General features: G+C 37.0%; 8 protein-coding genes, 1 non-coding gene and 2 pseudogenes across 10 annotated transcripts; 7 read left to right on the top strand and 4 right to left on the bottom strand.

The window, feature by feature from the left end:
- Positions 1-2,242: 2,242 nt before the first annotated feature.
- Positions 2,243-2,825, top strand: LOC121764287 (annotated as a pseudogene).
- A 4,840-nt stretch (positions 2,826-7,665) lies between these two features.
- LOC121764286 lies at positions 7,666-9,831 on the bottom strand. The gene has a single exon (XM_042160331.1). It carries the CDS (start codon positions 9,829-9,831, stop codon positions 7,666-7,668), a length of 2,166 nt encoding a protein of 721 aa, XP_042016265.1.
- A 5,644-nt stretch (positions 9,832-15,475) lies between these two features.
- LOC121764838 (mitochondrial inner membrane protease ATP23-like) lies at positions 15,476-19,194 on the top strand. Its single transcript, XM_042160867.1, has 5 exons — positions 15,476-15,724; positions 15,854-15,975; positions 16,210-16,347; positions 16,519-16,602; positions 18,787-19,194. Exons 1-5 carry the CDS (start codon positions 15,601-15,603, stop codon positions 18,919-18,921), a joined length of 603 nt encoding a protein of 200 aa, XP_042016801.1. The 5' UTR covers positions 15,476-15,600; the 3' UTR covers positions 18,922-19,194.
- An 18,846-nt stretch (positions 19,195-38,040) lies between these two features.
- LOC121764032 (cytochrome P450 84A1-like) lies at positions 38,041-42,954 on the top strand. The gene is made up of 2 exons (XM_042160126.1): positions 38,041-39,124; positions 42,159-42,954. Exons 1-2 carry the CDS (start codon positions 38,198-38,200, stop codon positions 42,777-42,779), a joined length of 1,548 nt encoding a protein of 515 aa, XP_042016060.1. The 5' UTR covers positions 38,041-38,197; the 3' UTR covers positions 42,780-42,954.
- An 11,411-nt stretch (positions 42,955-54,365) lies between these two features.
- On the bottom strand, positions 54,366-54,438 carry TRNAE-CUC. The gene has a single exon. It is a non-coding gene; the product is annotated as a tRNA-Glu (tRNA).
- A 70-nt stretch (positions 54,439-54,508) lies between these two features.
- Positions 54,509-57,163, top strand: LOC121765976 (protein CHAPERONE-LIKE PROTEIN OF POR1, chloroplastic-like). The gene is made up of 5 exons (XM_042162284.1): positions 54,509-54,583; positions 55,237-55,420; positions 55,500-55,600; positions 56,158-56,602; positions 56,727-57,163. The coding sequence occupies exons 2-5, from the start codon at positions 55,287-55,289 to the stop codon at positions 56,875-56,877; spliced, it is 831 nt and encodes a 276-aa protein (XP_042018218.1). The 5' UTR covers positions 54,509-54,583; positions 55,237-55,286; the 3' UTR covers positions 56,878-57,163.
- A 3,553-nt stretch (positions 57,164-60,716) lies between these two features.
- On the top strand, positions 60,717-63,278 carry LOC121765481 (probable mediator of RNA polymerase II transcription subunit 26c). Of its 2 annotated transcripts, none has more exons than XM_042161659.1 (9): positions 60,717-61,494; positions 61,582-61,650; positions 61,725-61,807; positions 61,912-61,979; positions 62,099-62,157; positions 62,288-62,321; positions 62,417-62,514; positions 62,785-62,872; positions 62,967-63,278. In XM_042161659.1, the coding sequence occupies exons 1-9, from the start codon at positions 61,015-61,017 to the stop codon at positions 63,074-63,076; spliced, it is 1,089 nt and encodes a 362-aa protein (XP_042017593.1). In that variant the 5' UTR covers positions 60,717-61,014; the 3' UTR covers positions 63,077-63,278. The 2 variants fall into 2 exon arrangements, with proteins under 2 accessions (XP_042017593.1, XP_042017592.1); XM_042161658.1 differs by having other exon boundaries at positions 62,279-62,321.
- A 10,810-nt stretch (positions 63,279-74,088) lies between these two features.
- LOC121763762 (probable mannitol dehydrogenase 1) lies at positions 74,089-76,739 on the top strand. The gene is made up of 5 exons (XM_042159841.1): positions 74,089-74,309; positions 75,247-75,360; positions 75,486-75,999; positions 76,135-76,288; positions 76,378-76,739. Exons 1-5 carry the CDS (start codon positions 74,227-74,229, stop codon positions 76,578-76,580), a joined length of 1,068 nt encoding a protein of 355 aa, XP_042015775.1. The 5' UTR covers positions 74,089-74,226; the 3' UTR covers positions 76,581-76,739.
- Positions 76,740-79,167: 2,428 nt separating this feature from the next.
- Positions 79,168-80,081, top strand: LOC121763763 (fasciclin-like arabinogalactan protein 19). Its single transcript, XM_042159842.1, has one exon. The coding sequence runs from the start codon at positions 79,203-79,205 to the stop codon at positions 79,962-79,964; it is 762 nt and encodes a 253-aa protein (XP_042015776.1). The 5' UTR covers positions 79,168-79,202; the 3' UTR covers positions 79,965-80,081.
- Positions 80,082-88,894: 8,813 nt separating this feature from the next.
- LOC121763656 lies at positions 88,895-92,227 on the bottom strand (annotated as a pseudogene).
- A 3,659-nt stretch (positions 92,228-95,886) lies between these two features.
- LOC121764285 lies at positions 95,887-97,655 on the bottom strand. Its single transcript, XM_042160330.1, has 2 exons — positions 97,373-97,655; positions 95,887-97,202 (listed from the first exon to the last, which is right to left on the bottom strand). The coding sequence occupies exon 2, from the start codon at positions 97,195-97,197 to the stop codon at positions 95,887-95,889; it is 1,311 nt and encodes a 436-aa protein (XP_042016264.1). The 5' UTR covers positions 97,198-97,202; positions 97,373-97,655.
- Between the last annotated feature and the right edge of the window lie 5,438 nt (positions 97,656-103,093).

The raw sequence follows: 103,093 nt of genomic DNA, 5'->3' as shown, positions 1-103,093 counted from the left end.
ATGCACAGAGCAGACTCAACTTCATCTTCGTCATCATCATCTTTAGGCCTTTTAGCAAACTCTGTCAAGTTAAGGCTGTGGGAGGCGCTCAGGCAGCGGTTGTTGGTGGAAGGACCATCGTAGGTTTTGCACTTCCCTACGATATGCTCAATTTTGTTTGCATCATCTTCCGGCCATGTAGCAGGCTCTGTCAATGGACATTGGTTGCTCGAAGAGGCCTTCCACGGAAGCAGAAATTGGACATCTCCGTCGAGTTGAGATGACTTGACATTGCTCTCAGAAGAGAGATCAGCAATCTCTTCCTTCACATCATCTGCATTGTCTTCTTGGCCTACAGAAAACTCTGTGGAGTTGAAGCACGAATTGCTCGAGGGGCCATCGTGCGTTTTGCTCTTCTGGAGGACTGCTAGCACATCCGGTAGAGGCTGAAAATGGGCATCATCGCTTCAAGAGGTGAAGTGTTTGTGGCGCAGAGGCCATCCGAGTGCTGAATGAGAGGATCAGGGGAGACCGGTGACCTGAGGAGTCGTAACGCTGGTCTCAAGACGAGGCTTGGGGTGAAGCTTTGCGGAGATATAGGGAAAAAGATTGGAGCGGGCGACGACAGTCTCATTGGGCACCTAGAACGCAAAGGAATGTCCTACACAGATAGAGACATGAACATAATAAAGGTATTTCAATTTTCAAGTAGCAAAATTATGCAGAATATCAACCATTATTTCACTTTTCTCTTGAATATTTTATGTGAAAAAGACCTTGTTATTTTTCTCAAATAACATGGATCCAGGAAAGAAAAAGAACTAGTACCAATTATTTCTTCACATTTATGGTTCTTATCTCAAACTCACAACTAAAAACAACCTAGATCAAAGCAAAAGGAACTTATTTACACATTAGTTGAACAAATTTTTTTTTTTTACATTTTTCAATTATGACAAGTTTTAACCACTGAAAATGGTAGAAAAGGGCAAATGTTTCCTCATACATTTCTCACTGAAAATAAAATAAATTAAAAAAAAAGGAGTGTAGCTTTTTTCGAACCTGAGTAGGGTTGATTTCTTGGGCTGGTGCTTTTCTCTTTCTTCCTGGTCTTGCTCCTTTCATCTTATTTTCTGGTTCAGTAAAATGGAGGTAAGATTGAGAGTGAAAGGGGGGTCTGGGTCTGGGTCTGGGTCTGGGTCTGGGTTTGGGATTATGAAATGAAATGGAAAGGCATCCAACAACAACGGATCATTTTACTCCTATTTTTGGCAATGCTCGTTTCATAGGTAAACCGGGTGTCGTCTTATTATTGCATGCAAAAGGTGTGTAATTTCTCTGATTTTGATTCGTAGAAACTCTCTTGTCCTTTATCAGCATCCCATTTTTGAATTTCATATTGTGATTAAATATTGTACAGTCTAATTCAATTTTTTACCATCAACTTAAAAAGCAGTGATGAATACTCCCTCCGTCCCACATAATTTGAGACACTTTGACCGGGTACGGGTTTTAAGAAATATAATGAAAAGTGAGTTGAAAAAGTTAGTGGAATGTGGGTCCTACTTTTATATATTAGTTTTATAATTAAATGTGAGTAGGAATGAGTTAGTGGAATGTGAGGTCCACTACCAAAAATAGTAAAAGTGAAATGGGTCAAATTATGTGGGACGGCCCAAAATGGAAAACTGAGTCAAATTATGTGGGACGGAGGGAGTATCAACTTTGAAGATATGATCGATGGGGTGTGTTAGGGTCATTGGCGGACCTATGTGGGCCATTTCAGTTTTGTGTATATATTATATAGACTAAAGTCTCATTTTAGTCCTTAACATATTGCGATTTTTTGATTTTGGTCCAAAACATTATCTTTTGAATTATTCGGTCCCTCACATTTGAAATCGGATCACATTTAGTCCGGAATGGACGGAACAGTTAAAATGTAACGGTCAACGAATTTTAAATTGATTTTGACCAGATTAAGAGTTATAATTATGTTTTATTAATGTCTAATATCTAATTAACCTAAAATTAAAAAATTTAAAATATAAAATAATTTAACAAAAATCAAAATTAAAACATGAAATTAAAATATAAAATCAAAATAAAACATCATTCCAATAAAAAATAAAACATAAAATCAAAATAAAAAAAATCCAAACTATAATTACTACATCCTTGAATTCCAATCGTCCATAACACTTCAAACCTCTTTCTTCACAAAATTCCAATCGATTAGGGTTTTTTCTTCACTTAAATTCCAATCGACGCCTCTTTCTTCACAAAATTAAAACAAATCGGCTTCTTTCTTCAATCACGTCCATCTCCCCAATCTCTCACTTCGAACGCTTGGAACCCTAGATTTCGCCGGCGATTCAACCCAGGTTCTCACCGGCGATTCCAACGTAGTTCGAGCCCTTACGCGATTGCGAAGTACATGGAGGACACGCACAAATCTGTTCTGCCGGCCAATTTCAGGAAGATTCTAGGGCTCCAACTCAAAAAATCTGCTGCGAAGGGAAATTAAACAAAATCAAGGCCTCGTACAAGTTATCCGATGCCGGAAAGAAGGCGGCGGCGACGAAGCCTGCTGCGAAGAAAGCTGCTGCACCTGCCACTAAAAAATTGAAGGCGGCTGCTGCTGTGGGAACTAAGAGGAAGGCGGAGGTGGTGAAGAAGGTGGCGGCGAAGAAGCCTGTGAAGAAGGCGGCGAGTCCGATGAAGGCGAAGCAGCCTAAGAGCATAAAATCCCCTGCTGCTAAGAGGGCGAGGAGGATTGTTGTTGTATGAAGGGATTAGGGGTAGTTTGTGAATTATGTTTTGTAGATATTTGTTGGGAATCAAAGATATGGATGGTGTTTGGCCGTTTTTGGTTTGTGGTTTGTATATTTTTGTTTTGAATGAATGTTTCTTTTATCTTCATGGAGTAACCTCTTTTTTTTCCTTCTTTTTGAGCATCTTCATCTGTTTATATAGTTGTTTCTTGCTCTGTTTAATTTGCGTGTAAGTTTTAATAAAAAAATCCCCACCAACCAGTGGAAAATCCCTTGTTAAATTATTTTATATTTTAAATTTTTAGTTTTAGGTTAATTAGATATTAGACATTAATAAAACATAATTATAACTCTTAATCCAGTCAAAATCGATTTAAAATTTGTTGACCGTTACATTTTAACTGTTCCGTCCATTTCGGACTAAATATGATCCGATTTCAAATGTGAGGGACCGAATAGTTCAAAAGATAATATTTTAGACCAAAATCAAAAAATCGCAATATGTTAAGGATCAAAATTGGACTTTAGTCTATTATATATGTAATCGTTGAATTGTAAGTTCATGCTCAGCTCATTTGGCTAGAGAGGCGCCTCTCAACTCCTAAACCTGGGATTGAAACCCTTTGTGGCGCAATTGACTGGATTTTTTCGATTTTTTTAATAAGTGTTTGACTATTAATAAATTCATTTAACTATTTTATTCTATTGTTTTTATTTGGAATTTCTCACAGCTAATGTATTTGACTATTAATTAATTATTTATTAACGTAATCCAGACTATTAATTAATTTATTTATTAATGTATCCAGAATTAATAAAATATGTGACAGATATACAAAGCGGGTAAAACAGGAGAGTGAAAGGAAAAATGTATGTATAGTAGTTGAGAAAAAAAGAAAAAATAATAATAAAATTGGGAGTGAGTTTACATTTCTAGTATAGAATCATAGTAGACGGATAAAAATGGAAAGATGAGACTATTTTTTAATTGATAGAGCAACAATATTTTGGACCACAACATAAAAGTTTTGCGTCCGCCACTGGTTAGAGTGACACCACTCTTAAAGTGACAACGTGATAACAAGTAACTTGCAATCTGCAATACATATGCAATCAATATGTGATACATAGGTAAGCAATTCGCCATATGGTTCCAAGCAATATGAGATACGAAATCAAACCACTATGGTGACACCATAGTTAAAATGACAATCTAGACAAGCAATTGCGATAAATAGGCAAGCATTCTGCGATACATAGGCAAGCAACTCGCATATGGTTCCAAATATGAGATACGAAATCAAAGCACTATGGTGATACTATAGTTAAAATGACAATATAGACAAGCAATCTACGATACATATGCAACAACTCGGCATATGGTTTCAAGCAATCTGTGATTCGAAATCAAAGATAATCAAGCAATCTACGATACATAGACAAGCAAGTCTGCCACATGGCAGGCTAAGGTTCAATCTGCTCCTAAATATAACGGTTGTCCTTGGTGGTACATTGTCATCTTAGGTGTTGTTACTTTAACACGTGTTGTTACTTTAACACAAATCTATGATAAATTTCCTAAATTTTACCTAAACTGAATCTTATGTGGCAGAGTGAAATGCCTAGATAGCCTAAGGCCACCCGCAACGCGTCACACGGATGGCCCGTGTTCCGTCACGCTGGGACGAGACGGCGGAGTGACGAGTTGCGGCACCCCGTCTCGTCCCCAGCCCATCCCCAGCTCGTCACACGTCCCGTTCCGCTGCGACGGAACGCGAGACGGCTCGCCACGCGCCGAGGCAACACCCACTCGTCGTTCCGCGAGTGGGCGCCGTCACGCTGACGCAATAATTCTAGGCCGGCATCCGTACGGCCCTAAAGAAACGCTGGCGGTGTACTACGATCCCATCGTTGGGAATGAACAACCCCGGAAGTGTTTCTGGGAAAAGGTCACCGAGGCCTGACTCGAATTATTTTAACACAAGAAATTCCCGCAAGTGTACGGGGCTAGTGTAGCACAAAGCAAGCAAGAGTATCGTATCCCACAGAGACAAAATGTATAAACTCAAGTACCACGGACCGATGTTAACTACTATCTAGACAAATCAAAGGTTTGGTTTGATTCTTGGAAAAACAATTAAACATAAACAAGTTAAAAGCACGCAACAAAGGATAGGTTACAAATAAGAGAAGGAGGTAGAGCTTTGGATCCAACTACAACGAACACAATGTGAACAATTCAACAACTTTGATTACCCAATTGAAGTCTCTAGGATTACTAGGAAAGCCGCTAGTCTAGGCTAAGCCCTCTCTCGAGTGCACTCAACCCGTTGATTAACCATTAATATTGAAGTCTCCTTCTAATACTTCACAATTAACTCCTTAAAACAAAAGGCTCAAGCCCTCACTCTAGAATTCCTTCTCTCGAATGTAAATTATCTAGGTGTTGTTCATTCTTTTATCAATCCTAATTAAGTATCTCTCGATTACTCAAAACTAGGTCAACAAACCCAATTGGTAGCTAAGCAATTGAATTGAAAAAGCTCAAGAATGAAACAAAGAAATCACAAGAGCATAGGTAATCAAAAGTCCTTGAATTAATCAAAAGCGTTCATTGTAGTCTTCACCAAAACTCTACAAGAGATTTAGCTACTCATATTCAACACAAATGCACAAGATAAATCCATGGAAAGTGAACTGAACATAGGAAAACTAATAAAGATACTCCTAAAGGTGGATTGAGTGGGAAAATCGTCTTCGTCTTCAACCTTGTTGATGAATCGGACTCCTTGTCGCTTCAACCTGCTCTCAAAATATAGAAACTGCTCCTAGAGCATGTGTAATGTGTCTGGAGTCGCAACCCTAGGTCCCTTTTATACCCGGGGTGGAAATAATAGCACTTAAACCTTCGTCGCACGCATCGCCCGGCCGGGCGATTTTAAGTCGCCGAAACGCCCAGTCGGGCGATCTCTCGATGGCCTCATTCCTTCACATCGCCCGGTCGGGCGATTCTTCCGAGGGATAGTGCCCGGTCGGGCGAATTCTCTGGACTGGTCCCTTCTTTGCACGAACGCCCGGTCGGGCGTTTCTCTTAAGCACGATCGCTCGGTCGGGTGATATTTCTGTAATCCAGATTCAAGCTCATTTTCAAGTCATTTTCACCTGTTTTAGCTCCAAACACTCGACAAACTCATCAAAACACTTAAGTAGTGGATAATGGATGCAAACTCAAGTAATATGCTACAAAACACTGAAATATTCACGTTAAACATCCAAAATACTTGCTAAACCACGAGTTTATCAACTCCTCCAAACTTAAACACTTGTTTGTCCTCAAATAAGAAGTAGAAAACAGAGAATGTGAACTCGTGTAAGTATGTTGGATTGTCATCACTGCCTCAGTAAAAGAAAACAGAATCATCATATATCAATAACTTCGCATCTAGTACACCAAAATGAACATTGTTTCAAGCTACTAGCATGTATTCCACTTTGTCAATTTGCCCTCACAAGAAGTATATAGTGTGATATTTATTTTTCTTTCTCCCACTCTCAAAATGTATATGTATAGAATGGACCTCTCAAATCAATCAAAAATGTATAGCTTACCATAAGCTTGCTCGAAGTCTAGACTCTCCTCTACTGTGTTGTGACTACAGATTTAAGATCCGAAAGGTCTTTTCTAAAGGTTGTAATGTAAGGCTCTTTGGTTAGGTGAGGAAAATTTGGCCAAAGTGACTATAATCCCAAAACGAAACTACGATTACTCTACCCTTGCGCACTGCAATTCTTAGCTAGTCCTAGGCTTTGCCTAGACTCTTCTCAACTCCCAATTCTCCAAATTTTTGTCATAAAAACTCTTATTCATTTAAAAAACGGACACATTTCTTTTTTTTCTCTTTTTTGAAACATGCTTTGCATGTTATTCTCTCATTTATTTTTGCTACAAAATTCTCCTTTTTCCCTCTTTCACGTGACAAAAGGGAACCCAACCCATATTATTAGCTACGAAAGAAAAAGGCTTTTAGGATCAAAGTTGGCTAACAAAATATTATAATGTGCAATTAGGATTAAGATTAAGATAAGGATAGAAGGGATGGCCTAACGTCCTCTCCTATTTCTATAATCACTATGCAGACTCAAGGAGACCGCGAGCAAGTTCTAGAAACATATATCATAGTTGATGAAAAATCACACATTTTTGGAAAAAAATATGGGCTCAATCCTCACATGGTATTTTTCGGCAAAAGACAAAGCAACGAGCAATTCACTCTAGCCAAATCACAAAGAGGAAATACAAGTTACTTAGCTAAATCAACAAGTTTTCACAAACATTTTAAACCAAATCTCATCATAGGCAACTCATCCAACAAACCTACTCAATTCATCCCCAAATGTCTCCAACTCCCGATTCAATTCCACCCAAGGGAGCATACAAAAAGAAAACAAGATAAAAAGAAAAACGCATACCAACAAAACACACACTAGGAATGCTTCACAAATCATCAAAACAAATAAGGTACATGTCGGGGTCACTCAAATCAAGCACTAAATGCATAAACCAAGTGCTAGAGAGAGAGAGGTAAGAGGGGATCCACTAGACACCCCCCAAACTTATTCCAAGCAAAACAAGGATAAGTTTGAAAGAGAGTGGATCTCCCGTGGACCTTCAATGCAGTGGAGGGGGCTAGAGTTTCATCTTCAAATAGCGCGTCCGCCAAATCACCCGGTTGGGTGAACTTTCTGTACTCTGACCGCTTTTTCGTTTCCTCCGCTTTTCACCCAACCGAACCTATTTTCCTGTTCCAACAACTATAAAACAAAACATACCCAGCTCAAAAGTAATCGGGTGCATCAACCGAACATAAAACGACAAACCAAAATTAAACACTAAGAAATCAAAATTAACCTACTAGGGGTTGCCTCCCTCATAGCGCAATTGTTTAACATCGTTTGCCCGACGGTCTTCAAGCTTAACTCTATGGTCCAACCTCACTCGGATAATGTCATCGGGGCCCGTCTTTGCTTTAGCGGCCAAATAGAGCTTGTAAAGCCGCTTCTTCCACCAAGTGGCCTTCACATCTTCCCCAACAACACCTCCGTTAGATCTTCCACTTTCCAATTTGGCCACCTTCTTCTTTTTACCCCCCAATCTATGTTCGTCTTCAAACAGCCATTCGGGCATAAATATCTCCTCCAAAGGTTTCTCAACCCCATCATCCTTAGCCTTCACATGTGCCACTTGTATCATCTTACAATCTTCAACTTTCAAGGGCACCTCTTCCACTCTCTTGGACGATTCTACTTCATGGCGCTTCATCTTGTCCAACAAAGAGAGAATGGCCGTCTTGTTTCCATGCCTAAGGGTGAGTTCTCCCTTAGTGACGTCAATTAGAGCTTTCCCGGTTGCTAGGAATGGTCTTCCAAGGATGAGAGGGACATTTGGATCCTCCTTCATGTCCAAAACAACAAAGTCCACGGGGAAGATAAAATCAATCACCCTTACCAATACATTCTCAAGGAGTCCATTCGGGAATTTGACGGATTTATCCGCCATTTGGAGGGTAAAGGTAGTTAGCTTCAAGACACCAAACTTCAACTTCCGGAAGAAGCTTAAAGGCATGAGATTTATACTTGCCCCTAAGTCACACAAGGCCTTAGTTTGCCTATCATTCCCGATCACACAAGAAATGTTGAAGCTCCCCGGATCTTTCATCTTTGCCGGCATCTTTTGTTGGATGATTGCACTACAATTCTCGGTCAAATTCACGGTTTCATAATCAACCATCCTCTTCTTCTTGGATATAATCTCTTTCAAAAACTTGAGGTAGCCGGGCATTTGTTGAAGAGCCTCAATAAGAGGAATATTGAGGTGCACTCTCTTGAAGATCTCAAGGAACTTAACAAGCTTCTCGTCCAACTTCTTCTTTTGCACCACTTGAGGAAAATGAATTTTAACCTCTTTTGGCGTGGGAGTAGCAATTGCCTCGGGTTGAACCTCAGATTGTATAAGAGGTGATTCCACCTCAATCTCCTCTTCTTTTTTCTCTTCGGGTACTTCCTTAGCTTCCACTTCGGGCATAGGAGGACTCTCATAGCTTGTCCCACTCCTTAAGTAGATTGCCTTGCAATCCTTGGGGTTCACATTTGGCTGTCCTGGGAACTGCCCTGGCTTATGCTGACTGCTCACAGCTTGAGCAATCTGACTCATCTGCGTCTCTATGCCCTTCATATGTACTGTCATGCCGTGGACATCATTCTCAACCTTCTCTAGCCTTTGATTGGTATGCTCCATGTTCTTGTGTGACTGTATCATGAATGCATTCAGTATGTCCTTTGAACTTTTCTTTTGCGGCTCAGTGATCATCCCTTGAGAAACTGTGAACCCCGGTGGTGGCTGCAGGGAATTGTTGGGCTTCCCATACGATAGATTAGGATGCGCCTTGTTCCCAAATTGGTTGTAACCTCCACCCCCTTGATTGGGGCGGGAGTTGTTATAGTAGCTATTGCCCCCTTGGTGTATATAGTTAACATCCTCTACACCCTCTTGTCGCTCCTGCACAGCCGGTCCCATCCCCATGAGATCTAACTTCTTGTGGATGAGCTCAATTTGTTTATACATACTGTCCATATGGCTGCTCTCTGCGGCAAATGCTACCCTGTGTACTCTGCTCCTCTCGTTGTTCCAGCCTTCATCATTAGAGGTCACTCTCTCAATCACCTCTATGGCCTCTGCTTCTCCCTTCTTTAGCAATGACCCCCCTGCGCTCAAATTCAGTTCGCGCTTTGCTTCAGGCAGACACCCCCTATAGAATATTAGGACTTGATGCGTCGGATTCAGCCCATGGTGGGGACACCTCTTCATCAGTCCCTTGAATCTTTCCCACGCTCCTCGGATACTCTCTTGGGGAACCATCTCAAACGAAATGATTTCTAACTGTCTCTTCAAAGCCTCACTCGGTGGATAGTATTTTTCTAAACATTTTTCCACCATGGCCTCCCACGTGCGAATGGAGTTGGGCTCCATACTGTCCAACCAATCCTTGGCATCATCCTCCAGAGAGAAAGGGAACACCATTAATCTGATCTGTTCATCGGTGACTCCATTTATCTAGGCCGGCATCCGTACGGCCCCAAAGAAACGCTGGCGGTGTACTACGATCCCATCGTCGGGAATGAACAACCCCATAAGTGTTTCTGGGAAACGGTCACCGAGGCCTGACTCGAATTATTTTAACACAAGAAATTCCCGCAAGTGTACGGGGCTAGTGTAGCACAAAGCAAGCAAGAGTATCGTATCCCACAGAGACAAAATGTATAAACTCAAGTACCATGGACCGATGTTAACTACTATCTAGACAAATCAAAGGTTTGGTTTGATTCTTGGAAAAACAATTAAACATAAACAAGTTAAAAGCACGCAACAAAGGATAGGTTACAAATAAGAGAAGGAGGTAGAGCTTTGGATCCAACTACAACGAACACAATGTGAACAATTCAACAACTTTGATTACCCAATTGAAGTCTCTAGGATTACTAGGAAAGCCGCTAGTCTAGGCTAAGCCCTCTCTCGAGTGCACTCAACCCGTTGATTAACCATTAATATTGAAGTCTCCTTCTAATACTTCACAATTAACTCCTTAAAACAAAAGGCTCAAGCCCTCACTCTAGAATTCCTTCTCTCGAATGTAAATTATCTAGGTGTTGTTCATTCTTTTATCAATCCTAATTAAGTATCTCTCGATTACTCAAAACTAGGTCAACAAACCCAATTGGTAGCTAAGCAATTGAATTGAAAAAGCTCAAGAATGAAACAAAGAAATCACAAGAGCATAGGTAATCAAAAGTCCATGAATTAATCAAAAGCGTTCATTGTAGTCTTCACCAAAACTCTACAAGAGATTTAGCTACTCATATTCAACACAAATGCACAAGATAAATCCTTGGAAAGTGAACTGAACATAGGAAAACTAATAAAGATACTCCTAAAGGTGGATTGAGTGGGCAAATCGTCTTCGTCTTCTACCTTGTTGATGAATCGGACTCCTTGTCGCTTCAACCTGCTCTCAAAATATAGAAACTGCTCCTAGGGCATGTGTAATGTGTCTGGAGTCGCAACCCTAGGTCCCTTTTATACCAGGGGAGGAAATAATAGCACTTAAACGTTCGTCGCACGCATCGCCCGGCCGGGTGATTTTAAGTCGCCGAAACGCCCGGTCGGGCGATCTCTCGATGGCCTCATTCCTTCACATCACCCGGTCGGGCGAATTCTCTGGACTGGTCCCTTCTTTGCACGAACGCCCGGTCGGGCGTTTCTCTTAAGCACGATCACTCTGTCGGGCGATATTTCTGTAATCCAGCTTCAAGCTGATTTTCAAGTCATTTTCACCTGTTTTAGCTCCAAACACTCGACAAACTCATCAAAACACTTAAGTAGTGGATAATGGATGCAAACTCAAGTAATATGTTACAAAACACTGAAATATTCACGTTAAACATCCAAAATACTTGCTAAACCACGAGTTTATCAAGGCCTACCAAGAGATTAAGCCAAAAAAGACCCGCCACCGCACATATAAGATGCTACGCGCTCACTTTGACCGAGTCGACAGAGAGGTCAAACGATTCTGCGCCATCTACAAGCATGAAGCAGCTCAGTACCAAAGCGGAGCCACGGGAGCCGACATTCTGAGGTCGGCTTTGCGGGTCTACTACGAAGACACTGGCAAACAATTCAAATATGCCGATGTTTGGGAGGTCGTCAGGGACGAGGAAAGGTGGGCCGGCGGTGTGCGGTCCAGCTCTGGCTCGACCTCGAAGCGCACGAAGCACACGGCGAGTGGCCAATACTCGTCTGGTGAGGGCGGTTCGGGCAGCGGGCCACAAGAGTTTGCCTCACAGGAGGAGACCCCGACAGACGATGCCGGGGTGTCCTCCCGTGGGCGCCGTCGGCCGCAAGGGAGAAATGCGGCGAAGGCGGCTAGAGGGAGGAGGGGCCGAGCCGAATCAAGCCAGGCGGGCTCGGGCTCAGGCTTGGGGGGACCCTCGAACTCCCTTATGTCCATGTACATGACCGCCACAATGGCGGACACTTCCCGCTTTACGCCCACCCAATACCAAGCCTGGTTTAACGGAGTTACGTTTATGGCGGCACAACTTGGCATTCCGCCTCCTCAAGGCTTCGGTGCACCTCAACCGCCTCCTCCGGGGGATGATTCGCCGGCAGACTAGTTTTTTCTATTTTCTATAAAATTGTATTTTAAATTATGTCATTTTTATTTTTTTAGGATTTTAATTATGTCTTTTTTATTTTTTTGAATTTTAAGTTGTATTTTTTTATGTTGTAATTTTATTTTATTTTTAATGAAGTGTGTTTTTTTAATTGAATTTGGTTGGAAATAAAAATAAAATGAAATTGAATGAATAGTAATTTAAGGGACGGTTAAGGGACGGGTGGTTGCAGGTTCCATCTCTTAGTTAAGGGATGGAGTAAAAAAGTATAGTGGGGTCGCGAATAGTAATTTAAGGGACAGTTAAAGGACGGTATAGTGACAGCGTTGTGGATGACCTAAAACGACACTATTTTGATAAGTCGGATTGTCTGTTTAACAAAATAACAACGTTTATGTCACAAAATGAATTGAAATGGAAAAAATGAATTGAAAATCGAAAGACGAAAGAAAATCGTGAAATATCAATTTTTAAAGTTGTTTTATATTCACTTCGTTCCACAAAAATAGAAACATTTTTATTTTGGAATGTCACATAAAAAATACTCCATCTTCTTCTATTTTGATAATTTTTCTCTCTATAATAAGGTAGACTCTATCCTCCACTAATAATACTATAATTATTTTTTCTTTCTATCTCTTAATTACTTTACCGATTATACATTAATTCTCGTATCATACCAAACATTCATATTTTGTGGCCCCTCATATTTTTCTATACAGATGTATATTATCTAATATAAATTTTGTTTCTTGCAATCTCTCACTAAATGCGCTTATTCAAATTCTTAAAATTTCTTCAGATGTAAATTTGCCTCCCTACAAATTCCTGGCTCTACTCCTAGTAAGTAGTACTTCCTCCGTCCTAACTAAGTTGAGACGTATTCCATTTTGGGATGTCACAACTAAGTTGAGTCATTTCCTTTCTTGACAAAAAAAAAACAAAACCTTCAATTACTCTTACTTTATTTCATCACTTACTTTATTCTCTCTTTATTTTTTCTACTTTATTCTTCTCTCTTGCTCCCCCTCCATTCCAGAACAGTAGAGTACTATAGTTATTTCATTTTCTACACTCATTTTTAAAAAATGATAAGAAATAGTTAAAATTGATAAAAAATAAAGTAAGAGAGAGAATAATATAGAGAAACTCTTATCTACATTGTTTTTTTGTTCTTTACATTTTTTTCTCCAATTTAACTATTTTTTCCAAAATAGGTGTAGAAAATGAAATGACTCTACTATTTGTGAAACAGAAGGAGTACTTTTCAATAAAAAATTTTAATCTTCGTATCTAAAAGTTTTGATGCAACTTAATTGGGATGGAGAGAATAATAAGAACTAATAAATTAATTGTTGATGAATGATTTGATTACGAGAGCATCCCCATCCATGCTCTTGCCAAAGAGCATGGATGTGGGCCCAGACCCACATTTATTATTTTTTTACTCTATGCTCTTCCCCAAGAGCACAACACCACATTCATGCTCTTCCGCAAGGACATGCTCAAGGGTCCCACCATTCTATTATTTAATTTAAATAAAAACATTTCCATAATATTAAAATGCATTAAAAATATCCAAAATACTATTACTAATTACTAAAAATTTAAAAATTACATAATTAAAAGCTTAAAAATTAAAAATTTCATAATTAAAGTCTAAAAAATAAAAATTACATAATTTAAATCTAAAAAATTAAAACTACATAATTAAATTCATAAAATTAAAAAACCCACTACTCGTTGCCGAATTTCGGCCAAATGTGTTTGATTAGGTCTTCTTGTAGCTTAGTGTGGGTTTTGGTATCGCGTATTGTGTGTCTTGTTTGGATCCTCTCGCGCATCGTCGTATGCACACTTAGGCGTGGGGGAGACTTTGCGGTTGAGCTTCCGGCTTCATCCTCGTCGTAAAAGTTAGCCGACATCGTTCATTCGTCAGCTATAATCATGTTATGCAAGATAATACACGTGTACATGATGTCGGCAATATTCTTAACGTACCACAGCCGAGACGGGGCCCTCACAATGTTGAATTGGCCTTGAAGGACTCCAAAAGCTCTTTCGACGTCTTTCCAAGCAGCCTCTTGACGCTGCGCATAAAGAACCCTTCTCGGGTCTTACGGATTGTTGAGCGTCTTCACGAAAGTCGACTACCTTGGGTAGATACTATCGGCGAGATAGTAACTCATGTGGTATGGATTTCCGTTGACGGTGAAGTCGATCACCGGTGCTACACCATTCAAAACATCATTGAAGAGTGGTGAAGAATAGAGCACGTTCAAGTCGTTATTGGATCCGGCAACACCGAAATATGCATGCCAAATCCATAGGCGGTAGTCGGCGACCGCTTCAAGGATAAGCATTGGGCTGCCGCCTTTGTGGCCACTTAAGTGTCGCCCCCTCCAAGTATTCAGGCAATTCTTCCACTTCCAATGCATGCAGTCAATGCTGCCAAGCATACCGGGAAAACCGTGGACTCTTTCGTGAAGATGAAGCAACCGTTGACAATCTTCGGTGGTGGGTGCTCGAAGGAATTCCTCACTGAAAGTAGATCGAACGCCGTCGCAAAATTTTTTGAGGCATTCGATTCCAGTTGACTCACCCACATGCAAATACTCATCGAAGAGGTCAGCCGTTTGCCCAGTAGCAAGTTGTCTGAGGGCACAAGTACACTTCTGCAACGCCGAGAGACTTTGCCGACCGGTTGCGTCTCTACGTGATTGAAAGTATTCAACACGGGAGGACAATGTGTTGACAATACGCATAAACAACCGTTTGACATGTGAAAACGGCGCCGGAAGTAATATTCCGGAAATTGCGGCGAGTCGGAAAAATAGTCGGCAACGAGCCTTTCATGGGCTCCCTCCCAGTCACAAGGGATGTAGCGGCGATTTGATCTAGTTGGTCGAGGAGGAGGGGCGGAGGTAGCGGCGGCAACATAGGCTTCATATGCGACACGATATTGTTCATAGTATTCTTGTTCTTCGCGCTCCGCTTCCGCAATGATATCGTTCATATCCATTTTTAAATTTAGAGAGTGTTTGAGTGAAAGAGGAAGATGTAGGTGAGTTGTATGAAAAAATATGAATGAGAGATAATTTGATGTGAAAAATGGATGATGAATGTGTATTTATAGATAATTTTGAAATTAAATTTTTTTTAAAAAAATCAAAAAAATTAAAAAAACGGTAATAAAATGGTTATATTTTTTGGAATCAGAAAATATATTTTTTTATTTTTTAATATTATTTTCGATTTAAAGAAAAATAGAAATTGACTCGTCACGTGGCCCTGCTCAGCAGTACGGACGTGCTTGATACATCGAATAGCGGCGTGCCGTCAGCAAGAGCACAACGGCGGACAGCAGAGTGCCACGCCGTCGGCACAGACGGCGTCCATCCCCAGGAGCATCGTCGTTGGGGATGCTCTGAAAGCTATGTATTTTATCCCGGTAATTAAATGGAGTAATAAACCTTGTTCGCAATTTCCTTAATTTATTTCACAGCGTAAAATCACTGAGAGAGAAAAAAATCTAATACATCTTGAAAAAATCAATTTCATCCCTTGTGAATCAATTGAAAAGAAAATACTGAGCTTCAATCTAATTAAAGATTTAATGGCGCGTGCTACTAGGAATAATTCTCAGCCTACTTCAGGCGGTGGTTCCGTCCCTTCCGCCGCTCCCGGCGGCGGCTTGCCGATGACCGAATGCGAGAAGATGATCCGACGAAGTCTCAGAGGTATAATTCCTTTCAATTTAACGTTTCTTCTTTTCAAAGATGAAACCTTTTTAACTCACATTTCCAATTTAGGGGTTTAGGGTTTAAGGCTCTAGAGCCACACTTATCGCCGTTGCTGTATATTTTTAGATCCCAAGGTGAAATTTCTCAGGGAGAAGCTGGAGAAATCGGGGTGTGGTATTGGAAGCAATTTCATTAAGGGATACAACTGTGAAGAAGCCATAGCCGGTGGATACAATAGGGCTGAAGGGGTAATTCAGCGATTGTCTGTTGCTTTTTGCTTAATTCAAGACCACAAGTTCGAATTTTGGAACCCTGAATCACCAATGTAAATATGTTACTGCATCATTTTTTTGATGTTTACTTACTGTATCAACTCTTATTGAAAGAAAAATTTAATTAAAAAAGAATTTGGTTTGAATTGATGATGTTGCCAGCAGTAAATGATAATTATTTGAGTTATTCGTTTTGTGCGATTGAACTAGGTAGTGGTGTGTTGTAATCATTTGCAAATACAAGATCAAGTTACCCAAGTGGTGATTCATGAGCTGATTCATGCATATGACGATTGTCGAGCTGCAAACTTGGACTGGGCAAACTGCGCTCATCATGCCTGCGCCGAGGTTAGGCTCTGCGAGATATTGCCTGTTTTTTATTTTAACTTTTATTTTTCTTTGTAATTATTGATACAATCTTCTGAAAGTGAAGAGGTATTATTTGATCTATAAGGGTCTGGTCATTGTGGGTTTTTTTTCCATGATCATATATGGTTGTTGTACTTTTTATTGGAGCAGATTCGAGCTGCTCATCTCAGTGGTGATTGCCATTACAAAAGAGAGCTAGTTCGTGGTTTTCTAAAGCTAAGAGGTCATGAGCAAGTGAGTTTTGACTTGCACTAAGTCCTGCATTTTATTTTCTGTTACATTTTTCTTTAAGAAAAAGTGCTCTGGATTCTTTAATTTGACAGGATAGTTGAAATGAACCAGAAATTAACAAGGAGCGAAATAGCGTCACTGTAATTATGTGTTGTCAGGTTATTTAACAATGAGTTATGTCCTCAGCGAATTAAACAGCCCTTAGTTCCTCAATTCCTTGATGTTACATTTGGCTTTTGAACTTTAACTTTCATCAGTTTGATGTAGGATATGATTTGCAGCGCTAATTTTGGTCCTTATTTATTACTTAGGTGATACATTGACTAATTATTGGTTTAAGGGGCCTTAGTAATGGTCATTACTCATTAGCCAAAGTCTCTAACTTGAGACTGGCTCTCTATACCAATCAGGTAAGTCAACCCACGGAGTTTAATGTAACCTGCCAAGTTATACGGAATATTGAATCGTGAGAGGAGTGGACCAAGTTCATGTCTTTCTCCATACTTTCTTGCATCTTTGTCTGTGTGCTTTATGTTTGCCATTTTTGTCTTAACATGTGCTGAATTAATATATGAAAGTATCTTGGTAAGTATTAAGTAACATGCACTAGTGCTTCAGTAAGTTTTGTCATTATTGTTATAGCTTTTGACACAAAATTAACACGGATGCACATCTTCTTTTAATGTTGACAAGGAGATTAAGATCGATCTGCATTTAGTTTATTAATTGTTATTTAATGTTTATAAATAGAGCTTTGTTCCCTACCCTAGAAATGTACAAAAAATTAAGTCTTTAGTAGGGAACTACCAGTTATTGCCGTGTGTGGCCCTCTTTTGACATGAGTATCGTTTGCTATTTATTTCCTAGTTCAGTTTTATTATGGTAGTTCGATTTGTTCCTGTTCCTTGTGTTTTTTCCTGCTTTCTCCCATTTAACATGCTGGTTGTGGCCGTTGTGCTATATGCTTTTTATGCCGAATATCTTGTCAAATGCATTTGTTGTTTAACGGATCGAAGACATCGGTTGAGATCCGTACGTAGACACGTGGGCAGCCCACCCACTGTCTGTGAGCTCATGCTGCGGCACCTTGACGCATATTCCAACCATCTGCCCCCACCACTGTTTGTGTCAGTAGCACCGTCCATGCCCTTACCTGTATCGATTTCAATGAATAGAGCATCAAGTGCACTGCCATCATCACCAATTGTACTTGAGAAAGCACCACTTCATCATTCACATCCTGATGATCCGTCTACCTTGCTTGGGCCATCAGCTCAACCTGCTGTTGCGACGTCCACAACCGTTGCGCCAGCTCACATGCTTCGAGTTGTAGTCAGCCCTGAATATCTGCCACCACAGACCCTGCTCCCCCCCCTTGCCACATCAGCAGCCTCTACAGCCAATGACACTCGTTCCACAGTCCAAGCCATATTGTTTCTGTTCGTTTCCAGTAACCATTGTAATGCCAAGGTTGTTCGCCAACGCTGCTTGTTGTTGTGGCTAGTCACCACCATCACAGCCCCTGCCATTACCCCTTCTGCCACCTCCATCAATTGGGTCTCTTCCGCTGCAACATTCTTCTCCATTGATCTCCTTACAATAGCCTGCCGCCGCTGCCTTTTGGTTCCTAGTGCAGTCTCGCTACTCTAGGGTACTGACCCGTGTAGCCTGACCGACTTTTCTGTGTTTCCACGCATTGACTCATGTCTTTAAGCATGAATATAACCCGCCTTGGTCGGTTTCAACTCCAACTTTGTGGGGCAAGGCTGTTTCGACAACGGAAGTATTAATATCTATATGCATTTAGTTTATCACTAATTGTTATTTAATTGTTTATTGTTAGCAAGAGTCTTGTTTGAGGTCGAGTAATTGAGATATAGTGGTCTTATGAATAGGGCTTTGTTCCCTAATGTTGATGTGTCGTTTGTTTTTTTTTCTTACTTCAGTTTTATCGATGTACTTTGATTTGTTCTCTGTTCCTTGTACTTTTTCCCGCGTTCTCCTATTTATCATCCCAATTGTGCGATAAGCTTCTTATGCTGATATCTAGCAGTAGAAGGAGAGACCCACGGCAGAATCGATATGGATTGCTATGATTATGATATACTACTGCTTAGCTTCGTATTATTAACCTCTTCTTTTTTTAACGTGATTTCTAATGGTATGTGTGTCTGATGCTGATGCTAGGAATGTGTTCGGCGAAGAGTAATGCAATCCCTCGCTTCAAACCCGAACTGCTCAGAAACAGCAGCAAAGGATGCGACGGAAGGTGTTTGGAATATTTGCTATAATGATACAGAGCCCTTTGATACAGTTCCTTGAAAATGCAGGTGGAGCTCTCTCTTTATCAAATAATAATTACTTACATTCTTGCATAGCTTTTCGATTTAAGCTAGAAGGAGAAGGAGAAGGTCTCCTCTACTATCCACATAATTTTACTTGTAGAATTATTAGTTTTGGTTTTCCCTTGAAAAATTGTATGATTAAGAATATTGGAATTTTGAAATTATTCAGGTGTATGATTAAGACTTGCAGAATCTTGGAAATTTTGAAATAAACAAACTGACTGATATTGAATTGCAGTCATTGAATAAATGAGTTCTTGAATGTAGAGTGCCATTTTATCATCCAGTTTGGGCTTATATATAGTGTTGTCTAAAATGATCTCTTAGTATCACAGGTTAATATACTGTATTATTTGATCTATGTATTGGCTGAGAAGTGAAGGATTAGGTCGATGCTGTCAGAATTTGCTAAAGTGCAGCCTTGCTCTAAATTGAACAACCTTTAAAAACAATGGAAAATCAAATCAACAAATTCAAAAACTGTAACAAATAATTAATCGAGTTTGAGAAATGTAAAGGAATGCGAGTTGGAAAAGTTAGTGGAACGTGAGGCCTATTTTTATACAAGTAGTGTTGTAATAAAATGTGAGTAGATTGAGTTAGTGGAATGTGGAATATACCCCCAAAATTAGTAAAATTGAAGTGAGACAATTAATTAAAGACGGACTAAAATGGAAAACTAGGATATATAATGAGGGACGAAGGGAGTATGATTGAATTTCTTTTCAAATTCAGTGATACAAGATATTACGATTTTATTAAGCTTCTAAAATGCTAAAGCGTGCAAATGTGTTGTGGCAACACCGCTCTTATAGTCTTTGAGACATTTTTGTTCATAGAATTTTATCCATAGATGAGTTATCTATCCTATTAAACATGCACTTATGAGACATGTTATATCGAATGATATCCTGCAACCACAAAGATAGCAATATTATTAAATAGGTAATGATATCCTGCGACCACAAAGATGGCAATATTATTAAATAGGTTGGAGATAGTATTACAGTAGATTAATAAGCAGATTGTATAAAAGTATATGCCTGAAAAAGGAATGCATCGATTTGAATAGAAAAGAGAGACAATTATGATATTTAGAGTGATATCGAGTGGGTTTTGAAAACGAGTGGAGTTCAGTGAGTAACTTTTAATAATTCTTTCCTCACCTCAACTTTATTTTTCATGCCTACCAATAATTATCATTTATGTGTATGTAAAATCCACACTCATATTGCAATCATGCACTACTTTTTTAATAAAATGGTCGTGATGAGGTCATGATGACTTCGAATTGAAGTAAGAAAGCAATTCCATTACTTCTCTTACCTTCTTATTTTATTACTTCAACAAATATTTGTCTTCTCGCATATACATCTCATTCACTAATCACTAATTAGCTGCGACAAGTCACATTCTTCTTTTTATTGTAGGTCACTATGTTTTGTTCATGTTTCCTCGTATTGTATTATACAACTATTAAATTAGATTATTGGTATTGCTAGCTATTGCCTGGTGATTGAAATGCAACATATGTTATTACTTGTTGGTGATGCTGTGAGCAAGTCTGAAAATTAACTTGAGGGTACACACAATTAGATTTACAGAAAATATAAATACTCTTTCTATCTTGCCTCATTCAAAGGGATACATTCATATTTTTCGGGATGTCCCTCTCTAATTGACATACTTCTTTAAACACAAAAATTAACTTCTCTACTTTACTATTTTTATACTTTATTCTCCAACCACTTAACTTATAAAATAAACAGATAGTATTAACTATGGTCCAAGTGTGTATAAATTATTTTTTAGAAAGTAGAGTTGGCATTCTAAACCCCGACTTTAAAAGACAATGTAAAATATCAATTTTTGCTTGGATAGGGCAATGAAAATAAATTGAAACTGTATGATTTAATATTTCAATTTTAAAATCTATAGAATTTTGGTATAATCAAACTTTGTGATCGACTAATGGTACACAAATTAAATAAACATGTTTAGTTTAACCTGCTATATAAATAACATGCTTGTGCAAGATGTTATTGTTACGGCGGAAGGAATGTAGAATTGGAAGGACTTGAATCATTGTTTAATTATTATTCTATATCTCTAACTAATATTTGTAAAGTAATCCCACGTCTGATTTAAACCTAATTATGCCGCCTAGGAAATAGTGACGTGGTGATGATATATACCGCCTCATTTTAGTTTTATTTGTCAATTATGAATATGAGTACAACATTTAATTAATATCTCCTGTCGCACTTTATTTTTTTTAATTCATGTTGTAGTCATAAAAATGTATGCCCTAGCTATTTATTGTATGAGTGTAATTTCTATGCTAGTTATAGTTTATATTATTGTTTGTGTTAGTAAGTTTACATTCAATGTTTAATTATACATTAGTACTATTAAAAGGAATGAATAAATAGTTTGATCTTTGACAATTTGTTTATTGAGAAATGTTTTTATAAGTTTCGAATGACAATGTAGTCACCCGCTTTGAAGAAACGAGGATTCGTCGAATAATAAATAATTATGTGATTTTCTTTTTATTAATTTATTACTTCAAAGCTAAACAAGGTTTCAATGTATAATACTTTTAGCAATAATTTTTTTTACTTTATTAGTACAATTATCTACTTTATATTTGCACCATCAATGTGATTTTCTTTTTATTAATTTATTACTTCAAAGCTAAACAAGGTTTCAATGTATAATACTTTTAGCAATAATTTTTTTTACTTTATTAGTACAATTATCTACTTTATATTTGCACCATCAAATTAAAAATTTTGAATCCATCACTAATTGTTACTATCGGATTACTAAAAGCATATTTAGTAAAAAAGATAATTCATCTATATTTGAAATTCTATGACTACTATATACATTTTTAGTCATAGAATTCCAAATATAGATGAGGGCCGCTCGTGTCAAAGAGTTGTAAATACCCATAAATTTGAAATGGACTTATATCTGAATGGTTACGGTGTCTAAACCAAGACACAGAAAAATAGAGCTGAGGTATCAAAATCCGTCATTTTTTATAAACCACCAACATTTATGATAAAGCCAAACACTCTACACAAATATTCCACATGCCATAACATAAAACCAATAGATTTGTTTTATGTTCGCCTGCTTTCGTTCCAAGTGATTATTCACCACTTCTTGGTGTCAAATATGCATTAAATTAGATATTTAATTACTCCCTCTGTCACATCTCAAGTGATTGACTGCTTTTCGGCATGTGTTTGAGGAAAATGATACTAATAAATAGTTAAAGTGGAGAGAAAGTAAAGTAAGAGAATGATATAGATACGACTGTCTTCTATTATTATTCTCTCTCTTACTATATTTTCTCTGCACTTTAACTATTTATTAGTATCATTTTCGCAAAACAATGGTAAAAAAACTCAATCACTTTAGATAGGACGGAGGGAGTATAAAAAAAGGTTTTATGGTCTTCTGTGTATATCTCTCTGGAAAGAGAAATTATGGAGTTATATGTCCATTCAATTATTTTTATTCGTCTTCATATGATGGCCCATCCGACCAAACTAGGCTTTATTCCTCAAATAATTGATAAACCCCCAATTTTCATTATAGAATTCATCAAGAAGGAATAACACTAAAAAAATTGATATGCATCAAGATACTATTTAACCATTTTCCATGTGTAATCATCAAAAAGTAAGATTATAGAATGTTAATTATTAGAGGCTTTAATTTTCTTAGCAACAAGATATTTATACAATTAAACATAGATGGAAACGAGTCATCTTATGCCACAATTAATTCAAATGATCATTTTATTGGTTGTTCTTAATTTGACAAAATACCTTTAACTATTCAGCATAACAACGTTCTATCATTTTGGAATTTCGGGGTTGAGCAAAAAAGAAAGGCTATTTTCTGTCACGAGAGCTTATTATTCTAGCGATCGATGTGGCTCATCCGCTCTTGACCTACCACCTTCTCCTCGAGTTATGCCCTTTCCATGCCAGTGGGTTAGGCCCTCCCCTTAACAGGTCACTGTGTACCCTGATTTAACACCCCTCATAATACTATCGAATCGATACGTGGGGAGCCCTTAGGGTTAGGGTTTCAACCTTTTTTTATGAATGATTTGAAAGAAAGAGAAGTGATGAGAAGTGATCTCTCAGTATTTATTACTACTGTAATTGAGGTGACGCTTCTATTCCTTATCCATCCACCAGGGAAAATTTATAGCGTTATTGCTAAAGAATAATTGAACTTTTGATGTCACTACAATTTATAACCTAAATTTATTACGATTATAGTAACTATATTATGTAATTCCATTATTCAAATTTGAGTTAACAAACTATACAGTACGGAGTATTATATATTTGAGTTAAAATTTTGGCCAACTAATGCAAATAAAACCTCTTTATTTTGTCGTTTCTAATTCTAAAATTACATATGTCAAATTCAACTAGTCAAATTTTTAACTTGGCACTATGAAATGAATAATGGAAATAAGTACTTTCTCATCTACCAAGAGTATATATACCCCATATAACCAGCACACATTTTAAGAGTATAATTGGTACATATTGGTGGTTCTATTTTTATTGGGATTCTACTTCAAACAACAGATAAAAGTCGAGCGTAATACAACCCAAAGAAGGAATACAAAAGAACGAACTTAACCGAAATTACAATTGAAAAATCGAAACAGTAAGACCGTAAAAGTGTTTAGCCGAATCGAGGAGGCCTCTTTCCGCAAGACGAGATACGTCCCGGTAGTGCTCTCGGTTTTGCATGTCGTCCCCAAAGATAAAACGGCTACGTCTCTGGTGAAGCAGCACTGCAATCAACAGAGCTCCGGCGAACTGGATGGAGGAGAGGGGCAGAGCTTTCGACAGAAAAAAAATGCAGGAGAGGGAGAGAGCTTATGATGCTATATGCTTTGTGAATGTTGTGTTTTGATGCATCGAATGGCTAGCCTATTTATAGGCCTAGTCCACTGCAGGGGTCAATTCAGCCTTGATGGCTATCATCATGGCTCATTATGGCGGGGCAGTAACCGCCGGCTGTTACGAGTTTGAAAGCTGGAGTGGTCGACGTTGAATCAAGACGATGTACACGCCTTAGTTCAACCGTCACATGTGTACTTCGTGAAGCGACTTGATAAAGACACTGATCAAGCCATCGCTCAAGGCGCAGTAGACCGAGTTGATCAGGCTACTGATCAAGGCGCAACATGTCAAGTTGATCAGGCTGCTGCCCAAAACTGGGGTGGTCCAAACATTAAGTCTGGATTCAGGGACAAGCCCAAGAACCAAGCCCAAAGACCACCCAAAGACCAATTGCCAAGATCCAAGATCCAAGGGCACGAGCGCGGGCGCGGCTCGGCTCGGCGCGCGTGTGGGCTCTTTCACCCATCTTAATCCATGATAATTACTAAGTGTAATAAGTCAATTAATAAATACACATTTAAAGATGTGTCTCATCTCCTATGTGGGATAATTAACACTAGTTAATTACTCCCTGCAATTTCAACTTATAGCTTTATCAAAAGCTACAATGTGATCAACTTTAATCCACCATTTCTCACTCACCGGGAATCGGATTTGAGAAAGTGAATATACTACGGTCATCTACGCGGAACGTAGATCGACGCTATATTATTTAGTTTTCCAAAATTAAATGTCTCGTCACATTTATTATTGGTCAAACTTCATTGACAGGACATCTTAAAATCAAGATTCCAACAATCCCCCACATGAGTGGAAATAGCCAAATGTATATGCATGCAGACACAAGCTCAACCCTCGAGAGTTATATAAGCACAAAGATAGGTAGTTGTTGGCTTTGAACCCTCCATAGTCGACACTATCGGATACACATGCGGCTTAGTAGCGCGATGCTTTGAACTAATCCCCCACGGCGTGCACCGAGAAAATGGTGTTAACGCTTAAACACTTCAACCTCATCCGTTCTCACGTTTTGTGTCCTTTGCGGCCTTGGACACCACTTTGGATTCATAAGTGTGTTATTTGAAGCGGCCTCACTTCACACTTATATAGGTGATTCCTAATCGAGTATCTTGTCCTACTCGGTCTCCTTGAGAACTCAATCTCCTCGAGATCCTTAGGAGTCATTAAAAAGTCATAGAATTAGCCTCACCACTAGGCAAGTTTTCCAACACTCTATTGTTCTCTAGGGAATAGATATAGTTGAGTGTTTCTCATGAACTCTCATAGCTTAGTTGTCCCTTTGAACCAAGTTCTTGGAATCTCCAATCATCATGGTTGGGTTACCACTATGACAATTCTTTAGTTTGTGGATTTCAAACCCATTCCCTCTAGCAACTTATTCATTTGATCCCGGTTTAACCCTTTGGTTAGCGGATCCGCTAGATTATCTATTGACTTCACATAGTCAATTGTAATCACCCATGTTATGATCAAATGTCTCACGGTGTTATGTCGTCGACGTATATGTCGAGACTTACCGTTATAGAAGCCATTGTTTGCCCTTCCAATAGCCGCTTGGCTATCGCAGTGGATCAGCACTGGTGGCACTGGCTTAGACCAACATGGAATATCTTCAAGGAAGTTCTTAAGCCACTCAGCTTCCTCACCAACCTTATCTAAGGCAATGAACTCCGATTTCATTGTTGATCGGGCTATACATGTTTGTTTTGTGGATTTCCACGATACAACACCACCCCATTTAGTAAAGACGTATCCACTTGTTGAAAGTGAGTCTCTATTGTCGGATATCCAATTTGCATCACAGTACCCTTCAAGTACTGGGGGTATCTCGAGAAGTGTAGCCCACGATTTTGAGTATGTTTTAAATATCTCAAAACCCTCACAAGAGCTCTCCAATGCTCATTGCTTGGATTGCTCGTGTAACGACTCAACTTGTTCACGGCACAAGTAATGTCAGGTCGAGTGCAATTAGTCAAGTACATAATGCATCCGATGACCCGTGCATACTCTTCTTGTGCAACGGGTTCGCCTTTGTTCTTGCTCAAGTGAACGTGGAGTTCAATTGGAGTCTTAACCGGCGCGCCATCATAGGCTCTGAATTTATTCAATATCTTCTCAACATAATGTGATTGTGTTAAGATGATTCCATCAGACGTTCTTAGAATCTTCATTCCAAGAATTACATCGGCTAGACCCATGTCTTTCATGTCAAAGTTTCTCTTTAACATGGTCTTTGTATCGTTAATTACTTGAGTGTTGCTACTCAAGATTAGCATATCATCAACGTATAGATATACTATAACATGGCCGTTATTAGTGCTCTTGATGTAGACACATTTGTCGCTCTCGTTGATTTTAAACCCATTTGATAACATCACATTATCAAACTTCAAGTGTCATTGCAATGGCGCTTGTTTCAATCCATATAGAGACTTTACGAGCTTGCATACCTTTTTCTCTTGTCCAGGTACTACAAATCATTCGGGTTGTTCCATATAAATTTCATCTTCTAATTCACCATTTAGAAACGCGGTCTTTACATCCATTTGATGATTCTCAAGATTGTGCAATGCAGCAATAGCGAGAAGCACTCGGATAGATGTAATCCTTGTTACAGGTGAATAGGTATCGAAGAAGTCATGTCCTTCTTTTTGTTTAAAACCCTTTACTACTAGTCGGGCTTTATACTTATCCACTGTTCCATCGACCTTAAATTTCCTTTTAAGTACCCATTTGCAACCTAGAGGTTTCGCACCTTCAGGTAGATCTACCAACACCCAAGTGTGGTTTAGCAAAATTGAATCAATTTCGCTTTGAACAGCTTCTCTCCAATGTAGCCCGTCTAGGCTATCGAAGGCTACATTTATAGATGTCGGTTCTTCATCTAACATAAAAGGAATATAGTCAGGACCAAATGTTTTTGGTTTTCTGACCCTACTACCACGTCTTAGTGTTGTATTCTTTGGATCGGGCCTTGCACGCTTGCGCGATTCAGGTTCCTCATCCGCTGATTTAGAACTAGTGGCTTCTTCTTCCACTGGTTCAGAACTAGTGGCTTCTTCTTCAATTCTTGTCTCAGAATTGGTTGAGACTTTTTCCTTGTCTTTGCAAGGAAATGTATTTTCGATAAATACAACATTCCTTGACTCAATTGTTGTTCCTACTGTAATAGTCGATATTTCAGACTTGTGAACAACAAATCGAGATGCACTACTGTTAAGTGCATATCCAATGAAGATACAATCAACTGTTTTAGGTCCAATTGTAACTTCTTTGGGCGGGGGAACCATTACTTTTGCCAAACACCCCCACACTTTGAGGTATTTGTAAGATGGTTTCCTTCATTTCCACGACTCATAAGGAGTGACGTCTTTTCTTTTGCGTGGGATTTTGTTTAGGATAGAGTTGGCTGTCAAGATAGCCTCCCCCCACATGTTCTGGGGCAATCCAGAACTAAGTAGCAGTGCATTCATCATTTCCTTTAGAGTTTGATTTTTGTGTTCTGCAACACCATTAGATTGTGGTGAATATGGAGCAGTTGTTTGATGAATTATACCACTTGCATTGCATAACTCCTCAAACGGGGCTACATATTCCCCTCCTCTATCGCTTAGAATCGTTTTGATTTCACAACCAAGTTGATTCTCAACTTCGTTCTTATAATTTTTGAACGCTTCTATTGCTTCATCTTTACTTTTTAAAAGATAAATGTAGCAATACCTTGTGCAATCATCTATGAAAGTGATAAAGTACTTTTTACCACCTCTAGTTTGCACCATCTTTAAATCACATACGTTCGTGTGAATTAATTTAAGGGGTTTTGTGCTTCGTTCAACCGAGTGAAACGACAACTTAGTCATTTTTGCTTCAAGACAAATCTCACATTTATCTTTACTAAAAACTTCATTTGCCTTTAGTAAATCAAGATTTACTAATCTTTTAATGACGTTTATATTTACATGTCCCAATCTACAATGCCATAAGTTTGAATACTCAATCAAGTAAGAGGAAGTAGACGCATTGTTATTGATAGCCAAAGGCTTGGGTCCATGGCGCGTAGCCACACTAAGCTTGAAAAGCTCATCGGTTACATAACTTTTTCCGAGGGATTTTCTAAACTTATACAATATGAACCTATCGGATTCAAATACAAGTTTAAAACCCTTATTAACTAGTATAGATCCAGAGACTGGGTTCTTTCGGATGTCGGGCACATGCAACACATCCTTCAAGGTGATCAAGACACCAGACGTCATCTTGAGGATCACTGTTAAGTCGTATTCTAGGCCTTGGTTACTGGTCAGTATAACGTGCATAATTGGAATATATCTGCAAAACAGTTGCTAATGTGTGCAGGGAAAATGTTCTAGTCAGTATGGGAAGGACTCAGACTACTCATGTGAAAGGGGCATCAGAGTGTTGCTATACTGACCTGTATGCATGCCAAAAAGGCTCGAGATGGAGAAGAAGCATTGCTGGGAAGATCAGCCACAAGTAAGGGCAAAAGGGTCATTTCGCGAAGAGAGTCTACCCTAAAAATCAAGGGCATGCCTCCCTATAAAAGAAAGCCACTTGGAGAGAGGAAAATGAGGTAGTTAGAATTCTCTCTCGGTAGATCAGTTCCTACAGCCTCGTCCTTCATTTTCTCGTTCCTCGCCACAGCCATGGTCACCTGAGTTCCATCAGTCTGCCGGAGATCCACCGTCCTTCGTTCTAGCCAGTTTGTTGCGTAGTGATAGCAGTTCCATCGCCCGGAGTGGCAAAACAATCTTTATTTACTTTCTTAGTTAATCGCACTTTGTTTTCTTACGTTGGATCGGTTACATTTTCGATATTTGCTTACTTTGAAGTCTTAGTTGTGATCCAAACGTTTTTATGATATGAAGTCGTTTTTGTGCATCGGTTCCTGCTTGATTCTGTTTCTTTCTGCCTAGATAGCTTAGATCTAGTTGTTACGGTAATTTTCAAGTGTTGCGAGCATGTTTTCATTTCCGAATTGATAGATCTGAGTTCATGAGTTTAGATAGCTGTTAGATTTTAGGTCTGAAATGGTTAAGTGTGAAAGCCTAGTTTACGTGATTTCAGCCACCTTGCATGTTACCCAGTAAGCGTAATCTCAGTTTCGTTAGTTTAATCTTTTGATTTGGAGTTTAGATTGTAGATATGTTCTTGTGGAGTTTGTTAACCTGAAATTCTCGTTCATGGAATCTGAGTTGTTTTATTTATGTTCGTACTTGTTGGAGAAGACAATGTCCACATCCAAATTTGGGACCACTTTTACTTTTTAGTTACTTTTTGCTTTTGTCCTTTACTTTTCTCTACTTTTCTGCTGGTACCCTACAGATCTGTCAGCCTAGTCACCTAACTACCACTTATTATCTGATATGCCGTTTCACCTTTTATAGTAACCCCGCACCTCCCACATAATTTCTGAAACATAATGTTCTCTACTCTCACGTACACAGCTGCTTATCAATCATCTCTCACACCTCCTAGTCAGTAGAGTACCACATTAATTTCCAGTCTAGTTAGAATCTCAACCCAGAGCGTGGTAGCTAACCAACCCTTCCAGAATATCACCACAATTACCAAAACGCATCATCTCTATGGGATTCGACCCTTACCTCCACTATACTAATCAGTAGAAGTGAGTTGAGGAATTTCTTTGATAGCCAGGTTCAGGCTTAGCTGGGGTTTCCATCCTAATCAGTAGGATACATCCTTGCTTTAACGACACCTGACGAAAACTTGTTCTATCAATCACATCTCCAGTTCCTTTCACTTCGGATGATGCTTGATTCCTCATGTTGATCTTCCTCCCATCAACAGGATTGTAAGTTGAAAACTTACTCCTATCGGCACAAACATGAGCAGTTTCTCCAGTGTCGATGTACCAGCCACCCTTGTTTTCAACAAGGTTAACTTCTTCAGTGACCACAACAATGAGGTCGTTTACATACCAGTCTTTGAACTCCTTCTCAACGACGTGGGTTGCCGGCTTCTTCTTCTTACTGCGGCAGTCCTTGGCAAAGTGGCCAGTTTTGCCACACTTGAAGCATTCGCCTTCACATTTTTTTGCAGGCTGCTTTCCTTTCCCTATATCCTTTTGACCTGGGCGAGGGCGTTTGTTGGAGGGACCGCCCCGCTCCAACAGATTGGCTTTGGCTTCAAGTGGGCTAAAGCCCTTAGCCTTTTGGTCGCTTTTGCGCACATTAGCCTCAATGCGCAGTTTCACGATCAAGTCTTCAAGGGTGTCACACCTCAACCCCTCTGACGTATGCACTTACTATAAATAAATCCGTTATTATAAAAACAATCAATACGCGTGTCTAATTCATGGAACACCCATATTATATAAGTTCAAACCAACACTTATCCGATACATATTTCAAAATATCCTGTAAATGTGAAACCCTCTCACCTATATACTATACATTTATGTACATGCAAAATGATGAGGAAGAGAAGGTTGCCAATATGCGTCAGCCGCCGAACCTGATAACACGTGGAGTTCCTATGACCCATGTCAGTCAAAACTTTACTGTTATCTTATTCCTGAAAAAGTTTAGTGGTTTATATGAGCCACAACTCAGTATATATAAATTTCCACCTTTAATCTCACATGATACAAAAACATCAAGCATATTCTTTCATCAATACATATAATCAGAAACAATATATAACATAATTTAAAAACAAACCATTTCATATTCATATGCATATGCCACTCTATTCATTTTATTATTCTGTAACAGTCAAGCCTGGTATCTGCCCGGGATTCCTCTATGATTGACCCGTAGGTCCCATTATGATTTGGACTCATAGGTCCCTCTGTATTTGGACTCATAGGTCCCTCTATATTTGGACACATAGGTCCCTCTGTATTTGGACTCAAAGGTCCCTCTGTAATTTCAGATCAAGTACAAGGCCGTCACAGATCCTCTTTAATCACATGATTAATGTACTTTCAATACCATATGTAAAACATCAATTACATATTTCTATCATATAATTCATTTACAACATCATATTCATTGCACCAATCACATATTCATATCATATTCCACCATCTATATCAAATAACACATAATCATATTGGATCACATCATATAATCAAATCATTCATTTTATTTAATACCTAGCAAGGAAGCAAATAAAACATGTAGAATTAAAAGTGTGATTTATACATACCTTAATTTAACTAAAATCCCAATTCTGCTTTGCGATCTACGACTCTTATTTCTTCTTCTAATTTTCGCTCTCATCTCCAACAACTATTCTATTTTTCTTTCTTTTATTTCATTTTTCCTTTTCTCCCTTTTTTTTTCTTCCTCCCCATTGATAAAATGAACTTCCTATTTATATTTAGCTTTACCTATATTTTTGCACAAAAGTTGTTTTATTACCACATATAAGTCATCACATCAAAACTTATCAAAACTATTTACTTTAATATTATAAAGTACATGACTCATATTTATGTTGTGCATGTAATTCTACACTTGCCATGTATCATATTACCTAACACCTCTATTTACACAACCTTATCCTTCCTCTTTTATTTTTCTATAGTAATAAGCTACAAATATGTATATTAGTGTGTGTATATATCTCATGCATAATTATAAACAAATTGTCATGCATACACAACATTAGGCACACTTTAGTAAATTAGTTAATCTACTAACTGACGCATACATTTTACATATAATAATTAAGCTATTTTAATTAACGAACTAATTATATATTTATGTTTCCTTTTTTTTCTCTTTTTTTATATTTGGGTTGGGGATGTCACAAAGGGTCATCTGCTTTCGCTTGTGTTTGAGATAACTCTTGAAGTCCTTCCAACTGGGAGGAAGCTTGTCAATGATCGTGCACCTTAAGAATTTATCGGGCAAGGTCATCCCTTCAGCCACTAGTGCGTGGATGATCATTTGGAGCTCTTGAACTTGCTCCATGATAGGTCGAGAGTCGACCATCTTGTAGTCCATAAATTTGGATGTTACAACTTGTTCAGTACCTGCAGCATTATCTATGCTATACTTCCTTTCTAGGCTTTCCCACATCTCTTTTGATGTGGTTACAACGGAGTATACATTGTACAAACTATCATCTAAAGCACTTAGAATGAAATTTTTACAAAGATAATCTCCTTTTCTCCAAGCTTCATAGTCCGCCATGACTTCGAGCCTAGTCTCTTGATCGCTTGGCGCGGGCGGCTCGTTTTCAGTGAGGAAGTTGGCGACTCCCAATATTGTCAAGTAGAACAACATCTTTTGGTACCACCTTTTGAAGTCAGATCCTCCAAACTTTGGTGGCTTCTCGGCAGGTGGCATCATTCTTGGTGCCAAAGGTGTCGTACTTGGTTCATGGAAGGAACCAATTTCTTTGCCACCGAAGGAGCCAACAACGTGGTTGGGCATAGAGCCCCCACCATTCATGTTGGGCATGGAGCCCACCATGGTCGTACCAGCCCCGAAGGAACTAGCACTCGCGTGAGACCCGAAGACCCCAGCATTCATGTGAGACCCGAAGGCCCCAACACTCGATCCATTAAAGGACCCGAAGGAACCATTAAAAGTAGAACCAACCGATCCACTCGAGGTGGATCCACCAGTGGGCCCAGGGGGTTAACAAACTCCCAAGGCGTTGTTGATGAAGATGGATAGCGCCAGGGAGTAGGGCTGGCAATTTTTGACACGACACGATAACACGACACGAAATTAATGGGTTTGGGTCAGAGCTTATTGGGTTCGTTTCCTTATCGGGTCGACCCATTAAGGACACGAAAATTTCGTATCGGGTTCGTGTTATCCGTTAACAATACGTGTTCGTGTCGGGTTCGTGTTATCCGTTAACAAATAATATTTTAATATTATTAATTCTTATTATTTTCATTTTTCAATATTTATTAAATTGACTCTCATAGTCTCATATGGTCATATCTCATTTAAATCATTTAAATATTTAATCACTTTCCAATACGTGTTGTTATCGTGTCGTGTTAACTCGAAGTGGTTCGTGTCGTTAATGGGTTCGTGTCGTGTTCGGGTCTGAGGGTAGCGGGTCGTGTTCGTGTTCGTGTTTGGGGTTTTCTTAACAGGCCGTGTTCGTGTTTGTTGTTATCGTGTTCGTGTCGTTATCGTATCGACACGATAACGACCCGACACGCATGATTTGCCACCCCTACCTAGGAGTGGGCATCATCGTCGGAATCGACGATGTGTTGACCGGTGCAGTGGTTGACAAGGTGGATGGAGATGCGGCGGCGGTGGTGGCAGTGACGGTGTTGGATTCAGTCGACATCTCCAGCAAAGGTATTAAGTTTCGGAAGTGATTAAGTTCAGTTTAGAGATCCAAATTCCTTCAAAAGCAAGTCTTATCTCGTCTTGCGATTGTTGGGATTCCACTTCAAACAAGAGATAAAAGCCGGGCGTAATGCAACCCAAATAAAGAATACAAAAGAACGAACTTAACCGAAATTACAATTGAAAAAATTGAAATAGTAAAACCGTAAAAGTGTTTAGCCGAGTCGAGGAGGCCTCTTTCTGCAAGACGAGATACGCCCCGGTAGTGCTCTCGGTGAAGCAGCACAACAATCAACAGAGCTCTGGCGAACTGGATGGAGGAGAGGGGCAGAGCTTTCGATAGAAAAACAATGCAGGAGAGGGAGAGAGCTTATGATGCTATATGCTTTGTGAATGTTGTGTTTTGATGCATGGAATGACTAGCCTATTTATAGGCCTAGTCCACTGCAGGGGTCAACTCAACCTTGATGGCTGTCATCATGGCTCATTATGACGGGGCAGTAACTGTCGGCTGTTACGAGTTTGAAAGCTGGAGTTGATCAGGCTGCTGATCAAGGCGCAACATGTCAAGTTGATCAGGCTGCTGCCCAAAACTGAGGTGGTCCGAAACATTAAGTCTGGATCCAGGGACAAGCCCAAGAACCAAGCTCAAAGACCACCCAAAGACCAATTGCCAAGGGCAAGGGCACGAGCGCGGGCGCGGCTCGGCTCGGCGCGCGTGTGGACTCTTTCACCCATCTTAGTCCACGATAATTACTAAGTGTAATAAGTCACTTAATAAATACATATTTAAAGATGTGTCTCATCTCTTATGTGGGATAATTAACACTAGTTAATTACTCCCTGCAATTTGAACTCATAGTTTTATCAAAAACTACAATGTGATTAACTTTAATCCACTATTTCTCACTCACCGGGAATCGGATTTGAGAAAGTGAATATACTACGGTCATCTACGCGGAACGTAGACCGACGCTATATCATTTAATTTTCTAAAATTAAATGTCTCGTCACATTTATTATTGGTCAAATTTCGTTGACCGGACATCTTAAAATTAAGATTCCAACAATTTTTAGTTGAGAAATGGTACTTAATGGCTTTCACTATAGAAAAACGTGGAGATTTTTACAAATAAAAGGTCTTTGTAATGTTAGGAAAAAAATAAAGGTTAGTAGTATAAAATAAAGTGTGGGGTCATATGTAAAATGAAATATCATAATCCCAATTTCCCAAGATAAGTTAGTCATATTTCTTTTTAGGATGCCCTACTATAAGTGAACTATTTTCATTTTTAGCAAAAAAATCATCTTTCTTATTTTATTTTCCACCCACTTTATTCTTTCTTTACTTCTCTACTTTTCTTTCTCTCGTATTTTACTCTCTCTACTTTAACTCTTTAAATATCAACTTCTTAAATCACGTGCCCAAAACAAATGGTTCGTTTATCTCGGAATGGAGGGAGTGTATACTATATGCTACGTGGACACGAAATAATGCAATTTTTTGTAGCCGAAAGAAATGCATGCTATTTTATAATTATTGTAAATTTAGATGAAAAAGTAAAGATCAAAACTGCTGCTACTTTTTAATAACTTTACATAATTACATCATTTACTAATTTAGCACGCGCATTTTATTTAAACAAAAATGTAATGGATTTAATCTAATCTCTACTTATGACTAATAGAGTCCACAAAAATGATTGGACAATATAGAGCTTACGACTAATTAATTAAGACCATAAAATAATGTCGATAAGCGTAGGTCATATTATATTAGATTTGTCTCACCGAGACAATTGGTCAAAATAAATAATTCACATTAGTACGTTATTAATTTTAGAAAACACGTTTTGCACAAAATTTACGAAAAATAAATGCTTTGATGTGTTTGGTAATATTTCGTATTCATTTTACCCACGCGTTTATGCCTTTATGGCGACGGTGTCCCACATCACTTAATACCTACCGACCAACTCCGTTAAAGACTTACTAAAATATCCAACTTGAACCAACGGGACGCAGCGCAGTTGGCAGCACGGAGTTATGGTGACCTAGAGGTCAAGCGTTCAAACCCCGCCACCTGTGGTTTAAACCCCGGTCGAGCAGAATTAGTCGAATTCCGCCGAAGGCTGATTCGTTACACCCGTGGTTAAACCAAAAAAAAATATTGAACTTCGAAAATATAAAGGAAATGTGTATTTTTGAAAAAATATGTTACTGGGGTGAATTGTAGTGTATAAAACTTACTGATGTATATATATAAACTAATAAAACAAACAAAAGTTGTGTCATGCTCTTAGACTATATAATTTTTTTTAATATCTCATTTATAAAGTCTTTAAATTTATCTACTTTTTATACTCCTGATTATTATTCAAAAGTCTTTATTAATGATCCTGATTCTTAAAAAATAAATTATCCAATAAACATTAATAAATAGTATGGCATATGCCAACTTTTTTTACATTATATATGGCCCATTTACGAATGTATATTAGTACTATGACTTTTCTATATATCTTAGGTCCCACGTAATTTTCTTAGATTGGAGTAGGGAATCTACCGACACCTTATTCATCACGGCATATGAATCATGCTATTTAGCTGGCTCGATATTTATTTTCTCTAAATTTTTCGATCCTTTATATTGCGGATGGTTACATTGAAAACCTTTATAAAATGAGAATTTTGAAAACTAAAAGTCATACTATTAGATATTTATAATATTAATTGATATCACAAAATATATTAGTTTTTTATATTAAGTCAAGAACTAAGATGAGTCAGAAACTACTTCTTTCATCCGTGAAATGTTGTTCACTTTTGTCATTTCGGTCCATCCACGAAATGTTGTCCACTTTTGCTCTTTTTTTCATTTTTGGTAAATGGAGCTCACTTTCCACTAATTAATTATACTCACATTCTATTATAAAACTAATTTATAAATGTGGAACTCACGTTATATTAACTCTTTCCATCACTTTTCTTCGCATTTCTTAAAACTCGCGCCGAATCAATGTGAACAATATTTGGCGGACGAAGGGAGTAATATTCATAAATCAAAATCTGATATGTTTTGTGATATCAATTGATATTAATATATCTTTAAATGAGTATAGTTTTATATTTTGATTATAAAAAAAGTTTTTAAAATGATTCATCTCATATCATATTAAATCAGGGCGGTCTATATTTGTTAATAATGTAAAACAAAAATTGAGAACGTGCTACATATATAAAGTCAAGTCCCTATATATTTCTAACAATAAAATTAATATTTAAACATTAAAGTGATGCTTTGTATTGAAGATTAATCTAAATAGATAAAGATGGTATAGATTGATTACTTTTTTACTAAAATGGATTAGAAAATATTCTAAAAAATATACTCCATATCGAAATAAGTTGTTTGATTCACGTCATCTTATTGAAATTACATACTAGTAAATTCTTGTGATTATAATTGGGTAAACAGAAAATATTAAAAGTCACGAGGGACTCGAGCCAAATATCTTTATTTGGCTTGATGCATTTATCAATGTATCGGTAATTAGGACACACACATACTTCCAATGATAATAAAAATTAGTTAATCATATTGTTAATCCTTAGTTGCTATGAGTTATCATGATTACTTATAATTAAGGAGAATGTATGTTTGCTTATCTCCATAATGCTAAGCTTGTTTATAGTACTATCCTTATGACTAATTTAATTATCATCTCTACTATCCTTATGACTAATTTAATTCTAATTAAAGCTTATTACTCTCTCTGTTCCTTATTATGTGTCCTAGTTTTCTTATTTGGACTGTTTATTAGTTGTCACAATTCATTTTTACCACTTTTAATAATGGACACTACATACTACTAGGGTTAGAACGGTACGGTATACCGCGACGAAATGGCCATACCGCATACCGTATCGTACCGTGCGGTATGACAAAAAACCATACCTTTACCGTACCGCTTTTGTCGGTATACCGCAATTGCAGTATACCGAAAAGTCGGTATACCAAAATTTAGACATCGTTACTGTAGCGCTTTTGTCGGTATACCGTACCGTGATTTCGGTATACCGCAATATGCGGTATACCGCGGTATACCGTAATTTCTGGTATATACCGCAATTGCGCTATATACCGTATTTGCGGTATAACGCGGTATACCACGGTATATACAAAATGCATACCTTTACCGTACCTAAAACTGTCGGTACGGTATGATACCGTACCGAAAAGTACGATATACCGAAAATTCGGTATTTTCGGTATTTTTTCGGTACGGTAAGTGCGGTATTTTTTCCCAGCCCTACATACTACTAACTCATTTTCACTACATTTTATTATATAAAACTAATACTCCATTCGCTTCACTTTAGCAGTCCAACTTTTCCATTTTAGTTCATCACACATTAGGAGTCTCAGTTAGAATCTTCCATAAATAGTAATAGACTCCACATTCCACTAACTTCATTTCGCTCACATTTTATTATAAGACTAATATATAAAAATGAGACTCGCATACCACAATCATCTTACACCAACTTTCCTTTTTATTTCTTAGAGCTCACTCCCAACTCAATTGAGACTGTTAAAGTGGAACGAAGGGAGTATATAAAAGTAGGATTTCCATTTCATTAATTTTTTCAATTCATAATTAGGAGTGTTTCTTAAAATCCATATCAGATCACATGGGACATATATTGAGAAAGTATAACTTATTGCCAATATTGTAATTAAGTATCTCAGTATCATTTAATTTAATGAACCAAAGACTAGTGGCTCATGTGTGGATTTGCCTGGATAATGATCTGATGTGCGTGAAAAATGTTGTGGCTCACCAAAAATCTTTTATATATTAGCCTTCGTGCCATCTCCGAATTAAAGCTACGATACAACTCACTTCCAATTCCCACCTTTTTATTCTTTCAAACTTTGTAAATATTTCGTTCTTTGTTATGCAAAATCATGATGGAAAACAAGGTGCTCTCCCTCCTCCAACCTCTAGAAGCTAAACCCCTCTCAATCCTATGCATAATCCCTCTACTATTCCTCTTCATTTTATCAAGATTACTGCGAAAACGGTATCCACCCGGGCCGAAGGGATGGCCCGTGATAGGCAACATGGGCATGATGGGCCAACTGACTCACCGCGGCCTGGCCGAGCTGGCCAAGCAATACGGCGGCATCGTCCACCTCCGAATGGGCTTCCTCCACATGTTCGCCATCTCCGGCCCGGGCCCGGCCCGAGAGGTGCTCCAGCTCCACGACAACATCTTCTCCGACCGGCCCGCGAACCACGCCATCACTTACCTCACCTACGACCGGGCTGACATGGCCTTCGCCAATTACGGGCCCTTCTGGCGCCAGATGCGCAAGCTCTGCGTCGTGAAGCTCTTCAGCCGCAAACGGGCCGAGTCATGGGACTCGGCCCGGGACGAGGTCGACCACATGGTACGGGCCCTCGGGCTTAGTGCGGGGGAGCCCGTTAACGTCGGCGAGCTCGTGTTCGGGCTCACAAGGAACATCATATACCGGGCCGCCTTCGGGTCGAGCTCGCACGAGGGGCAGGATGAGTTCATATCCATTTTGCAGGAGTTCTCGAAGTTGTTTGGGGCTTTCAATATTGCTGATTTTGTGCCTTGGTTGAATTTCATGGATATTCAGGGCCTTAATGCTAGGCTTGCTAAGGCCCGGGATTCGCTTGATGGATTCATTGATAATATAATTGATGAACATATACAAAATAAGAAGAAATTGAATGATGAATCTGGGGATACGGATATGGTGGATGAATTGCTGGCTTTTTATAGTGAAGAAGACAAGATTTCTGAGCCTGAGGAATTGCAGAGCTCCATCAAACTCACCAGGAATAATATCAAAGCTATAATCATGGTAACCATTACTCCTCTTTAGCTCATTTTTTGATCAATTTTCTTATTACATTCTTATGGATTATTGAAGATTTACAAATTTGTAGCCTAGGTTTTGAATAATCATCCAAATAAGTGAATAATGAATGGATTCACAAATACACTGACGTTCAAAAAAAGAATATAAAATATAAATAGTAAATAAAATATTAAAATTGAAATCAAGGATATGAAGTCAAAAAAACAAAAAACAAATTGTTTTAAAGCATTAAAGCTATCAAAATCATATAGGAAGCTGTTGAGAACATGAAGGTGGTGTAATTAAAAATTACAATAAATGCGTATATAAGTGTTGAAAAGATTGTAAACTTTTTTACAGTTTGTCTCCTTTACAATGTCTATATTTGGAAATAAATCATTTCTCTTCTCTACTCAATAAAATATTAACTATATTTTTTTTCTCTACTTATTACACTTAATAGGCACATTTAAAATCTCGTGCCATTAAAAATTATGATGATCGTCTTGAATGAGACGAAGGGAGTATGTATTAAATAAATATGTTTGGTATACATGTTATATAATGCTTTTACCGTATATATGTTGATTTGGTTACATATTAAAATTTTGGTATGTACTAAGATTTTAGTATGTCGAGGAATGCCGTAATATATGAAAATTCATATCATTGACGTACTAAATTTTTTTGATAAGGTATAAAACCTTACCTATAATCAAGGTATACTAAAATTGAGTGTTTTCGATATTTTTCACACCTCCTAAATACAAATTTTAATTTTAATTTAGTAAAGTAGGAGTATCATAGAAATTTAAAAACAAAGTAAAGGTGGTTAAAATATTTTTAATAGATAAGAATACTACTTTATGGGCAATAAGGTGCAATTATCTTCATCTTTGAGATATCCAAATATAACATGAGATTAGTTTCGTACTAATTTTATTTTATCAATCAAAATAAAATGTTCAAAAATAATGATACATGTAGACAGTAGACCAACTTAATAGACCCCAGAAAGGCTAAACCACCGTAGTGTCACGTGTCTAATCTGAAATGTTGGTTGAATTAGACTGCAGTTCTAACTCTGGCGTAGTAAGAATATCCGTGAACTAACCTTATTTATTTATTTATTTATGACTAAAGTCTCAAAATGGTCTTTAACATATTGCGATTTTTTATTTTGTTTCAAAACATTATCTTTTGAATTATTCGGTCCCTCACATTTGAAAACGGGTCACATTTGGTCCTTTTTGGACGGTTCCGTCAAATTGTTGACGGTTTTAATTACCGGGTCACAAATCCGTCACTAACGCCGCCCTCAACACCTCCTCCACCGGCCGCATGTCCGCCGACGAGCTGAACACCGTCGCCACCAAATCAACGACGAGCTGAACATCGTCGCAACATGCCCGCCGACGAGCTGAACACCGTTCGGATCAGGCTCGGGCTGGGCCAAATCAATCGCCTTCACCGGCGGAAAAATCTTCACCGCGCACCAGGATTGCAAAATTAGGGTTTGGACAGCTCCAATTTCCCCCAAATTGAAAAATCACCAATTGATTTCAACTGCCTATCCGCCAAAAACTACGTCAAAATCTGCTGCCACAAGCATAATTTATGGATCCAGCACGCCGACGCCGTCTCCGGACTAGCCGTCAACGGCGATCGCGGCGAGCTCTACTCAATGTCATGGGATAAGAGCTGCAAAACGTGGAAAACATCTTCCGATATGGCTTGCATCGACTACGTCGGTTCAGCGCATTCCGACGCTGTGAACGCCGTCGCCTCCTCCGGCGGAACCGTCTACACCGGCTCCGCCGCCGGGAAGATCAAGGTGTGGAGAGCCTCCGCCTCCGGCGATAGGAGAAAACAGAGCTTGAAGACGACGCTATCGAAGCACGATTCGAGCGTGAATGCTCTCGCACTGACGCCGGATGGGGCAGGGCTGGCCTCCAGCGGCGGAGTGACTCTGGTTTGGGAGAGGAGAGACGACGACGGCGACGATGAAGAGATGGATTTCTACGTTGCTTGCTGCTTGAAAGGGCATAAAGGGGCGGTGTTGAGCTTGGTTTGTGTTAGTGACGGATTTGTGACCCGGTAATTAAAACCGTCAAAATTTTGACGGAACCGTCCAAAATGGACCAAATGTGACTCGTTTTCAAATGTGAGGGACCAAATAATTCAAAAAATAATATTTTGGACCAAAATAAAAAAATCGCAATATGTTAAGGACCAAGGACTTTAGTCTTTATTTATTTACATATTTCTACTGTGTGCAATTGATTCGATATTACAATTGCTGCACACAGAAAATACAACATACACATCCCATTTTCCTTTACTCATGTCATCATGCAGCATGTTGTGCACAATAAGAAATCATTAATGATAAAGCGTGCCATAATATTAGTCTCTCCCTTCTTAAAATTTTAAACTGTTTTCTTTTTGGTCCGTCCATGTAAAACATAAACTTTTTAATTTTAGAAACTTTTTCCTCTCTAATAAGATGAGACTCATTCTCTAATAACAATACTTTAATTTCCTTTTTTTCTATCTTTCTTACTTTACCAATTGTGCATTAAAACTCATGCCGAACCAAATGTTTATATTTTTCAGAGACAGAGGAAGTATTAATTATCGTGTAAACGAATCAATAATATACTACTACCCCTGTCCCACAATAGTAGTCACATTTAGTGTCAACGCGAGTTTTTATAAAATGAGGTGAATAAGTTAGTGGATTATGAATCCCACTTATATATATAAGTTTTATAATAAAATGTGAGTGAAATAAGTTGGTGAAAAATGGGGCTTATTTACCTCTCTCTTATGTTATTCTCTCTTCATCTCTCACTTAACTTACTATTTTTAATTTCTGTGCTGAAAAAAAGCACCTCTATTAACAAGGAATAGAGAAGTACATTTTTAGATATTAAAAACCCCATTTATTGATATGGTATAATGAGGCTTTTTAAGGAATGAATGACACATTTTTATATATGATATGTAATATTGTTTGAATTATTAATATTATTAGGACGTAATGTTTGGTGGCACCGAAACCGTGGCATCCGCCATAGAATGGGCCATGGCAGAGCTAATTAAAAGCCCAGAAGATCTCCAAAAGGTCCAAGAAGAGCTCAAAAACACAGTGGGCCTGGGCCGAAAAGTCGAAGAGCCCGACTTCGAAAAGCTAACGTACCTCCGCTGCTGCCTGAAGGAGGTCCTCCGCCTCCACCCGCCGATCCCGCTCCTCCTCCACGAGACATCCGAAGACGCCACCGTCTCCGGCTACCACGTCCCGGCCCGATCACGCGTCATGATCAATGCGTGGGCCATCGGGCGCAACCCGGCCGCGTGGGACCGCGCGGACGAGTTCGTCCCGTCACGGTTCCTCAAGGCCGGGGCGCCCGATTTCAGAGGGAGCAACTTCGAGTTCATCCCGTTCGGGTCGGGCCGGAGGTCTTGCCCCGGGATGCAGCTCGGGCTCTACGCGCTCGAGATGGCGGTGGCGCACCTGCTGCATTGCTACACGTGGCAGCTGCCGGATGGCATGAAGCCGTCCGACTTGGATATGAGCGACGTGTTCGGGCTGACCGCACCGCGGGCGACCCGGCTGGTCGCGGTCCCGACCCTGCGCTTGCTCTGCCCGCTCTGAGCCTTTTTGTTATATGTGTTTGTTGTATATTGTTTCTTTTTTGCATGTGTCATTTGAGTTTATGTGTGTGTATATGAATTGCAAATTTTTTTCTTATTGTGATTTTAGATGATAACAAGCAATAGTTTATGTGGAAATGAAATGGATATAGAAATCGATTTACGATTTGTGTTGAGATTTCTTCTTTATCCTTCCTTGGCTTTGAGTTTTGTGTCATTTGCTATTGATCATAAATAAAATTTACATCGACCAAATCAAAACTAATCTATATTTTGTACTCCCTTCACCCCACCATAAGTTTATTTTCTGGAATTAATAAAAAGAAATTATTCTCATCACATTATATATTTTTGTCACATTGTATTTTGTAGGGTTCATCGCGTCAACACTAACGGATCTCTTACCTGGTTCCTTGCAAAGGAGACTAGAGAGAGACAAAAGAAAATTGTTACAAAATTGGAAATATGGAAAAAGTAGTTTATTTTATCATATATATTTGTAAAAATTTAAATTTTTATAAGGCACAACAAATATGCAAATGACATTTATGGAGGCAAAAGTGGAAATATTTTATGGTTGTAATAAGCAAACAACTAAAACTGAATTAAGAGCCTTGTGCTCTACCAACTGAGCTAGACAGGCTTTATGAACAAGTACAGAATTTTGTTAATCACACTTGATTTTCTGTTTTGGTCATATCATATCCGGACCGGATGTCGAAATTGGTATCCAAGTAAATAAAAGTTATTGCGAGGGCTAAAGATAAAATCAGGTTCAACATCCAAAATTTGAGCTTTATTTTAGCTAATAAACTCTAGTAAACAAAGCTCAAGGGTGACGTTTCAATAGCCCACTAGTAGTTATGACTAACTAGTATTAACATCTGTGCTACTCACGAAACATAAAAGTTTCAAATAATGAATATAAATATAATAAAAATATAGAAAAGAAGAACTCAAAGCAATGTGAAGATATAAAAAAAATGTACTACTCCTTAATGAATGTATTATTTATATACAATTTTAATTTATGATCCAAGTGGAGTAAAAACAATAAAATTAATTACAAAAAGAATATGTGTAACTAAGGATCAAAGAATATAAGTTAATTAGAATAAATATACAAATAAAGAAAATATGTGTGAGTAAAGATGAAAGAGTAGAAATTGGAATAAGAAACGTACAATAACAGTATACTCATATTAGATAATTCAAAAAATATTTTAATTAATTAACTATAAATTTAAAATTAAATATTAACTAAAACACTTTAAAATATATAATACATATAGAGCAATCACACTTCAATGACATACTGCAACTTCATATAAAAATAGTAGTATTATTTTAATATTTAGTTAAACTCAAGAATAATTAAAACTTTCGGTCATTCAATTGAATCGAATATAAAAAATGTCTTTATTTTTATGAGGATGAAATATTAAATATTTTAATTAAATAAATATAGCATGAAAATTAAATTATATATTTGTGTTGCCATTTAGTTTATAGATTAATTCAGAGAAGAAATTATTACAATTGTTTTGTCTAATTCTGGGGATCCTCTTAGAACAATTGTTTCAACGATATATCCATCCTATATGAATCATGAAGAGTTGAATAATTGTTTGCATGATCGTGCCATACTTGCTCATACTTTAGAGGTTGTTGATGAATAAAATTTTAATTTTAACCCAAATAGAAGGCAAATTAAACTCTTGAGCACAATTCCAATTTTAAACTCTTTAGCACAATTCCAATTTTAACTCAAATAGAAGGCAAAATAACAATACATAAACTTAATTACAAAGATGAATTTAAATTAAAAAGTATTTATACAAATTCCAATAAATTAATAGTTCAAAATTAAACCCTAATTTTTAAAACATAAATATAATGATATATACGTAACACCCAATTTAAAACTATATTTTTATAAATTTTTTCAAAATCATAAAATCCAATACAAATAAAGCCCAAATAATACATTCCTTAGACTAAAATTTCAACCCAAATAAACCTAAATAACAGTATACTCCATAAATTAATATTTCCTACAACCCCTACAGAAAAATGCGGCGCCTCCCTCCCTTTCTCTTTCTCTCAGCGCCGATTGCACTCTCCCTTCCCATCTCCTCTTTCTCTCTCAGTCGGCATCGCCGCTGCAACCCTTCTCCTTCCTCTGTCACGCCTCCCTTCCTGACGGCGCTGCTATGCTCTGCTTCCTCCCTCCGTCACGCCGTCCACCCGGCTTCCCTGCCGCTTGTTTCACGCCTCCGCTGCCTTGCTGCCGCCGTTGCCGGTAAAGATCGGATCTTCGAAGTGGCAGCTCACTTTCTCGTAGCCAGTCGCCGCCTTGCCGCCACTGCCCCGCCTCCATCAGCCTTGCCGCCTTCGTCACCCATCGTCGGAGCTGTCGCCAACTTCCAAGATTCATGCTACGCTGCAATCAAAAATAAAATTTTCAGTAAATCAATCAATAATAATGTAGATTCAATTAAAGGTGTCTTTATGTATAGGTGTTTTATCTTGTTTGAGAATCTAGTGTTTCATTAGACCAATTTTTTGTCCAATAATATTTGCTTCTTTTCTGACCAATGTTGCCATTTTTTAAATGAGCAAAAGGGTAAATCAAATAGCTTTGAATTTTCTCGCCAAAAAGGCAAATAAGTCTTTTAATTAAACTGACACTTTAGATTATGATAGATTTACAACCCAAATACTCCATTCGTCCACCATTTAAAGAACTCTTTTGTCATTTTGGTTTGTCCACGATTTATAAAACTATTTACTTTATTCCACTTTTAGTATATGGATCTCACATCTCACCAACTTTTTACACTCACAATCTAATATAAAACTAACTTTAAATGGGTCACACATTTCACTCACTTTCTCCATTTACTTTTCTTCATAAAGTCAAACAATTTCTTAAAATCTGTGCCGGGTCAAAATGGCTCTTTAAATGGTGGACGGGGGGAGTATTTAAATAATTTTTCATATGTTAAATATAATTCAAATTTTCGTTTTTATATTATTAATGCGTACAGAATTGAAGATTTGAACTGGAAGAAAAGAAATCAGATCCAATCAGACATTCAGAAAAATCCAAACTAAATAAACATCTTTTTAAATTGCACACACATCCCACTTGTACATGTTTAAACGTAAAGATAAAACTTTCGAATTGAAAACATTTAAACGAACCACAAATTTCGATTACATATAGCCAAAGTGTTTGTTGAAATTTGTTAAGGAGGATCCATGAAATATTGTCCAAATTTGACTCGGCACGAGTTTTAAGAAATGTGAAGAAAATTAAATTGAAAAGTTAGTGGAATGAGAATGTCACATTTATATATTAGTTTTATAATAGAATATGAGTGTAAAGAGTTAGTGGAAACTGAAATGGCAAAACTGAACAATATTTCACGAAGGGAAGGAGTATTTTCTTGTCCAATATCTTGCCTTAATGTTCCCATCAAAATACTTCTTCCGTTCCCAATTAATTGACACCATTTGACTTGGTACGAATTTTATGAAATATAGTGGAAAGTGGGTTGAGTAGAATGTGAGACCTACTTTTATATATTTATTTCATAATAAAATGAGTGAAATGTGTAGTCTATTATCAAAAGTAGTAAAAAGGTAAGAAGGCCAATTAATAGGAAATAGACGGAAAAAGAAAATTGATGCCAATTAATAAGAGACGGAGAAAATAGTAGTTAATTATTTATTAGTCGTAAAACCCAAATTTATATAAAATCATTTTAACATATAAACTGATCGTAATTCATAAACGGCTATAGTGGCAGCTCGATGGCTACTCATTATCCTTCAAGTTGCAATTTAAATATATGTGTTTTTATCAAAATCCTGCAACAGTGATGATCTTAGCTCATTTATATAAGTATGGATAACTCCCCCTCTTATAAGGCTTTTTAAAGAGTGAATGGCCAATTTCTAATATGTATTAGAACAGGCTCAAGTCGATGATGGATTTTATCTCTTTATCTCTTCTCTTACCTACTCATATGATGGAAGTCCGACATGTCATTCCAGCCCACACTTAAGGGGACGCATTAAAATTCTTAAATCTTGTCCGATGATCATAGCTCATCTATATAAGTATGGATAACCCTCTCCTTTATAAGGTGTTTTAAGGGGTGAGTGACCAATTTCTAATAGAAATCTAAATTAAAATTTATATAAATGTAGAAATTAATTCTTTTAGTTTTGTAGTGCAAATATGTAGATTTTTTTAAATCTGTGTAGGAATCATTATTGCAAAGTTTGATAAGTTTAAACTACAACTGCACAAGCAATAATATGAATTCTAACACCACAAAAATTTGAAAGTTTAAACCAACATCCAAATACACATTTAAAAATAAAAACTTTCAAAACTTACTATTCCCGATTGTTAAGTTCTATTGAACCTCAGCTCACTATAGCATGTTGCTTTTATAAAAAAACAAAACTAATCTCAATTTCTTAAGTAAGACTTTCAAACCAACCATCATAAATAACTTTTCATATTTCCTCTGTCCCATTACATGTGACACATTTTTTTAACCTGGTTTTTTAGATATTTTTATTTAATGGTTAAATAAAGAGATAATAAAGTAAGAATAAGAAAAAATCGAGAGAAAAAGTTGAAGAGTGGATAAATAGTAAAAACCTAAAACTTTTGCATCATCTAGAGCATCCACAATAGCATGGACATCCCAACGGACTAGCACTAGGACATCCCAAAAACACCTCCTGCCACGTCACTAGGACTTCCCACGGCACTGTCACATCACTAGGACATCCCACTGCGCAATAGTGGACAAGCACTAGGACTAGCCGACGCTCTAACCAATAAAATAAATTGAAAAATATGATTAATTCATTTTAATTGTTGGTGTTTATCAAATATACAAAAAGTGAATTGCAATGAGTTGTGAATATTGAGTATAAATTAAAAAAAGTAAAAAAAAATTAAAAATAAAAAATGGGACTTCCTACCTCTTATCCGCGCAATAGCGGACAAGAGGCAGGACGTCCGGTTTTGGTGACGGACAAGAGCTCGTCTGTGTTCGGGACGTCCTACCTGACGTCCTACATCTTGTCCACTATTGTGGCGAACACCCCCACGGACATCCCTGACGTCCTACCTCTTGTTCGCGCTGATATCTGCTTTGCGGATGCTCTAAAGGCACATTTTCTATATAAAGTATACTCCCTTCCTCGACCTCCAATTACTGTTAATGTATTTCCTTTGGCTACAAAGATTAAGAAATATATATTTAGCCAGTTAAATGGAGTGGTAATAAAGTACTCCCTCGGTCTATGAAATGTTGTCCACTTTTGTCATTTCGGTTTATCTGCGAAATGTTGTCGACTTTGTTTTCTCCTATTTTTTTTCAATGAACTCACTTTCCACTAACTAATTACCCTCACATTATATTAGAAAACTAATATATAAATGTGGAACTCACATTCCACTAACTTTTTCCATTCACTTTTCTTTACATTTCGTAAAACCCGTGTCAAGTCAAACGTGAACAACATTTCGCGGACGGAGGGAGTATTACACAAAATAAAATGGATAAATAGTGAGAGAATAGAATTAAAAGATGAAATAACGTAACAGATAAATTAAGTATGTTGGATTTTTCAAAAAAGTGACTTGAAATTCGCACGATGACTTGACAACGTTTTTGTGTTATGCTACCTTTTGTTGAAGTTTTAGCAGTGTGTCTAATCTTGATGTTCTCATTGATCAATAGTTAATTTTTGTTGTATATGTCTTTCTAAAGAAGAGACGATTCTTGTTGGTTATATCGATCCAAAACTTGAGATCAAATTGATGAGTATACTAGAGAAAATCTACCAACATACTACTTTTTGCAAACTCCATGCTAGTTACTAGGGAAACCGGATAGCATCCCCCTCTACAGACTCTCTGCAAGTCTAACTAATATTATGTATTCGGGATCCGACCTACAATTGGAACCGCTGGAATTTCTGGGCCGACTTCCAAAACTCACGATTCTCCGACTCTTACGCCAGTTTGTGGAGTTGAGTGAGATGCATTGCTCCAAAAGAGATTTCTCACAACTTAAATTTCTTTGGAGTTGGAAGGTAGAGAAACTCGAGGTATTCAAAGTTGAGCAAGGATCATTGTTTTATTTGGAAGAGCTGGGGGTAAGAAATTGTCATAAATTGGAATATTAAAAAGGTTCAAGTTACCATGCGAATTTTAAGTCATTTTCGACACATAATACATTTTCAGCGTGTTTTTCAAAATGACTTGAAATTCATACGGTTACTTAGATAAGTGTTCACAACACCAGTTAAACACAAAAAATAGTAAATTAGGCATACATCTAAAAAGCCATCTACCATCAATTATCTTGTATTTGTAGAAGGCACAATCTCCTCACTCTAAATGACCTGTCAATCTTAAGGGGGTGTTTGGTGAGTGGTTAGGATAAGGCACTGATAAGTGAGCATCAAGATAAAAATTACTATTTCATCATGTGTTGGAAATTTGGTGTGGGTGAGTCCAACCACTCCTTTAACTTGGAAAAAAGTATAATACAAATGGACCCATTTGCTCCTAGCAACCTAGTAAAAGTCATCGTGTATTCTAAATTAGGGTTTCTTAACTGCGTGCAGATTCCAAAGCATATAAGTTATTTTAAAAAAATTTAAAGATACAAAACAGTGCAATTTCTACGAAATGAGGCCTTTTTTTATGAAGGAGGATCGACGGTGGTTCCCCACCTACCCCCCGAAGTGACTCGGACCCCGGCCTAACGGTCAGAGGTGAAGCGTCTTACCAAGCTGCGCTTCGTTGTCAAGGTGGGACCCAATGGGACCAGCCCCGCAGGAACGGGTCCAGGATTTTTCACCTCCCCCAGCTCCTGGGTCCAGGCACGGGTACATGCTTAATCACCTCCCGAAGCTCTGGAGTCAGGCCAGTGAATCCACTAGGCCCCAGGGAAATTAATTCCCAAGATGCGCCTCCCAGGGATCGAACACGCGACCTCTAGGATGACGCGGTATCCTTGCCTCCCTTCTCAACCAGTTGAGCTAGGAGGCTTGGATGAGGCCTTACGAAATGATGCCTTAACTAGGTACATTTTAAATATTTCAATTTACTACAAAACAATTGGAAAAATCTAGATAAAATGACATTTCTGTGTATTTGGAGGCCACCAAACACCCCCTAAATATCATAAAAAAGAAGTTAGTAGCCTTATATATAGACCACAATTATTGCTAGTTTCCGATTGACACAAAAATTATATACTAAGATAAAAAAAAATTGAATAAAACAACATTATGTAAAACTAAGCATGGACAGACCTACATATATAGTATAAAAAATTAAGGGAGATGTGGTTTTAGAATAATGAGAATTAATGCATACTTGAGAAAGAAACTCCATTCAAAGATGTGTCGTTTTTTCTATTTTCTTCCTTTGTAGTAGTATTTCTTAGTATGGATTGACGTACATCTTGGTCTACACAAGCGCCCCATAGTGTTTGAAATGTGCCCAATGTGGTGACCTTTGATGACGGGTCGAGAAACCTTGTGCAGTAAGTCTCGCTCAAGTATAGATGCCAACGATACTCCATTCTCCATATCGACCTAGGAAGAACAATGAGGTACATATGCTTCACGTCAAGCAGTTATTGGTTGAGTAATTTGCCAACCGCATTTGGTAGTTGTTGGGAGAATGTCCATAGCAATTCCGAGATACATTGATGCGGTAAGCTTTTGAAATGTGCCAGGCAGTTTTGGCCAAAACTGTCATCCTTCAAAATCCAACAAATTAAGCCAGATGACGTAGCCTACTGAGATGCAACGACATAGGAAATTGCTTACATCCTCACTAGTTTCCTTTCTTATTGAGTATTGAACGACATGAAGGAGATCACATTTCATAGTGGACGGGTAAGAAAAAGTTCCCCACTAATTTGAATGAACCAGTCATTATGATCAACCAGTCATCTTATCACGCCACAGTCGTCTTGGAACAAATTGGCTTTGGTAGCAGTTGCAAATTCCTTATCTTCTGCTAACATTATGCTTCAACTAGCGATGTTCATCCAGTATGCCTTCACATTCCCATTGCGATTTCGACATATTCCAACAAAGTTTAGATCTATCAGTTAATTTATATGACATTTAGAAATTTTTCCACTGATTAAGTCTTCTTTCCCATGTGAATGAACTACGCGATCCAGAAGGCTGTCAATCACCTGGCCAGTACTTGGGCGTTGGGAGGAAAGAGAATGAAGTACTATATGCAACGTCTCAATATTTCCCAACCTGCCGTCTAAGGTCACCCTTGGCAGACTTCAAACACTATGGGCGCTTGTATACGCGAAGATAGACATGACATGCAAGGTTTAGATGAATCCATCAGCATTCAAAAGCTAGGATTATCGTGCATGCCAAAGAGATCTACCGGTGTGCAAATGGTTAGCTAGTTGCACGTGATCAATACATGGATCTCTAATTGATAAATCTTGAGTGTTGTTTAAGGATCAAATCACGGGATGAGAACAGCGAAGCTGTCAGTCTACATTTGACTTCACTGTTGGGGAACCAAAAACTCTTATTTGTCGATTTGGCTTGAAAATTGGATAATTCAATCCTCGGCCAACTGCTGGTTAGTCTCACGGATGTTACCTTATTAGGGTAAATGCTAAACATGGACATGATGGTAGTTCTCACAAGGCTTCCAAACTTTATGATTCTTCGACTGTTAGGATAATCCATGAGGAAGATCGATAGGATGACTGTATACATTAAAAATTCTATAAATTTAGAACATGGAAAGCCTCACGAGTTTCGAAGCAGAGGAAGAGTCACTACTTTGTATGGAAGAACTGGAGATAAGATCGTGCAAGAAGTTGGAAAAGCTTCCAGTTCGGTAGTGGAAACTTGGCAACCTAAAGATCAAATTGACTAATATGCCACAATAATTCGTGGACAGAGAGCAGTTCAACTATGCTTCATGCATCACTTTTAAAGATGATGGGTTTTTTTTCACTTTTATGCATTTGTTATTGTGTCATAATTCTCATTATTTTCAAACTATATTACAAAGAGGCCATCCTCCGAAAGGCCATAACTAAGTAGTTGAACTAAACTTTTTCGGCGTGTTCTCTAGGATGACATGAAATTTGCACGGTGATTGAGATTTTTTGTTTAGTGTTATGTTACTTTATGAAATTTGCACGGTCATTTTAGATGACTTTTCTGAACAAAATCCTAGTAAACAAGCATATATAGTATTTTTGGAATGATTAAAGCCTTCACAATTAGACTTGACAAGTGGATCAGGATGACCGACCACAAGTCTGGTTGGCTGCAACTATATTTGTCAAGTGGGTCGTGGATTGGATTAGTCCGGCCACAAAACTGATTTGACCTGGGCCATCAGAGAAAGTTAACTGGTTTAGGATGTTCCACGGATCTGTTGTCGTGTTTCTTGGAATGAAACAAGTCATCTACAACTAAATTTGTTAAATGGTAGGAATGGCCTGACTCAGTCCCTCCTTGTCTAGGAGAAATCTATAAATTTGAGTATTTTTTACATGTAAATTATTTTTTTTGGAGTAGACTACTTATTATTTATAATGAGACAATTTAAAGTGATACATAAAGTTTAATGAGATATAAATTATAGAAAATTTTAGTTAATTTTTCTAAAGTGAATTGATATAATTTGTTACATTGCAATATGGATCTTCCTATGATAAAAAAAATTGACTTTTACTTAATTTAAATGATTATTTTGTTGTTGCCTATATTATATCATTTCATCATCCCAAAGTGAGAAAATCCACATTCTAGTTAAACAAAGTTCCCCCACGTCACTTCTAATAAATAATTGTAGTCCATGTAGGCTTGAGACATTTAATGATAGTATTAAATAGTTATGAAATAATACTCCATCTATTCTAGTTAAAATGCCTTTTTTCGCATTTGTTTGTAAGAAATAATAATAAATAGTTAAAGTGGTGATAAATTAAAATAAGAGAGAATAATGTAGAAGAGACTCTTCTCTATATTTTCTTATTTTACTTTCTCTTCACTTTAACTATTTAAATAATTTTTTTCCAAAATGTGCGAGGAAAAAAAAAGGCATCTTAACTAGGACAAAGAGAGTATTGTTTACTCCCTCCATTCCATAGTACTCCCTCCGTTCGCCATTAGGAGTCTCAATTCTTAACGGCACGAGTTTTAAGAATTGTTAAGAAAAGTGAGTAGAAAATAGTTAGTGGAATAGAGGTCCCACTTATATATATTAGTTTAAAATGAAATATGAGTGGAATTAGTTAGTAGAATGAGATACTCTATTTCCATTTATGGTAAAAGTGAATCGGGAACCCTATTCGCGGACGAACTAAAATGGAAAAACGAGACTCCTATTTGCGGACGGAGGGAGTAGTGGAGACATTTTTTTCCGGCACGGAGATTGGGAAAAATTATGGTAAGTGAGTTAAGTAAAAGAAGAATAAAGTAGGAAATGAAAATGGTACATAGATGAAGAGAGAATAAAGTAAGTGAGAAGAAATTTGTTGAAGAGAAATGACTTTACTATTATGGAATGTACTAAAATGACAAAATGACTCAATTACTATGGAACGGATGAAATATTATTTTTTTCATAAGACGTATCTAGAGATGCTGGAATTGTTATTGCATTAAATCATGTTCTAATTGTGATCAAGTTGATAGTACCACTTTAAGGTGTTTAAAACTAAATATTTATTGGATGTAAAAAATGGTTAATTCGAATTTAATTTCAATACAATACGAAAATATCTTGAACTAGACAAAATTTGGTAAATAAGTTAATTAAAGTAAACCCACAATACGTTTAATTAATAAATAAATATTGAATATATTAAACACGAACAAATAATTGATCAAATGGTATCCTGATTATTAGTAATTTTGAAAGTGATATCGTTAATATTAAGTTGAACTACAATTAAATTGTGCCTCAATATAATTTATTGTTAGCTGAACAGGTAAATCCGAGCTGAAGCCCCTTTATTCACTAAACTTAATCCGATAATTATTAGCTAAAGGAAAAGATAAATTATTTTATTCGAAAATACGAAGTTTGAATTATAAAGAAAAAATAAAATTGCTTCAAAAAAGCTAGAGGAAAAGTGATGGTTTTCACACCGCTTTATCTCATTTAATTGTAATGTTTGAAACCTTTTTTTTCCATAATTCGGTTAAATTTCTGCTTGATCTATGATCCTGATTCCTTTCCTATATTTCTTGTCATCTATTCATGAATTCTAGCAAGTAGGATTTAAATCGAAATTGCATATGTTCGAAAATTTTCTACAACACCTTAAATGAATTCTTAGTATTCGGAATTTTGTTGGATGAATTTCTCTTCAAAACTTACATATAATGTTGAGTTGGTTAGCGAAGAAAAAAGGTGAAATATAGGTTAGTAAAATGTATGGAATATTCCAACTGAGATATCCAAAAATGGTAAATCGGGACGGAGCCATTTTGCCAAAAATAAAGTAGCAAATATCTTCAATAAAAGTATTTCCGTTGCCGGGACTTGAACCCGGGTCTCTCAGGTGAGAGCCGAGTATCCTAACCAACTAGACTACAACGGATTTCCGGTATGTTTGTACTTTGATTTATAATAAGACTTAAAACACCAACCAAAAACCCTTCTCAGTTTCATTTTCACTCTTTATGTTTCTTCCTCTCTCTTCTTTTCCCAACTCTTCTATCCACAGCGGCCTGTTGTTCTTCCAGGTACTTCTCTGTTTTGTTCGTTAATATGTTATGTTTTTCCCTTCAATAGTTCTTTGTTTGACTGTATGTGGTTGCATTTCCAGTTTGACTGCTCATTTTATTTGGCTGAAGTTAAGGTAGCTCACAGTTCGATTACCAACTCTGTTTAAGTAATCGTAAAATTGAATGAATTGATAATTAAACATAACAAATTGAGCACTGGTTGTGAAAAAGTTTGGGGAGAATCAATGTATTAGAGAGTGCAAGCTACGGTTTCACGAACAATCGGTTTTTAATTGTAGAGTTTCGGAAGAAACAATATATTTGATAGTGCGGGGGAAAAGTTGCGATCGCTGTGGATTCGAAGGCGATTACTGCCTTTTTTGTGAAACAAATAGGATAACTGATGAATTTTCTATTTGAATTGTGGTTGAAGGAGTTGGGATGCAGTGGTTTGCATTTTTTGTATTGGGGTTGTGTTTGATGTCTAAAAGGGGTTACATGTTATTCAGGCACATTGCTTTGCTGATCGACGGGACTTGTTTTAATTTCCTTTTTTCAAAGTATTGGTTGTATGTTGTTATGTGTGAATCAGTATAAGGCATGGCGGCCTGCCCTCGTCACCTGAGGCTCTTTAACCAATCATTTACTTTGTTACTGGGTGCGCTGTGCAGCTTCTCATTTCCCGCATAAATTTGCAACAGCTTACACTTGCCCAGGAGCGATGTCGTCCGGGTTAACTTGTGGTCCCTTGAAATATAGCATGGACTTACCAGCAAGGGGGCTAGGATCACATAAGAAGCAGTTCTCTGTTGTGCCGAGTTTTGGGTTATCTACAAAATTTCTTTTGTGGGAAAGGTTAAATTGCCTCAGTTCACTTATAGATTTCGTATCCATAACTTGTTGTCGCTGATACCTTGTATTTACAATCATGTAGAAATGGTTTAGCTGCATCGACTTGTAGATATAAACAGAGAGTGCCTTCTGTAAAGTGTGCAATGGATGCTACCTTTGGAGATTCTAGCAATGACTCAACTGGTAAAATTCGTGATTTTTTCTTGGCTCGTCATTCAAATAGCTTTTTTGATAACCTTCGTGATCCTGTCATCCTTGAAAGAGGTTTGTTTTATGACAATTGCACTAATGTATTTGAGCCTCTCATTGAGTCAAACATAGGAAACCCTTACTATGAGTTTAACCTTTAAGGTCTATGGTACATTTGGACTCATGTCTTTTTTGCTAGCCCCATTTGATATTCTCTGTATGTCGAAACATCCTAAAAATTTTCTTAATTATTGAATAGAAATGATCGCCTGTACAAGATTCTTCTAAGGCTTCTTGCTTGGTTCATATAAAAATTTGTAAATATTGGATGTGTAGGTCCAGATTTAATATTTGGCATGCTCTTCAAATTCATGGCTTCATGAGATAGCTTCTTATCACATGTTACTTATTCATCACTACTTGTTTAACTTGCTATATAGTCACGTTAGCATTATTGCATCACCAATACCCCTCAGTCTCCTGCAGTATCAATTTCGGATGTGAAGTTCTGTCTTTCTGATCTTCATCCTGTATTTTCCCTCTTGGTGCAGTGATATTTCCGAGAATTAATGTCAAGGATCCTTACAAGCGACTAGGAATCAGCAAGGAAGCTTCAGAAGAAGAAATTCTAGCTGCTCGGAACTTCTTAATACAAACATACGGAGGACACAAGCCCAGTGTGGATGCAATTGAAGCAGCACATGATAAAATCATCATGCAAAAATTTTACGAAAGGAAGAACCCTAAGATCAACGTCAAGAAAAAGGTCAGGGAAGTAACCCAGCATAAATATGTCCAGGCTGTCACAAGCAGGTTTAGAACCCCATCCACAAGGGTCATTGTAAAAACTTCTGTAGCTTTCTTGATACTCGGAGTGCTAACTGTACTCTTTCCAACGGAAGAAGGCCCAACACTTCAAGTTGCTATCTCTCTGATACTCACAATGTACTTTATTCATGATCGCCTCAAGGCCAAATTGCGTGCTTTTCTCTATGGGTAAGTCCTCAACTTTTTCAAATTGAAAGAACGATAGCCTGTGACATTAATTACACAGTAGAAGAAAAAGTTTCAAATCCATATATTTGGTCTCATGGTGACAATTGCTGCTATATTTGTTCAGAGCTGGGAGTTTTGCTTTTTCGTGGCTTCTAGGAACGTTCTTGATGGTTTCTGTGATGCCACCTATACTCAAAGGGCCAAGGAGCTTAGAAGTGACAACGTCGTTGATAAGCTACATTATCCTTTGGGTTTCATCTACTTATCTTCGATAGTCGTTTCTCTTATGCATAACCAAAGTTTTTGGTAGCTTCTTGTCGCAGTTGCTATCCTTGCGGTTGCAAAATGTGGGTACAAACTGATCGATATGTAGCGGGGAGAGGTTTCCATAGATGAGGCTAGAAAGTTAAGTGGAGATGGCTTTGAATGAAACATTTTGAGAGTAGTGTTATGAGTTGCAAGATATACCAAAGGGCTGATTCACTGTTTTGTCTGCGGTTCTCTTTTTTGTAGTTGCATTGGTTTTAACAAAGTACATGTCTCTTTGTGCAGGATTGTTAATTTGAGCATCTTTTGCTTTAAGAATATAGGGTTAGTGCCCAAAGAGGCAAGATATGTTTGAAAATTGTCCCAACTTTATGAGTATGTATTTCTAATTAAAAAATAGACAATGGAATGAAGAAAAATAATATCAATAAACAATCAAAATGCAAATTTACGCACATCAGAACTTGGAGTCCCAAACCATGATTTACCTAATTCAAAAGCCTTTGCTCTCAAGAAATCAAAACCACAATCTACATAGTTGAATTGGAGAGAGATCAAATACACTTGTGAAATTTGACAAGATTGTGCCCATGCTTCATTCACTCTATTCTATTTTCAAATTCACTTGTTCGTTGCATACGAATTTGTTGCAATAAATCATCTCCAAAACAAGCAATAATATTAATCGACTTGTTTCAGTTGTGTAAAGGCAAAACAACGAAGTCGATCAAGTGTGAAAAATTGCAGATAAAACTCCACTGCCACTGGCATTCTATTCAACCAAAAAAAGAATGCCATATCGCATAATAAAGCAATACCGAAAGTTGAAAAGCCGCATAAAATCACTTTTGAGTCGGATTGGATTTATGGACTAACATATTAGCTACAGTTTACACGAATATTAGGAAATATATTTGCTTATCTCGGATTCTCGTATTAATTGGACATGCTAATATGGAATTATTTATTTAGGATCGATATGTAGTAGTACAATTATTAAATGATTGTTAAAACTCTTTTCTTAGTACTATAAAATACTCTAGTAATCTTACTAGGATTTAGATACTAGTACTACTAACAAATTTCGTTAGATATCTTGATTTAATAACTTTATAATAATATCATGACAATCCGACATGATCATATACCGAATTAATGAGTTTGAGTCAAGTCTTATAGAGTTTAGGTCATTATTTAAATTTAAATCATTATAAAATTTTAATCATTTTATAACAAGTTTTTACTGTGTGATATCATATTGTATCATGTAATGTCAAATTTTGATTGTGTAATATCATGTATGAGTCGTTATCTTGTTGTATCAAGCTAAATTATATAGTACTACTAAAGTTATTAACATTAACGGTTTGCATGACATGATAACCCCGCATGAACACACACGAAGTTATTGGGTTGAGGCCCAATAAGAATCTGATAATTTCTGGTTTGTTTGGGTTTGACTTAATTGGGTCGAGTCGATATCGGATTGACCCAATAACTATCCAATATGCACAATTTGTCAGCCCTAATAAATTTACATTACCTCTTTTTCAATGATATAATATTATAACTAATTTATCTTTATTATATACTTCATCCGTCCCCAAAGAATATGCACTTTGAGTTCGACACGAGTTTTAATGCAAAATTGGAAAAGTAAGAGATGTTGAAAGAAAAAGTAATTAAAGTATTGTTAGTGGAGAATGAGTCCCACCTCATTAGAGTGAAATTCCAAAATTAGAAAATGTATATTCTTGTGGGACGGACTAAAAAGGATAGAGTGCGTATTCTTGTGGGACGGAGGGAGTACTTAGTAATTCTTAATAACTTTTAATATTACTATTTTAGAAAAAAAATTACTGATTTAGATTATGATTTAATTGTAGTAATATTAATTAATATACTACATAATTAAACTATTGTATTAATTGGCTAATAAATTACAGTACTCTATGTTTTTTCTAATAAATTTTTACAGAATTATTTTAGAGTTTAATTTCTTGTTTTCCCTTTATTTTTAGTGTTTTTTATTAAAATTTCCTGAAATAATTTATCATGAGGTACTATAAGTTATTAGTTCGATAACAATAGAATTTTTGTATTACGTTATTCATTGACGGGGTCCAACAATGAAGAAAGTCAGCTAGTTGATGGAATCGATGATGGAGGATACGCCGTCGGTATTGGAGATGCAACAACGCATCTTTACACTAGCTTAGGCCATCTGCATCGCTGTCTCTTATCCGTCTCATCTATTCACTATTCATGAGCCTCACTGCATCGCTGTCTCTTATCCGTCTCTTAACCGTATCATCTCTTCACTATTCATGAGTCCCACTGTACTTTTCACCCATCTCTTAGCTAAGAGACAACACCTACATCCCTTCATCTCTTAACCATCTCTTAACCATCTCATCCCTTAACTATTCATTCAATTTCATTTTTTATTTTTATTTCCAACAAATTCAATTAATAAAAACACACTTCATTAAATAAAATAAAATTACAACTTAAAATTCTAAAAAAATAAAAAACCACATTAATAAAATCCTAAAAAAATTAAAAAATACATAATTTAAAATCTTTTGCCCACTCTCTCTAAATTCAAAATCTCAAAACTCAAAAAAAGCAGAAGAAGATATCATCAGTTGCGACGTCTTATTCCATGGGATCAAAGCTCGAGGCAACAAAAATTCGCAGCAATAGACTTGGGGAGGTGAAGGATTTTATTTCGAATTTGGGAGAGAGCTCCGACGAACTTTTAGTATGTGGATTCCAACGATACTTGAAAATTCAGGGTATTTGATTTTTTTATTCGACGCATTTGCTCAAATGGATCCATGAATTGATTAAATTTGGGAGAAGAATAATGTTTTGAGATGAAGAATGTAGAGTGTTTGATTGAGAATATAGAATTTTTTTATGGTGGATTAATTTGTGGGAATGATTTAATATTTATAAAAGTGATTGGGGGCTTAAAACGGCTAGTATATTTTTTGAGATTTTTTTTATTTTCAAATTTTTCCTGAATTTAAAAAAAAACAAAAAAAAACATTTTTTCAGATAAAAACGACGCCCACTCGCGGGCCGGCGAGTGGGCGTCACGGATGAACCGACGCTCGCCACGTGGCGCTGGCGCGTGGCGAGCTGTCTCACCAACTCTCCCTCCGGGACGAGACGTCCGATGAGACCAGACCGAGACGGAGGGTTGCATCGCCGTCTCTTATCCGTCTCATCTCTCCGAGACGAGACCGAGACGGATAAGAGACGTGTTGCGGATGCTCTTAAGGTTGAATAACTACTTTTCTATTTATAGATTTTATAACAATTTTAGATAAAGTAATTTTAAATATTTTTTAACAAATAATTTTGCTATATATTACTCCCTTCGTCCCACAATAGAAGTCACTCTTGTTGTGGGCACGAGTTTTAAGAAAAAGTAAAGAATATTAGGTTGGAAAAGTTAGTAAAATATGATGCCACTTTTTTGTATTAGTTTTATAATAAAATGCAAATGCGAGTGAAATGTGAGACCTATTTACTATTCATGGTAAAAATGAAATGTGATTCTTATTGTGGCATGATTCAAAATGACAAAATATAATTCTTACTATGGGACAGAGGGAGAATTTTTTTTTATTTCAATTTTAGTATGATTTGAATTTGAGGTTAAAATAATAAACCATGTAAATTAATTAAAAAATGTATAATTAGATACATGCAGCATAAATAGGTAGTATGATACTGTAGAAGAGAGCCTACGGTAAGAAATAGTGGAGCCACAAATTAGTTGCATCACAGCTCAGCTACACACATTTCCCAGTTATAAATATTCGCTCCAAATTTAAACGGGAAAATGAAAAGCACGAGATCATGATTTTCACAGTTATTAAAAACAATTAATCCAGAAAAAGAAAAAACAAAATAATAAAATCATAATTTTGTTACCTTCCTGGATTCGGAATTCATCTCATCGCATTCACAGAATCCACTTACCGAAATCCGATACTGCGTTGTTTGAACGCACAATAGAAATAGATCTGCTGATGTGATTAACCTCTCGCTGTCTCCAATTCGTCGCTCATATTCCCAATTCCTTTTCCACCTTTTTCGATTACTTTTTCCCCCAAACGGAATCACACGGCATGAATCCGGAGGAATTTCGGGCGATTTTGTCGAGATCGGGGACCGAAATCTGGGCGTTGATTAAGGCGGCGATTTGCGTTGCTGGCTCGGATTACGGCGATGAGTTGCGCCGCCGCCGCGATGAACTCGTTGAGTTGCTTTACGCGCCGGAGGCGCAGATATGCCGGAACTGCAGCGGCGATATCCGCCGCCGTGTAGTTGATCACGAGCCCTATTTTCCGGAGAATATTTGTGTTAATAATTTTAATAGTAGTGATAACGTAGATAATAGTAGTATTAAGTTCGATGTAGATGATGAAAATAAGAAATTCAGCGAAAACGTCAGGGAATCCAATGATGATTTTGCTAAGAGTCCATTGACTCCGGAGTCGAATCTTAGCGGCGGAGAAGAGGAGGATGGGGATGCGTACGGTGGCTTGTTTGATGACGAACAGACCAAAATCTTCAGTATTAAAGAGCAGCTTGAAGATCTAAACCAGGTTTTTGATTTGTTTCGATTACGATGCTTGTGCTAGTTTAGTAATTTGCTTAATTGTTTTTGCATAATTTGATTTTTTTTTGTTCAGAGTGAAGATGCTGTGGTGGATTTGCTGCAAAGCCTAGCAGATATGGATATCACATTTCACGCTCTCAAGGTAAAACTTATATTAATGGAAAAAAACACTTATTTATTTTAATTTTTTCTGAAATTGAGGAGGTTATTGTGTAGGATACTGATATAGGAAGGCATGTGAATCGATTGAGGAAGCATTCATCAAATGAAGTGCGCAGATTGGTGAAGCAGCTTGTCAGGTTTCCAGATTCTTCTCTTTGCTATGTGGATTTACTATTCTCCTCTTGATTTGTATGATTGAGTTGTTAGTAATTGGTTTCTGTTAATGTTTTTTGGTATGTAGAAAATGGAAGGAAACTGTTGATGAATGGGTAAGGGTGAACCAACCACAAGCAACTTCAAACCTTATAGGTAGTAAGTTGTTTCGGAATTAAAAAACTGCTGTTTTTTGCAATAGCTTGATAGACGTGATAAGAGTAGTTTCTGTGAAAAATGAATGTGTTAATACTGGGTGGTGATGGTGGTGGCAGCTGATGGGGATTCACCTCAGCAGAGCATACCCAGAAATCAACAAAATGGCCATCACCAGGTGATTCGAATGTTGTTTTAGTCAGCTATGTTTATGTGAAAAGATGAAAGGACCGAGGAAGAAAGCTTAATGAATACTCGCTTTTCATTTAAGAAGTATTGATGCAAATCTGAAGTTTCAGTTTCCACAGGTTCCAGATTTTGGGTACTCCCCGAATCCACGAAGTGAGCTTTAAATTATATCCTATATTTTCAGTTGGATTTCTTGATTTAGTTCTTTTCATTAGTAGATTGACATTGGATTTCTTCTTCCTGTTTAGATGAACCAAAGCCTAAACCACCACAGTCCGGAGCTCGAAGAGAAGCTCCATTAAGGCCACCTCAATCAGTTCCTAAGTCTACTTCAGCTCCTCCTAATGTACTTGACTGCTCTGCTAAAAGTTTTTAACATTCATACATGTCTTGCTCTATCTACTTGAATGAGTTTGATGCGGGCGTTCCAAAGTTGGTTATGTTTCTTAATAGGAAATTATGCCTTCATTGATAAATTATCCTATTTTACTTACCCATAATGTATATATGATTGATGAGTATTGTCAAACCTTCTGAAGTGTACCACATTGTTACCTCCGATTTTGTTGTAATGTCAAGTAATATAATGACATTTCTGTGTAACATGATCTTGTAGAGAGCACAAAGGGAACCAGTCATGGATGACGAGAAGCTAAACTCAGCAAGAAAGCGTCTTCAGGAGAACTACCAAGAAGCTAAGAATGGTCCGCTTTCAATCTTTGGGATATGTTTCTATAAACTTTTTCTTGTCTGAAAACTGATTAATCATACGTGTTGGTGTATTTTTCGTCTATGAAGCCAAAAAGCAGAGAACGATTCAAGTGATGGACATTCATGATATTCCTAAACCAAAGAATGGCTTCATTGCCAAGAACAAAGGCAGCTTTGCGGGGAGGCATAACCGGTGATTCTGCCTAAATTAATATTTCATTGGTTTCATTGCACAACTTTGTTTCTGTATAAAGAAAGAAGTTGATGTGACATCCTTATTCACATTTTGAGTTGCAGCACAAATTGAAGTACTAGTATACAACTTTTGTGGATCTGTGCTTTAAAATTTTGTACTACCAACGATGCCTTTAACTTGATTGTTTGCTTTGGAGGTGATTATTCTTGCTGCATATGGTATAAATTTTAATTCAAAGTTTTAAAAAAACCTGTGAACGATCAAGATCTAGTTGTGTATCATTCCAGTAGGTTTATGTGTGTGTAGTGTAGATGATGCATAAATTTTAATTTGGTGTAACATATCTGTTTTAATATGGAGTTATGATGAATGGAGATGGCTTATGTTTGTCTGTTAATACTCCCACATTTAATATCTGGAGTAATATTTATAAGTTATAAGCCAGCATTTAAAACCTTCAAATTCGAGCGTTACAAATTTTCATCATACTCAAGTAATGTTTTCTGAAAACATCGTTTTAATTGACAAAATAAACTCAAAGTGAAATTAAGTCAATTCCACCGTAATGTGTCATGTTTCAAATCACAACATGCACCACATGAGGCGAAGGATACAGCCCATCCAGGAGGTCATGAGTTCGAGTCTTGGATGGCGCAACTTGGGATTAATTTTCCCTGTGGGCCTTTGGGCTTGGCAAGCTTGCAGACCCCGACCCGCTTGATGGCGAGAATTTACGGTCCCGACCTCGGCTGCCTCGGACCCGTCAAACGGGGGCTAGAGAACGAGCTCGGCTGGTGCGCGGCTGCGTGTGTCAGGGCTAGTCTTCGAGCCATTAGGGGCTGTGTGTCAGGGTTAACTCGCTTGCCGAATGTATCACGAACTCCGATGTGTGTGTGTGGGTGTGTGTCTGTGTGTAAAAAAAAAATCATGCACAACATTTCATCCATGCCCCCTAGCTCAAGTGGTTGAGGAGGGAGGCAAGGATACCGCGCCATCCTAGAGGTCACGAGTTCGACCCCTGAGAGGCCCAACTTGGGGATTAATTTCCCCTGGGGAGTTCTTGAGTCCTGGCATGGACCCAGGCGCTGGGGGAAATAGGTTGGCTTGGTACCCTTGATTGGGTTGATATAGTAACTTGGGGATTAATTTCCCCTGGGGAGTTCTTGAGTCATTGGCTGACTCGTTCCTTCCCATCCCGACAACGAAGCGCGTCTTGACAACGAAGCGCATCTCGGTGGTAAGACGCTTCACCTCCGACCGTTAGGCCGGGAGGGGTCCGAGTCACTTCGGGGGTAGATGGGGAACCATCGTCGATCCTCCTTAAAAAAAAAACATGCACAACATTTCCCATTTTCATGTTTTATTGAAAATATAAAATCAAAAAACAAATTTTCCTCCCTTCTAAAGAAAATGTACTCATCTCATTTGTAGTAGTTTGGACAAAATAGTGGACATGACACTTGACATATCTATGTCACTACATAAGTAGTGGTGAATTGGAATTTTGATTTCAAGTGTGCGACAAACAATTATAGCGAATTAGAGTGGGCTACATAAGAACAAAGAGATACAACTGATCCAAAACCGTATATTTTAGCATTCAGTTAGTAAATAATCAATTAATTTGGGTTCGGTTAGCGGTGTTAATCAAATAATAATCTTGCTATGTCCAACCCATGAAATCAAACGAACGATGGTTTAGTAAGTACGTAAATCTAATTTAACTGAGTAATTTAAACATAGTGATCTTTATTTTATACAAGTAATCTCAATTATTAAATTTGTACGATATATATAGATGATCTAATATAGACTAACATAATTTTCCTCTCCCAACCCTGATTTGTTTCTATAAGAGCATAAATAACCCCATCCTCATTTCCGGCCCCAAGTCCCCTCCACGTCATCATTCCTCTACAGTTGCGGCCCATGCCCCAACTGCTCTAACCCTACAGGCGGCAACCCGGGTCGCAACTAATAATTGACACTATTCACAACTTCAACCTATTTGAGTCGTAAATGCAATACGTTGAACAATTGAAACCGGGAAAATAAATTGTTCATTCGAAAAAAGAAATTACAAGTTCTAGAAAAAAAATACAAATGCAAAAAAAACAAAAATTATAGCATAAAAAATGCAAAAAAAACAAAATTATAACAAAAAAAATGCAAAAAAAACTAAAAATTATAACATAAAAAAATGCAAAAAAATGAAAAATTAGAGAATTGGATCTACTCCCCTCTTCTTCCTCTTCCTCCCTCTTCTTCCTCTCCCTCTCCCTCTCCCCCTCTCTCTTCTTCCTCGTCGAATTACACCAGAAATCAGAAAATTGGGCTCCATCACCCATCTCCCTCTCCCTCTTCTTCCTCTCCTCCCTCTTCCTCCCTCTTCTACCTCTTCCAACTTTTGGCAAAAATTGCTTCCTCCGTCACGTCCCGTACCAGCTAACGCGGGGGCCGGACCGGACCCCGTGACCGTCATCAGGCCGCAAACGCGGCCCCGGGACCGGCCCAGGTCGCAAGTCGCCCCCCTCTTACGCGCAGGACGGGCCGGGACTCGCGATTTACTGCCCGGCCCTCCGCGTTATTCATGCCCTAAATGTTATATATATTCCGTCTGAGGTTATGATCTAAATATGTACAGATTTTACTGCAAAATCAAAGTCAAATTTGGACCACAAGATCATACAATTTAATATTCAATAAATTACTATGTATTGACTGCAGAATTATTATTGTTAGTAACACAAATGTCATTGTTAGTAGGTATTTGGTATTTTAGAAAGATGGCCTACAATACAATGATCTAAAATAACAATTGTATTTTTCAAATCCAGATATTATTTCTACAATGATAGTAATAAATTATGAGGATTATGATCAAAATATGTATAGATTTTACTGCAAAATCAAAGCCAAATTTTGACCACAAGATCATAATATTTAATACTATTCAATTATGTATTGACTGCAGAAATATTATTGTTAGTAACACAAATGTCATTGTAAGTTAGGTACTTGGTCTTTTAGAAAGATGGCCTATAATACAATGATCTAAAATAACATTTGTATTTTTCAAATCTTGATATTATTTCTACAATGATAGTAATAATCATAATCATAATTATACTCTTTATCTCCCTCATAAAGTTTTTTTTTACAATCAAATGAATACTATCTCCACCCCAAAAAAATTTATACAGGCGAATGGTACGGGAATTAATGCACAAATTATAATTTGTAAAGTAAGAGAGGTAAATAGAAAGATAGTTAAAGTAGTAGTGAAATCCACATTATTATTAGTGTTTGATGAGTTGTAATGATGGACCATAATGGTATAAGAGTATATCTAACCATTTACACTAAACTAAAACATAATTTAATGCAAATGTCACATCAAATATGATTTTACTCTATCTATTTACACTAAACTTAAACTTAAAAAAATATTCCCTACATTATGCATTTTTAACTCACAAAATTTGAAAAAGTTTTGGTTTAGTGTAAACCTAAAAATATGTACTCCCTCCGTCCACGAAAAATATAACACATTGTGAATGACACGGATTTTAATGTGGAATTGGTAAAGTAAATAAGGAAGTAAGAGAGAAGTAGTGTTAGTGGAATGTGAGGTTCATATTATTAGTATTGTGTAATTGTGTTAGGTAGCAAATGTGGGGTACTTTTTTCAAACTTAGTCTATTTTTAGTGGATAACCAAAAATGACAAATGTGGTCTATTTTCCGTGGACGGAGGGAGTATTTTTTATTCAAAAATCAAAAGTAAGATTGATTTTGGAGTACCATTGGAGCCAGTTCTCTATCCCATTTCATTTTTATTTTTAGCAAAAAAAAATACTATTCCTCCATTCCGCAAGTGTATGCACTTTTGGTTGGATACGAGTTCTAATACACAATTGGTAAAGCAATAGAAAAATAAAAAAATAATTAAAATATATTCCCTCCGTTCCATAGTAGTGGAGACATTTCTTTTCTGCACGGAGATTAAGAAAAAAATGTGTACTGTATTAGATAAAAAGATAATAAAGTATGAGAGATGAAAAAGTAGAGAGAAGAAAATAAGAGAGAGGGAAAAGTAAGTGAGAAGAAATGTATTGACTTTTACTATAAAAAAAAAAAATGACTCTACTATTATGGAACACTAGTTTTACCTCCCGTGCTATGCACGGGCCATAAGAATTTCAAATAAAGCATTATGGAAAGAGATTATAAACATTTTTATTTTGTGAGTTGAGTGGAGAAAGAATAAAGATGAAACATTTTGTATGAATTGTGAATTTACCTCCCACAAACATTTAAAAAATTACATTATACAAAAAAATAAAACAAATCAAAGATGAAAACCCTAAAACATAATCACTGCATCTATCAAGCACATACCAATTGATAATTCGAAGAAAACTTTTTTTAATCCACGAAATACATCAAAAAACATTGACACCACCAACACTATCAAGTTCAATCTAGCTATTTACTGTCGAAAATCGCCAGAATCGATTATCTTCGAGGATATGCAAACCAGACAATTCTGTAAGTTTCTAAATAAAGTACATCATCCACAAACGGCACCACCGACACCACTCAAGCTCTATTCATGCACTCACAAGATCTATTCAACAGTGAACCATAAGAAAATAGAAAGGCTCTCAAAAACACATATTCTTCTTCGAGAATGTAAAAAAATTCTCTATACAACTAGATTTCAATTACTCAGTCTTTGTGTCATGCTTAATTGAACTTAAAATCAGAATAGAGAATGGTATACAATACTTTGATAACAAATGTTATTTGCTTTGATAACTCAACCAAAAATTGTTCAGCTTCGCAAAGGAAAGTGACAAATAAACCCATTGATATAACATTTTTTTATAGATTCAATCTATTAAACTATTTTAAAAAATAATACTATCAATTTATTACTCCCTCCGTCCCACATTACTTGAGACGTTTCTTTACGGCACTGGATTTAAGAAAGTTGTGTTTAATAAGTTAAATAAAATAGATGAGCCCATAAAGTAAGAGAAATAAGACATAATAATGTAAAAGAAAGAATAAAGTATTTATACTTTTAGGCAAATTATTAAAATAGTTATAATAATACTCATATTTAATGAAGATATATTTACAGTTTAATAAATTAAAATAATGAATGTAGAGAAAATAATATAAAAATATTCTTTTAAGAATATGAATTAATTAAAAATAGTATTACTAAGATTGTAAACAATTAAAACCATTATAATCAACGACAAATAGACATTTGTAGTTCTCTCAACAACACATTGTAATAAAACATTTCATACTTAGCATACTATTGGATTATAGTACAATTTTAATACTATCAATTATAGGTGTAGTAACATAAAATAAAAATAATAACAAAAAAGGACATGCGTAAATTAAATAGAATAAGATATACAAATAAAGGAAAATGTATTCCTAAATACAAAAAAAATATTATTTGAACGAATAAATTCACTTCCTTCAAAATTAAATTCAATACATGATAATATTCATAAACATGATATTTTGAAAAGCATAAAAAAGAAATATAACTTAAAGTCATAAAAAACATTATCTTATTTAATATAAATAAATCAAAATCAACTCAATTATAACTGATGAATACAAATTGTAAACAATTTAAAACGTATCATTATATATACTTTATAAAAAAATTGATCCCTAGTACTATTAATTTTGATACCTAAATTTGGTTAGTAGTATCATATTTAATACAAACACTTTAGTTACATAATTTTTTTAAGAAACTAACATATAAAAGAGGGATATAGTTCACAATATTTATTGTAAAATTCACATAATCACAATTAGCATATAATTATGAATCCCTGTAAAAAGTCTTATTTGATATTGTTCTCAAATAACTTAACAAAGAGAATGTGCCAAACGTTATGTACACAATTACACTCTTAAATAGTTTAATACAATAAATTTATTATTATATTTTTAATGTTAAATTAGTAAGTCAACATTCTCAATTTATCAACAAAAATGAGAAATGTATAAATATTATAAATTTGTAACGGTTATACTACTAATTACTCACTACGTTCATGAAAAGTATGAACTATTTTATTTTTAGTCCGTCCCTGAAAAGTATGATCTTTCTAATTTTGGAAACTCCTTTCTCTCTAATAGTGGAACCCATCCTCCATTAACAATACTTTTAAAAAAAATTTATCTCTCTCTTACTTTTCTAGGTATGCATTAAAACCTGTGACAAACCAAATGTTTATACTCTTTAGTGACAGAGGACAATAAGAATACAATAATGTACTATATGGTTAAGAATATGTGTTAATCACAATAATATTGACAATATTATAAACACATAACTCACTGTAAATGAAATATTTTACATTCGACAAACGATTTTATATAACTTTAATTTATAATATGAGTGAAGTAAAATAAAATAAAACAAACGACAAAGGGAAAATGTGTAAATAAGGATGAAAGAGTATGAGTTTTCGACGAATGGAAATTAATGTTATTCACAATACATGAATTACGTTGATCAATTAGTCGGATTGAAGAAAAGATATATTAATAATTTGTAATTCAAAGAAGAAATATTAAAGATAATTTATTTAATAACAAATAGCAAAATTATTAACTTAAAACAATATTAGAATATATAAATAGATCAAATAAAAACATGTTCATTGCATTATTAATTTATGGTCGGTTAAAAATGTCATAAAGTGACAACCAAAATAATTCATTACTAAACATAGTACACATTTACTTCTATTTTATTTCACTAATGAACACACAAAATAACATTACATAAAATTTTGTTCTATCAACATAAAAGTTTATCTTCCTTTTAAAAGAATATAATTTAAATAGTTTGAATGAAAACAAAAATAAATACTAATGTTATTAGTATGGTTGAAATACTCCAACTCCCATTGTTCCAAATAAAAGTCACATTTTGCTATTTTAATTTGTCCATAAATAAGAGATAGTAATTATAGATGTTATATATTAGGTAAATCTGAGCTTCATCAGTAATAAATCTGAGAAATTCTGCAAAATCATTCCCACAATATCAACTCCCATTAATATTAAAGTTTACTCTCATATTTTGTAGAGGAAAAGAATGGGGTTTTAAGAGTATAAAACGACTAAAATTGGTGCTGTGCATTAAAGGTAATTTTGTAATTACTTACCCTTAGAATAGTAACTTAATATGTATGCCAAACTTTGCTAATATCTGTGATAATGTGATTTGGTGTCAATATGGGTGTATCTGTTTTTTAAGCATGCATCAAATTCTGAAAAATAAGAATTAAATTTGCACGAATCATGTGCTTTTAAATGCATTCATGCAAGCTTGCAATATATATGACCATGCTTGGCTGATCTTTAGAAGTTTGTGGTTTGGTCCCAAAATAGATAATATTCTTAACTATTGATTAAAATAATAAACTGCAATTGATATTTTAAAAGAAAATATACTATAATCTGAATTTTATCAACACCGTAATTTGTATGTTCAAATATTTTTTTAATACTATTTATAGTGCTCACCTCTTCAACATGCTTGTTGGAAAATTATGCATGTTCCCAAAAAAACATAATCATGAGAGACCTTCCACATAACAACTATTTTCTATTTATAAAAAATATCTGATAATAATATTCAGACTTAAAATACTTTAACAACTTGCATGCCAAGTATTAATACAAAGTCTTTTACACTTGTATTCATAGTATTATTATTATTAATTAATATTAATACGAATATAAATTTAATATTAATACGAATATAAGTTAAATATTACAGATTCATGTCTCATACATTAATATTAATATTAATATTGATATGAATATAAGTGAAATATTACAGATTCATGTCTCATAAATTCGGCCTATTTAATTTCATATGTTTGCAACCATATAAGGTCATTTAAGGCCCAATTCATTTAAGCAATTATTAACTTCACTTGCACTATTATATATAGGTGACTTATTGAGTTAAAAAAAACACCTAACCCTAAAAATATAATAGCCGCCTCTCACTCTCAACTCTTCAGTAAAAGGTAAGAGAAGGAAAAGAAAACCGGCCTCTCTCTCTACAATCATTATAGAGAGAAGATAACATTGCAAGCATGGGCGGCTACAATACATACTCCTACTCTACTGAATCAAGACATCACCATATTAAAAAAAAGGTATGTAATTCTTTCTTTTCGAGCTATGTCCTGTATCTATATTTGACAACATAGTCATATCTAACTTACATGAGCATAATGTTGATGAGGTATTACAGATTATTAGAGTCAGATTTCAAATACAATTACTACTCTTTGCAAATATTAATTTTAGAATGCTTTGCAAATCCTATCATCTATTTATTTAATAGGATGTATTATGTCTCCAATTTTCTTTACACAAACGAATTCAATGCTTAGTTTTTAAAATATATATACTACTTGATAGGTTTTTCATTTAATATGGTATCTGTTCATTTACAACAGATTTATAAATTTATATTCTGTCCCACTCTCTCTGTCTCTTTCTCTCTCTCTCTCTTATTTTTCATGTTCTAAATTTTAATTTCATTCTCTCTTTCTTTTTCTTTTTTTTTGCATGTTCTAAAATTGTGACTATATTCTCTCACTCTGGATTTCTCTGATGCTGCTTCATTGATAATTCTAAATATAGGTTTTAAATATGAATACTAACATATTATTTAACTTTGTTCAAGGATAAATTGAATTGAAATAGATAATTGCTATTGCCTTGAAGGAAAGATTTTTGTACATTTAATAGTTTGTCACCCTCCGTCTTTGTGCGTCTCTCGGTCTCTCTATCTGTGTATGTCTCATGTTTCATGATCTAAAATTATGATTTTATTCTCATTTTTCATTTTCTAAAATTGTGATTTTATTCCCTGCCTCTCTGATATCATGGTCACAATTTCATTCATAATTTCAAACCTATACATTATAGGTTTTAAGTATGAGTACTAACATATTATTAATACTTTTTCAGGGATCGAGAAGATATTCTAGAATAATATATATATATATATATATATATATATATATATATATATATTGTGTAATATAATAGTATTTTCTTACAAAAGCCTATGCAATAAAACACATAGGCTGCACCCTACCCCCACACAATTCTCGATACATACAAAGAAAACTGATACTCTCTCCGTCCCCCACTACTCGCACATTTCCTTTTGGGCACGGAGATTAAGGAATGAGTGATAGACAAAGTCAACAATTACGGCTGTAGGTATAAATTGTTACTAAAAATGGAAAGAGTGCAAATAACTTGGGACGCCCAGAAAGGAAATAAGTGCAAGTAGTCCGGGACGGAGGGAGTATAAGATTTTAATCAACAGGATTTATGACATTAACACAAAATTGATACAAAAAAATATAAAAATACAGTTGTTATAATGCCCAGTTTTCCGCCAAAAAGGGCTAAACTGGCATTTATAAAAAGTTTCCAAAAAACTCTCACTTTAGATATTGATAGATACCAAAATGACAAAATGACTTTAATAATATGGAACGGAGGAAGTAGTTAGTAGAGAATGAATCTCTATTTCAATAGAGTTTCCAAAATTAGAATTTATGGGCTACAAAATTAGAATGAGTCCCATAGTCCCACCTCTCTTGAAAAAAAAAATTTCACATGTTTTTTTTATTTTATCCCTGCACTTGATTTCTTTTCTATTCTACTCTCCGTCTCACAAGAATATGCATTATTTCTGTAGAGATCAGATCACCCAGGTTCACTAATTACCGGGACCTCTTTTTGTTATTGGATCAACACCGAGATGACTAATCTCAGTAAAGAACAAGTCAATTACAAGATATTTGTTACAACTAGAATCGTATGCTACGAGTACAAGATTACAGTAAACCCTAGCCTATATAGGATCTGGAACCGATCGAATATCTCGAGCTATACGCTGTGAATCTCCTGCACACTGAATACACAAGTTAGTAACACAATATCCAAGATCCTTACGGATCTGAACCGCAAATGAAAGACAAGAACAAAATAGGACAAAAGATTTAGGATATGGCTCAGGTCGCACACAAGACTGCACAGGGCCAAGGACCTCCTCAATCTTCTCCAACAAATCACAAGGGAGCACAGTGAAACAATCGAACCCCAAAACCTAGGGTTTCTGATTACTACAATACAGTAGCCACCTCACACGTCAAATGACTCACACCACAGCCACAAGGCTTCAAGAACACACAAATCCCACAGATCTAAGAAATCAACCGAAGATCTTCCACCAAGCAGCCAGAATCGAACTCAACCGTTCGAAACCAAAGAGATCTCCTAATCAACAAGGAGTTGAGAGATGCACACTCGATTCTCACTAAAACAGAGAAGGAGTCACCGGAGAAGAAAGATCGGAAGCCATTCCAGAGAGAGAGAGAAAGTTCTAGAGAGAAGCTGAAGAGAAAGCATGTAGAGAGAGAGGCAAGTGAACAGACTGAAGAGTCAAGGAGGCGCATGGAGTGTATAACTCAGCAAACAAACACACCTTAGATCCAACGGCTCATCGTCATGATCCGCGTGAGGTGGCATACGTGGCAGCCATCGGAGCGTCCATTTAAGTATTGGGCCAAATCCGGATTGGGTCACCTAAACAGACCATCAATTAAAACCAGCCCAGCTAATTTAATTAGCAAACCCAAATTGAAGTCCACAATTATTTCACAATTTCCTTTTTAGTTTGTCCCACAAGAATATGTGAGATCCATTCTCCATTAACAATACTTTAAATACTTTTTCTCTCAACCTCTTTTACTTTATCAATTTTATATTAAAACATGTGCTGAACCCAAAGTGCATATTCTTTGAGCACGAAGGCGTATTTTATTCTGTTTCGATGGTACAGCTCATACAAGAGATATATTAATTGGTCGTAGTACTGGTATTATTTAATTAATATTATTATTATGAAAAATAGAGTTGTTCAGTTGTCTTTCTCGGCAAGCGGCAACCCTCCTTGTCTGCACTATAAAGACTGATGCCATAGAAAAGATTCTGAGCACAGCTTACTAAAAGACGGAGATATATATATATAGAGAGAGAGCAGAGAAGGAGACCAATGGCAGAATTCCAACACAAAGCTTTCGGTTTGGCCGCGACCGATAGCTCCGGCGTCCTCTCACCCTTCCATTTCTCTCGCAGGTACGCACAATTTTGTATGCTTCTGTGTGTTTGTATTCACATTTGCAAACCAATCGCCGCTGCTGTTGCTTGACTCTACAGATTCAGATACACCATTTTTATCCAGCCACTTTTTGCATGATCTCTTCAATTTTGCTTTAGTTTTGTTTTCCGCTCTCGATTGGTGGTGTTTTTTTGTCGAGGTTTTTTTATATAATTTATTGATTCGAAATTTGGACTGAGTATGGGTTCATTTCATCAACTCCTTGATTTTCCCGTGGCCTTACAAATTTGGTGTGTATTGGAGTATTTGACAATTTAGGTGGTGTTCGGTTTCCTAAATAAAATAGTACCAAGATATAATTTAGGATAGAGTTGTGAAATTATTTTAGTCATAGGGTGTTAGATATGACTAATTATCCCCTGATTATCCATTTAGGATTGAATCTCATAACCAAACATATTACATATTTAATCCCGAGATACAATCTTGTAAACCGAACACCTTAGTGGAAATTGGAGATAATAGACACAACAACCGCCTTATCCGCTGTCCTTGAACACACTATCAAGTACTTCGGCACGAAGTTTAAGAAAAAAATGTGTAATGTATTAAATAAAAAAATAATAAAGTATGAGAAAGGGAAAGGTAAGTGAGAAGGAAAGTGTTGACTTTTACTAATAAGGGAAATTACTCCACTGCTATGGAACAGAGGGAGTACTATACAATTCCATATATTTATTTAAATCTTTTGTAAGTTGGACATATAATCATCTAGATAGATCATCAATCGCTTATTGAACAATCTACAGTACTTAGTAACCTAACTTGTGGACAATTGTTGGTGTTCATGTGTTATTTGTTAATGGAAGGCTCACTTGTTGATATACTCCACTCATGATCTTTCAAACCACTATGTGAATGTGAAGTGAGATATTTTCATGTTATGGTTGACAGGGACAATGGAGATGACGATGTAACAATCAAAATACTCTACTGTGGTGTTTGCCATTCTGATTTGCACACTGTCAAGAATGAATGGGGATTCACTCAGTATCCTGTTGTGCCCGGGTATTCTTATATTTTCCGAACTCTTTGTCAATACAATATTTTGGGGAAACCTTATGAAGTTAATCTGTTCAAAAACTAGTATTTCATGATGAGCTCTAGATTGAATGGTGAAAATTGTTCTGCAGGCATGAAATTGCGGGTGTCGTGACCAAAATTGGGAACAATGTCGAGAAATTCAAGGTTGGAGACAGAGTCGGGGTTGGGGTGATAGTAAACTCATGTAGGACGTGTGATGTCTGCCAGCAAGATCTAGAGAGCTACTGTGCCAAAATGATATTCACCTACAATTCCACCGACAGAGATGGCACGAGGACGTATGGCGGTTATTCAGACATGGTTGTTGTCGACCAGCATTTTGTGCTTCATTTCCCTGAGAACGTGCCATCTGATGCCGGTGCTCCGCTGCTGTGTGCTGGAATCACTGTCTACAGCCCAATGAAATACTACGGAATGACTGAGGCTGGAAAGCATTTGGGCGTTGCCGGTCTTGGAGGGCTTGGCCATGTTGCAGTCAAGTTCGGGAAGGCTTTTGGGCTGAAAGTCACGGTTATCAGTTCCTCCCCGAAAAAGAAAGCTGAAGCCTTAAACAAGCTCGGCGCTGATGCTTTCGTTGTTAGTACTGATGCTGCTGAGTTGGAGGTAAATAGCAGCAGTATTAAATTCATTGAAATTGGTATTGTACAATTCTCTCATAATCTCGAGTAATGGTTTATTAGTAAATGAGGTCCATATTGGTATTGAAGTATTTTGTGACAAGGAGCTCTGTTGTTGCAGGCTGCATCGGGCACGATGGATTTCATCATTGACACCATCGCGGCAGTGCATCAGTTGGCTCCATTGCTAAGCCTGTTGAAGATGAACGGGAAGCTTGTAACAGTGGGATTGCCGGAGAAACCCCTTGACCTTCCTATTTTCCCTCTAGTAGCCGGTAACATTTGACGTTGTAGTCTTTTCTTGTTCTCGGGTTGCAGGCTACATCACATTAATATGATTGGCGAGCTTTCAACTTATTTTCAGGTCGAAAGATGATTGGTGGAAGTGATTTCGGGGGAATAAAAGAGACGCAGGAAATGCTGGACTTCTGTGGAAAGCATGGCATAGCAGCGGACATTGAGCTGATTCGCGCGGACGAAATAAACGCTGCTATGGAACGACTTGCCAAATCCGACGTTAGGTACCGTTTTGTGATTGACGTTGGGAACTCCCTCGCCAAACTATGAGCGCTGCTGTGCGTCGACTCAAAACAGTTGTACCCTTTCTATCTCTATCTGAACTATCAAAACAGTTTCGACAATAATCGTGTTGGTGAACTCAAACAATGCTTTGAGTCTGAGATTTGTTCCTGTACCAATGCTATGAAATCCGTCATATTTCGTTTCTATGTTGCGTTATTGTGTTGTGTGATATTTTGCAGTAGTGAAGCTCAACATAAATTGGTGTGTTGATGAAAAGCAGAGTAATCAATTTATGCTTATCATTTGTAAGAATAAACATGTAATGTACCCCCTCCGTCATAAAAATTGGTGTTGATGAAAAGCAGAGTAATAAACATGATTGGATTGAGAGTTTCCTTAACGGGTCAGGGGTTGAGATTTGCCCAATAGTGTCGGCGAGAGTTTCTGTTACGTGTGTTGGCTTAGTGGTAAAGTGGTTAATGTCTGAGCCCAATAGTGTCGATTCGAATCCAACACAACTTTTAAATTTATCTCCATTTACTAACTAAAAAAAACTCATTTTGAGTACATAGCCATAAAATGATATTTTAATAAATAGGAATGTGATCAAATGCAAACTTTAAATATTGTACAAACTCTAAACTATGATCTGAACTGAGGAAATGTCAACAGATGATAAAATAGTAGCTACAGAAATGTCAACACAGTGTCAACGGCTGATGCTGTGTTGATATTGTGCTGACATTGTGTTGACATTTTCTGTTGCTACTATTTTGTCATCTGTTGATATTTTTTAACAGCACAGATTATAGTTTAGAGTTGTACAATATATGAGTTTGCATTTTATCACTACTCTTAATAATATAGATGGTTTAGATATTAACAATTTTATGATCTCATTTGATGCTCAAATACATAATTACCCCTTTTACTTAATTCTAAATACTTTTTCAATTCTTTATTCCATTTTTATGCTTTTTGTTTTAAAATACGCTCTCCATCCACGATTAATTGATATTTAATACTTTTGGTAATGGACATCACATTCCACTAACTTATTACACTCACATTTTATTACAAACTAATAAAATAAGTACTATATAAAAGTGAACTCATATTCCACTAACTTTTTCAACCCATTTTCACTTTATCTTAAAATCCAAGCCGAATCAAACGGACTCAATTAATCGTGGACGGAGGGAGTAATTCATTATTCAGTTTTATATTTTAATAATTTATTTATATTTATATTGTATTACCTACATCCCATAAAAATAAACATTCTTTTGATTTTGTTCCATCCCATAAAAATAATCCATTTATATTTTTAGTAATTTCTTTTTATCATTTTTTCTTTCTATCTCCTCGTATTAAACCAATTATACACTACAATATGTTCAACTAAAAAATAGTGTATCTATTTTTATGGAGACGTAGGGAGTATTGTATGATTTTAATAATGATTTGTAGGATTAAGCTAATACAGTATACTATAGAGGTGTAATCAATTGCTAACATAATATGTTAGCAATTTAACATATTATGTTAGCAATTGAAGATCTAATGTCTATTATTTAGTTGTAATTAACAATTTAAGGGTGAGTTAACAATATAATCCATCTCGTATACTATATAGTCACTAAAATACTAATAATTAAAATGTTACACCATACCCCCTCCGTCCACGATAATTTTGTTATTTCACTTCGTCCCACAATAAAAGTCGTATTTCACTTTTATCGTAAATGGTTAGCAGGTCCCACATTCCACTAATTCATTTCACTCGCATTTTATTATAAAACCAATATAAAAAGTGAGTCCTATATTCCACTAATTTTTCTAATTCATTATTTTTTACATTTCATAAAATTCATGCTCACACCAAATGTAACTCTTGTTATGGGACGGAGGGAGCATTTAATAATGTAATAATTAAGCAACCAAAGCCGATAACGGCTAAAGAAAAACTAAAATTGAATCTATTCCATAAAATAAACTATTAATATCAATAAGTATATACTATTTGAAATCAATTAATTTGTTGCTAGCGTATTAATTTTGTTTATAAGAGTAAGTTTTTATCCAAATGTTTTTTTTCTCTAATTATTGTTTATACATGATATAGTGATGTATGTAGTGGAGTAATATATACTCCCTTCGTCCCCATTATGTTCCCATTTTTTTGGTTTTTTTGGTATATTCTTTATCAATTATTTTATTTTTTTTACTATTTTTAATAGTAGATGTCCTATTTCATTAATTCATTTTAACATTTGATTAGCATTTTTAATCCTCTTTTATACACTGTCATGTGGTAGTCACAGTATTACTCAATCAGACCCCATATAATTGAATAGCGTTTTCCAACGTACTTATAATTTGATTAATTAAATTAAGTATTATCACTTAATGAAAAATTAATTAGACCAGTAAAATTTGACCTAATTAAATTTTTCTAAAAAGTAGAAAATTTATTAAAATCAAAATATTATACAAAGAATTAATGCTCAAAGCACAGAAAAAGTGAAAAACGAAAAACAAAAATTGTTTTAGTCATAGCTAAATTTCTCACTGAAAAATCAATTACTCGTAAATCAAAATATATAAATGCACAGAGGCGCCAATTTGCAACCCAAAACTGAATCTTAACCGCTTCTCTCAACTCCCATGGCCCCACCACCGCGCTACTCCTCCGCCATCATCTTTCTCCTCCTCCTCCTCCTCCTCGCCGCCTCCGCCGCCGATCCTCCCACCCAATCCCAAGAATTCGACGACATGCTGCAGTCTCTCCGCAACTACGGCTACTCTCTCTTCACCAACGCCATCGCCACATCCGATCTGAATTACGAGCTCCTCGCCGCCCCCAATTTCACTCTCTTCGCCCCGAGAGACGAGCTCCTCTACGCCCTCGACATGGCCACCTCCGCCGCCGCCTACGTCAGCACCCTCCGCTACCACATCGTCCCCACGCGCCACACCTTCGCCGACCTCAAAAACCTCTCCGCCCCCTTCCTCGACACCCTCCTCTTCGACTACTCAATCTTAATCGGAAAATTCCGCGACGTCCACGTCTCCACCGATCGGGCCTCCATCGGCCTCATCGTCGACGGCGTCCGCGTCGCCTACCCCGACCTCTTCCTCGGATCTAGAATGGCGGTTCACGGAATCGACGGAATTCTGCTCACCGGCCTCAATCTCAGCCGCGATCTCGGCGCGGATTACATTCCGCCTCCGCCCACTCCCGGAGCTCCGGCGGATGATTTGGATCGGAATATTCCGGCGCCGGCGTATCCTTTCGTTGGGAGGAATGATGCTCCTGGTGCTACGGTGGAGTCTTATTTTGATTGGGATGCGACTCCGCCTCCGGAAAGAGGTCTGAGGAAGGGGCGGCGCCGCTACCGGAGGCGTATGGCGCTCGGCCGTCTCTAAACTGCGTTTGGGTCTGTATTGGAATATTCCAGATTGTTTGGGGTAAATGTGTCATTTCAACTCTACATGGAATATATGAGAATTTAGAATTTGAGAATATTGATTTAGCAAGTTGAGTTTGATCACTCCATTAATCTAAAATGTTCCTAATTTTTTACCCTTTTTCCGTCGAAAAATAGAGTTTGTATACAACTTTATTTGTCATATTATACGCGGATATTAAAATAGGTACGGTACTTAACGACAATTAAAATGTATGGATTGAGTTTTGATAATTTGACATATATATAATGTGCACCGAGTACTGAAATGATGAGAAACTAGAATAGCACCAATAATTTCAAGTATGTCAAAGAAAAACATGTAATATTTGTGGAGAACATGAAGACGAATTATGAAAGAAATTAAGCTGTGAATAGGGAGTGAGGGAATAATGAGATATATTCCCAAGAACTTAATCCTTAATAACTTTCCATTCAGAGAGCCATTCAGGTGTGTGAATATAGTAGAGTTGTTGTTGTTAGAGTGGGTAGTACAAGTGAAGATAGATTAATTTTATGAGATTGAATAATATTGAATCAATCTACTTGAATTCAAGTAGAGGAACTACCGATTTCCAATGAGGGAAAATAATGGACTATATTGAATTTTGCAATGTATCACAACTTTATATTCCTCATTTGATCGCTCAATGAGGAATGATACACCTTGAATAATAAGTTGATCACATTGTCTAGGCTCTACCTATTAACAAATAACCCGTACAAGATAAATGGTAGGTTGTGGATTAATTTCTACTCTCTCCGCCCCACTCTAAGTGATACAATTTTCTTTTTGGGATGTCTCACTCTAATTGACACATTTTCTAAAATGGAAACCTAACTCTCTTTACTTTTTCCATCTCTCTTACTTTATTCTGTCTACTTAACTAAAAAAATTAACATTACATAAAATTTGTGCCGAATAGAAAGTGGGACGAAGGGAGTATTACATGTCAACACAAAGATCCACCCTGAACTATTCTCTAATCAGCTTTAAACCTAGAATTTCTGATTTATGTTTGCTTTTATTTGAAGTTAAAAGAGACATCAGAGATAAGGAAAACACTATTTTGTAAAGTTTCATTCAATATATCACATAAAAACAAGCACCACAAATAATAATTCAACTTCCAGAAATTGAAAATCCGTTATCCGAGAAAATAAAGTTCAAAACAATTATATCATCACTGTGTACCGATGTGCTCTTGCTGACGGCACGGTCGTGCTCGATAGCAAGAGCACTGCCGTGTCGAAAAGCACGCTACGTGGCTCATCCTGATTGGGCTCGTTTTTATTCCATTATTTTTTTTTAAATTCATAAAAAATCAAAAATAATTTGGATAAAAGAAAAAAATTTATTTTCGGATTCCAAAAAATATAGCCGTTTTTTTACCCTTTTTTCAATTTTTTTTTATTTTATAAGAAAATAATTTTATCCCAGAATCATCTATAAATACCCACATTCATCCTCCATTCTTTACATCAAATTATCTCTCATTCATACATCAAATTTTTAATTATGAATTTAATTATGTAATTTTTAATTTTTAAGATTTTAATTAGGTAATTTTTAATTTTTAGTAATTTGTAATAATATTTAAGGTATTTTTAATGCATTTTAATATTGTGGAAATGTTTTTAGTAATTTAAGTATTTAAATTGAATAATAGAATGGTGAGACCCTTGAGCATGCTCTTGCGAAAGAGCATGGATGTGAGTGTTGTTGGTTTCTGGGATTACAAGAGATAAAAGCCGAGCGTAATACAAATCCAAAGAAGGAATACAAAAGGAGAAACTGAACTAAAAATTACAACTGAAATTGAAACAGTAACCGTGAATAAGTTTAGCCGAGTCGAGGAGGCCTCTTCCCGCAAGACGAGATACGCCCCGGTAGTGCTCTCGGTTTGGCGTGTCGTCCCCAAAGGTAAAACGGCTACGTCTCTGGTGATGCAGCACCGCAATCAACAGAGCTCCGGCGAACTGGATGGAGGAGAGGGCAGAGCTTCGACAGAAAGACAATGCAGAGAGGGAGAGAGCTTATGCTTGTGTAATGTGTGTCTAATACAGTGGAATGGCTAGCCTATTTAAAGGTCAAGCCACCATGCAGGGTCAACCAAGCCATGAAGGCTCATCATGGCAGATTCGTAACCGCCGACGGTTACGAGCGTGTGGCAGGAGTGTGCCTTTCGCGAGCGGAGCGTGTGCTTTTCTCACGTGGCAGCTCTGACTGTGCCACACTTGACGACGTGTCAAGCCACTTGGATTGCTGACTCTGCGGTGGTATAAAAAGATTAAGTTTGGGCTAGGGACAAGCCCAAGCACCAAGCCCAAAGACCACCCAAAGACCAATTGCCAAGATCCAAGATCCAAGATCCAAGTCCAAGTCCAAGATCGAGATTGGGATTGGGATCGGGATCGGGATCGGGACCGGGCCCGAGGCCCGCGGCCCGCGCCCGCGACCACGACCACGTGCACGTGCACGGGCACGGGCACGGGCACGGGCGGGCGGGCGGGCGGCGGCGGCGGCGGCGCGCGCGTGTGCGCGCGTGTGGGCTCTTTCACCCATCTTGGTCTACTATAATTATTAAGTAACATAAAGTCACTTAATTTAAACACATTAAAATATGTGTTACTTCTCCTATGTGGGGTAATTAACACTAGTTAATTATTCCCTAAGCTCCAACTCCAAGCTTTAATTAGAAGCTAATTATGCCCAACTTTAATCCACCATTTCTCACTCACCGGAAATCGGATTTGAGAATGTGAATATACTACATTTATCTACGTAAAATGTAGTTCGACGCTATATCATTTAATTTCACTAAATTGAATGTCTCGTCACTTTTATTATTTGGTCAAAATCCATTGACCGGACATATTTAATCCATAGTTTTTACAATCTCCCACATGAGTGTTAATAGCCGAATGCATATGCATGCAGACACAAGCTCAACCCTCGAGAGGTATATAAGCATAAGGATAGGTAGTTGTTGGCTTTGAACCCTCCATAGTCGACACCATCGGATACACAGGCGGCTTAGTAGCGCGATGCTTTGAACTAATCCTCCACAACGTGCACCGAGACAATGGTGTTAACGCTTAAACACCTCAACCTCATCCGTTCCCACGTTTTGTGTCCATTGCGGTCTTGGACATCACTTTGGATTCATAAATGCGTTTTATGAAGCGACCACACTTCACACTCACGTAGGTGATTCTTAGTCTAGTACCTTGCCATACTTGGTCTCTTTGAGAACTCCATCTCTTTGAGATCCTTAAGAACTATTAAAAGTCATAGACTTAGCCTTTACCACTAGGCAAGTTCTCCAACACTCTATTGCTCTCTAGGGAATAAATATAGTTGAGTGTTTCTCATGAACTCTCATAGCTTAGTTGTCCCTTTGAACCAAGTTCTTGGGATCTCCAGTCATCATGGTTGGGTTACCACTATGATAATTCTTTAGTTTGTGGATTTCAAACACATTCCCTCTAGCAACTAATTCATTTGATCACGGTTTAACCCTTTGGTTAGCGGATCCGCTAGATTATCTATTGACTTCACATAGTCAATTGTAATCACCCCTGTTGTGATCAAATGTCTCACGGTGTTATGTCGTCGACGTATATGTCGAGACTTACCGTTATAGAAACCATTTTTTGCCCTTCCAATAGCCGCTTGGCTATCGCAGTGGATCAGCACTGGTGGCACTGGCTTAGACCAACATGGAATATCTTCAAGGAAGTTCTTAAGCCACTCGGCTTCCTCACCAGCCTTATCTAAGGCAATGAACTCCGATTCCATTGTTGATCGGGCTATACATGTTTGTTTTGTGGATTTCCACGATACAGCACCTCCCCCAATAGTAAAGACGTATCCACTTGTTGAAAGTGAGTCTCTATTATCGGATATCCAGTTCGCATCACAGTACCCTTCAAGTACTGGGGGTATCTCGAGAAGTGTAGCCCATGATTTTGAGTATGTTTTAAATATCTCAAAACCCTCACAAGAGCTCTCCAATGCTCTTTGCTTGGATTGCTCGTGTAACGACTCAACTTGTTCAAGGCACAAGCAATGTCAGGTCGAGTGCAATTAGTCAAGTACATAATGCACCCGATGACCCGTGCATACTCTTCTTGTGCAACGGGCTCGCCTTTGTTTTTGCTCAAGTGAACGTCGAGTTCAATTGGAGTCTTAACCGGCGCGCCATCATAGGCTTTGAATTTATTCAATATCTTCTCAACATAATGTGATTGTGTTAAGATGATTCCATAAGACGTTCTTAGAATCTTCATTCCAGGAATTACATCGGCTAGACCCATGTCTTTCATGTCAAAGTTTCTCTTTAACATGGCCTTTGTATCGTTAATTACTTGAGTGTTGCTCCCCAAGATTAACATATCGTCAACGTATAGACACACTATAACATGGCCGTTATTAGTGCTCTTGATGTAGACACATTTGTCGCACTCTTTGATTTTAAACCCATTTGATAACATCACATTATCAAACTTCAAGTGCCATTGCAATGGCACTTGTTTTAATTCATATAAGGACTTTACAAGCTTGCATACCTTTTTATCTTATCCAGGTACTACAAACCCTTCGGGTTGTTCCATATATATTTCATCTTCTAGTTCACCATTTAGAAACGCGGTCTTTACATCCATTTGATGAATCTCAAGATTGTGCAATGCAGCAATAGCGAGAAGCACTCGGATAGATGTAATCCTTGTTACAGGTGAATAGGTATCGAAGAAGTCATGTCCTTCCTTTTGTTTAAAACCCTTTACTACTAATCGGGCTTTATACTTATCCACTATTCCATCAGCCTTAAATTTCCTTTTAAGCACCCATTTGCAACCTAGAGGTTTCGCACCTTCAGGTAGATCTACCAACACCCAAGTGTGGTTTAGCAAAATTGAATCTATTTCGCTTTGAACAGCTTCTTTCCAATGCAACCCGTCTGGGCCATCGAAGGCTACTTTTATAGATGTTGGTTCTTCATCTAACATAAAAGCAATGTAGTCAGGACCAAATGTTTTTGGTGTTCTAACTCTATTACCACGTCTTAGTACTGTATCCTTTGGATCGGGTCTTGCACGCTTGCGCGATTCAGGTTCCTCATCCGCTGATTTAGAACTAGTGGCTTCTTCTTCCACTGGTTTAGAACTAGTGGCTTCTTCAATTCTTGTCTCAGAATTGGTTGAGACTTTTTCCTTGTCTTTGCAAGGAAATGTATTTTCGAGAAATACAACATTCCTCGACTCAATTGTTGTTCCTACTGTGATAGTCGATATTTCAGACTTGTGAACAACAAATCGATATGCACTACTGTTAAGTGCATATCCAATGAAGATGCAATCAACCGTTTTAGGTCCGATTGTAACTTCTTTGGGCGGAGGAACCATCACCTTTGCTAAACACCCTCACACTTTGAGGTATTTGTAGGATGACTTCCTTCCCTTCCACAACTCATAAGGAGTAACATCTTTTCCTTTGAGAGGGATTTTATTCAAGATATAGTTGGCTGTCAAAACAGCTTCCCCCCACATGTTATGTGGTAATCCTAAAGTCAGAAGCAGTGCATTCATCATCTCTTTTAGAGTTCGATTTTTGCGTTCTGCAACACCGTTAGATTGTGGTGAATATGGAGCAGTTGTTTGATGAATAATACCACTTGCGTTGCATAACTCCTCAAATGGGGCTACATATTCGCCTCCTCTATCTCTTCGAATCGTTTTGATTTTACAACCAAGTTGATTCTCAACTTCGTTCTTATAATTTTTGAACGCTTCTATTGCTTCATCTTTACTTCTTAAAAGATAAATGTAGCAATACCTTGTGCAATCATCTATGAAAGTGATAAAGTACTTTTTACCACCTCTAGTTTGCACCATCTTTAAATCACATACATCCGTGTGAATTAATTCAAGGGGTTTTGTGCTTCGTTCAACTGAGTGAAACGGCAACTTAGTCATTTTTGCTTCAAGACAAATTTCACATTTACCTTGGGTATCCACTTCATTAGCCTTTAGTAAATCTAAATTCACTAATCTTTTAATGGCTTTTGAATTTACATGTCCCAATCTACAATGCCATAAATTTGAAGACTCGGTCAAATAAGAGGAAGTAGATGCTTTATTATTATTAGCCAATGGCTTTGCAACACTGCGAGTTGCCACACTAAGCTTGAAAAGCCCATCGGTTACATAACCTTTTCCGAGGGATTTTCCAAACTTATACAAAGCAAACCTATCAGACTCAAATACAAGTTTAAACCCCTTATTAATTAGTATTGATCCTGACACTAGGTTCTTGCGGATGTCCGGGACATGCAGCACATCCTTCAACGTTATTGTGATGCCAGACGTCATCATGAGGATCACATTTCCGATGCCGAGGACTTCGGAGGATGCTTGATTCCCCATGTTGATCTTCCTTCCTTCAACCGCGGTGTAGGAGGCAAACTTGCTCCTATTTGAGCAGACATGAGCAGTAGCGCCGGTGTCGATGTACCAGCCACCTTTGTTATCAACAAGGTTAACCTCTTCAGTGATCACAACAATGAGGTCGTTCTCGTCCCAGTCCTTGAACTCCTTCTCAACGACGTGGGCAGCCGGCTTCTTTTTCTTGCTGCGGCAGTCCTTTGCAAAGTGGTCTGGTTTGCCACATTTGTAGCAGTCGCCTTCAAACTTCTTTGAAGGCTGCTTTCCCTTCCCTTTGTCATTTGGACGGTTTGGGGGAGGGCGTTTGTTGGAGGGACCGCCCCGCTCCAACAGATTGGCTTTGGCTTCATTTGGGGTGAAGCCCTTAGCCTTTTGTTCGCTTTTGCGCACATCAGCCTCAATGCTCAACTTCACGATCAAGTCTTCAAGGGTCATCTGCTTTCGCTTGTGCTTGAGATAGCTCTTGAAGTCCTTCCAGCTGGGAGGAAGCTTGCCAATGATCGTGCACCTTAGAAATTTATCGGGCAAGGTCATCCCTTCAGCCACTAGTGCGTAGATGATCATTTGGAGCTCTTGGACTTGCTCCATGACAGGTCGAGAATCGACCATCCCTTCAGCCACTAGTGCGTGAATTTATCGGGCAAGGTCTTGCGATTGTTGGTTTCTGGGATTACAAGAGATAAAAGCCGGGCGTAATACAAACCCAAAGAAGGAATACAAAAGGAGAAATTGAACTAAAAATTACAACTGGAATTGAAATAGTAACCGTGAATAAGTTTAGCCGAGTCGAGGAGGCCTCTTCCCGCAAGAATAGATACGCCCCGGTAGTGCTCTCGGTTTGGCGTGTCGTCCCCAAAGGTAAAACGGCTACGTCTCTGGTGATGCAGCACCGCAATCAACAGAGCTCCGACGAACTGGATGGAGGAGAGGGCAGAGCTTCGACAGAAAGACAATGCAGAGAGAGGCAGAGAGCTTATGCTTGTGTAATGTGTGTCTAATGCAATGGAATGGCTATCCTATTTATAGGCCAAGCCACCATGCAGGGTCAACCAAGCCATGAAGGCTCATCATGGCAGATTCGTAACCGCCGACGGTTACGAGCGTGTGGCAGGAGTGTGCCTTTCGCGTGCGGAGCTTGTGCTTTTCTAACGTGGCAGCTCTGACTGTGCCACGCTTGATGACGTGTCAAGCCACTTGGATTGCTGACTCTGCGGTGGTATAAAAAGATTAAGTTTGGGCTAGGGACAAGCCCAAGCACCAAGCCCAAAGACCACCCAAAGATCCAAGTCCAAGTCCAAATCCAGGTCCAAGTCCAAGATCGGGCCCAAGGCCCGCGCCCGCGGGCACGGGCTCGGGCTCGGGCTCGGGCGCGCGTGTGGGCTCTTTCACCCATCTTGGTCCACTATAATTATTAAGTAACATAAAGTCACTTAATTTAAACACATTAAAATATGTGTTACTTCTCCTATGTGGGATAATTAACACTAGTTAATTATTCCCTAAGCTCCAACTCCAAGCTTTAATTAAAAGCTAATTATGACCAACTTTAATCCACCATTTCTCACTCACCGGAAATCGGATTTGAGAATGTGAATATACTACATTTATCTACGTAAAATGTAGATCGACGCTATATCATTTAATTTCACTAAATTAAATGTCTCGTCACTTTTATTATTTGGTCAAAATCCATTGACCGGACATATTTAATCCATGATTTTTACAAGTGTTGTGCTCTTGCGGAAGAGCAGAGAATGAAAAATAAATAAAAGTGGGTCCGGAGCATGGATGTGGATGCTTAATAATCTAGAAAATTAGGCACTCATAGCTTGATAAATATATTCTAAATAAAAATACCAAAGTGGACGAATCTTCCACCGGATGAGATAACGAACGTCTTCAATCCAATCTTGTGTGGATTCCTATAAGGTTTTCTATCTAACAGATTCCAAGATGGAAGTAGAGATAAGAGATCAAATAAAAGATTATTAGCCAAATAGATGCTAGGATTTGAATTATGTATCAAGTATATATGAAGTGGTGAAGAGATTGGGTTTTAAAAGGGCAAAAATAGGTCACTAAGTGCATCTTGCCAACTGGTCTATGTCAGCGGGTTGCCGAGTTCACAGAGGTTCGCTGGTTTCGAACAGTTGAGGCACGCAAGACATTCACACGAACCACTATCGAATACAAAAAACATTGGTCGTCTTGAAACAGAGTTTCAAAATTATCATTGTAGGTCAATTACTGCTTACATTCCTAACTTTCTTCATTTATCCATTTTCCCTGGCATTACTAGCTATATAATGAGCCTATAAAGAGTGTACAAAACCAAGGAGAAAAAATCACACAAAGATTTATATCACATTGTTTTGCAAAAGATACTTTCTTTCCACAATCCTTCACTAGCGAAGAACAACCAAATCAAGTTTCTTCACACAATTGGAACGCACAAATTTTTCAATTAAATTACGAGTTGGCTTACAAATGTGAACTATTTGATCACATTACAGCTACAACTATAATGAGAGTGTTAACTGTAACTCTTGGTCGACTAAACGAATGATGGAGAAAGCAGGGCGATGCAGGCCCATCCACGGTTATGATCACAGACGTTATAAAGGGAACACCGTCCCTGCCACGGAATAAATTCCACTAGAAACTGCTTCTGGAATGCCAAAAAGCAGCAGCAAATAACAATGAACCTCTCCACTCCAGAAGCAAATTTTCAAGCTCTAAGTGCAGCTTTGTGAACCATCGTCTCCTTGTGAATTTGATGACAGCTCTTCTCTACGAGCTCGAGCAGCTTCTCCAAGTTTGTAGCCCATGAATTCATGATCTCATTGCTGTTGTCCTTAGCTGTCTGGAAACATACCACGCTCATAGGTCTGTCGATCTTTGCTACTAGCGCTTTGGAGACAACCATGTCAGAGAGATGTTTCTCGGCTTCCTGCATTATGAAAGATGATATTGTGATCACATACAAAATGTGACCATTAGGCCAGAACAATATCATACTGTTGGTGAGAAATTGAGGTAGCAGACGTATATTATACCTGTCCAAGATACTTCCAAGGCATGGAGGTAAATGTGGATGATTATTGATCATCTTTAATTAAAAAAATAAAAGGATACCTCAAGAATTGAAGATTAAAAATCCAAAAGTGACATCCATTTCTTTCCATGGAAAAATTAGACTCCAAAATATAACCAGAGGCTAAAATAGCATATGCAGGCGTATAACTAATTTAGACCCCAAAGATGAAGCCTTTTCAGTTTTCACAAAAGAGAGAATCTGATAACAATAAATAAATTATTTAGATAATGTGCTCAAAAGTCTACTCACCAACACCCCCTTCTATTTGGAAACAATAGTTCCTACTCTGACTCAGTATATCAGTTTTAGTATCAAAAGAAATTATTGATAATCATATTCAATATTTAAGAGAAACCAAAAGTAAAACTAAAGTTACATAACAACATTTGCAGGTTAGGAAGTAAATTTTTGTAATGGAGAACGAGACAGACCTGGAGAGTGAGGCATAATAAATCTGCAAGTCTCTTCAGAGTTATCCTGGAGTAATATCTTGAAACAACGTGCATATTCTGCAAGATAACACCAAAAATTATCATAAGGAAAGCTATACAGGCAACCTCATAAAACTATCGTAAGTGTCAGTAGCAGAAAAACTGAAAAAGAACTCCACAAACACCAAGTATTGGTTTTCAAGATTATTACATGTTCAATCACTCTAAGTCGAAGATCGTCAGCAGCCTTTTCACCCAGTGAACTGCCAAGCATATTTTTCTCATTCTCAAACTCATCTTTGTACATAGTCCATAGAGCTGTCCACATAACGACCTCCATGGTAACTAATTGTTTTAATAGTAACCTAGTAACAGGGTATGTAAACAATAGACTGGTTCATACTCCATGTGGTACAAATAAAATGACTGAAAGGAATAGCAATATACTGTTATCAAACCTAACCTGAAATGAGGAATTTCAGAAAGGTTCTTATCCTCCAGGGTTGAGTTGAGGAGGCTAGACTGCATGGAGTCATGAGGTGAGAGCACCAGATACCAGCATATTTTTCTCAGCACCTTCATGAAAAGTAACAGACGCAAATCATTTAACACCACACATAGGAAAACATCAATCTGAAGCAAATGTTAAACATACATATGAGTGCTTGGTAATGAACAACCAAAAAGTAGATGTTGTACTGGTATCCACTGGGCTGGGTCCTCTTTTACGGATGGAATCTCATATATTGATTTGTAACACCGGCATATTTCAAGGTAACCATTGTTGTGAGAGTAATACCTACACAATTATACTTGAAAATAAGATTTAAGAGCACATACCAAGACTTTTGATAGCTGTAGCCAAGAGTATGACATCACAGGTCAACACAAACAAGGATAGGAAGCAGGATCAGCTTCAATGCCAGAGCGCCAGAGGCATAATCTAATTCAATAATTATAAACCATACATTGAAAGTGGTTACAGAAGCAACACCAGAGATGCAACAGTTTCAAATTGCATACATCCAAAACAGTGTATACTCACATTAATAGTTACATATGCTTGTGCACATATGTATGGGGAGATCAATGATTGTTACAAGCTGTTCATGAAAATGATAATCATTCAAAATAATACACTCTGTATTGGAGGACCCTTACACAAAAGTACAGAAATATAGGGAAAAAGACCAGAGGAAAAAAATACCGGATCATTAATTGGTAATATATGCGCTTTAACTCCAGCAATGATGGAATGAATATCAGCAGGAGCCTCTTCAACAATACTGTCGCATTCTTTGACCTTCTTTTCTTTTGGAGGATCAGCTTCAAAAACTCTAGGACTTATCTTCCTAGCAAGTATTTGCGTACGTACATGATCCTGGCGATCTAAGCACAAACGGACCTGCATCATTGGAAAAATCAGACATATAATCAAGACATGCATCAATTCCAGCACAGTTTCAACTAGAGACGGAAACAAGACAAACCACATACTTGCTCGAGTATGAAAGATATTTTTTCAGTTTTTGCCATTGCGCCAAATGTCTCCACCTATAGATCAAATTAACAAAAACAATATGAAATGACAAACATCAAGTATGTCGGGTGAAATCAGCTAAGATGTTTTTTAAGATATAACGCAAATTATCCACCAACCGCAATTTCTTGCATCAAATCTGCAGCTTCAGCTATCTCCCCTTGTTCTTCCTTGATCTTTGCAAGCTTCTTGATCAACCTTGCCCTCTCGATCTCAACATATATCTGTATAGTGAGATAAGAACTTTCAACTTAGAAATAAAGTTTAGAACTTGAGAGACAAAGAAGATTTAGAACAATTCAAAAATCACCTTCCCAGCAGATACGTCGTTAAGTGTCTTTATAAGCTCTATTTTAGAATCAAGATATTGCATAGCTTGTTGGACCATTGCTTGTACAGCCTGCATCAAAAATAGAGAACAAATAATTATTCTCCAAAACTCACGAGTCAAGACACAACTGTAAATACCAGAATCTAATATTGTTTTGATAAATTTGATATGAATCAGCATTTTGGTTGTGTTCGAGATTGTGGTGGCTGGAAGAATTTTGTACAATAAAAGCTACGAGTGAGTTTCTTTAATCAATCAATGTGTATATCCATATTTTACAATGAAAAACGGCACTGTGCTGTAATTGGCAAAAGAAGAGAGCAACAAGAGGCTGAGAGTTGTTTGATACTGTATTTCAGTTAGCAAAGAGGCAGTACAAAACGTAAACCTGCTTTATCCTTTGAACTGGCTTTTCTTACTATTTGAGTGTCTCCAGAAACTTCTAAAAGCTGAAAAAACTGAGTTAAATTAATACTCCGTATTTAAAAGTTATGAGTGTTTTCAAGTTTTAAGGATCTACCTGTAAAAAGCACTGTATATCGAAGTGTTTTTTCCAGTTGGTAGCTTTCTATAACGGAATACAACTTACACGCTATTAATGTAATGCCCAACCATTTTAGCACTTAGCAGCAGATTCCGTACTGGTTTCTAAACTGTTTAATGCACACATTAGAACAGAGGCTAAATTGTCATTCACATGGAAAAGTGATGTTTTGTAAAAATTCTATTCGAACTTTTAAGCTTTTTGCTTGGTTTAAAATGGCTAGTTATGCATTTAAGTAATAATTACAAACTCTACACATGTGATCACTAAACCAAAAACAGATCATTCAGCAAACAGCCAAACACTCGTTTGTTATCTTGAACCTAACAACTATCAAACACTCATTCTATTGTTTATACTGTTAAAAGTTAAAATCAGCACCTAAAAATCGGCAAAATTCCAAGAAGAGACGTTATGGCAAAATATATCCGCCATTTGGACCCTGAAAAAACAAGATTCCAGCCATGGTATAGACGCGAGAAGCTCTCGCGTGGTTTAAAAGTATAGACGCATCACCCTAATGCGTGTTTAAAGTGAAACACGCATATTCCTCTCGCGTGTATTAAAGTAAACACGCGACACGCTCTCGCGTGTCTCCCTTGCTTCACAAATTCACTCCAGACGGCAGAACATACGCATTACGCGAAGAGGAGACGAAGAGGAGACGAAAACCGGCGAAAATTCTGCCCAACCAGCGAAATTCAAAGCCTAATCCGATAGTTAGCTCTCCCATTCCAATTTGAAGTGTTGTTAGGTAACTTTCAACCCTTATTTTCATTTTTATTGGTATAATTTAGGTGGGTATAATAGTTAGGGTTCATGGGGTAGAAAGTATTTTGTTCAATTTGGTGTTGAATTATTCAATTTGGTTGATTTTATCTTGAATTTGGTTGTATTTGATGTTGAATTATTCAATTTGGTTGATGTTTTGTTGAATTTGGTGTTATTTTGGTGAATGTGATTGATATTTTGTTGAATTATTGAATATGGTTGAATATGGTGTTAAGTTGTTGAATTTGATGTTAATTTGTTGAATTTAGTTGAATTTGGTATTGAATTATTCAATTTGGTTGATTTTATCTTGAATTTGGTTGTATTTGATGTTGAATTATTCAATTTGGTTGATGTTTTGTTGAATTTGGTGTTATTTTGTTGCATTTGGTGTTAATTTGGTTAAATTTATTAAGTGAATTTTTTTTTATAAAATTTGGTTTATAATTAAACATGTTAAATTTTGATTATATTAGGATGTCGCGATATGGACCAGAAGATCCTTCTGTTTTGCATTATCAGCACAGTCATATATCACGCAAGGCGTGGGCAGGCCAGGAAACAACCGCGTTCAATATTCGGCGCTTTGAGGGACATTTCTGGGAAATCGATAATCATCACAGACGCGTGATTGATTATGTTTGTAGATTTGGTTTAGGTGGAGTTCTTTTCTGTGGTAAGGCTCTGGATGTAGATCATGCGTTGATCACAGCTTTGGTTGAGCGTTGGAGGCCAGAGACACATACATTCCATCTTCCCGTAGGGGAAACTACCATTACATTACAAGACGTTCAAGTATTATGGGCTTTACGTGTAGATGGAGTACCCTTCACAGGAAATGGGTTTTGTGAAACTGGGTGGAGGGGTTTATGTGAATAGCTCTTGGGCTTCTATCCCCTTCAAAGCGAGATGAAGGAAAGCGGTATCTTGGCATCCGCGCTAATACATAGGATGACGATTGAACCGTTAGGAGATGATCTCGAAGACGAAGCCTACATTCAACAAGCACGTATGATTGTGCTTGTGCTATTGGGAGGGTTGATCTTACCCGACGGCTCAGGGTGTAAGATACCTCTCATGTGGTTGACCCAACTTCGAGACGTAGAGGCTGCCTCTATGATTAGTTGGGCGAGTGCTGCACTTGGTACATTATACCATAATCTCTGTGAGGCGTCTATGGGCAAACGGACAGACATTGGAGGTCCGACAGTGCTCCTACAGCTTTGGGCGTGGAAGAGAATGCCCACTTTGAGACCGGATTTTGTAGCGGCACGTATACATACAAACAACACTCCATGTGCATTAATGTAAGTTTGTTGTTTCATCTCTTTTGTGTATTTAATGACAACATATTTAATTGACAACTTTTGTTATTGTAGGTGGACTGGCTCCTATATGATAAACAGAGCCCCTAAACATTCTGTTCGACATTATCGTGAACAGTTGTCATTACTCCAAAATAGCCAGGTAAAATGAATAATGTTTAATGTTTAATATATATTTGGATAATTTTAATGTAAACTTGTTATTGTAGTTTATTTGGAAGCCCTACGTGGACCGTCAATTACCAGACTCCTGCCTCGATATGAACAACAGTTGGAGATCTGTGACGTACATAGTTTGTTGGGCTATTGTCGAAGCACATGAGCCTGAGCGCGTGGTTAGACAATTTGGCGGCACTCCCTTCATCCCGGAATTGCGTGATTGGGGTTTCAATGAAACTCACTTCAAAACCAATCGTCGTGGAGAGGCTAAGACGAACTTGGCTGTGCAGAACAAGGCCTACATCCAACATTGGGAGAGAAGGTCGGAGTTCGTTACTAATGATTACATGGAGCCTCTCGCAGACCACGTGCAGGTGATGAGAACTCGACAATACATGGAGTGGTATTTTAAAATTACCATAACATATATCACGCAGCCGGGTAGGCTTCCAGAAGTAGGGATGAACACTGTTGCATCATCATCTACACTCCAAGTAAGTATTGTATTTGTATAGTTGTTGTTTCATTTTAAAAGTATGTATGTTATTAAATATGCACGTTTTATTTGTTACAGGCGGAGACATTGGCACGTGTATTTCATATGTCGCGCGGTTTTGACCCAACAGACTCCGTAAGATTGTTGCATGAGATTAACAGTCTTGCTCTTAACTGCCTCACCGAGTGCGGTGAGAGTGAACGCACGGTCATACCTTCCACACAGCGCACTGATGTGGATATGTCCCGGGGGTTTATCCGAAGAGCTCGCGGTATTGGTCAGAGAGGTATCCGAACAGGCGGGCATGGTTATTCACGGCATTTCAGAATGTCCCAAGACATGCCAGGGTCATCACAAGCAGCAAATGAAGAAAATTTTAATTCAGATGACCACATAGATTTGGATGCACTCATCGACAATTTTACTGGTGAGCCCGAAATGCAAAATCCACCAGCACCAAATCCCTCTAGTTGGTTTCCTACTTGGTCAGACGCGCCACAGTCTAGTTGGGTGACTCCATTAGATAGAGTTGGGCTACCATGGAATCCTACTACACAGGATTCATTCTTTTCGGATGTCCATATCGTGCACTCTCCGACAAATGATGATGATGATGCTGCTGATGATGACGATGATGATGATGATGATGATGATGATGATGCTGATGTTGCTCCTAGGAGTAGTGCCTACATAGAGCGCCCCACGAGGAGAGAACATATTGACCCTCCTAGGAGTAGTGTTCAACTTGATCGGCGAGAGTACCATGCTTTCTTGTAGCTGATTTTCACGTGAAATTTATCTTGGATATATGTACGTACTGCAGAAGGCTTGAATCCACCATCGTTTTCAATTTGGCTTCGAATACAGAGAACAATCATGGATGATGTAAGATTAACATGTTCACTTGGATCGTGATCTCCCATACAGCAATGTCGATCAACCCATGAGTTGATAGACCAGCTACCATCACGTTTCTTAAACGTTGCTTTAACCTCCCAATTACATGGGTAGCGTTGCCCAAGGTCCCTGCCTCTTCTTTTCGGACCAAATGGGTCCCTACAAACTGCATGCCATCTTCTTGAATGACTATCCATAACCTCATACATCCGACCTGTTCCCACATGCCATAATGTGATAGCAGTTTTCAACTGCAATTTGCTATCAAATTTTGTTCCCACATCTATATGTCTCGGATTATCCTCATCCCAATACCACATATCTTCTTCAACCAATCCATGGTCTTCTGAAAAGTAACCTCGGCTGCCTTCACATGGTAATGATCGAAAAAATGGTAACCCTTCAGGCACATAGTTGGGAACAGGTTGCTCCCCACGAACAGATGGTTGTACATAATTTTCAACCATCATATCAAGTGTCTCATCGTCTGTAGAATCTTCACATGATTCTGCACTATAATCAAGATCACTTGGTTGAGAACCATCGGAACCATCACAATCAGAGCCATCTGCACCATCAACATTATCTGCACCATCACAATTATCAGAACCATCTGAACCATCACAATTATCAGAACCATCTGAACCATCATAACCATCACATGTCACATTTGGTACATCTAGTGGTTCATCAACCTCCCTCCCAGATGTGTTGAATTCAAAGCTATGATATTCATCATCCCTCCTAGATGTCCCGACATCAAAACTAGGATAACCATCTCTCCTAGACGTTCCAACATCATGATGAGTGATAGGTGGTTCAAATTGCAACGCAGTGGTAACAAGAGTATATTCAATAAAAAGTTCAATTTGACTTGGATTTTCAGCAAACATATACTCCAACAAATTAGCATCCACTGGTGTAGCTATATAATTCACCACTCCACTAAAAACCACAGGATGCCTCCATGTTAAATCAATCGTATGTGCATCCAACTCAATTCCAATTTTTTCACATATCATTGAAACAAGTTGATAATAAGATATCTTTTCATTCAATATAATAAATGATTTTGCACGAGGGGGATCATAAGCAACACCCAAACCTGGGAGCTGAATAATTTTCCCATCCCAATATAAACTCACAAACACCATTAAACCTGCAAAATAAGTACGACATAACATCATATACTATAAATTCAACATACTTAAATAAATATTGAACAAAATTAAAACCGAAAATTCAATACCAAGTTCAATGCCATAAACCCTAAATCTATACCTAACTAACATATAGCAATGATAATTGAAATTAATAGTCAAAAATTACCTAACACCACTTCAAATAGGAATTAGAGCATCAAAATATCGGATTCACTTCGATTTTCGCCGGCTAGAGACGTTAGCCGTCGCTGAGTGCGAGAGAATGAGCGAGCCGAAAGTGAATTCGCGAGTGGAAAGTGAGGTCTCTGCCGTCTGGGCTCGAATTTGTGTCCAACGTAACACGCGAGAGCGTGTCGCGTGTTTAACGTAACACGCGAGAGCCTGTCGCGTGTTTAACGTAACACGCGATTTCCTGATGCGTGTTATGTATACACGCGATAGCTTGATGCGTGTTTAATTAAAACACGCGAGACCTTCTCGCGTCTATACTATGACTGGAATCTTTTTTTTTCAGGGTCCAAATGGCGGATACAATTTGCCATGACGTCCATTCATAGAATTTACCCCCTAAAAATCAGCTATTTCAAATCATTCAACTTAACTAATCATCATAGAAATCAATACGAACGTAATAACAATAAACAAAAACACGAGACCTGCTTCAACTGTCCCCGGCGCTTAGAGATAAGCACAATCTGCTCGTTTAGCGTCGCCCACGCGCCGGCGTCGAGGCATAGTTGTATAATATCGGTGACAGCCTTTCTCGTTCCCGCCACGTCACCGAGTTGTCTCATCTGCTTCTCCACATTCAGCAACGCCTCTATTTTCGCCTCCAAACTGGAACCTCCATTTTCCTGCAAAAATTCTGTAAGAGTATCACAGATCAAGCAATCAAAGCAAGCTGTGCATGAAGAGCATGCAGCCAACTCACATGCTGACATGGCTCTTCATACAGATGACATAGCTCCACGTATTGATAGTAAGGAAAGTGCACGAGGTAATGTTGAGGATGAGAGCACAAGGCCAGAGCCACTGCCAGCTGTAACCAAGAAGCTGCAGGACCACTCTTGTACCTTCAAGGAGGTGTTGATGAGAGGGATAAAGTAGAGAGCAGTTTGTTATGATTAGCAGGTCCTTTGTGTGTTAATTAAGTGTTAATCATAACTGAAATAGATCTAGATTGTTCCATGAAGCTGTATAAGTTTCAGTTTGTAATCTTTGTTACATTCATTTTTCAATGAAACAGTAACTTGGCTTTCACTATCATTCTATTTTCGACTATGAAACATTTCACTTTCTTTTCCATGCTTTGCTGCGTTTCCTTTCAAATTCAATCACAATAATTCGAAAGTCACGCCGCGAGATCTAAATCGAGAGATAAATGTTGCATTGAAACTCGTTGAGTAAGAATAGCTCACCATTTTGAGTGTGTTGCAATCAAGGATCAGGGAAGATTGTTGCGATAAATTGGAGATTGAAACCGAAGAGAGATAGCTGCGAGAGAGGAAAGAGGTGACTGGTTTTTTTCTGATTTTTATTTATATATTTTTCTTTTACTTGAATTGAATGGGATCAAATATCTTGGCGGAGAGGGAACTCCGATTCGATATTAGTGAAAGAAATAAAAATAAAATACGGAGTAATTAATTAAATATGGATGAAAGAAATAATATTTGTATTGAAAACGATTGAATCTCAACAAAACTTAGCCGAAATTGTTAATTTACAATTATAAACTTTATAACGAAATCACTAAACAAATTAAAATTAAATTACTTGTACTCTTTGTCTTGCAACAAAAAACTAAGCGAAAGGGGTAAATAAGGAAAATGGATTATGCTCGTTTTTTATCTTCAAACTCGATCAATTAAAACAAGTTGCCTATGATCTCCATTTGAGGATCAAAGCTTGCATAGTTCGATTTAAATAGGTCTTAAGCATTTTATTTTACTGGCGATAAAATTTAACGATATTCAAATGGGATGAATAACCATATATGATTGTTTCTAGGAGCTTTGTAATCACATCACATCATATTATTTTTCTGTGGTAATCACTGATCATATTTTATGTGATGTAATAACAAATGAAATGTAGCCGGGTTTTGTTGCTGATGGACAAAAAATTTCAACAACTATTTAAGTTTATAAGTTTAAAATTTGTGGTAAAAACAATTTTTAGGAAAGTTTCGTGATATTAGGCGTCAATATCCTTTATTTCAGTGTTTATGACATTCACTTGATTATGTCTTATCTTTAAGGGGTTAACTCAATTTTTTCTTATAAGAAAATATTGAATTAGAAGCCTCATGCAACAACATTGTCTAAGTCTTTGAAAATTGACATCTAAAATTTTTTGTAGCCTTCATCAGGTTTATGTGATTGAGCTTTATTATTTAATGTTTCTAAAAAAATGAATGTTGCAAAAATGTAACAGATCAGAAAAACATAGAAAAATATGTTTTCATTCTTCTTGAAGATGTTTCTTTTATAGCGCAAAACTATAGCAAAAAATTCACACATTACTCCTAATAAAAAATAGGAGAGTCAAAATACTAGTGTTTATTCAATTTTCTAGTTATAAATTACAATTGCAATTGCAATATACTAATATAATAATTTCATTAAAACAACTTAAAAATTAAAAAATAAATCATAAATGAAATTTAAAAATTATTAGAAAATTTGAAGTACAAAATTTTTAGTGCTTAATCGGGAGAGTTTCAATCTTTAGTGCTTGTTTAGTAGATAAGGTAAACCTTGATTAGATAAGATATCTTGATTAATCTGACTGTTTGGTAGATAAGATGAACTATTTATATGGCCCATGTTTAAGACATGGGCCCATCGAGGCCCGTCTAGGCCCGAAACAAATTAGTTCATTTCCTCATCTTTGTTATCGGCCGAAAACAGGTCCGTTAATTTATCAGGCCTATATCCATAACCTAGATTAAATGTAAAATTACCAATATACCCTCTTCTTTCACCTCTTTCATAAACAATTCTGCGCCATCTCCAATTAACGGAAAGACTGCAAGTTTGCAACCCTCTTCTTTCACCTCTTTCATGAAAAATTTCCAATTCAAAATTTCTACACTCTCATAAAAAATGAAATGCTTCATATGTTGATGTGATCTGGGAGAGTTCAATCAATTTTGAGTAAGTCGTATTCGATTGTTATTCCTTGTTTAGGAGGTGGAAATTGCTTTTATTAGGTAGGAATGAGGAAATTTGAATGGAGCATGTGCTTTTGTTTATTATTTTGCGTCGTGAATTTAGATCATTGATTTTTGTAGGGAAGTTTCCTGTGTGTGCGATTGTGTGGAGTGGTTTCTGTGTGCTTAAATAAAATTGCCGACAATGTGTTTGATGAAATGTTAATGATTTATACTTGAATGAATTCCACCGTGAAGGTGTTTTTGAAAAAAAAATTGAACGATGAAATGTGTGCTAGGGACAAATTTGGGATAAGATTAATTTAATTAGGTTAAATTAGTCATTTTATGTATTTATCCTAATTTTTGTCATTGTTACCAAACAAGAATACTTGATAAATTATCTTAGATTTAATCTTAATTCTTATCTTAAAGCCCATCATAATTAATTATCTTATGATAATTTAACATGCCTACCAAACACCCCCTTAGTGTATGAATATGACAAATTAACTATCTTAAGGTTGAACAGTACTTATATACTGCTCTCAGCCTTCCTCACTCATCCGATGTGGAATGGGTTTGTAACCCAACAATGTAACACACGTACACAGTACTCAAACTTTTGTTAGCTCCTTAAACAAAGTGTATGTTATTCATAATCTCAAACTTAAAAGTGAAAATATCGATAAGATGCGATAAGAAAACAACAAATTATAAGCCTATAGCCTATAATTGAGAATCTTTACATATTTATAACCAAATCCTTTCGAATCCTTATTTCACCTCAAAACCCTAGATGGCAATCAAGCTTAGCTATATACAAATTAACTCTTTTCTTGTTTAAATCTTAGCTCTATCTATATTATTATAAAAGTACACGTACACTGAGCCTCATGAACAAAGCTTAGAGTCTCAATTAGTGATACACATAGAATTATGTGAATATATATGTATTTATATGCAGGGTAGTGTTAAAATGCAAACTTCAATATTGTACAAACTTCAAACTATGATATGGACCGTTAAAAATGTCAATAGATGATAAAATAATAGCAATAAAAAATTTCAACACAATGTCAACACAACATCAATCGTTGACATTGTGTTGACATTTTTTATTGCTGGTATTTTGTCATCTATTGACATTTTCTAACGGTTCAGATCCTGGTTTGGAGTTTTTACAATATTAGAGTTTGTATTTGATCACATCTCTTTATATGGATCATGTGTGTACAGTCGTATCAAATTCAAACAAGTAGCTTTAGTTGTGAATGGGAGTCTTCTTCCTTACTGGAGTATAATCAATGTAAACCAACTCTTCATTGTCTTGCAACACTTCTTCTCTTGCAACGTCGTCGTTCCCCTCCAGACTTTCAAGATCCGGGGATTGAGCAATGCCTAGCTTTCTTGCTACAAAAGGGTAAGAAGAATTTAAGAAAATCAAAACCTAGCTGAGTAATAGATCATTGATACCTTGAGTAGTGGTTGAGATGAAGCAAAGCAAGAATAGAGGCACAAGAAGCAGATGCTTGGTTGTAAAACTAACCATTATCGAAATCTAAGATCAAGTGATTGTATGTATTCGATTTGTCTTGAGACGAAATAGAGATGGATCTATTGTATTTATAGACGAACAGACTTGAAGAAGAGGTGGAATATCTTATTGAGATGTCAATTTCGTTGCAACAAAAGTAAACTAAGTTGAGAACAAGGGCCCTTAAACTAGGTCCAGGGAGTCACCATCAATGTCTAGAGACAACTTTCAAAATTTCAATCACATTTAGGTTTATTATATTTATGCACACTCATAAATATTGCAGGTAATTGTAAATTTAGAATAATTCAGCAAGTGTTTAATTATACTTATACTCCCTCCGTCCCATGTTACTTGAGGCGTTTCTTTTCGGCACGGGATTTAAGAAAGTTGTGTTTAGTGAGTTAAATAAAGTAGATGAGGGAATAAAGTAAGAGAAAGAAGAGAGAGTAAAGTAAAAGAAAGAATAAAGTAGGTGTGATTAGATGTTTTGTTTTTAGCTAAAAAGAGAAATGACTCAAGTAACTCGGGACAACCCAAAAAGGAATACGACTCAAGTAACTTGGGACGGAGGGAGTATAAAAGACGACTCATATTATTGGTCTTGTAGTGCTTAATCAATTTTATATGATTTTAATTGATATATTTAATTCCATTATTGTCAAAAGATTGAAAATCTCAGGTTACGTACATATTTGTTGGCTTATGTAATTTAGTTAGTTTGATATTTTTGTTGAAACAAAGTTTTCATTCAAAGGGAATGATATAGTGTAACTTGTTTAATTTTGGTATTAGGAACTACTCCCTCCATTTTTTAAAAATAATAACTATTTCTATTTTGAATCGTTCCTTAAAAATAGAAACTTTAGAATCTTTGTATTTTAGGACATTGACCCACAATCCACTAACTCTACTTTCACTACTTTCATTACTTTTTCTCTTCCTCTACTCATTTTTCTTTTGCTCTTTCTTATTTTACTCATTTTTCTTTTCCTCTCTCTTACTTTATCAATTCTTCTCACTTACTTTACCAATTGTGCATTAAAACTCGTGCCGTTTCAAATGTTTTTATTTTTTTAATACCGAAGGAGTACTAACTACCACTAAACTTTAGCCTTAGAACAATTTTCTTTGACTTTTACTAAGGGGTGAATGGAAATTTCACCTTTTATTCTGGTAACATAAATTAGTTCTAT

Source organism: Salvia splendens, chromosome 14 (genome assembly GCF_004379255.2).
Source record: "Salvia splendens isolate huo1 chromosome 14, SspV2, whole genome shotgun sequence".
Lineage (NCBI taxonomy): Eukaryota > Viridiplantae > Streptophyta > Magnoliopsida > Lamiales > Lamiaceae > Salvia > Salvia splendens.
This window is presented reverse-complemented; position numbering and strand designations above follow the sequence as displayed.

Bases quoted from the DNA above. Each gene is read 5' to 3' on its own strand.
- LOC121764286 (XM_042160331.1), bottom strand. From the start codon at position 9,831: ATGGTGTTCCCTTTCTCTCTGGAGGATGATGCCAAGGATTGGTTGGAC.
- LOC121764838 (XM_042160867.1), top strand. From the start codon at position 15,601: ATGGCGCGTGCTACTAGGAATAATTCTCAGCCTACTTCAGGCGGTGGT. The intron at 15,725-15,853 runs GTATAATTCCTT...GTATATTTTTAG, and splicing joins GATCCGACGAAGTCTCAGAG to ATCCCAAGGTGAAATTTCTC. The intron at 16,603-18,786 runs GTGAGTTTTGAC...TGCTGATGCTAG, and splicing joins AGCTAAGAGGTCATGAGCAA to GAATGTGTTCGGCGAAGAGT.
- LOC121764032 (XM_042160126.1), top strand. From the start codon at position 38,198: ATGATGGAAAACAAGGTGCTCTCCCTCCTCCAACCTCTAGAAGCTAAA. The intron at 39,125-42,158 runs GTAACCATTACT...TAATATTATTAG, and splicing joins ATATCAAAGCTATAATCATG to GACGTAATGTTTGGTGGCAC.
- LOC121765976 (XM_042162284.1), top strand. From the start codon at position 55,287: ATGTCGTCCGGGTTAACTTGTGGTCCCTTGAAATATAGCATGGACTTA. The intron at 55,421-55,499 runs GTTAAATTGCCT...ACAATCATGTAG, and splicing joins AAATTTCTTTTGTGGGAAAG to AAATGGTTTAGCTGCATCGA. The intron at 56,603-56,726 runs GTAAGTCCTCAA...ATATTTGTTCAG, and splicing joins TTGCGTGCTTTTCTCTATGG to AGCTGGGAGTTTTGCTTTTT.
- LOC121765481 (XM_042161658.1), top strand. From the start codon at position 61,015: ATGAATCCGGAGGAATTTCGGGCGATTTTGTCGAGATCGGGGACCGAA. The intron at 61,980-62,098 runs GTAGTAAGTTGT...TGGTGGTGGCAG, and splicing joins AGCAACTTCAAACCTTATAG to CTGATGGGGATTCACCTCAG. The intron at 62,322-62,416 runs GTGAGCTTTAAA...CTTCCTGTTTAG, and splicing joins GTACTCCCCGAATCCACGAA to ATGAACCAAAGCCTAAACCA.
- LOC121763762 (XM_042159841.1), top strand. From the start codon at position 74,227: ATGGCAGAATTCCAACACAAAGCTTTCGGTTTGGCCGCGACCGATAGC. The intron at 75,361-75,485 runs GTATTCTTATAT...ATTGTTCTGCAG, and splicing joins CAGTATCCTGTTGTGCCCGG to GCATGAAATTGCGGGTGTCG. The intron at 76,000-76,134 runs GTAAATAGCAGC...CTGTTGTTGCAG, and splicing joins CTGATGCTGCTGAGTTGGAG to GCTGCATCGGGCACGATGGA.
- LOC121763763 (XM_042159842.1), top strand. From the start codon at position 79,203: ATGGCCCCACCACCGCGCTACTCCTCCGCCATCATCTTTCTCCTCCTC.
- LOC121764285 (XM_042160330.1), bottom strand. From the start codon at position 97,197: ATGGTGTTTGTGAGTTTATATTGGGATGGGAAAATTATTCAGCTCCCA.